This window comes from Ischnura elegans, chromosome X (genome assembly GCF_921293095.1).
Source record: "Ischnura elegans chromosome X, ioIscEleg1.1, whole genome shotgun sequence".
Classification (NCBI taxonomy): Eukaryota; Metazoa; Arthropoda; class Insecta; order Odonata; family Coenagrionidae; genus Ischnura; species Ischnura elegans.
In genome coordinates this window covers 84,189,496-84,333,674 of record NC_060259.1, presented here as the reverse complement: position 1 = coordinate 84,333,674, position 144,179 = coordinate 84,189,496, and the positions used below count along the sequence as shown (strand labels likewise).

Sequence of the window (144,179 nt, the reverse complement as noted above, 5' to 3'; positions counted from 1 at the left end):
GGTCGTTTGTTATTTTCATTATGTAACCTCATGCTATTCCTACAACTTCTTCTTTATTGTTTCTCTCTCTGAATTTGTCGCTGGAACATTTTCTATGATATGTTTTTCTTTCTTTTCTTTTTTTTAACTTTGTAAAACAGAACTCTTTTGTTATAATGTCCTGTTAGTTTGTCACTCACAACGAGCAAGTGAGTTGATTTCACGATTTTATGCTTAATTAATTATCAAAATACAGCAATTGATATCCATATGAGACTGCCACTAGTATCACAATTATTATTATTATTATTGTTATTTTTGAGTTTATGCACTTTCTCAGCTGATTAAAACCAGCTGGAAATATTCACCTATCCCAAGGTCAATTTAGGATTAGGCTCGGATGCTAAGGAAGAGAATTCACCCTATCCTACACTGTCCGATCATGCCCGACCCAGGAATCTTCTCACGATCTGGCAGGTCTGTAGTAAAACAGTTTTTTGCCCGGGGTTAATCAGTTGTTTTTTAATTCCCAGGTCTTCGACTTCTTTTTTGAATCTTTTAGACAACACTCCCTCCGCAGAGATTATCAGTGGGTTTATGCTGACGTCTTTCAACTTCCAAATATTTTATAAGAATTATTATTATTATTATACATTGCTGCAAGTAGGCTATTGCCTGGTGGCAAGATACCCTTGTACCAGTGCCAACATGAATTAGCAAACATAGCTGCTATGGTGATAAATTTAACGCTTATTTCAGTTATCCTGACGTTACGCACACGAAAATTAAGTGCTGGAATTGGAGTATACAATCCCAGCATTTATTTTGAATGGCTTTTGGAGTGTAGTTACCCGCACTATCTCAAGTATTCCAACTCCAAGGTTGGTTTGGATGGGCGAGGATAGGGCTAACCCCAAATTAAGTTTCGGCAATGTCCACCGTGACATACTTGTAAGTATGAGCTGAATGCTGGCGATTACTTACAACTTTTACCACATTATACTTATAAAACCTCAAAGTCGGATGAAGAGATAAGATTAACTGAATTTTTGTAATTTAATTTGATAAGCTATAAATTTCGACTACATGGGGCTGAAGTTTATAGTCCTCGTTAGTATTTACCGAAACGGCCATTGTTATAATGCCTTTGTCTCCTCAGGCATTTTTTTCCCGAAATCCGCTTGATTATTCTTAAAAATTTTGATCTTTAGCTCTGGCGGTAATAGTTAATACTGTTCGATTTTGAGAAAATTTCGCATCCAAGTCCTTGATCTCACTCCACAACTTTTGATAAGTTAGAGGAAGTTAATAAGATAAGTTGCTAAATTCCTTTCTGATTGTAGCATCTAGGTTTTGGAATTCATTACCCACTCAATAAAATGATTCTCCACCCCGGAATCGCTTAAGAGAAAATCGCACGAAAGACGGTAGCTCGGTTGTTTTGAGATGTAAGAATTTTTGTGTTGGTTAATTGTTTTGCTTGAATCTTTGTATTCAATTACTCTTGCTTTTATGCTATGTTTATTTCATAATTATTTTATTTTCAGTAGGATGCTATCTATGCTCAAATTTTTGGCTCTTATGGGTTCCACAGAGGGTCTCTTATGGGTTCCATCAATTTATAAATAAATCATCACGTTAATAAACTTCGTGAATGATCCCAGTCATGGGATGATATTTGACAAACTAACCAAGCACTGTTCCATGATATTAATTCCTTCCGTTTATTTGAAAACCTACGAGACGTAACATAAACGTTTCGAGCCCACAATCGTGATAATTATGAGCGTAAATTGCATACACCGATGCAGCAGCGAAAGTGTCCAGCATGAGGTCAGCAGTTTGCAACCAAATTCAATTCGAAATCATGGAGGATTTACAGCTTTGCATGGTTTACGGAATTCATGTAATATTCATCACGCATTCCTTCTTCGTTGATTATTTTTGCAGTTACCTATCGTTGTATAAGATTGTTTATCAAAACCCTCTCTTAATTTACCGGAAGGACGTATTTAAATGACATGCCTCATGTAAGTAATTTATGCCACCATTTCAATGGGCTCTCGATTAATAAATTACGCATTCGACATGCGCCAATGAATGCAAACCTCAGAGCTAAGGAAGTGCATCGTTTGGGTACTCAAAGAATCATAAAATCATGTCATTCAAGATCAAAATCAATTAGCATAGGTGCTACACATGGCTAAGCACTGAATACGGGTACCTCATCAAATAAAATGGCATACAAGTCTAGCAGTAATAAGCTTTCTAAAAAGGAATAAATGTATTGATGGCCATCAACTGAAAGGGATATTACCACAAGAAAATTATGCATCGCCGAGGCCATGATTCCACCCAAGGTTTTTTTCGAATTTCCTCACAAGAGCTTCTAGTAATTTCACTGCACGCAGGGAGTGTTCAGGGCTTGATAAAGAAATGACCCCCTTCAGAAACACTGACGGCGACGGAGCACGTCAATTGAGACCTAAAAATAAAAAAAAAACAGTCATCATCATCATCACTGGTCAGCATTATTCGGTTTGATTTCACGCAGTTCTCCACTTCATTCTCCTATCAGCTTATCTTTTCACACCTATGAATTTCTTCTCTTTCACATCCTTTTTTACTTGTTCCATGTATTTTGTTCGAGATCTTTCTTTTCCGTTCTTGCCATCCACATGTCACCCAACGACTATCTTCATCAGGCCATCATGTTTCAAGATGTGGCCTATCAGGTTGTTCTGTCTTCTAATCAAAGTTTTCATTAGTCTCTCTTCTCTCCCATAATTTTTTTGCACATATATTGGTTTACATGCCACCGCAGGAGCCGCCGGACGAGGATAAGATGAGGCACCAGGCTTGCAAAAATAAAATTTTTAATATAATGTACTTACAGGGTGGAGTAAAATTGTGTCACGAAAGTGTATTGCAGGTTAAGATGGTGAAAAGTGCCCCCTGATATTTTGAGAAATAAAAATAAACACTTAAAGTGCATCCAAAAGTATGTGTTTCCCCAAAGTTTCAGGTCTCAACAATGGAAAATAACTCCAAAAAATTTGAAACACGATATTTAGTTTTTTACCATATCTCCATTTTTTTATTTTTGTAAAATCGTTTTCTTGAATTTAAAGTGTACATACTATTACGTTCTATTATTCTGATTTTTTCAAAATTTTTGAACCAAAAACTAAACTTAAACATAAGTTTGAAATTTTCAAAATTAAATTTTAAAAAATTAGGAAACAATAGACACACCGAAAAAATATATGTTGTTACCCCTACCTTAAAGTATAATCCTAATGTTTTTCAGATTTTTAAAATCGGTGGAACAGGGTCAAAAAACACGAATAACTGATTTCCGCCATTTGCATGTATGTATTCCAGGAGGATATTTGATTTGATTGTTGAGAGCAACGATTGTTGATCAGTTTCTAATATTATTGATTAAGGATAAACATTAACATAAACAATGCCTATCACACTTAGATTAATCGTAATTATTGTTTATAACCATACTGTTAAGTTTTAACCTTCCGTCGGACGCATTGGATCTGACAGGCTGTACGCAAGTGTTTTTTTCACTTCTCCGTGCCAATAGGTGGCATAGACCCTTTATACTCATAGTAGCTGATTGTTATGGCACGCTATATGCAGCCTTTCGCCTTTCGCATTTATGCCCGCAGATCAGTGGCGGATTATTTAGCATAATTAAGCAAAATAATGTTCAAATAAAGCGAGATAAAAGCATTATTTGATAATTAATATAGCAAAATAAGAAAACCCTGATCATATACAATTCACATGTTAAAATACATTACATATTATAATACTTAATAGCCTAAAGAGCAGATTAAATCCCACCTTGTAGGATCGGTCCGGGGCAGGATGACGGTGTTTATAGGGGTTCATACATACCAAATATGAAATCATTTATGTGTTAGACTATACTAATACTGATTCTTTAAAGCTTAAACATGTACCACGGACCCGTGCTAAGACTTAATTATGTTATTTCACATCTGTTGTTAGGCACACTGCACCTGCGCTCAGCAATTCCAATATTGCACCTGACGAAAGATTAAGTTAGTCTTCGAGCTTCGAGAAATACTGCGTCTGCCGAAAATGATTTTTTTCATATATTCGTACTCTAATTAACCATGAAGTTATCCCCAGTACTTGAGCCAATTCCCTAATAATGCGAAAATATGACTTAAAACATTTTCGGGGTCCAGTTTTCGACGAAGCGATGACACTTCATCATTATTGATGCCAGCAATTGGCATTCTCTGATGCTTAATTTCTCAATCGGTGAATGTAAAACAATCAAGACGTGCAGCACCGCGAGAGAAAATTAGTCGGATCAATTGCTAAATGAGAGGCTGGTTTCAAACTTATGTTTAAGTTTAGTTTTTGGTTCAAAAATTTTGAAAAAAATCAGAATTGTAGAACGTAATAGTATATGCACTTTAAATTCAAGAAAACGATTTTACAAAAATGAAAACTGGAGATATGGTTAAAAAACTAAAAATCGTGTTTATTTTTTTTTAAGTCATTTTCCATTGTTGAGACCTGAAACTTTGGGAAACACGTACTTTTGGATGCACTTTAAGTGTACATTTTTATTTCTCAAAATATCATGGGGCACTTTTCACCATCTTAACGTGCTAGACCCTTTTAACCATAGATAACTGATGCCATTAGGAACCAAAATTATCAATGAAATTTGAGTCGAAAAACCATGGATGCCTTGTATAAAACGCGATCTTTTGCAGGAAAAGCATTCGGAGATATGAGTTGTCTAGAGATGCGGAAACAGGGCAAACTCGCGGCCAATTGGAACTCATGGCTCAAAGTATCTGTAGTTTTAAAGCGTTGGGTTTTCGACTTAAACATCTTAATTTTTAATTAAGAGTGAAAGTTTAAAGCACCTCGGCGATGCATAATTTTCTTGTGGTAATTTTCCTTTCAGTTGATGGCCATTGATACATTTATTACTTTTAGAATGCTTATTACTACTAGAATTGTATGCCATTTTATGCGATTAGGTGGAGCATTTGGTGCTTAGTCATGTGTAGCATTAATTTTGGTCCCTACTTGCAATTCGAGATACATGGGCCAACATTTGAAAAAGGGGTATGGAGAATACTGAAAAACAGAGTGCTCAGGAACGTGTACAGGAAACCAGATACTGTGGCTGTGGTAAGAAGATGGGAGTTCAGATGGCTTTGTCATTTAAGAAGAAGGGAGGAGAATGAAATGATAAGCAGTGTGTGGAGAGGTCCAGGGGCGCCGCTAAGATTTAAGGCCAGGGGGGGCTTTAGGCGCGACTAATACTTAGGGGTGTGGGGTATGTCATACCCTCCAGCAGGGACGCAGCCAGGAATTTGGTGGGGTTAAGGTGCAAGTAATACCGGGGTGTGTGGGGGTATGGAATACCCACCAGGATAAGAGGTAGGTGCGGGTTTTGTAAATTGCGGAATTTTAGGATAGATGGTTCTAAATGGTGAGTTTTACGGCTTTCTGAGGGATATTTCATTAATCCTTACACTATTCTATAAGTAATACTAATCCAATTAAATAAAATGGATTAAACTTTAAAATTTCTCTGAGCTCTGGGGGGGTGTTATCCCCCAAAACCCCCCCTCGCTGCGCCACTGGAGAGGTCAACCAGAAAGAAAGCCCCCACATAGAACACCACAAGACTAGCATCGAATGACCAAATGATGAGAGACATGAGAAGTCTGGAGGACAGAGGAGTCTGGAGATAACTTGTTTGCGAAGCCAAAAATCGACTTGGATTCGAGTGGCCACAGGAGGGAGTAGAATGGGTGTACATTAGGGTGGTACTTTTTTTAAATTTGTCGAATTTCTTTTGGGACACCCCCCAGTTTTGTTTCATTTGGTGAGAAAATAAATCATGAAAATTATTTTTGCAATCAGATACCGGGAAAACATGACGCATCGCACTCAAAGTTTTGAAATTTTGGTATTTTTGGGTGTTTTCCGGACATACGTGAAGATGATGTCACTCTCGGATTATTCTATCACTTTTTTGTCTTCCTCTAAGGCCACTCCTCCCCCACCTTCTATTAACTCTCAACTAGCCGCACCTTTTCCTGGTTCAAAGAAATGAAATCTCGTAAGTTGAAACCCAGAGCTTGTACAATAATAAAGAAATACATGCAAGGAGAAACACCTTTACATATCATTCAGGGGGTTAGCTCTCAGAAATGATACTCTGAATTTAGACAGAAGCACTTAGGTATAAGATTTAGATATGGAGAATAAACCACTGCTACTAAGTCCGTTTCGGTAATTAGCGGTGATAAATATAACATTCAACGTTATATTGACGAAGTTTAAAGTTTATCCAAAGAATTTTATGCTTTAACGACGAGTGAGAATGATCAACAAAAACTGAGAGTATGCAACTCGCGTGCCACTTAAAGTGTCCGACTGGGGTGGCACGAGCTCACTCTCGGTGCGATATCTAGGGAACCAAATGGCAGAAATGAAAGAAATTTGAGGGGGTGCTCTGAAAATGTCTAATGAGTCGTTGTGGAAGACAAAAAAGTGATAGAATAATCCGAGAGTGACATCATCTTCAGTTATGTCCGAAAAACACCCAAAAATACCAAAAATTCTGAACTCTAAGTGCGACGCGGCACGTTTTCCCGGTATCCGATTGCAAAAATAATTTTCATGATTTATTTTCTCACCAAATGAAACAAAACTGGGGGCCGTCCAAAAATAAATTCGAAATTTCAAAAATAAGGACCACACTAGTGTACATTAATGTCATTTTGTGTCAACACATAATTCAAAAAATTTGTGTCACTCCTAGTGCCCTCGTTAGCGTAATTTTTGTCTATATGAGTTGACTGTTCAGCAGATGGGTCAGAAGAGAAATAGTGCTTCCTTTATCGAAGTGCCATTCTTTCATTCTCAGTGAATGTCTTCCATTCATGTGCCTGTGATATTAGCTGTGCTCTCGTCAGTAGCATAAAGAGCGAATTTACAAAATATTCTCGCAGCACAATAGGCTAAGTTTGGGATTTTCATACCGCGCAGTAATTATTTTCTACAAAGCTTTACTATCTTTTAAAATATCAGCATAAAATTACGTCGGAAATACATGCCGCCATTTTCCACTTATGCGTGAACTGCCATTTATTTGTTTTTAGTGATTTGGCAATCATGCACTTCATTTATCAACAGCCACTTGCATTTAGAAACTATGCTGAATTCACCGAGGCCAAATGTTCAATTTATGCCTCTTCCTGTAAGGCATTCGTAATTTTAAATAGGATATAAACAACCATGAGTCACGCGCGAGAGGCAATCTCTTCCCCGTCCATCCCATCTACTCGTGATATCGTAAATGGTCTCATCTGTCCTTCGCCTTCCCAATAAAAAAACTCACAACCAAATGGATATCCGAAACTACTTTTTCAAACTCCGAATAGGGACTAAGCAGTCACGCCAGCATCGAGCTCCGTGTATGGGAAGATGGATATAGAGACGCAGAAAGGCTCAAAAAATGTCAAATGATCCGCCCGCCTCAATGGATGGTTTCATCGCTCGGAACAAGACCTTCCTCCGCCGGCGACCTTGGGCTCTTCGCCGCACCGATCAACATTCCCCGTCCGCGGTTTCCTCTTCCGCGTCCGTCGGCGACCGCGAGCGAAGATGCGCCGCCTTTGGGAGCCGTCCAACCTCGGGATGACGCAGGGAAATGACCGCGGAGCCCCGCAGCGAAACAGCTCAAATGTCCGAACGAAATAGCACTTTCATGGAAGGTACTGCCTACGTCTCGTTCAGATTACGATTGTTCCAGCAATCGTTGGAACTATCAAAATTTGAACCAAAAGATCAATTAATCGAAGTAATCAGCGGTCCTTTTTTAAAAAAGTATTTCGTACCAAAACATGATTATTATTCATTCGAAAAAATCTCACAATGCACATTTGAGCAGTAGAAATAAATCTATTCAGAATTCATGCCTGAATTATTAGCAGTAAAAATGTACAAATCCATGCATATTCAAGTTTTGGTATCTCCGCTTGGAACTATTCGGCTTCGCTAATTTTTTTTAGGAAGATCAACTGATATAGGTGTTATCTTGATAATCGAGGGCTTGACTTTCCAATTTCAGCGGCCTTAGGCAAAAGTCTTTCACACAGGACGGATGATATTATCATAGGCCGGTAGTTACTGCCTCATTCACATTACGATCGTTCCGGCGATTGTCGGAACTATCGTACATTCACACGACGATGGTTAATACCTGTGCTTCACTCTGGTGCCGACATCTAAAGTGAACGGGAAATTGACGGTTAGCAAAGCTGTTGAGTATTGCAGGGACAAGATATTACTGTGTTCAACGTGTATTTGCCGAATAATTTTTCCTTCGCCCATATCCTTCCTTCCTAGGACAAATCCATGAAAAAAATTGAGCTAAGAGAGCTTCACGAGCTTTTCGTCTTTCTCTTGTCGCTTCCGTTTCCGATCTCCCAGCGCCTAACCATCGTAAACTGGCAACGTTCGGAACTACGTGAACTATTGTCAGGACATGCATTCACACGGCTAGTTTGGCCAACTGTCGTTAGGACGATCGCTGAGATAATCGTAATGTGAACGAGGCACTACTGATGGAACACCGATTTCGGTTAAAATCGGACATCGAATTTTAATAATGAAACTAGGGATGAGCCGATTCCAAATGCCGATTCCCGATTCCATCGATTCTCTGGCACGGAATCGGAATCGCCTAAAGTCGATTCCGATTCAATCGATTCCAGAAGATGAATATTTTGAAAATAGTCTGTAAGCCTGTGGTATAAAGTCACCTGAGTCATTTTTCACTGCACATTATTAAGTTAACATTTTGCGTCTGAATCAGTTGAAGTGTCCGTTATTTTATTAAAGCTGAGGATATATTACCATTACGCTTATTCGCTATTTTAATTCACTTTTTGGTCCACTTAAATGTCTTTGTTATTTCATTCAATTTGATTCTTAAATTTTAACCACAACAGTGCTAATGACAAATTAATATCCTACCTGTCACTGTGAATAAGAATCTATGGAGTCGAGAATCGTGAATCGATTTGAAAGAATCGGAATTGGAATCGAAAAAAAGTGGAATCGACTCATCTCTAATTGAAACATCGAGGAGAGCCAGATCGAGCCATAATATTCAAGTTTTGATCCAAAATCGATTTTTCAACTTTGATCTTGACCCTGTCGTTTGATCTCAGCAGCGTTACGGCCGGCCCATCATAACGTCATCCGTACCATGCGAAAGACTTTTCTCTGAGGCCGGTAAAATTGGAAAGGCTTGACCTTGATAAAGCATCTCAATCAGTAATTTTTCTTAAAAATATTAGTGAAGCCCAATAGCTCCAAGCTGTGATCCCAAGCAAAAATCAAGGTTCAACGAGATGAACTGGTGCCTGCTCCATAGCTTAGGTACATAATTGCAAGTAGGAGTTTTATTTGTAGCATATTCCACAATTCAAATAATCAGGCCACAGCTAGTGAAAATGCGGGACATATTATATTACACTTATATTTCCTTCAATAATTTGATGTATATAGATAAGATAGCAAAAATGCGCGACTTGGAAGTTTTATTCCCTTTAAAATGTGGTAAAGATGAAATAATTTCTTCACTATGAAAGAGGAAATAGGCCTGAAACTGTGCAGGCTTTGCGCTAAAAGATTGGAATTCTAATTGTATCGACTATCTGAGGAAAATGCTAGCATAAATTAAATATTTTAAGATTCAACTTCATTTCAGTTTTTAAAATTTGAATCCTAGGCCGCGGTGATTTGAAACCACTTCAGCCAATTCACCGTCACCATTTCGATGCAATTTCTGCCACTCTTGAGAGGGACATAGTTATAAATAAATTTACCACGTTCAACTGATATAAAACTTCATCAACTGAGACAACATCCATAATCGATATCAAATCATATTTCTTTGAGCCAACTTTTACTTTTCTTTCATCAAACGTGCGCAACTTCACTTTTGCAATGTTGGATGCAGTTATTGAATGCAGTTGGTACTTCGATTGATATGAATTTCGATGAAGTATGATTTGGTATATGGTATGTGATACCTTCCCAAGAGTAAAGGATCCTTAAAAGTCATTTTTGACTTGCATACCTATTTTTAAGGGACAGCTACGGGAGATGATGCATTGATGCTCATTAATCCTATTCGCTGCCACACTACTGAGGACCAAGTTGCTTCATGGGCCATGATTCTTTGAATATGTCCTACCTTCAAAAAAGTAGCGGAGAATATAGCATCACCACTTTGGTTTTCAAATAGAGAGGGGCAACCAGATACCCGTGAGTTGGATGGATCTATTCAATGAAACCTGATCTATTCAATGGAACCTGTGAAAGCTCAACGCTGGCGAAAAATAAATTACATTGACAGAGCTTCCCTAAGAGTAGGTAAATTTCTGAATCATCTTGGCATGAAACCAGCCTTCCACAATAGAAAGAACCTAAAATATTTGCTTCCCAGTGTAAAAGACCCTGTTGATATCAGGGACCAAAGTGGAATTTATAGGCTAAAGTGTGGGGATTGTATGGCGTCATCCATTGGATAGACGGGGAGAAGTCTGAAGGTCAGAGCAGAAGAGCATAAGAGGGACTTAGAAAACAGGGAAGGAAAATCCCAGTTCGCGGCTCACCTCCTAGAAGATGGACACCGGGCTGATTTCATCCCAGAAATGCTGCAACGGGTTAGTAAAGGAAAAAAATGGACATTTGGGAACAATTGTACATCGTTTCTGCCATTAGTGGGAAAGATGTTATTACTAATGACCATGTTTTTCCCTTCCATTCTCCGATCCTTGACCTCCCTCTGCTAATGGGGAAAATAGCCCTCCGAGCACATGAAAATAGTAGCCATCCCCTACCTCACCCCAGACCAACGGTCAGTTTAAAATTTCCCAACCCTCCTTTCCACCCCACCTTCCACTCCCAAATTCTCATATGCTTGCGAGTGTGCATTTTTGTATGTATATTGTTATGGTTAATTTCTTGGTTTAGTCTTGATAATGCTGCAGTGCAGCGAAACATGTTGACTGCAGTTTAATAAATTTTTATGTGGAAAGTGCGAAGTGTTTCACTTCATATCTCAGATACCCGTGGTTCCATTCCCGAGGGTAGTTCGCATCTGTTGAAATATTCTCTGCATAATCGCCCTTATAATCCTATATATTGAAAAATTCAGCCAGCTATACGACTTCAATACTGTTGATGGTGATGTTGTCAACTTTTTCTTGAAGTTAAGCTTCGAAAATTGGAGAGAATCTCACCCTCTCTGACAGTACGACAGGAGAAAACAGAGCGGATTATGTAAATTATATTGCATAGAAAAAATCTATTCTATTCCTATATTAACATATAATATAAATATAAATCCACAGTGAAGACTTTCCAGGCACCCGACATGAATTTGTACACTCTAATCGTACCAGCAAGAGAAGGAAATGATTAAATCATGTGAAGGGCTACGTCGTATACCGTGTCCGTGGCTAGATCTCAAAACGAAATAATCATAGAGGAGTCGTAAAATATTTTCCGAACTCATAGCGTGGAAGGGAAACTCAGTTTGGATTCGGAAGTGGCAAGGAGGATGCTCAAGGTTAATGCCAAAATTATACGTCTTTTATGATTAATAAGTGATCTTAACTGGGAATAAACGTCCATGAACTGCCTCACTATATTCTCTTCAATGTTCAACCAAGTTATCCATCAACTATGCCAAATGACCTCAGTTGTCCATCGTCTCCTCATAAAAAATAGAATGGAATAACTTTCCGAAAAGATTTTCTTTGACGCTGTATCTCCAAACTCTATGCACTCACACCAATCTTTAGCGGAGCAGAATACAACTAATGAAGAATCTGAGCTTTTCCCGGTGAATAGCGTGGATGAAAGCTTCTCGGGTTTCCAACCGGGACAACTCGGGTTTCCATGCAGACCCTGACCCGGTTGGAAACCCGAGAAGCTTTCATCCACGAATACAACTAAGTTGGCAAATAACTACCGTAAATTCGCGATAGAAGAAATAAGTCAAATCATTAGCAATAAGTGGGCTTCCACTTGGGGCTTTGTATGGCGCCAATACCTACGGATAGTAAAATTGAAAATTAATTGTTTGGTGAAAGCGTCCTCATTACGGATAGCATGGTATGGGAATGGTTATTATCGGGCTGATAATTATAATTTTTAATACGGGCTTAATGGGGCGGTACTAGAATACTTGGCGTGAATAGCAACATGTTTGGCATCGAATTTTGATAGGATGTTCTGTAAAAAAAACGCATGAATCGTCAACGATGCCAACGTGTTGAATAAATGTACCGGATTCACGAATAATGAAATAGATGGATGATGAAGATAGAGAAGTGGGGAGCATTTAGTACAAGGACGTTTCCCTATTGTGTTTTTAAAACTAATATCTTTTTACAGACTGCATTTAAGGGAAAAAACTTCCGAAAAAAAAAGAAATTTCTTTATCCTAAGTCCTCCAGAATACATTACGATAAAAATTCTAGCGAAACTAAAAATTGAGACAGTCACTTTATTGTGCCATTTTTTCAGATTATCGATTGATCCGATTCGATGACATGTACACGGGGAATTTTAGGTTTTCGTGGACCATATGCCATGATTGTATATGATAAAATATTGCGATTAAAGGAAAATTTGCTAGGATTGTCGCGATAGTGCATCTATTTCTGTAGCGTTAAGTTATAAGTATGTAAGTCGTAAAATTATGCCGGGCATTGGAAAATCGTGACAATATATTTGTGCAAGAATTCTTTATGGTAGATAGCACATCATCAAATTTTGACCAATTTCTTATAAGTGATTTGCATGTTATTTTGAACATCGTAAAACTTAAATAACATCTAACTACATATATTTAAATCATGACGTATATGATACAAATAAGTCCAGTGTAGTGATGTACACCCCAATTACTATTTCTTTAGGTACTTAATGTGAGTTATCCGCAAAAAAATCTCGTGAATGCGAAGGAACATGATATACCTAGGGATAGATCAAACGATGGCAAAAATAAGTACATATCTTTAACTACATCATTTACGTTTTCCATGGGCCTTGAGACACCTCCATTTATCAATTACTCAATGCAAAACACTAGATTACTTCCTTACATTAAAAAATATTCAACCACAACGGTATATTTTACTGTAGTAAATCGCTGAAAAACTTCACTAAAGTTCCAGTATGGTGCAGCTGAATTTATCACAAGGGAGCGATTCACTCACGAGAACGTGGATTAATAGTCTTTATCCTCCCACTATGCCCATGAATCACAATAATCTCCCGCTGATGATGACATTGCACATAATGAGTCTCATTTTCCTTAATCCATTCGCCTCTACATCCAAAAATAATATGGCCTTCCCAATTCTAACGCAAATACAGACTTTTTGGCATGCGTAGATCAGACATAATAGCAGGCGTTCATTTTCATTTCTCAATTCGGCCCTTTGTTTGAGAGGTATTCGCGAGACAAATTGTCTGCAAAGGGAGATTGAAATGAAGGTCAAGGACATGAGTCCAGAACCAGCTACGAAACTTTTCCACTGATTAGGAGACAAATAGTTGCGCTATGAAGGTCAAAACAGAAGGCGTCATAAAAGCTATCGGTCAGAGTGGAAAACTTTTTTCGGCTCAAACTTGGGTTCCAAATATTGACGGATTTCCATCCCAACACAGTCATACATTGTATGTTTGTACAGACATTAGTATCTAGCGTTTAAACAGTGAGATACGAGATTACAAGATCACATAAACAATATAATGCATGTACAATAGCATATGAAAGAGAGCGCAACTGCGATTCATTGCCAATCATTTGCATTTTCTCAGTTCAAATAACTCACGTGGTTGAACAAGGTACCAATTGGCTATCGCCTTTGGAAAAAACCAACCTCAGATTCTTTAAAAAATTGGCCACAAACGTCGTTGCGTTCTTGAAGAAAAAAGTGTAAAAAATACTTTGGATTCAATTGATTATTAATTTAAAAAAAACAAAACCAGGAGAAAAAAACACCAGTTTGATATTTTAAAATAAGAAAAAATCAATTACTCAAATATTAATATTTAAACATATATTAATGAGTAATTTTTTAATGTCACTGAATTTTATTAAAATTTTTATTGTTAAGTGTCAAAACTTCGATTTAAGCTTTCTTTTTCACGCAAACAACATTTAAAACCACCGACACCAACACATGCACCAAAAATTCACAGTTTATGTAAAATGGCTGGTTGGGGTCAGCGATGGAAAAGTCGATTTCGATTAAAATCGAGAATCGAGTTTTAATAGTCTAAGATCGTGGAAATAGAAATTGAGCCATGATCCTATAGTTTCGATCCAAACTGGATATTTCAACTTCGATCATGACTATTTCGTTTGATCTAAGCACCCACACTAACGGCTTATGATAAAGTCATCCGTTCCGAGTGAAAGACTTCTTCTCCATTCCCAGAGATGAGCAAAATACATGTCAAATGTATTTTAGATACAAAATAAAAATTACTTTTAAAATCTGTATTTCAAATACAAAATACAAATTACTTCTAAAAATAGTATTTTCGATACTAAATACAAATGTAATTTCAAAACTCTCTATTAAAATACGAAATACATGCCTTCACCGAAGTTCTTATCTAATAAAAAATTAAAATCAATTCAAATATGAACTATTTTTAGAATGAGAGGCTCAAACATTCTTACAACGTGTTTATAGGAAACTGGCAATTAGACCATTATCCATGGCGAAATGTCTTGAATAAAATGGAGACAAATGTCTCCTGCACCTTTGGGAACAGCGTCAGATTCTTCGAGTCCCCTCCACAAATTACTCAATACACAACTTCGCTTCGCAAAATACTCCACACACGACTACGTTTTGCAAGTATACAAGCGCCAACGGGTGTTACAGAAGTAAATTAAGGGGAAATTTATTGTCCCATAGATGGCAGGCTAATACCGACTCATTCAGTATCCCTGCCATCTCGTTGCACGCTCCTTCTACTTATGCACAAAAACATTACATGTATTTTGATTTTGAATGTATTTTAAAAATACAAACTACTCTTTAGATGTATTTTCATTACAAAATAAAAAATACTCTCAGAAAATGTATTTCCGATACAAATTACAAACTACAAAAGAATCGAAAATACGTATTTCAAATACAAGTATTTTCGATACTGCCCATCTCTGCCAATTCCGGTAAACTTGGGAAGGCACGTCCACGATCATCAAAAAACATCTCAATCAGTTGATTTTTATTAAAAAAATTTGCGAAGCCGAATGATTCTAAGCGGCGATCCCAAATTTTATATGTATGTCCATTTTTAAATGTTTCCTTCTAATAATTCGAGCATCTATGGCATTATTCTAAGTTCCGTTTCTTCAAATAAATTTCGTATGCTTTGTCGCACTAGTTGCACAATGCTGCTATCCAGGTAAAAAATGTTATGTTATATAGGTATGTTTTTTGTACATTCCAATTTGTACGATGTCTGTAAAAACCTTAGAATATTGTTAATTGTTGGGTATTAATCTTAATTATGAGACACTAATGATGAGTGCATTAATGTAAAGGTTAAAATATTGGTGCAAGGAATGTTCACGCTAAACCTACGAATATGAATTTTGATGAAAGATAATAATAAATTCACAGTAATAAAGTGAAAATATTTAGTTATAATATCGTAACAGTCAATATAAATCCCATTCCAAAGTCCGTTGTATGTGGTAATGTTGACTCGAATATAAAAACAATCATTTAAAAGTATAAGAATCATGCATAGTTGATTTCCCCAGAAATGTTAAAATCTATCAGACCTTTGAAGACACCTTTTCGCATTCTCAATTATCACTGAAGACCAAATCATAGCTGATGTAAACAAAATCCGCCATATTAGTTTCCTAAGGGGTCGCTCCAATACCTCACTCCACTTAATCAAACCGTCATCTAAGGTCTTCACGGATCGGCTGACTTTTTAACGGGAAAATGATCTAATCCATTGGTTTAACTATAGAGTCTGATGTAACCAGTAATCTGGTACTGGACGCTACCTATTTATTGAAAATTTTATCAGGAAAGTAACACATGGGTCATATCTCCCGAGAAGTGCTTAGGATCACCCATAAGATATGCATACAATAGGTTTACATTACTAAGCTAGGATGCCTATTAATGTACTGATTCCTCCAATGCATATAATTATCTTGTAGGTGAAGGAATTAAAACGTTCAAATGTAAAAGAAAAAATAAGGGGTAAAATAAGTAAAATGAGTGATACATTGGTAAATGGACTTCAAACAGGCATCGTATCGTGTGATTCAAATTTCTCCCATACTAATTCGAAGAAATTCCGCCCAAATTGTTTGCAAAATATTTTTAATAGTACAATGTCCCTTATTTGAAAATTGAGCATTATTCTTGATAATATTAGACTGATTATTATTTGAGGAACTGACTGTTGAATTAATAACTTAGTTAAATTTTCGGATTTTCCTGAGTGTAGCACAAAAATAGGCCTCTAAACATCTTTTTGCGTTTATTCTTTGCCGAAAAAATGAGGCATTGAAAATTTCAGGATTGAGTAACACGGTCATCTTGAAAATACTCGTATTCAGCAGTTCTTCCGATTTGCGCACAACACATAGAATGCATTTTTTTCTTCGAGGAAGCAAACACTTTTGCTACCTGAGAGCTCATGGTTCAACTCCGGTCTGTGTTGGTGTTGAATGACTCTTAAAGGACCCAGGCTTTTTATGTGTATGCTTCTTGTTCACATTTGTGGAGTGTAAAAATTTTATTCGATTTTCATAGAATACAATGCTGCAAAGTATACTGAGTTTTGTGACCAGGGGCGCAGCTAGGAATATAGGCTAGGGGGCATAGGCGGATCCAGGGGGGGGGCACGGGGGCACGTGCCCCCCCCAGACCCTAAAAAATATGCAAGATTTTTAATACGGTCCCATTATGATTGCGTTCGTTTTGTATTACGAGGTATCGTTGTGCCCCACCCAGAACAAAATCCTGGATACGGCCTTGCTTGTGCCCCTCCCAGAAAAAAATCCTGGATCCGCCCCTGCTAGGGGGGGTTTCAGGCACAATTAATACTGGGGGTGCTGGGGGTGTGGTATACCCGTCAGGGTAAGCGGGAGGTGCGGGGGCCCTCCGTAAGAAAAAAATTAAGATAATTGGTTAAAAATGTTGAGTTTTATGGCATTCTGAGGGATATTTTGTTAATCCTCTCATAATTCTATAAGCATTATTAATCCAATTAAGTAAAATAGATTTAACTTAAAAATTTCTCTGAGCTCTGGGGGGGGATTTTATCTCCCAAACCCCCCCTCGCTGCGCCACTGTTTGTGAAAAGTATATTATTTTAAGAATACTATTTTAAATTCATTAAAGCTTTAAAAGAATCCAACAATTTTCCCTCGGGTATCTTGAGAATTCCTTAACAGAGGTCCGGCCTACGCTAGTATTATCGCAGTTTCCACCGAGGTGCAACTTAGGTGGAAGCATATTTTACATTGTATAACGATATGCATTGAGTTGCTACAGGGTGTGCCACTCCGTATAGAAAAGTCTTTCATAGCACGGGGAGCTTACAGAAGAAAGAGCGTTTGTGAGGCTGAAAGACCATTGTGAAAAAAGTGCAAGCTTTGCAAACTTCATTGTTTAGAAGTGAAACTCATTGGCAAGCGTGAGCAGGAATGCCGCGCCTAATGCAGAGGCGCGGAGAAGGTTAGAGAGTGCTTTGAGAAAACAATTTGGATTGTATGCTCCCGTAAAGAACGGCGTGAAAAGTTTCTTCAGCTTGGTCGTGCCCGAGAAGAATGACTGAGGGCAGGATCACCAGACGCATTTACGTGATAGACTAGTCAATGGAGAGAGGTGGCACGGGAGTAAAAAGATCCCACGATAATGCGGTCGAAATGACCTCCTCGGGGAATGAGGGGTCGCAATAATGGCAGACAATGATAAAGCAGCGAATTGTGCGCGACAAATAAAGCATGCGAGGACAGGGAAGTGTATGCGAAACAGGAGAGAGGAGCCAATGTCCTTCATGGATAATATATGATTAAATTTCCTGTTCTTTTGTCCTCACAGTGGTGAAAACTATGCATGGTAAACGGAACACGTGCTTTCGTTCAATGCTCAACATTCGCTCGCAGACGGTGACAAAGTATTATGATGTTCCTCGTCTTCATCTAGCACAGGAAATACAAATTGTAAACGCAATCGAGCCCATCCAAATAAGGCATTAATGACGCGGGATATTTACCGATGAAAAATTTATTAATTCGACTTCCTGGAAGAGAATTGGACCAGAGAATCGCCTGGTCTTGAAGTAAATGAAGAAAAAACGCACAATGTGCTTCTAAACGACATATATTCGACAACTCAGGCGAATGAGACGCCAGCTATCGGCCGAATTCGGAAGTACGAATACGGAAGTCCTTGGACGATACCAAGCAATCACCTCAGAAAATCAAGTTGAGAAATCTTTGGCATTTTGGGGTAATTTTTCATTTCTCTAGTTATTTCGCTGTTATTAACCTATCATAATGTAGCAAGTAATATATTTTATGAATTCATATTTATGTATGATGCCTTTTAGTTTCCATTAATTGATACGATTCATCAATTGCTGTGACGGTAGTTTTTTAGGCATAAGGCGTTTAAGGTACGTGTTACCCTTTTTCTTTTCTGCCCTGCTAAGAATAGTGTTTTTGCATCTGAGTCACGCATTTATGGTCATTTGGAATCCTTTGAGTAATCGCTGTGAGCTTGTAACGGATATTTCAGTTACAATTGATTACTTCCTAATTCTTTATTCATATTTGTCGTTGCCCCTAAGTATATACCTCCTCAAAACCAAGAAAAATATTCCATGAAATTTTCAACTCTATTTCTCGCTGTGACACGACGATTCCTCCTCCTACACTACTAATATCATCTTAATCATAGAGTTTTTATTATTATATCATTGAAATCCTCAAGTTTTAGAATATACCTCTATCCCCAAATTTTTCATAATTTTATTTGCTCAAATTGCAACACAATTTTTTGGATGAAGTACAAGCCAGTAACTTCAGAGCAGAGGTTTTCCAATAATCCATATTATAAGTAAAAAATAATTTTCTTGTATTCATAGTGTTGTGGAATAAAGTCCTTTACTATTATGTTTAACTATACGGAACAATAAAAAGGTAATCGTAGATGTATACTATTTTAAACTTCTAGTAAAATTAAATATAGGGTCTGATGTAACCAGTGATGTGGTACTTGACGCTACCTATTTATTGAAATTTTTATCAGGAAAGTAATACATGGGTCATATCTCCCGAGAAGTGCTTCGGATCCCCCATAATATATACATACAATAAGTTTACATTACTAATCTATGAATGACTATTAATGTACTGATTCCTCCAATGCATATAATTATCTTGCAGGCGAAGAAATCAAAACGTTCAAATGTAAATGAAAAAATAAAGGGGATAAATTAAGTAAAATTAGCGATATATTGGTAAATGGACTTCAAACAGGCATCGTATCGTATGATTCAAATTTCTCCCATACTATTTCGAAGAAATTCCGTGAAATTGTTTGCAAAATATTTTTAGCAGTACACTGTACCTTATTTGAAAATTATGCATTATTCTTTATAATATTCGAATGATTATTGTTTAAGGATCTGACTATAGAATTAATATTGTTTACATCCTTTATATCATTTACAGATACAATGGAGATGGAGTTACTATGGAGATGGAGTTCGGAGTGGACAAGGTGGTTGCGAAAATTCTTCGTGCTTGTCTTACTAATGGCAACAAGTGCGACGGTCGAGGTAAGTGCGCGAATCAACACTCCTCTACTTCACCAAAGACATATGCATGTATGCCTATTCACAATTACATAAGAGCAATGGTCTTCAATCTTTTTAATTGAAAGGGCCAAAAATCGGTTTCATATTGTGGTCTCCTCTCGCAAACCTATTAGCAAAAAATGCATTCCCCACTGTCATCAAAATCAACACAGTGTGGGCATAGTGGAAAGTTCCAGAGACACAAGCATTAACCAAAAAAGGCAAATGAGACGAGCCGGGTCCAAATGAAGAATGGCCAGCCATCAAACAAAGAGGATGCATAGATCGCGAATAGAATCGGTCAACACAATAGACACGCATCAAAAAGAGTGTGAGAATTTAATCGGATAAATAAGTCAGGATGTAACAATATCATCCGAAGGGCCACGATGCTCCACGTCACTTACCACCACACCAATAAAATTTATAAAAAAAATTATTTGAAAGGGCAATAATCTTAATTGGTGAAAATTTTCAATCAATCAATGCGATTATTGGCATTTTCATGGTGAAACAAAACCCAGTAATATTCCACAAACATATTGTTATTAGCTGTCAACTAGTTTCGACGTTTATACCGTCATTAGTAACGCCCAAATCAGTTGATTTTATTATTGACATTGTTTACTTTCGACGAGTGTGTCGATATATATCTTATATTGTGAGGCGCGATACAATATTTTTTAGCCTCTAGGGGTAGCAAGAAATTAGCCGGCGCGGCGGGCCGTACGCGGCCCCGGTTGAAGACCCTTGCATTGGAACATGAAGAACTATATAGAAAGGAGACAGCAGTGGGTAATAGTCAACCCACGATGTCGTGGAAGTTCCACAGTTAAATGAAACATTGCAATATGTCCTCAGGATTTATTCGAACACGACGTGCTCGTTGCTACGACATCGTTTCGTTGTAAAAATCAACTAGCAGTTGATATTGTTCTTGTAGCAACCAAACGCGTTGTGCTCGCCTAAATCCTTTGGAATTATAGGAATTTATCTTTGAACCCTTTTAAGAGAGAAGTTGATGACATCACGAACTCATGTAGAGGGGGTCGTTGCTTCTCCTCTGCTCCTAGGCCTTGTTCAAGGGCCGCTTGTGTTTCGTTGTTGTTCACACTCTTGTGAATGTTCCTTTCTGTCAATTAAAGGATTTCCTCTTAACGATAGATAATAAATCCAGAAGTAAAATCCTTGAACCAGGAAATTCGTCATTTCGGAGCTTTTACGTAGTTCCTGAGCTGAGCGATGGGTAAAATATTGGCTGAACTGGAAGAAAGTCGCAGGAGGTCTACGACATAGTGAGTAGGATTCAAAGATGATAGATTAAGAGGGCCTGCGAGAGTAAACAATTATGCTCGCGTGAATGCAGGTAGTGATGGAAAAATGTCGGTCATGATTGATTTTTTTGAGTAATCGATTTTTAATCTAAATGGAAAGCTCTAAATTTAAACTAAAACCAAAATTTGAACCAAAATATCGCTTAATCGAAAAATCCAAGGTTAATTTTAAAATATTGTTACAATATTATGCCTATTATTCACTCGAAAAATTGCTCAAAATACACCCACGTATTTATGAATTTTTTAGTAAAAATTTAAAAATGAACGCGCATTTAAGTTTTGGGATAACCGCTTAGAAGCATTCGGTTTAACCAAAATTTTTTAGAAAGATCAGCTGATTGGGATGATTTTTCGATGATCGAGGGCGTTCCTTTCCAATATTACCGGCCTTCGAGAAAAATTCTTTCACGAGAGACGGATGACGTTATCATACGCTGGTCGTGACGCTTCTGAGATCAAACGAAATGGTCAATATCAAAGTTGAAAAATCGAGTTTGGATCCAAACTCGAAGGCCACGGCTAATGCTCCATTTCCTTGATCATTAATTACTAAAACTAGTATTTCCATTTTAATCGGAATCGATTTTTCCATCACTAAACGCAGGCAATTCCGTTTTTAAAATCACCTGAGTAATGTCTAGCTCAAAACTTTTATTTTACTATTAATTGAAATAGGCTTTTGAGAATATAGTTCATTGTTGTTCCATCTGTAGCTTAATTATCGAGCTACTTACCGACGATAAATCGAAGGCCACACCCTTTAAACAGATAAGTTGATGACATCACGAACTCATGTAAAGATGGTCGTTGCTTCTCCTCTGCTCATAGGCCTTGTTCAAGGGCCACTTGTGTTTCGTTGTTGTTCACACTCTTGTGAGCGTTCCTTTCTGTCAATGAAAGTTTTCACTAAACGAGGAAATTAACCATATTTTTAACGACGCCACCCACTCGAGAAAAGTGGGCGGTTATTTTCCAGGTTCTTTATTTTACGCTTAAGATCGAATAAATAAATATATATTACGTGTTTTTTTCGTCGTAACTTTTCTCCCCATTCAATCAAGCGAAATATTTTAATGAATTAGGAGTTCGGACCTCAGTTGACGCTTTGTAACCCAGAGCAGCTTCTGGGAGAAATTTAATTTCAAGACTTCTCATTTATAAAAGTCCTGGGATCATTTTTACGTTATAATTTGCTGGCTTTAGTGGCGGCGGGGTAACTTTCTCGCCTGCCAAACAAGGGGTCGCGGGTTCGAGTCCCGCCTGGGTAGGTTTCCCCGGTCCAGGGAATGGTTGTTCGTGTACGTTTAATTGCTACATTTGATGAATACCCCGGTATTAAATGGCCAATAAGAGCTGCATCCGGGGGTTTGAGAATAAAATAAAAATGAAAAAATGAAAATTTTCTCGTCAATCATAATTATTGTGTCAGCTATATGAGTCGTCATTAAACTTTACTGCACAAAGGAACACGTAGTTTGAATTGTTCCTGAATAGAGCTGAAAATGTATACATTTTTGATGTTACTTAGAAGCAGCGCTGGGTTATAATGAGTTAACGACCCCATTTGTATGGGACTATTGATTTACAGCTTATCAGCATATGTTTGCTTGAAGGGACCAATGGTGGATGTTTGGACGAGAACTCCAGCTAGACTGCATCGCACAGCCGGGTCGTTAGGGAGTGACTCGGCGCACGAACCCCGTGGTCACGGATTCGTGACTAGCCCGAAGGCACAACGCTGGGCGCCGTGCGCCGCTCACTTTACGACGACTCTCTGGGAAGCTGACAAAACAGAGGCGAGGTCACGAGGGCATAAACAAACGCAAATCGAACGGTCACCGAAAGATGACGCATCCGGCTACCTGGAGGCTGAAAATCCTTGCTTTTTCGATACTGAAGGGAGATAGAGAAAATATTTTATTTCGTAATACCAACCTAGAATTTTTAAACAAAAATTTGATACATGCTCTGATGCTACTCAGCCTCATATGAGAATTTATAAAATTGCAAGGGAATAATCGTCCGTATTGTTAAAATATTCTAGTAATAAGCGGGCCATTTTAAGTAATTAAAACAAAACAAGGAAAGATAAAGTGATATAGGCAACCCAATAAGACAATTTATAAACCAATAGAGAAACAATGTTTTGCACAAATATGCCATTTGATCATTGTATTAAATTACATTTGTTATGGTAAGGCCACATCAGAGCGTGAGCTTAGTTTTAGAAACAGGTTAGAGAGTCTTTGTCTGAATATTCTACTATTTTGAGAACTAACTATTTCACTCGGCTTCCATAGTTTGCTACCATTTACTAAAAAGGACCTATTGAAGGTACAAGTCCGGTGAATGGGGATTTGTAGGTTATCGTATCGCCCTATAGTAAGTTTCTTAAATGTCCTTGAAAATGAATCGAGAGTATAAGTAAATTGAGTCCTTACTACTGAAAATATCGTATAAAAGACTGCCCAGGTATTTTCTTCGATTTTTAACTGCAAGCCACCGTAGTTTGTCTATTCAAAGTGTGATGTAAGGGAGTGAGGTGAGATTAGGGTCACCTTTGCCCTGGCTTCTTAGATTTGTCACTAAAAACTCTTCCTCATACTCTCCGTGCGTTATCTTTTAGGCGTGTGGCAGTGGATGTTGGTAAAGGTACCGAGCAGTTTATTTACATCTACATACAACCCCGCAAGCCGCCTCATTACAGTCCGGCCGCCGAGAGTTGTCCGTTGACGGCTAGAAGGGGTAGGGGGCAAGGTTTCCAGGTAAGAAAGGGAAACGCCCACATCACATGTAAACAAAAGGGTTCCGTGAAGAAAGCAGCCAGAAGGGACGACAAGCGTGAAGGATCCAACGGAAGAATCCTGTTTTGGTGATTCTAAGCATTCTAAGAAAGGTCTTGTTTTGGTGGATCAGGCTTGTTTCATTGCTTCATATGCATGTGATGTTGTATGACTAGGTAAGGGTGTGAGGTGCATTTGGGGGACAGCGACTGGTTGCAAACAATGTTGCCCAGGGTTCTCCGCCCCTCCTTTTAAAGTGTCATCGGACAACTCTCGCCGGCTGGACTGTAGGCGTTTGGCGGGGGGTGTTAGGACACCAGCTGTTTACGTATGAAAAGGAAATGCACAGACGAAATAAGACCTAGCATTAACTATAGTCCTTTATTGTGCGGGGGACAACGAATTCCCATACATATCCGTTCGGTAAAATACCCGCGCTCATACAGGACACAATCAGCGATTTGGGGAAGCTTCCTCCTCAATATCTCTGCCCAGCTTGCACCCTGATAACGCACGGCGCTTAGATGACCAGTGCTCATCGGGAATTGGGGATTGAAGGAAAGGTTAAGTATGACTGTTGGCTGTGAGTTTGGTCGGCTTGTAGACAAGAACTTATTCATATCAAGTAATTTATTTCAAATGATATCCAAGGACTTAGACATGTAGGAGAGAAGAAAGGACTTATGATATCCCTAATAAGAAGGCGGAACAACTTAATCGGTCAAATCTTGAGGCATACTTACCTGATGCAGACAATTGTCGAGGGACAAGTAGATGGCAATCACGGAATTGTAATGAGTAACTTTTGAAAAAAAGATTTATTTCAATAATTTGCTATTTATAAAATTTCATAAACTTCAATGTTGGAAAAAATACAATAATTTAGCAACCAAACGAGAAATATATAATTATTGATTTAAGTAGTGTGAATTGTGGAATGAATATTCTCAGTATCGTTATCTTCTAGTACAGTGGTAATAATCCTTCCAACGTCCTCATCACGTTTTTCCGCGATGATAAGTATGTTTTGTTTCAATCGTCACGCTTCTGTGGGACGCGTGACGATGTGACAGATCGGCAGATTTGCAACCCATGTATTTTTTTATTGTAATATAGCTACCTAACGCGGCTTAGTAAGTGGTAAGCTCTATAATCTTTTGTATTGAAATACTAATTCATTCATCTTGCGCGAACAGTTACCTAGAAAATTCAAATCGTATCCTCTACACAGAAATGGCGAAAATGAATTTTCACGTGCAGGATATTTTTTGGAATTAAATTCTCGATTAATCCTGAGGGTTACAGGAAAATCAGGGGAGACTGTGAGGGTAATGAGTGCTCTCTGTACTAAGTCTTTTTCTGCAGATTCCAAATTTGCATAAGCCCAAGTCTCAAGTCCAAAATCTGAAATCGACAAATAGACTATCGCGACAACGTAAATTGAAAATCGTTTATACCTTAGGATTGGTTCGACGTACAGATAGCCAAAACATCAAGTCAAAAATATAATATTTTGCGTTTCAAGGAATTTGTCCCAAGATTATGGGAAGTTGGTAAAAAAATTCCAAATAATGTCATAAAAAAAGTATCATCGATTTTCAAAAAATCGTATAATATAGGACAATCATTTTTTCAAAAAGTAACTACGGAAAAAATCATGAGTATTAAAATAAATAATAGATTAATGCACCTATTGCGCGGGAGATATTTTTGACTCAATAAATTTCAAACTTGAATACCAATATGAAGACATCGTGGACAACAGGGGCGCAGCTAGGAATTAAGGCTAGGAGGGGTTTATGTGCAACTAATACCGGAGTGTGTCGGGGTATGGGATACCCACCAGGATAAGCGATAGGAGCGAAATTAATAAGTTGCAGAATTTTTTAAATAAACGGCTCAAAATGGTGATTTTCACGGCTTTCTGAGGGATATTTTATTAATCCTTACAATATTCTACTATAAACATCAATTTAATTAAGTAAAATGGATTAAACTTAAAAATGTCTCTGAACTCTGGGGGAAGGGGGGGTTATCCCCCAAACTGCTGAGCCACTGGTGGACAAGAGGGCAGTTCAGTCGCGGCACCGTGACGCAGAAGGAGGAAGCCATCGCACGGAGGTCCGCGGAAGCTCCCACTCCTGCCGAGGAGTCGGCATTGAGGAGAGAGACGAGTCTATACATGGACGCCGCCGCGGAAAAAGAAACTAAAACGCACGCTCGTGACGCGGGTGGGACGCACGTCCGCGCTCCGTGACTCTGGCGAACGTGCGCAGACGCGGACTTGACCGTGGCGTGGTTGTGGCACTTGCGCCGAGAGAAGCAGCGACAACGAAGCATCACGTGCGTGTGAAGGGAAGGGGATCGAATCACACCGTACCCACGGAATGTAGTTTAAAAAAAAACAGAAATTGTGACAGTGACGGAAATGATAAGTAAATGATAACGTACACAATGCACAAAGAAAGAGGGAAAAAATAACAAACTGTAATAGCTTCAAAAAGAAATAATGTAATCCAACAATTAAGTTAAAATGAACGTACAAAGTAAAATATAAGACACGGACTCCGGCGTTACTTTGTGTAACTGCTTCATCATAAAATTAAAAAAATACTTTGTTCTATTCCACACTTTATTTTACATAGTACGACCTGGGTTTCTGCATGATATGCAGAAACCCGGGTCGTACGATCGTGACGCTCGTGACGAGGTATTTTTTTAAATTTTGTGAGTGCAAAGTAAAAGTGCAGCCAAAACGTTAGAAAAGTTAATTAAGTTCATCGGTAGCACACAAAATATACTCTTTTTCTCTTCAAACTTGAAACAATATTGTATCATTATGATTAAAAACTTTTGGGCTATGTCGCCGCGTCAATTCGTCACCATGAATTGACGCGGCGACATAGCCCAAAAGTTTTTAATCATAATGACGAGCACCCGCGAAAGTTTTAACGAAGAATATTGTATCATACTTTCGACTTCGAAAATAACGAAATCATACATTTTCAGATAGTAATTTTCAAAACATAAAAAAAAACTATGTAAAGAAATGATACGTTTCCAAAAACAAAAATATTTGTTAAACGATCAGACATCGTTTATTAATAAAAAATTATCATTACATAATTAATCAAAATTGATAGGTCTGAACTCTGAAGGAAAGCTCTGACCATAATTAGTTTAGTTACCATCAATATAAAAATCCAACTTACCTCAAAAAAAGATATGTGAAAATTCTAGTCTCTTATTTTTAATTAATTTACAACTGCATTATTTTTATTCTTACATTTTATAATTGTAAAAATCATTTTCATACCCTTTTATGCATCAAAATGATGTTCTCTTATTCATTCATAGCCCTGATGAAGGTGTATAAATATACCAAAACGTTGGCAATACTTGAAATTTTAAAATTCTTCAAGGCCTATACTCCAAGACACTGAATCGACATTATACATAAGAGGTCAAGAGAAAACAAAATAAATACTTAAAAATATACTGGCAAATATAGAATTTTTCTTTCATTTAAAAGTCGCCCTCATTATGCATCACGGGGCTAACGGAAAAGAATACGCGCAAATAAAATTCGAAAAAAAGTTGACGGGTTGGTGTTTTATAAACTCGCCGGGACAGGATTAGCAGTCACCCTGGTTAAATCTAAATTAACTCAAGGATGATGCCTGATACGTTTCATTTAATATAGTTTTTAAAGAGAAGGTTTCCACTTAAAGCATACAGCACATGACTCTTACGCAATAGAAAAACGTAGAACCACTTGATATTTGAGTGTTAGAATAACTCAGGATCTATCTCAGGGAATTAATTCTGCGAAGGAATGTGAAGCTATCTTATAAATAAATCGGGAGTTCAAAACGTATTATCGATAAATAAAGAGGTAAGTGCTGGACACGATCTGAATACCGGTCAAATATTATGCCCTCTATGGCCCAATCAGATTTCCGGCTGCCATGAGTAGGCTAAGAGCTCACACCATCTACATGTGTACGTGGATGTAAACACTTCTAATCAGAATTTGCACTTCAATACAATACTTTCTTCATCATGCGTGAAGCGGTGTGAAAATATTCTTCGCCAATCAACTTTGAGACGGATCCAAGCGTTCCACTATGTGTGCATGTACTTACATGATATGAGCTGTATTCGGCTTAACCGAAAACATTGGCGAACACAGAAGCAAATAACTAGCTTCCAACTTCGTACCTTGGATCCAAAGTTCGATGTTCATAGTTTTGCGGTAAGCGTACGATGCACGTATAAGATGCTCAGGTTACAAAGGGGGAAAATTCCTCGCTTCCAAAGAAAACGATATTTGCTATACTTCCAAAATTAATATGGTATGAGCCACCGACCCATTTCTAGGTACTTGGTGTCATTTTCAATGTACTTTGTCATAGAGCGCCATAGGCTGCTCTGTAGCAAAAAATTAACTGCCGATAAGATATTAAACAAATATTTCTTTTCATTTAACTGACTAACAAATTTAATTACATATTAATTGAAGTCTCTTGCGGTAAACGCCTACTCCTCGTAGTTTTCATTTTGCCGTTGCAGCCATCCCAGCTAAAAAAATAGCATGAGACGAAGTGACCTATTTTTTGCATCTTCCATTGAAACGGTTTCAATGAAGAAACTAGCGATAACGACGTGGCCAGTTCTTCATAAAAAATGAAACATCTTCACCGAAATAAACGATATCCTGCGATAAAGCAAATATGAATTATTCAGTGAATAAAAATTATCAGATTTCACAACTTTGTGGAGAAGGAAAGACCCTGGATATTAATTGGTTCACACTGCTTTTTAAATGAAATGCGGAGGAGACAGGAGGTATGGATGGAGCGAATACGAGCGGGGAGGGTATGTTGAAAACAGCATTAGAGGGTAGAATGTTAGATAAACGAGGGAGAGGAAGGAAGACAATAGCATTTTAAGTGAAATTAAGCCTGACTGTGAATTGAAGAGAGAAGTACATGAAGGCAGGGGTGGCTGCCTGAATGGTTCTAAAGTACTCCATTTAAACCTACTTTAATCGGTACAGTAATTAAAATTGGCCCAATCAGATTCACGGCTGCCATGAGTGGGCCAAGAGCTCACACCATCTGCATGTGCACCTGAATGCAAACACTTCTGAACAGAATTGAAGCTACAACTCAACACATTCTTCGCCATAATAATAGCATCGTTTTGTTACTGCTAATTTAACTTTCACTGAATCATTCCTTCACTGAAATATTTTCATAAAATATATAAGAAACCATAGCAACCTACGGGTTGAATGACTAAGTGAGTGAGAGGTAAAAAGAGACGGATCTTTACCACCCGTAACCCTTAACTTATTTTCTTTATGATGATGCGAGAATTCTCAAACCGAGTAAAGCTACAAAAATGGAATGCATTGAAACTAACGCGTTCGCTCACTACATAAACGGCACTGCACTCATTGAGTATGACGAAATAATTCTTTCATAAAAGCAACCAACACCAATTTCACATAACAATTAGAAATTATCTTCAATTGCGACCACGCAAGTAGATATTAGAGCTCGAGATAATGCAAATGCACCAATTCGTCAGGCATAAGGTACATCTCAATCTCTCTTATGAGGTTATTAAAAAATATCATTGAATTTAAACGCGATCTATTCTGATGCACAAAGGTTAAGAAAACACTTAGCTGTTTCACAAAATAAAATATATTGCGACCGGTTTCGATACAGCGTATCATCATCTGATGATGATACGCTGTATCGAAACCGGTCGCAATATATTTTATTTTGTGAAACAGCTAAGTGTTTTCTTAACCTTTGTGCATCATGAAGGAGTTTCACCATGTTACGCCAACCACCATCGCATTTCGCGATCTATTCTGTTAAAATTTACAAATTTACAGGTGAAACATGATATTGTCTATTGTTGACAACATAACTTGTCATTTAATGGATAAGTTCCTATCTAAATGGCTTTAAGAAATAGAGCATTCCCAAGTACGTATAAGGGTACACCGATCAGTGTCGTACTAATAATCAGATGCAATTAATTTATTCTCATCTTTTTTCCATCTTCTATATAGCTTTAAGTTGAGTTAATAGAATTTCCAGGATAATACTTTAATCTAACCCTTGCGGAAGTACGATTGCGAAGTAATTTAGCATATCAAAGATTAAAGCAATAAATGTTTTCTCAACAATAGAATCACGCTTTATCAAGCTATTAAATTGTTTTCTCAAGTCAGAGACACAGCAGTGGAAGAGTAATCGATAGCATACCAGCTGTTTTCAAGCAATAGTGAACGTTCGCCAACTTTCACCTCGTGTGCCCACATTGGGTTGTCCTTCATATGCTGTGCCACTCACTTGAGGGCTTTATCACGCCAGTAATCCCTCTTCTCTAGCATTGTCCGAGAGTCGCACCAAAGGATAGCTTTACTCTTCCTTATGGGATACGCCAACGCACCGTACAGATCATGGTAATGAATATAATACTTGCCTATGCCACGGAATTATCATTTAGTAATAGTCAGAGCATTATGCATATCTTTTACCAACGAGCATTAATATCCTCACGTTATAAATGTTCCTTAGAGGATGGTTAATTGAAATTCGTGCCACTTCCTCGGAGGAATTTGTCGTTGTCGACTATTGCTTCGTCACTGCGTTGCATTATAAACGCATAATTTAAAATATTGCAAACTTTTCAACTGTGAAGAGCTTCTACAGAGTTATGCCACTTTCAATAACGTATTTTTCTAAGAATATTACAAGAGCTAATTGAAGTTAATTATCTGCACAAAAAGGAAGAAATGCTACAAGTAGGCGTAAACTGAAATCTTGTTTACAGCTGGCGCCAGCGTAAGAGATAGTGGTTCTAGATTACTTTAATGATTCCAGGTTCGTATTCCAGGTTCCAGTTATCGTATTTCTACATGACGAGATAGGTCCAAGTCGAGTCTGTGGGATTAATGTGGCCAAGGTTTCGCAAAATCTTCATTTGATATCATAGGGCTTATTCCCCCTCACCATTTTTGTTCGAAAAACTACTTCCGCTGGATGGGGACAGTATTAAAATGTATCATCATTTAATACTCAATCCTAATTATTCCTGATTTTTTTCGATTAATTATTTTAACGTGTTTAATTGGCCGGTAAGTTCTATTTAAATAAAACAGACCGTCACAAATCCATCTGGCCTTCATCATATATTGTGAATAATTATTATTTTAATTGAATTTAAGAATAAATACGCATTTTGCCCCGACTATACCTACTTTAATGCTTAAGTTAGCCCATTTTTTTTCGATTTAAATTATCTCAAAGGTATCTCAATTATCCCGTGTGGTATACTGTCACCTTAAGTCTTTAAAAATGTGGCTATTAGATTTCACCGCTGTCATAAGCTCGATTCCGAAAATATCAGATAGCATAATAACGCTGGACCCAACCGCCGGTAAAACTGCTGCTTTTAGTAAAAGCAATTGCTTTTCACTGGATACTAACTATCGAGGCCGATTCAGGTGAGATTTAAGTAATATGAACTAGCAGTCACGTTAATTTAGATTCCAATACTCGTCACATAAATTTAAGCCTGTATAAAGGAAGAAATCACCTTATCAAGTCCGGCATACTTAGTTATAATTCATTCTATTCAAGAAGATGACTCCCTGAGTAATACATGATTATACCGCGTCAACTTATTGCTTTCGATTGTTATAGGTTCAGGTTGCATCAGGTTCAATTCAGGTTTGGGGTAACTTTTATGCCAAGCTTTCGGCCTCTGAATAATTTATGCGAGTAGCGTGCCTCCACTATTACCATAAATAATTCGTTAATTCACCAGTAATATTGCCATGACATATACATCGACATAAACACTATATTTTCGTCCTTTCCTATGACTCTCCTAGTGAGATAACTATTCCCAAAGTAAACATAAGCATTCATCAGAGATAAAACTTATATTCTACGATTTGGTTGGACTGAATAATACCATTCCCCGAATTCAATAATTGAAAAATTCCTATTCCAAATACTACAATTAAATTAGATCTCCCTTCTGATTTAGCATTCCAGAAATATGGTCATAAAACTAGGCAGATGACAATGGCCCTTGGGATTTGATAGCTAAAAAGATTCGATGCACCGATTTCGATAGATTAAATATTTTATCGACCATCATTAAGGCGATTCAGGCTACTACTAGCGAAACAGAATTTGCTCTTCCTAGGCAAATAGAATATTTTCCTTAGAAAAGAATAATGCAGAGACTTTTCTCTATACATGAAATAGCAGTCAATTTTCAATATTTTGCAATATTTTTCGACTGTCAATTGTCAACAATAATATTTCTATTTTATAAATTGGACGGTCCGTTGTCCAAAAACCGGCGAAACACAAAGCTAACAATATCGATTGTCATAATTTGTGAGTCAGGAATCAAATCGTCAAATACATTGATTGAAAAATCGTACAAGCTCACAGAAAATATTCCTTCACCTAAATTTTTGGGAAATTCAGAGGAAAGCGATGTATAGGTAAAAAATTAATACCACCATCTTTAAAATGAAAACTTCGCTATATTCACTTCGCGAATATATACGAGTATATTTCTGAACACCTACATTTATTCTGTTTAAGTCCATAAGCCTAGTGATACATAATATTTCATGAAAACATCATATTCTTTTAAGCTTTAATCTTGCACAGGTAGACCATTTACCTGGACATAAAGTTTTATGGCAGTCTTTAGAGAGCTATGCCAGAATATTGATGAATCGATTCAGAGGAAAAAAGCATTTACCATAACTCATTCGCCTTATGTGGACCTTAATGTGATTTACCATACAAGTAATTTTCATTCGGCAGTCAGCAAGGTATGTGGCTATGGATGTCTCTCGAGTTTTCCATCGGGTTGGGCACTCCATTTCTGCCTAGTGACACAAACTATTTCATGATGAAATCATATTATTCTAAGCTTTAATCTTGTATAAGTAGCCTTTTTACCCGAGAGTGAAGTTTTGTGGCAGTTTTCAGAGCTATATCAGAGGATTGATGCAGAAATGGAGTGTCTAACCCGGTCGGAAGCCCAAGAGAAATTCACAGCCACGACTCGTCGGGAAAGAATCAAATCCTTCTCATCAAGATAGGTACATATTCGCCTTAACCCTTTCTAACCCAGAGCTGATTCTGGGAGAAATTAAATTTCAATACTTCCCATTTTAAAAACTTGAAAATTTTCTACTCAATCATAATTATTGCGGCAGCTACATATTTCGCCATTAAACTTTTTACAGCATTAACCCATACAGCACAGGGAGAAATTTACTCGTGTATACTGAGTCGAAATTTGTTGTAAGGAATAAGTCGAAAATTCGCCCATTTTTACACGTGTACTTTCTGTGTAAATTTGGTTAAATTCCCTTGACCCTTAAATACAAAAAATATGAAGTTAAATGTGGTAATGCATATGCCGTGGTCAGCAGTAATCTGAACATGATGAAAGTTTTAAGATATATTTGATTTTAATTTCATGATTCAATTAAATCGTCCACCTTAATGTCAGCACAATTTTCTCAAAAAATATGGTTAAAATCATTTTACGAATCTTATTGCAGCATATATTATATAAGTGTATATTTTATTAGGACTATCTATATATATATGCTCCTGTCGAGATATGAACGAGTTAATCATCAATTGCGACTAGAATAATGCTGCCTATCAATTTCAAATTCTCAGTAATTTCGAATTATTTCCGTCATAGCCTCGCACCACGCGAATTGAACGCTGGGAAAACAATTACGTAACGATATAACTTGGGCGACTCGAACTGGAAACATCAACAATTCGGCCATTCTCTTTATCCTGGTGTGCTTGTGAAGTGAAACGACTTGCGGTTTTACCAAGGTTTTGTGGGTTATTAAACTATTTAGCAGTACTTTTAAGATCCATCCATCATCTCATATTCGCTATCCTCCTGTCTATTATGTCATTCACATTATTTTTCACATCATCACCACTTTTTTGTCACATCATCACCACTCGTGTTTTGTACTGTACGTATTTCCTGATGAATAATTTTTACTGAGGAACCTTTTCCTGAGACAATGAATGACATTTTTTTTAACGGATATGTTGCCTATGTCTTATTACCTGTAAAGTATAAGTGAAGTGCCACCTTTTTTCGTGGTCACTGCCATTTTTCGGTCATCAACTACACTATTTCAAGAAATCCTAACCCTGGTGGAGAATGGAATAACTACAACGGTCCCTTTATTGGGTTCCTTGTGTATACACGTGTATTATCCGGTTTTTAACGGACATAAGACTATTTATACATCAGATTTATTCCGTTTTTACTCGGGTAATAACGGTTTTTACGCGAAATAAAACACGTGTAATACACGGCCTATATGCCAGTTTGCGACCGTTTGTGCTGTATGGGAAAGAACAAGTATTTCAAATCTTTCCTGAATAAAGCTGAAAATTGACAAATTTCTGATGTTACTTAGAAGCAACATTGGGTTATAATGGGTTAAGGTATCTTGAATCCTAATGAAATGGGAGTTGTTTTTTCACCGGGTGACAGGATGTTGTGAATAACCATACGCCTCTGCGTGTCGTAAAAAATCTGCCCTTGCGGTCTCCGCCTCGGTTTCACGGGAAATACCTTCGAAGATCTCGGATACAACTGAGGTCATACCCCATTCCGTGGGCTTCACAACTATGCTGCAGAGGGATTTCTGTAATGTCTGTCCACAGCTTCCGGTATTTATTTTCAAGCTCTAACGGGTGAGAATATCGTGCGTCATAACTCAGCCTCGTCACAACCCACCTCATGTTTGATAAGGAATGCCTTGTTTTGTCCCCGCAAGGATTTGCATTGGTCAGTCAGTGGCATCATTTGAGAGCCGTTATTTCATGCAGTTGCATTAGGCTCAACTATGTGGAAGTTAAAACATGAAATTGAAAAGGAGACTTCGTTGATTTCCACTGATTTATTATCGTCCAAACATGTCGTACGGACGAAATAAATCAGTGGAAATCAACGAAGTCTCCTTTTCAATTTCGCCGTTATTTCACTTTCCAAGAGGGGTTCACTATCGTGGACCTACTGATAATGCCTAAAAAATAGATTTCGATAGTTTATTTATATTCATGATGAATTTTTTATCATTTGAATGATTTTGGGGTTACATTAAAACAAATAGTTTAAAAAATTTGAGCATCACGAATTCTCCGTGAATTAGTTAAAATTGAAGGTTTAAACCTGGAAATCGCGAATCGCTTTTAAAACTCAAATTCAAGCTTTCCTAATCCCATAAAATACACAAATAGCAGGTTTAAAGTTAACTTGAAGGGGTCTTATAGTTGTACAGAACGGGTGTATATCATACTGCACTTAATTTTCAGGTGCCACTGCTCTGGAATGGGCTCTAAGTGCTCATTTTTATGAATGATTGCCATTTTCTTGAGAATTGCATAAGGTATGTTTAGGGCGAAACATCTGATTTAGGTTAAAATATCATAAAAAAGTACTTTCTCATGCGAATTGCTTTTTTTCATTTCTCCGACCACATTCTCCTCGAATGCACAAGCTGAGATGCCACTAATAGTGAGTGAGTGAATAGTGAGCTACAGAAATGCTTTCTATAGCTTGGACGAATTCAGTGCTAAAGGCATATAGGCATCCTTCTTTTGTCTAGCTGCTATTGATCTTGTTTAAATCTCCATGTTTTATGAAATATTATTGTTTGCATCGCCTGATTTCCTTATGTTTGAAAAAATTATGTTTTCATTTGATGCATATATCATCTTTGTTTTTATATCCATCTGCTATTTTTTTCTGATGTAGACCATGTGTTTTATGTCTGATAAAATTATATTCATCATTCTGACGTGCCCTATATTTGCTTTTTGCGAATCATTGGGCAAATAACGATATTATTATTATATTCCGTGGCGTGAATGCCCATTCGCATTAGCAATCGTAGCTGCCGACAGGAATATATTTAAGCTGACGGGAAAAGTTTAAAAAGTCCATTGAGGCCGATTACGAAGTACCTTTGAACATACAGATTCAATGAGTTGGCCTCCGGTACTAATTATTCGAAATTTTCCATGAAAAAAGAGGTATGGTTAAAACTGAATCCGAGTAAAATTACTTCAGCATATTACCCCGTATGAGTATCATATCATCATCCTCATGAAATCAAACAGGAATGAGATTAAGATTTCCCGTTAAAATAACGGTCGCAATTAAGTTGCGGGTCAAATCAATAACACACAGCCCAAACTTTAGCCTTGAGACTGGCACTTTGATCTTGTTCTTTGATCTTCCTCTGAAGAGTGTAGGTACTTCGTAAAGAAGGGCAGTATTACCCTATGTAATTTTAAAGTCACTACCACATTTCAATTTCTTTGGATGGAATTAATCAGCGATCCCGTCATGACTGTCTTTCAACCGACTGGCTTGAGTGAAGAAGGAAGCGAAGAGACATGAAATACTAATATTACCCTAAAATTTGAACTGTGTTTATTTCCTCTATTTGCTCGCCCATAAATGTAGGATTTTGCAAACGAAAATACGTAATCCTAAGGAGAAAATGAATTTGATATAATGAGGTTCGCGTCAAAAAAGGAATCGCATAAGCAGTCTATTTGTTTTGTTTTTTTATTTTATTGCCTAGAATGCTAACTACGCCTTTCCAGACTACGTTTACTTCCGGATATTTCTTCAATTCCAGGGTTAAATTCCATCTTGGATTACTAAATGGTTGCGCATACTATTCGTATCAGCATTTTAGTATAATTACCTAAGTATAAAAGCAAGCCGTTTTCGACCACCTAATATAGAGAACAAAATAATAAGGAACATGCCATAAGCAAGTTAGTGTTTCTTATCGCAGCGAGTTGAACCATTTGGCTGATGATGTTGATCGATTTTAACTCATTCGTTGTTAAACCACTTAAATAAACAAGTATGAACTAAAGGCGTTCCTTCAATGAAATTCTATTGCCAGGAATTTTCATAATGCCAATTAAATTTTTTCCTAATTTAGGCCTTCTCGATGAAGGAAAGACTTGCTTAAGAGACCAAGAAAAAATGCCATTAAGAATATAACGAACGACTAACGAAGGGAGGAAATGATATGTAAAAAATAGAATCGAGTAAACTTCGCTTTAAAGGTCACTTTAGATGATAATATCTGCATAAATAACGGCACAAAACAAGTCAAAGCTTTTTTATAGCTGCAAAGGTCTTAAACACCCACAGACCTTATGGTAGTGAACCTATTTGTTTTTCCAATTGACCTTTGAATACGTTACTGTTCATACGTGGCAACTAAAGAGAAATCGTGATTGGTTTACAGTCCGAAGATTTGCTGCACGCGGCTCACTGCTCCTTGAGTCACATAAAAATGTCGTTTGAAAGCAATTTTCCGTGACATCGATTTTTAAACGAAATGAAAAGATCGTCTTTTCGACAAAGATCGAAATTTGAACCAAAAGATCAATTAATCGAAATAATCTACGGTCCTTTTTTAAAAAAAATATTTCGTACCAAAACATGATTATTATTCATTCGAAAAATCTCAAAATGCACATTTGAGAAGCAGAAAAAAATCTATTCAGAATTCATGCTTGAATTATAAGTAGTAAAAATTTACAAATCCATGCATATTCAAGTTTTGGCATCTCCGCTTGGAACTATTCGGCTTCGCTAATTTTTTTTTAGGAAGATCAACTGATATAGATATTTTCTTGATGATAGAGAGCTTGACTTTCCAATTTTAGCGGCCTTAGGGAAAAGTCTTTCACACAGGACGGATGACATTATCATAGGCCGGTAGTGATGTGCTGAGATCAAAAGAAATGTTCAAGATCGAAGTTGAAAAATCGGGTTTGGATCGAAACTCGAAGATCATGGATTAATCTCGTTTTCCTCGACCTTTGATAATGGAAACTCGATTTTCGATTTTTCTGTCACTATGCTCCTCTCTCATATGTGTTAACTTTTGCATAATTAATTATTTATCCCCTTTTGCGTCCTTTATAACTTTTCCTACATGACACATTTGAGTCCTTCATTTGACTTTCTTCTAGCCCACTTGTCCCTCTAAGAATGTCTCCACCAGGCTATCATGCCTCAGAATGTTGCCGATAATGTCATCTTCTCATGCATTTTCTTAAAATTTTCGGCCACTCTTGTGAGGACACCCTCATTGATTACTTAGATGATCCTTTTATCTCCATTCTTCTTCTGAAGCACCACATTTCTAATGCTTATACTCTTTATTTTCTACAGTCAGCGTCCATACCTCACTGCGTTATAGAAAAATGACCAACAAGTAGCATCAGGTGAATTGTTTCCTTACTTTTATGCTGGTATTTTCAGTAATAAGTCAGTCTTCTTTATGCATATTTCCCACTTTGTCTCAGCTACTCAAATAAAGATATCTTTCATACCTTGCTGGTTACTTGGCTACCCAGGTAGCAAAATTCTTCAACCTCTTAAAGCTTTGTTTTTCTAGATAATCGTTGGTTTGATTGCCTTTCTTCTGCTACGAAATGATAACTAAATTCACTAATTGTTATTGACGTTCAGCTGATTTTGGCCATTTTCCTTTCAATATTTATCTGAGTCTTCTGCAAATCCCTCTCTATCTGTACTAGGACCGTTTTTTCGTCAGTAAATCACAGCATAGCAATTTTTTCTCCGAGTTTATTTGCTCCTGAAGCGTTCTCTTACGATATATCGTTGGCTTTCTTGATGTAACCCTGGAAATTTTTGTGTGACTGCACACGCCCTTATATCGCTTCTTTCTTATTCCAACCTTTTCGCAGCTGGGTTCAGATTTTATCTCAGGTATTAGGTTTCTACACGGACTGTGTAACATTATTCGGTCAACGAAGAGAAATCTAAGTTCTTTCATAACTCAAATGCTGTCCAAATCCTTCTCCAAATTCACAAATGATGTGCATGTAGGATTGATCTTCTTCATTCCCTTCTATTTGAGCCAAAAATGGACGAATAATGCTTCTCTTCTGCCACTTCTTTCCCTAGATCTATTTCATTATCCAGCCAGGAAATCTTCTGCCATTCGTTCCAGTTCTCTGGAGATAATTTTTTTCACTATCTTGGACGAATAATACGCCATACTTACTTATGATATTTACAATTCTCTGCTCTATTCTTTTTGTGATTAGGTATGATGATGATTATCTCGTAGGTACTCACTACATTCTCTGTTCAGCATATAATGCAGATGGTTCGGTAGAGCTGGCTTCAGTCTCCGAATTCCACTCTTAATAAGTTGGCTCCCACATTTCCGTGCGCGAAGTTCTTTTTAACACCTTGGCGTATGTTCATCATCCACAATTCTCTTGCTTTCGTCACTTTGCGACAAAACTCGTTCCTTGTTCCCATATGGCAAGTTCACCCTTCTCCGTTTTTCACATTTTTGTACTTTCTCCTTTTTCCAATGTAATGACCACTGTGGTCTCAAACTTCACCCACCCAAAGAAGAAGCTGTCCTCTCCTCCAGGTGATGGGAGGTATACTTTTTGACGGTTACTACTTTCGAAATCATGGCATTTTCTAAGGCAAAGTACCATTGAAATTGAGAGGCCTTACCCAGATATAGGCCAATTTTTTCACCGCTAAATGCCATCGCTTTTTGTCCACGACTTTTAATTCGACGAGTAAACTCTTTTATAACGCGGCCAATCTCTTTACCTCTATACCTAGTGTTCTACCCATTATTCGCAACCCGTTGGAGGCATTCGATGGCTTTAAGCTTAACCTGCGAGCATAGAGATACATAAGGTGCAATTATTCATGGGCAGGAAGTATGACGGTTACACGCAAAGTAGGGCAGCGAATGCATTTGCATGCTGAAGTCGATAGAGGAAAATAACAGTGACTCGACGAAATGGTGGGAGACAGAAGCTTGTCTTCATTGGGAGAGGCGAGAGGAATGGAATTGGTGTAAAGACACCTCAGGGAATATTTATACGGGTTCTATTTCTGGAGCGTTAGAAGAGAGGAAGAGAAAGGAAGAAAGAAAGAAAAAGTCAGCAAGCGGGCGAGCGAGACATGGAGACTCAGGGGTTGTTCGCATCCACGCCATGGCTATCTAAGGTGCAGGCCGATTATGGAACTCACTGTCGATCCTTACTTTCAACTTATGCTTACGTTAACTGCGCTTAAACCTCCTCAGTCCCGGGACATGTGCTGTTATTTTTTGTCTGAATTTAATGTTTTCTGGTTAATTAGATGTTAACAAACAACATAAGCGATTTGTGTGCTTTCGTATCATACTGTCTGCCATCTGTCAGGAAGCACTGAGCAAGTTGCGATAGCGACATTTCCTTTAGCCAAATGGTACAAAATTCAAAAGTAGAATCATTGTATGTAACACGCCAGGACCGAGGAGATTAAGGCAGTCACTTTACAGGAATATTCCAGAATTCACTAATTTTAATGTGCGGAAAGCCGTTACCGTGACCGTTATCAGTGCTTAAAGCGAGAAATTTCATTCTGAAACTGACATTAGCAAACACTCTTACAACAGGAAACTTTAAGGGGGCTAGTTATCGTATAGTTCATATCTTCATCGCTTCAAGTACAAGATCTTAAGCCTTATCGGAGTTAATTAGTAGGTACGAAAGATCAGGTTATAGGTACGTGTAAGTTAAAAACTTAATCTAATTGTTTGTATGTTTGTTTGTTTGACTTGCATGTTATCTTTTCGCATTTTCCGTGCATTTATCTCAAAATTAAAGAAGCACAACGTTTTCACAGGTGTCTTGAGAATTATGCTAGAATTGGTGAATGATTTGAGTCAGGCCTTCTGATGAAAGGATGGAACAAGAATTTCCGTTTCATAAGATAGAATACGACGGGAAGATTGAATGTAAGATATATATGCTGCACGTATTAGGGATTTAAAATCTATCCGGCTTAGAATTCATGAAACAACAGTAAATGGACAAACACGTAGACATGGCGGTATCAGAACCAGTTTTAATCCTTAAATTATGAGGTTTTATCATAACAATTTCCTTCACGGGAATATAAACTGTGATTTTACTGGTGTGCGGGGAAAATGTTTAGTTAATGGTCGGTCACCAAAAAATTCGAGGCTAATATTCACACTAAATGAGTGTTTTTCTCGAAAAATCGTCGTTAAACCGGCTACTTTAACACATTAAAAAATATATTCATAAATGACTGTTGATATATAATACGATAATCTGTTACTATCCAAATTTTCCGCTCAACCTTCTAATAAATATTTAATAAGGTATATATATTGTAGACGCCATTATTATTATTTAAGGCTTTTAGCGGTAGCTGGTGGAAAAAAATGAAAATCACAAATACAACTTCAGGATCTCCACAAAATTTTATCTAACCGACTAAGGATTCATAAGAGTACGGCCACACATGGTTAGATAAAATTTAGTGTGGATTTTCAAAAGTAATTTTTAAGGTTAAGATCGTAGACTTCATATCAACGTTCCGTTCGAACTATTGTAGCAGTAAATTAATATTTGTAAATAAAAACGGCGATCAAAAATTTGAAAAATTTTCAATGCACTAGGGTCAACACTACAGCACCATTTCCTATCTATGCAGATAACTTCTCTATTGGCAAAAGTCGAGAAGTTTTAAGTAGCTCTAATGAGATGGAGTAAAACCCTTCTCTGGGTAACGCTCAACATTTCTCGGAATCTTTGAGCGCAATTTTGATAACCAATACAGTATGCTGCTTATTTGTGCCATTTACAGTGTATCAATTTCATTCCGATGATGTTATCTACTATTTACGCTAGCATTAATAATTATTTTCTAAGATACAAAATGATGGTAAATATTACGGGGTTTTCAAAACTGCATGAGTAACGTCACTGTCTAAAACTTGAACCAAAATTTAATGTCATCGGCCGCTTTTCCGCTCCAGATATATTACGGTATTCCTAACCTTAATTGAAGTACCTCTCTCTATTCACGCAGCACTTTGATTTTAACTTAAGACTGGCTACATAACTACTGAATTCTTTTAAAATGTTCATTCAATAATTGCTCTTAAAAATCATAATTATAGTTTGCAATAGTCATCACCTCGATTTTTTTCATAGTAACCGTTTTTGCCCAACCAAAAATGCAAAGATTCCATTTTATTGAAGTTATACAACTAAACTTAATGCACTACAAGCTGAGCGGGTGAAACAATAAAACGCTCATCCAAATAATTCCGAAAGATTAGGTTGCTGAATCGCAGGACTTTCCCATCCAGTCGGTCCGGGTTCAAATCCCAGCAATGGCAGAGATGTTTCCGAGGCTGCCCTATCCCTGCTCGAGTGCCTTGTGGACGGCACTCCAAGTGCAGTACTCCGTCCATCGGATAGGACGTTGAGCCGTGGTCCCCTTGGAACCTTTCGTTAAGAGCAAGCTAATGCCGACGCCGGTTTTCTCTCAACCCTACCCTCTTTGCGAAAATAAGCCTTAGCTGTCGGTCGTCTCTTCCAATTACTATACCCTATCTGATTCGCACAACAGCTGAAGTAGTGTGGAAAGTTGGACCACTTCCATTCCGAATCCATTGAATCTTTAATTGGCATTTAAAATTTTCGAATGCGTAAAAAAAATCGCCGGATTCTGGGTTTGCGAAGCTTACCCCAGGGGATAAATCTGTTAGTGACGGCGAAGTGGATAAAAACAACAGTTAAATATTTAAGGGAAAAAGTATCATAAAATGTATGTATAGGTGGAAAATTAATTCCAAAGAATTAAAAGGCCAAAGAGACTCATGAAGAGGGAGGCCTAAAAGTCAGCGATGATAGTAACACTAAGAAAGGACTCAAAATTAGCACTGAACGTTGTCTACGGGCTAAATGCTATCGAAGGGAACGTTAGAATAATATTTTCGAATATTATGGCTAGGGGTCTTAAGTGCATTACGTCAGCAAAATTTACGTGCACTGGCCCAAGGATCAAAGACAGGAAATTTGTTGTGTTTTATGTAAATTAATAATAATGATAATAAAATAATAATTATTACGAAAGCTTCCGAGGTGATTAAATTGATGATTATTTTTCCAGTTAATGCCGCGTCGACTCATTTTTTGCGGGCGACACACAGTGGTCTGGGGAGCGCTATTTTCCGGACAAAAGTCGACTGTCCCATTTTTAGAGGTATATGTGGGTGTTATACAACTTAAATATATCTTCTAATGTATGCATAAGGACTTTCTCAAAAAATAAACACGCATTCGCTATTTTTTCCGAATAATTATACTACAACGATGTGTGATGCAATGGTGGTCTGAAAAGCACATATGCATTTATAAGTCGCCAGATCCAGTTTTACACGAAAGAATGGATGTTTTATCACTTAGAGACATTGCATTACCATAATTCTTTAGGGGGAAGATACTTTTAATGAAAGTATTTTGTGGAATAATTAATTAATGAATTGATAATTAAGGGAGGCAAAGGAATATATGGAAGTAAAACAATTACTCCTCATCCGTAGTTTCTTCACTGTCTATGTACACGGGTGCTGAGTCTACGTTTGGGGATGGAAGCAGTCGTAGCACATCTTCGGGAATGTTTCCCGTTTTCATAGGCGATATAAAGATAAGTAGGAAAATATAAAGATCTGTTTACAATGGAATGATGTTTTAGCTTCGCATATTTAGTATTTTTGGACAGATTGAACGCTGTAACATAATGTAAACAAGCCACCATGTTGTTTGTTTATATAATTTAAAATTAACAACGGTGGTGAGGAGGCAAGAATGGTAGTTAGGGACGCGGAAAGAAAATACACAAGGGGGAGTCGTTGGGTTGAGAGAGCTACGTAAAAGACGTGTCTTATATGATCGGCAGAATAAAAAAAAGAGAGGACGCAAAGAAAAAGGAGGCGCCCACAAGAGAGAGAGAACCGATAGAAGGAAGGACGCGTGATCGAGAGAGAGGGGAGGAAGATATCAGGCAGAGAGTGGAGTTGTGGAGTACTGTACCACCCGGCAGTGTTTGAGTGGAGACGCGAGCAGTGAACCCGATAAGTAGACTTGAATGATTACTGTAATAAATACACAAGGGGGAGAGTTAAAAGCCCATTGGAATGTAAATGGAAGTTATGCAATCTGTTTGTAATAATGATCGATTGTAAATTGGGCCCAATTAGTCTTATTTCATGATATTCTGAATATAAAAGTGTAAAAGTGATATTTTGTGCATGTTACTTTATAATTAAGTGTGTTTTTATACCCTAAGATAACACGAAACCAAATAAATAGTAGGTGAGTAGTGTTACATTGATTGGTAGTGTTACAACGCAATCGAAAAATCGACTTTTGTCTGCGGAAAAGGGCATCTCAGACCATTGTGCGACAGTTTCGGGAGTGTTCCAGGTCTCGTCTTCGGCTCCAAATGAAGACGGCAGCTCGATCGCTCCCCAAGCTAACGCCCGCAAAAAATGAGTCAACGCGGAATTAACCCGCAAAATAATCATCAAAAATAATATTTATACTAGTAATATGATTTAGTGTTCTTTGACTTGTCCCTCAAGGACATAATGGGGTCATTCAATACAATACAATAGAGGTCATGATGGACAAATAGTAAAACTTTATATGGATAAATATATAGGTATGGGCGGATACATTACATTGAAAATAACATGAAAATACGAAAGAGAAGTAGTAACAACAGAAGTTATGCACTGCCAACGGTTTGAAAATAACGAAAAAAAGTTTTACTTGAAAACGGAAAAAGAGGCAGAATCCTTCACATCCTTTGAAACACTGTTCCATAATCTTTGGATATCGATTAAGAGTACGCCATTACGTATTTTCACCTACCTTTTAAGTAAAATGTTACTTACATTCATGATGTTGACCGTCGTTTAAACTACTTCTACTGACAGCTGACATGATTCCGAGATTCTAGTTTTTCTATCCAAACCATTGCTGGAAAAATGCGCTAAGCGTTATTGTTAACCTCGAAGAATTTGGTTTTATTTTTCTCGCTAACGGATCTCTCTGCTACGATGAAAAAACAATTCTGTAATCACATGATAGAAAACTCAATATCGGCCAGAAAAAATTATACATATTTTTTCAGTCCGATGACGAGAAACCCTCGTCTATTTCAAATTAATGAGGCATTGGTACGATCATTATAGCGATAATTATAATTATTGCCTTTATTTTCATATACAAATTGGTCTTCCTAAGCCACCAGGCTTGTCAGAAGGTTCCTTTTATATTACATAGTGGCATATTACAATTATAACATTAATATAACCTCTACAATTTTGATTTCATAAATAAATTCAATAACGATAATATTTTACTAAAAATGTTATGGAATATTGAAATCAAAATAGGAGAATTTGATTTTTTCATAAATTCCAGGTTATTTAAAGATGCTATATGTTCAAAATTTCGCTAATTAGCCATTGTTTCACTTTTCTTTTATTTGGGGCCAAGGATTTTAGATTATTCCGAGTCTTTGGCGTACACCCTCCGTAACAATTAATTTCAATATTCCCATTTGGTTCTTCACAATTGTGTTTAACAGAGTATTTGATGCCATTCCCCATACAAATTTGATCAAATATAATGCTAAAATGTGAGAAATTTTCCCTTATTTACCCTTATCATAGAGCAGAGGACTGTTACGACGTAACCGTGTTACGTTTTCCCCTGGAATGCGTATTTTGGTATAATGCATCGTATTTTGTGCTCTTTTCTTTAAATAGTTCTCTATAATTGTCAGGTATGTGAAAGGTCGTTACGATAGTCTTGTTAGTGTAACTGACCTCTTAGATAAACTCGGATGGGAACTCTGTCGGACCGTAGATTGAAAAATAGACTAAACCTTTTAGATAAATTCAAGAGCAGTGTCTTTTCTGACGAAGTTAACCATATCTTGCGGACGCCAACGTACTACGGAAGATCAGATCATATAAATAAAATAAGAGAGATAGATTGCAGAACAGACAGATTCCGAATGTCATTTTTTCCTCGATCAATAAGAGATTATAACCGCAGCAATAGACCTCATAAATAGATTGCATGACTTGTAGTGTAGCCTACTAACCTATGTAAAACTTAAAGCATGTTTCTGAATTTCTATTCTATTTCTAACAGCATATAGTAGTATAGTTTGTTATTATACGGGACGTTTTTTGGACGGTGTGGTGTTCATGTGGGAGTCCAAATGCATGCTGCATGCTGGTGATTGATCACCCCCTGCCAAACACCCTAGAGGTGGCTCGCAGGGTATTATGTAGATGTAGATGTAGATAATAATGAGTCATTTTAGAATTTTGTTCACAGTTGATATATTGCATTTAGTACACAATGATTATATGTCAGCATCACAATAGTTGAAAACATCCGTAACAATTAATTTCAATATTCTGTTTTTGGTTCTTCATCATTTTGTTTAACCCTAGATGTTCCCACTACTTGGGAGTATCATAATGTGCACACTGGGGTTCAGTGGACCCCATGAATGTTTTTTTTAACTCAACAATCAACCGACATTTTTTTATTAGGAAAGAAAGGGACAGGAACATAATATTGAAAAAGGACGAGGGCAACGGTGCTGTGGAAGATGGATAAAAGTCAGTCCGCATTTTTACCCACTGATTTCTGGATATATATAGTAAAAAAATACCGTTTTGTAATAAAATTTTGGAGAATATTGCCGAAATTGATGGAATAGAATATTATACACGACGTTTATTTTGTAAACTTACAGAAAAATACTTTTCACAAATAATGCTTGACAGTGTACTGTTTAAGAAAAACAATATTACAAGAACTTTTACTCGAGTATAAGCATTTGTTACAAAGCCTGAATAACTTAGTCAAATTTTAAAATGAAATTTTTTCTGCTTTCTTTGTATATTTTATAATTGCTTCTCTACCACTCACATAATTGCTTCTTAAAACATGAAAATTAATTTACATTTGGGTGAGCCAACAATAATTCACTTTTTGAAAAAGTAACAGCAAAGAATAAATTTTCTGGGGTCCACTGGACCCCAGTGTGCACTTTTAGGGTTAACAGAGTATTTGACGCCATTCCTCTGATAAATTTGATAAATTATAATGCTACAAATGCGAGGAAAATTTCCCTAATCAACTAGTATTCGGAATTATGTTCACCCACATTTCGCTCCACTCCAATCCCTGGATTCCAGGGCTGAGTTATTCCAGTGGGATCCCGAGCCATGTGTCAAGGGGCTTGGCTCCAGCCCAGGAGGAAACTTTTGAGAGGTCTCCACCGGCGTGGAAAATTACTCTCCGTCCATTTCGCTGATTCGAGAGATTCATGCGTCGAGCATCGATCTGTGTTCGACTCTTCGGATTGAGACGCATGGAGTGGTGAGAAGCGATGCGTAGACGCACTTGAATGGAATGGAGAGGGCATACGTGCGGAATGTAATCACCATTCCTGTACGAGATCCAATCAATGTATCATAAAAAGGACTTCCCTTTGCTCTGAAGCGCGGCATGTAATGAAAGCTCGATGTTACGTTGGGGCACATGTAGATTTCCTCGTAAAACTTCACAGAGATCTTTTTCTCGGGTTTTCCACCTGGTTATAAACTTTATTTCTTAAGTAAGGAAAAACTAAAAACTTTGCTTTCTACAACTTAACCTTTAATCGTCAATTTTGGATACACTGTCATTTTGAAGACCAAACTTTTTTCAACACTGGACTTGAAAATGATCTAGTCAACTAGTCTGGTCTAGCTGACTAGAGTAGTCCTCGTAGACTCTAGTTTCAACACTACCCATGGAAATGATAGTGTATCGAAACTAGTCGGGGATTAAAGGTTAAGCTGTAGAAAGCAAGGTTTTTATTTTTCTCTCATCATAACGGAATTCTATAAGGATAAGGCCTCAACAATTCAGTGCATCAACTTCGTTTCTGCCGACGCTTCGAGCTCCGACTCTGGGCTCATCCGCATCACCGAAACGTCAGCAGGAATAAAGTTTCTAACCCGGTGGGAATCCCGAAAGAAGTTTACCCACATCATTCGCCGGGAAAGGTTCAAATCTTTATTCACAGAGATCGCTACGCTTTAAAACCCGCTGTGGTCAAGGTATGGCATGGAATGGTACTTGGAGGGAGCGACCGACAGCGAAGATCTTTTGAGACATTTGGGAAGGGTAGCGAATGAAGAGTGGAGAGAAATCCGGCGTCAGCATTAGTCTACTCTTATCATAGGGCGCCAAGGGGACCACGGCTCAACGTCCTATCCGACGGATGGAGTGCTGAACTTGGAGTGCCGTCCACAAGACACTCAAGCCGGGATAGGGCAGCCTCGGAAACATCTCTGCCACTGCCGGCATTTGAACCGGGACCGACTAAATGGGAAGTCCTGCGATTCAGCAACCTAATCTTTCGGAATTATTTGGATGAGCGTTTTATTGTTTCACCCGCTCAGCTTGTAGTGCATTCAGTTTAGAAGTATTACTTCAATAAAATGGAATCTGTGCATTTTTTGGTTGGGAAAATACGATTTCTATGAAAAAAATGACGGTGATCGAGGTGATGGTTATTGCAAACTATAATTATGATGTTTGAGGGCAATTATTGAATGAAAATTTTAACCCATTATAACCCAATGTTGCTTCTAAGCAACATCAATTTTTCAGCTCTATTTCGGAAATATCTAAACTACGCATTATTTTGTGGCATAAAGCTTAATTACGACGTATAGAGCTGCCATGCTAATTATGATTGAGTACAAAATTTTCAAGCGTTCAAAATGAAAAATCTTGAAATTTGATTTCTCCCCGAAGTAGCTCTGGGTTTGAAAGGGTTAAAAGAATTCAGTGGTTATGTAGCCAGTCTTAAGTTAATATCAAATTGCTGCGTAGATGGCGAGAGGAACTTCAATTACGGTTAGAAACACTGTAATATATCTGGGATTAAAAAGCGGCCGACGACATTAAATTTTGGTTCAATTTCTAGACAGTGACATTACTCATGCAGTTTTGAAAATCCCGTAATATTTAGTCTCAGCCGCCGAACGAAGTATTCGACTTCAAGTGCCCTCCAGACATTCGGAATGTCCCTGAATCGCCAGGATTTGAACCCGGGCCCGTGAGTTAGGAATCCAACACTCTAATCCGATCCTCCTACTGCGTCCAGCACGTAAGGGCATGTACAAGACAGTTGAGCATGATGCGAGCATTTATTAACACTTTGCGTGCTATGAGCGTATTATTACGCCATTCTTATTTTGAAAAGTCGTTGTATACCACTTTTAGCATAGTGATAAACCTCTAAATCTTACTTCTAAAAAAATGAACAAATAAAAGTAAAATTCATTCTTTTAAAATATCAAACACCTAATCCTCGTATCTAAGGCTATTTGTGAAGAAATAACACAGTAGTATTGCATGGGGTATAGATCTACTATATGAAAGTCAGCACGGTAGGTGCTAAGATATCTGACGCCTCATTCTGTGCGTAAAAATTTGCTTGCGGACGAATTCGCATAAGTGTCGAAAGATAAGGGAACCGAGGAATAATTGAATGCACCTCTTAATTGCTGCGACGATTCAGGGACTTAAAAGGTAACGGCGCATAAAAGTCAGTATATTACACTAGAACGAGCGTAGCTCATGAGGCTGAGGAGAGAGGATGTAGCCTAAGTTTACTATTTTCACGACATTCGGAACAAATAATCGATGTAAACGGCGGTTCTCATGAGATTTAATGAAAGTGGCGACGACAATGATGAGCCTACATATTGAGTTTTTGTTAGTTAATTGAAACATTGAAATATTTCCACAGAAGTTTTCTAACACAGTGCGTTTAGTTTTTACAACAACATTATCTAGTAACAGCGATATGCGTCGTGTTCAAATAAACCCCGAGGAAATATTTCAATGTTACATATAAATTTCACCTCATCGTGCCACATATCATACTAAATGTTGAGGTTCTGTAGCGCAAAACTGAATTAGGATATGGATATTTTTTTAAATTTTTCGTAATGACAAGAAAATTTTGGAGGTAATGAGAGTGATCCAATGATATTAGCAAAGATTTCGGGGAGAGAAATCAGCGAAACACGAATGGATCAATGGAATCAACAAGCCAGCCGTACTCGCCATGCCGACTACCACGCTCTACGGCATCAATCAACCTGCAAGGAAAATCCCAGCAAGAAATCAGCTTTTTTCGTGATTTCATAAAAAAAAATAATCCAGTTTGCATCGTAGACCCTTTTGAGGCGTTGGCAAGTACTTTTTTCGTATTCTGTGGCGAGGATAATGATATACGACCGAGGAACTAAGGAAGAATTCGTGACAGCGAATTTCATTTGATTGAGCAGGAAGCTTTATTTTTTCGCAAAATAAGATGCCGCAAAGTCCATCATCTACAGTAATCACATTATCATAAATGACTCAAACTGATGTGAAGGTTAGAATGCCAGTCCTGATTACGAAAAGGCCGAAGGTTACAACCCGAAAATGATACAGACGCACTCACATAATTTCTTGAGATCGAGAAAATTTCAACGCAAAGTTTCAACATAAATAACTATCTCGTAATTTCCCTGGGTAAACAATAGGTTACTATGGAAATGGAGACAAGGAGTAAATGAACTCATTCCACAATTCCTTCGGAGAAAACGATTCAAACCTTATGTGTTAATTCGTTGAAGGCACTTCTTACAGTAGCGCTTCATTTTTTTCTGTGACGAAATAAAAATATATCAAATTCCCTGAAAAAAAAGAAAGCAAATGACGCCCAAGAATTCATTGAAGCACCTTAGCTAGTTTATCACGCTTTCAATAGAGAAAAACTCCAAACAGATAGATTCCGTAGAGATGACCTGTGTAAACTGGCTCATCTCATCAAAGGGCCGAATTAATGTGACAACGGTGGAACAATACCGCAACATCCAGGACCCAGCCCTCCGAGCCCGTTAATGTGGTTTAAGTTACGAGGTACTGGAAAAATGATAAAGATACAAAGTTGTATGTTCCACAGAAATTTTGAACACCGACCCAGGTTTCGACAATACAGTATGCCATTTTCCAAGGTATGACAATGCATAGTGTATAAAATTCGAAGAATCAAGCGAGATGGAGTGGAATTGATTCATAATGAAACACTGACTTGCAATTTTCCACAAAAATAAAATTTAATTCGACTCGAGTTTCGATGTTACTACATCATTTTCAAGGTACAACTACAAGTTGACATCGAAACTCGAGTCGAATTAAATTTTATTTTTGTGGAAAATTGCAAGTCAGTGTTTCATAATGCATAGTGTATTGCCGAAACCTGGGTCGGTTATTAAAACTTCTGTGGAGCATACAGCATTGTATCTTTATTATGTTTCCTGTCACCAAGTTCCACCAAATATCGCCGTCCAGCCTTACGTTGATTACGAGGTACTCTGATACGGACTTAGTCCCATGCAATTTAACCAGAGATAAAAATTACATTGATGACAATGACATAAATTTTCAGGTGAAAAAAATTGATGAACAGGAAATGAGATCACAGAATGATAGGGCTTGCCTGGACTCTACATCACCTTCCAAGGACTAGATATTGCGGCATACTTCCAGATCACTGAAATGCCGCGTTATGGAGCTTCAAAGGGCTGCGAAGATCAGGCAGCAGAACCTCTCCGCCGTAGCTGAGCACACATGGGCAAACCCCACGCGCAAAATAAAATTCAAAGAGGTCAAGCTAATATCCAAAGAACGAAGATATTTTCCGAGGATAATACGCGAGGTCATAGAGATCACTTAGAAACAAAACAACTTCGCTCTACGCACCCCTAATTTTTCAAAAACCGAAATACAAGGTCAAAGTTTGAAGTAAGAATGCAATTTAAGTTAAGAAGGGCTCGCGTGACGTTTCTTTAAAATTGTCCTAACGCTTGAATTGTAGTTATTGGTGGAAATATTTGGTGAATTGAATTGCCACTCGACTCGAGGAGTCTTGATAACGTTGTAGTTTTGATTATATGGTCTAAGTAAGGGCTTTATTGTTTTATTTGTATTTTTAGGTAGATTTTGAGCATAAAATCGTCTTCTGGCATCTATCAACATTTATGTTAAGGCCCTTTTTCATAACCATTCATTGCTTCTACTTGTAGTCAATTAGAAAAAATATTGCTAATACTTTCCGTCAATTTAACCATAACTTATGTGATAATTGAAACAGCAGTAGTATTCGTTCACACTTTTTTATTCTTTCTCGACTGGTTTGAATGCTTACGCATCATTATCCAGAGCTGTCTAACCTTAGGAGCAGCTCCTCAACAATCAGTTTGATTCATAACTCATGTCTTCATCATTTTTTTCTTCAAGTCTTCATCTCGCTTTGCCACCATCAATGATCTGGAGGCAACCGGAACAGCTTCAGCAAAAGTGAATTACGCATGGTAGAGAAATAAGCAGGAAATCAATCCAGTGAAAGCTTCTGGAATCAGACGTCTTCAATCATGATTCTCGGAATCAGATGATTTCATTCAATGGCTGTGTAGAATTAAGGGTTTGAAAATATGAAGATTAAACGGCAAACATATCTAAAGTGACGACATCGAGAGGTAATAGTTCTTGGAAGGCATAGAGATGCACCTTGCTATTCAGATGAAAGTACTGTTGCGATGAAACAGGAAGGAAGAGGATAAACGTGAGGCGTCACCCACCAAGAGGAAGGTAGCAAGGCTGAACTCGAGTGCTTACGGTTGGAAATTGCATCGATTTTACAGCATCAAACACAGGACAATAGGCAGTCAAGGAAGTGTGATGAAGTACAAGGAAAGTCTTCCATGCATACACCATCGTGTGATTACATTTAATGGCCCTTGCGATGACGAATCTGCTGCGTTATCTCGCCTACCAAGCAGCATATTTCTCCCTCCAAATTTACATCTACATACTAGCCCACAAGCGAGAGGCGTGTGGCGGGGTGTTAGGACACCGGCCCTTCACACATGAAAAGGAAATGCTCTAACAAAATACGCCTAGCTCTTATTAAAGTCTTTAATCGTGGGGGGGGAAAAGAATTCCCATAACTATCCGTTCGGAAAAATATCTTTTTCAATTAATCGTTTCTGTCGGACCTGGATATATGGTGGGGTTCTGGCATGATTTAATCCGTATCGCTCTTAAAGATATCCATTCTCCGACGGCTAAGTATGAATGCTGGGAAAAGCCCGTGTGAAAGCACGTCATTCTTGTTCCGGATGCCGCCGTGTGAGGCCACCTTGGTGCGAGGCTATGGGCGCCGCTACGATGCAGGCTGCAAGCAGGTAGCGCTTGTTTAAATAAGGATTATTTATGCCCTATCAAACGAAGGAAACTTTCCGACCATAGGCAATTTTAATCGGTGATTATTAAGGGATGTTTCCATGAGCTCTGTGCCTCATGCATGCATTGATAATCTCAGATGATGCAAAACTCCTATCTACTCGTATAGAAACTAGGTCCCTGTGACGTCACGTGGAGTGGGAGCCAATCTGGCCTTTTTCAAATGCAGTTAAAATTAGCCATTGCCATTCATCTAAACTGGGATTTCTAAAACCAAATAATTTGTATATTATGAATACACTAATGGTGGGTAACGAATCGCAATCAATGCCTTTCGTTTTCTTTGATGAAGGAAACTACCCTATTGCTCAAGCAATCTAGCGCGTAGCCTCCGAGTCTCTAGCGGCTCCCAACCCAATTCGGTTAACATCTGTGTATAACGCTTTCTGTGTGCCCGTGGCAGTTTTTGACGAATCGCGCAGCTATTTTTAGTATTTTATGAAGTTCACGGATCAAGCCTTTCTGCACCGGATCTCATATACTATGCATAATCAAGGTGTGGCCGGGCGAGTGCGAAATAGCACCTCTCTTTTACTTTCTCATCCGAGAGTCTCCACAATACGATTGACGATTCCTATCTTCCTCAGGACTCTGCTACAAATATTTCTTATGTGTGCTCCCTACGATACGTTCGAAATTCAGGGGAGAATCACAATAGATAATACATATCTTGGAGCATGGTATTGTGCATTAAAGTGATCCGCTGGCAATAAAATTGGGGGGTTTTACTCACGCGTTACTCACCTGAAGAATTACGCTATAATCATTTAATTTTCAAAGCATTTATAGTACACCGTTGTCAATATTTTCCTGTACCTCAAATGTCATAGTTTTACCTGTTAAATATTTATGAGACGTATATTTTCAATTTTTAGCCGCAGGAAAATGTTTAAAAAGGTCTAGTCTGCTAACCCTGTGTATTTCAATGTGGTAGCACATGGGCGTACCCAGCGAGGGGCAGGAGGGAGTAGCTGCCCCCCCCCAGAAGCAAAAATTGCAAATTTCGTTAAGATAAATCAGGACTGGATTGAAACGAAAGTTTTCAACAAATTTTCTGATATTAGTATAAGATATATCACTAAAATAATTTTTCAATCCAATAATTTAAAAAACTAATAAGGTGCTGTTATAGTTTTCTTAAAATTTGGGTTTCATTCACATTTTCCATGCTTAAATGTTACAACTTGAACATCCATGGCTTTCCTTCCCCCCTAATTTTTATCCTGGGCACGCCCTTGTGTTAGTACAAGTTCCACGCAAGTAATCCGTCACCAAAAAAATACCGAAAGGGTGGTATGGGTAGGTAAGGTAGTCCCACACCTGATAAATAATCGCACGAGTGATGGAAGTTATAGATTGAATGCAAGCCTCGATTCAACGAAAAACTTTCGCTTATTTCTCAACTGACGATCTTTCTCTACCAGGGATGCCGAATTACAAAAAATATTGGGGGGCCCAAACCGGGGATCTTTCCCCGGGAAATTTTATATGTAGTGAGTTTTAAGTTTTTTAAGCATTTTAGAAGAGTCATATGATCCATATTAGAACCTTGATGACTCGAATCTGGACACTCCGGGGAAAATCGGCAAGCCTGTCACATTTTTTCCTCACACCCATAACGAATTTTTGAGGGGGCTCGGGTCCCCTCAGGCCCCATGGATTCGGTCACTGTTCTCTACTCTTAATAGATTAATTTCCATTACAATCTGTATCGGTTATTACAGTGATATTTTCTATTCGCGATTCCAGCCAAGGGAGACACCACCTGGCGGAGAACGCTCGAAACAGAGGAACGATGGTCATGACGCGGTAGTGCTATGAGGAATAGTGTAAATGAGACCTTTACACTGTTTTATTGACTAGTTACGGGGTGATACCTACTTTTTGGTTTCAAAGCAATTATTACCGTTACTTGAGGTTAAATATTATTTAATTCTACGACCCTGTAATAACTGCAGCACAAGTGGAATTGTTTCAAAGCGAGGCGACGGCTGTAGTTCCCGCACGTAGGTAGGAGCAGAAAGCTTTTGCTTAGGACGATTTTAATAGAGATACGTTGGTTTTACATGTTATAGCTATTAATATAGTGTTATTTCAATTGAAAATCGTTCATGTGTCAGGCTACACAGAAAAAAGAAGAAAAATAGCGTATATCCAATGCATCAAAGTATCCGATATCAGTGATCGCTGTTTTCGAGATTTTCAATATAAAATACTAAATACTTACATCGCCATTATTATGAGCGGGATGGTATTTACCCTTGTTAGTCTGATAAATTTGTTATTTTATTCTGTGCGCGATGTGCTATTGAACAATTTACCTAAAGTTGCTGAGTATAGTAACTCAAGATTGACGTTAATTAATTGACGGTTCTTCCTCCTTGCTATTGAAACTTAAGTTTCAATAGCAAGGAGGAAGAACCTACTGTACCATTGAATGAACGATTTTAACAGCATCTCACGGTGTAAATTAGTAATATATGCACTATGGTAAACATTATTAGCTTATTTTGATTGATTCCAGGTGTCAATTCGAAGTCATACATAATCTCAGAACATATTGCTTTCAGACAAGAAATGGACGACTCACCTATTCAAGGCAATGCCAATTGGCTAAACTGAAGTTTCATTTCGACTTTGAAATGTAATAGTGGGCAAAGAAACTTCCCAAATTCATTTCCCCGTAGACAGTTACAATAACTCATTCTACGGATTATTATTTAACTGTGACACCCACTTTAAATTCAAAACCCAGCCAATTTCATGTGATGCTCTGTCGAATAACTATAAACTGGACTGCTAAGTAATATTGTTTCTACAGAATATTACAAAGATAATATTTCAACTCCTTTCTGAAGTAAACGAACGATTAAAACTAATATTATTAAGACAAGTACAACGTATCATACTATGACAATTCATGTACAAATATCAGGTCATTCAGTTTCCTTCTAACCATCAGCGGTTGGATATCCAAAATATGCATTGTTTCTCTGTATGGGGTATGATTAGTATTGAATCCACCATAGTAGTTTAAAGTTTGCTTTGTACCCTTTCAGTTGTAATCATTTACACTTAATAATAAGGATGCTATATAACTATGCTAAATTCGAGAATAGGGCATACCAGTTCTGAATGCAATACTTTGAGCAAATGAATGTGTTTTTGTTACTCAAAGCAGACGATTTATAAAACCTAATATACATACGAGCCTTTAGCAAATTACCTATTAATTACAACAACTTGTATATTTTCATCTGAGGAATTATTAAAAAAATTTAAATATAGCTAAATTAGTAGTAGTAGACATTATTTATCTGAAACCTTGGTGTTCAGTATGTACATACTTCAACATGGGGATAAAGAATGAAACACTATCGTCTCCATGATCTTACCAAGAACAGGGAATCAACAGTAAAGATACTTAAGTCGTCCTTAAATTTCTAAATCATACCAAACAATTTCATTTCCCTATGGTAAATCACATCACATAACTATTTAGTTCATTTCTTATCCGGAATATAGGTGAACACAGCAATCCACATCAGTGACGCAGACGGCTGTGGCACCCAAATACAACACGAAAACTGCCTGAAATGGTTCTATGTATTGAAGCGGCAGATTGTGTATGAAATACTATGAAGTTCTTCTGTAGTGTATTCCATAGAAATGGGTAGGAAGTAACGCGACACGAGTCGGATAGATGCAAGCCGAGAATCAAACCTGACTCGTAACGATTAGGTACATTATAAACACCTTTAGTTACATCGTCAAGCAGTTTTCTTCAGTTCTAGATCTTCTTACGGACGAAAGAAGCCGAGAAATACACCGTACGAAGGTTTTAAAAGAATATTTCTATCTTATTAGCTCTTGATATTATGGTTTATGTTCTCTCCGTACGCCAATGCTTTACGATTGTTTTGATTTTACCATCATTCTGGCGGCCATATTGGAAATTGACGTCACTGACAGCAGCGCCTCCATCGGTCATTTGAGTCTCGAATAGCATATGTGTTTTTCAAATGAGGAATTGCACTGGCTCATTTTTTCACCACTAAGAAATCCCCCGCTGTGAATAACAATGGACCACAAGGTATTCTATCAGTGGCGCCGACTCCATGGGGCCTGAGGGGGCCCGAGCCCCCTCAAAGTTTCTTTAGGGGGGGCGGAGCCCCCTCAATAATTCAAGATAATAATTAAGCTGTATTATACTTTGTGAAATCACAAAAATATATTGGTATTTTTTATTTCCCATGTTCGACGTTAGTTACCTTTTAAAATACATTCAACAATGTGTTATAACAAATAATTATAAGGTTGTAAGAAGGTTAACTGAAAACAAGTGGTGTGAATTATGATAGTGTTACGGTGCTGCGACACACTTTGAATTTAACCTCTTCCCGGGGCAAGACCCCCGATATGGGCCCCCCAATATTTTTTATAAGCCGGCGCCCCTGTATTCTATAATTTTAGTAAAAATAGAAACATATTCGCTGCGGCGTGACCCACGGTTTGGTCACATCCGACTTCCTCCCAGCGAGACGGCAAATTTACAGCTTTTCTTCATTTTGTGGTTGTCTTCCGAAGACGAAATTGGCGATTAGAGACGTATAAATTGGTATGTTTCTTATGTGGATGGTAACCTATGAGGCACGACCGTGACCCAACAGTGGGTCTCATTATCGACAGACTGGGTGAGCAAAGCCAGCAAAATGGCCGACCATCCGCAACTCGGTCCACCACTTGCAGTGAATTTTTCTTGGGTCTCACACCGGTTAAGGTCCTCCATATCTCCATGCGATGTTTCTATATGTGCAACTCGCCCATAGTCCTCAGAGATACAGGAATCCCATCTTTGGATTGCTGAATTTCTGAGGATGATGGGCGAGTTGCTCACCGAAACGTCGGATGGAGATATGGAGGACCTTACCCGGTGAGTGACCCGAGATATCTTCTTCGCCATTGTCCTCCGAGAAAAAACCAGTCATCACATGTGGCGCAGCGAGGGGGAGGTTTTAGGGGATAAAACCCCAGAGCTTAGAGAAATTTTTAAGCTTAATCCATTTTACTGAATTATATTGATATTACTAATGGAATAGTGTAAGTATTAATAAAATATACCTCAGAAAGCCGTAAAACTCACCATTTTTCTTAAAATTCCGCAATTTATTTGTCTCGCTCCTACCGCTTATCCTGGTGGGTATTCCATACCCCCACACACCCCGGTATTAGTTGCACCTAAACCCCCCCCCCAGCCTTAATTCCTTGCTGCGCCCCTTACATGGCCCACCACTTATGACCAGAGAAAATACGTCGACGACATTTTGGTATGAGACCCATAATGCCGTGTGTTACTCGATCCATTCCCTGAATTCACTTCAGAATGGAGTTTGACGACTTCAGGTGAAAAAATGAATAGGCACCTACAGGGTGGCATAAGTCTTGTCTCCGTCTGACAATGGCGAACGGTACTGTGCCATATTCCTCTACTTTCCCTTTACCTTCTCCCGTTGACGGAAAGCCCCCCAGGGTGGCACCAGTCCTGGGCAGCAGCTAGGATTTTAACCTCTGAATGATCCACCGGCGGGTGAAATAAAACTCTAGTGCGGATTTAATATCAATGTTAATTTCGCGTGACTATGATCAGGTCGGGAGTTAGAGGGGGGTTCAAAGGGGCCATGAGCCTCTAACATTTTATCAAAAAATTACAATGTTTATTAGTCTAATAGTTTCTGTATCCTTAAAAGACTACAATTGTCCAATTTCATCTGCTGTTCAGATCAAAAGTGAAATTTTAGTCTCAAAATACGTAAAAATTAGTATTTTAAAAACATTTACTCGGGAGAACGCCTCTCTCTCCCGGGGGGGATTTTCTATACTCCCCGAGCCCAGGTTATGACCACCCCCTAATTTTATTCTGAATGCGCGCACCCCTTACTATGATTTACATTGTAGTGAGTTCCTATAACTTCATCATTCCCTGGCCCTGCCTATGTCCCTGTGCTTCTGAAAACTGTATCGCTTCCTCTCTTAGTTTGGTGCCTTTTCCTCTCTTTTCTTCCTGGAGATATCTTCCCTTGCAAACTCCTTTTCTCCGTCACGCCTTCTTTCCAGAACATTACACCCCGACCAGATGGGTTCTCGCCTCAGCGAACCACTTAATTCTCAGCAAATTCTTCTCCATTAGTCCCTGTTCATAGCTACCCTTAATCTACCATCTCCGTCATCATCCCTCCATTTAATACACGAGTTCCTAATTCTTTTTTTCGTATATAAAACTCCAAATACTTTTCACCAAAAATATGTCTTAATGCCAGTGAAAGATATCTTTGCATCCTTTAAAATAATGTGCACAGATACAGGCATCCTTGATCTTGCCTGAATAATTTATTTTTCTAATATCACCTTAAAACATCTCTTATTAATTTTTTATCGCAACATATAAATATTTAAGCCACCAGTTTCACTCCCTTTCAACCAAAGTCCTCTCTTTTAAAAATTTTCATATATTATATGGCCTTCATGTTGGACAATCCATTATTTATTAATCGATAACTTAATATTAATTTATTTTATAGACGTTTTCCCGTACATTATGGTGATGAACGTTTGATTTAATTTTCCTGACTAAATTCTTAATTTTCTCAGGATTTCTCCTCAGATTCTCTCATATCCCATACCACTCCCTCCGTGATCCACGGTTTCCTTATCTTTCTATTCCCCTAGAATTTCATCGACTTTTCTGCCACTTATTTCATTCCCATTTTAACCTTTCTTACCTTTTCCTCTACAGTGTAAAAATCCCTCATCTCCCGCATGGTGATCGCCATTATTTCCAAGCATCCCCTTCTACAGTAGAATCTCGGATAACGACCACAATCCATTCCAGGAAGCTGGTAGTTATCCGAAATGTTCGCTATCCGAAACAATTTTCCCCATAAGAAAGGAAGGAAATAGGAATAATTGGTTCCTAGCTCCTATTGACTTGCTATTATTTGAAAATTACTGGCTACATAGGTATGCTTTTTTAAATGAGAATAGTTATAATGCAGTACAAATTGAGTTAAATATAAATAAAAACCTTAAAGAAAGCATTTAAACATGAGGAAACATAGGAAAACTAATCGTTTTTACTGCAATGTGATGGCGTGAGAGGATGGAGGTTTTACTTTCTATCCATTTGGGATCGCACAGTACCGAACACAAACATGGCCGCTACACATCTGTTCGCTAACTGAAATTTTCTTCGCTATTCGAGGCAAATTTTTAGCGAAATTTTTGGTCGTTATCCGAATTATTCGTTATCAGAGGCGATTGATAACCGAGGTTTCACTGTCTTACCTAGTCCCTTCAGAGATTCTACGTTCCACTTCCTCGCTTTTCTGATTTTATTAAGGTCTATTGAACCTTACATCTTATTTGGACTAGGTTGCTGTCTGAATCCGCATCCTACGTGGGAGAGATGTGCGAATTATTTACAATATTCTTTTGCCTCTACCTTACCATTATGTAATATACCCTATATCCCCGTTAAAGTTTCCAAATTGTGCTTCCTTCCGAAGAGATTTTTGAACTAAGTGCTTTGAGCAAATAACAAGTTGCTCCGGCAAAATTCTACTTCTTTTCAAAGCACTGCATGAAAGAAAGAACAGTGTATACAGTCATGCGCGCGGAGCAAAGTTATATACACCAAAAATGAAGTACGCTACGAAATGCACGGAATTCGCCATGAATCCCTGCTAAGTCAAATGATTTTTTCATCGCAAATTTTATCCTAGGTGTTTAAGTATAATTTCTACCGCTTTTTCCCCGTTCTTTCTCATTCCTAATCCTAGTTCTCCTTTTTCGTTTCTATTCCTCCCTATCCCTACTGAGGCGTTCCAGTCCCCCACCACAACTAGACTTTACCTTCCCGGGATTCCCTAATTAATTCCTCGAGCTGTTCACATACCCAGTATACTTCCTCCCCTCTATGGTTAACGGTTGGCATGTGCACCTCAACCACCATAAGGTTGATAGAACGTGTTTTAAATTCCAACACCAGAATCCTACCGCATACTTCTCACTAACCCAGTTTCCTTCTGATACCAAACCAAGCCCTCATTGACTTTCCTACTCTCCACCAGTGGCGCAGCAGCGAGGGGGGGGGGGAATAAAACCCCCCCAGAGCTCAAAATTTTTTTTAAGTTAAATCTATTTTACTTAATTGGATTAATATTGCTTATTGAATAGTGTGAAGAGTAACAACATATCCCTCAGAATGCCATAAAACTCAACCCTTTTAACCATTTATCTTAATTTTTTTGGCGGAGGGCCCCCGCACCTCCCGCTTACCCCCGGCGGGTATACCTCACCCCCAGCCCTACCCCAGTATTAGTTGCGCCTGAAACCCCCCTAGCCTATATTCCTAGTTGCGCCCCTGCTCTCCACTATACATCACACTGTACCAATCACTCCAGTAGTACCCAGTATCATTCCAACTCACCTAACACATGCCCATCAGACATGTTCTCCCTATCTCCATTCCTCTTTCGATATTTTCTAACCCACATGATTTTCTTCATATTCCATGTCCTTACATTGATGCCTTCTTCTTCTTTTTTATTTTCTCCTAATTTTCTTACTTCTAGGATGCATCTGATAAATATGTGAAATAATATAATTAGAGTCCATGGCGCCGTCACTGGCTCGAACGATCCTGTCCGGTCCTGTTGCAGTGGTGTATCCAGGAATTTCGTTTGGGGGGGGGGTCCAAAACCAAGGAGAGAAATTTTTGAAAAACCGGGTACTAAGTAATGGGTATTAAACTAATTGTAACACTTTACATAATCGAAAAAACTTCATTTGTTAAAGAAATATTTTTATTCGTGATTTTTCAATATTTTGTTTTGTTTTATGAAGGAAAATGTTTGTGTTTTTATATTTCGGGGGAGGGGGGATTCCGGACCCTCAGTCCCCCCCCTGGCTACGCCACTATCCTGTTGAATGAGTCTCCACGGCTCATTTGATTGTAACCATGACTTCATGCATGAGATAGTTGATAGGGTTTCATACATCCATTCCAGTGACGTCATTGAAAAATTAGCAGTGCCGGAACGCACTTTTTTAGAAGTGAAATATTACTACTCTGATTTTTATTACCGGTTATTATTTGAATTTTATTTCAATTTTCTTGTTTTGAATGTAGTTATACCTATATTAGAGGTTTTGAGGCAACAAAATTGATAAAAGCGTTATTTGACTATTATGTCTTTTGTTCACCGTCAGCGGAACGGCGTTCCGGCACCATGACACCACTGCTCCATTCCTTTATTCATTCAGAATTTAAAAAGGTTTATTTCTAAACTGCGGTTTTACATGTATGGGTTAGTTTTTATATTCATATACAGTAGGAAATTTGTGGGCAGGACATTTTATATTTCCCCGTTACAGGAAAATATTTTCTCTTCATCGCATGCTACAATTTGTTATTATTTATGTAATGTTTGGGAGCTTATAGAAGATATGGTAAAAATAAAAAAAAGAGTGGAACTATTTTCCCCCGTTATGGAAAGAAATTCGATGGCCTCTCCATCCCTATCACTAATAATAAGCTCTAAAAATGACTCAATTAAACTGTAGAGTCTATCACATGAATGTGTATAAAATATTGTATAATACACTACATTAGCACACACAGCAATCTATTAACTCTCAACTAACCCGACCTTTTCCTGAAGCAAAAAAAAATAAAATCTCATAAGTTGAAATCCAGATCTTGTGCAATGACAAAGAAATACACGCAAGAAGAAGCACCTTCACATACCATTCAGGGGTTAGCTCTCAGAAATGATTCACTTAATTTTGATAGAAGCACTTATTGTTAGATATAAAAGTTAGATGTGGAGAATAAACCACTGCTACTGAGTCCGTTTTGACAATAAACAGAGATAAATATATTGCATTCAAGGTTATATTGACGAAGTTTAAAGTTTATCTAAAGAATTTCATGCTTTTACAATGAGTGAGAATGATCAACAAATATTGAGAGTACGCAACCCGCGTTCCACCCAAACTGTCTGACTGGGATGGCGCGCGCTCACTCTCAGTGCGATATCTCGGGAACGAAAGGGCAGAAGTGAAAGAAGTTCGAGGTGATTCTCTGCAAATGTCTATTGAGTCGTTGTAAGAGATAAAAAAGTGATAGAATAATCCGAGAGTGACATCATCTTCAGTTATGTCCGAAAAATACCCAAATTCCATAACTGTAAGTGCGATGCGGCACGTTTTCCCGGTATCCGATTGCAAAAATAATTTTCATGATTTATTTTCTCATCAAATGGAACAAGACTGGGGGGAGTCCCCAAAGAAGTTCGAAAACTTAAAAAATAAGGACCACCCTAGCGTACTAAATACCCACCCCCCATAACTTCCGTAAAAATTAATAAGAAGGTTATTTTTAAGGTGACTCTCTAATCGAAGTTTTTATTTTACCAGCATAACAAACATTTTTTAAATAATAGCTGAGTGCCAAAAGTCTTCCTGTCCACGCACATCTGGCCTTAAACGTATTATTGCGTACCGCCAAGGCGCCACGGAATATGATAAAAAGCCCGAAAACTGCGGCCTTCAACCACCCCTAAGGAGATGAAGTAAAGTCAGCACCGAGTGGTGAACAAGAAGGTACGATGAATTTGACAAAAGATTTTCAGTGCTGGTACAAGTACTGGCCAAAAGTAACTGGGTACAGTGAGAGTTACTTCGTAAAAAGTAATCAACTTAGAGTAGATATATCTGATTTAAAAAATTAATCAGTCGGTATAATAAATACTACAATTACAATTACTTCTTGTAAGATCGTCCACTCTAGTGACCACCTGGCAACTGTCGCATGGTGCAGTAAAAAATTGGAATTGAAGCGTTTAAATGTTGAAGTTTCAATTTCAGTTGCGACACATATAATTATAGTTTATGTAACAACACAAGGGGCGTTATATTTTGTACCCATCATGAGTAGGCTACAGCATAAGGGTGGCTGAACATAAGCAAGCGAATTATGATACTCAGGAATTTGAAGTTATCTGTAGGCGTAAGTAAATCGGCGAAATCGGAAAAGTAATCGCCGATTACGAGCAAGTAACTATTGCAACGTAAGTAACGATTCCTCTTTCACCATAAAGAGTAAATTACATGTCAAAATTACATTTCGTAAAAAGTAATCGTTACAAATACAAATTACTGAATAAGTAATTAGTACAAGTAACCCGATGATTTTTACTTACCAGCACTAAATTTTTCATAAAAGTTAAGGAACGTATGAACTTGATGGAAGCGGCTGTACGAAGAACTGGACACATGGGCGTACCCAGCGAGGGGAAGTAGGGGGCAGCTGCCCCCCCCCCCCCCACTAGAAACAAAAATCGCAAATGTCTTTAATGAAAATAATATTTTTTCAAGCAAATAATTTTAAAAACTAATAAAGAGCTGTTAAAATTTCCTTAAAATGTTGGTTTCATTCACCTTTTCCATACTTAAATCTTACCTATAACTTGAACAACCATGGCTTGCCCACCCCCTAGTTTTGATCCTGGGTACCCCCTTGATTGGATACAAAGTCATATGGAGACTACATATGAAGAGGAAGTGCACCTGCTCTTCGGAAAAAAGGTAGCCGGGAATAGTCACAGGGAGAGCTATGCAAAAATTACTAGGTCAAGACTACTAAGACAATTGTAGATCGTAAGTCATCACCATTATTCAACAATCTTAAGACTGGTTTGACGCAGCTCTCCATTCCTCTCTCCTCTCCGATAGCCTTTTCATAGCTATGCATTTCTTCTCTTTTACATTCTTTACAACCTGTCCTATGTTACTCATTCAGGGCCGTCCCTTACCCTTCTTCTCTTCCACCTGTTCTTCTATGATTGTTTGCATCAGGCCATCATATCTCATAATAGGGTGGTTTCCTATTTTTTTATTGCCTAAATTGAACGATTATTACTCTTGTAGTAAGTATTTCAAGCTCTTAGATTTTTAAATGACGATATCTATTTTTTGCGATTAAATGAAAACGGAAAATTTTCAAGCGTGTGAAAATGTAACGGCTAAGTATGAATGCTGGGAAAAGCCTATGAGATGTCATTCTGGTTCCGGCTGCCGCTGCGCGAGGCTACCTTGGTGCGAGGCTATGAGCGCCGCTACGATGCAGGCTGATTCTAGGTATCTGGTGATTTTTCCGGGTATTCTTCCGCGTTTATCCATTCCGAATAATACCCGGAAAAATCACTAGATATCATCATAATCTCCGCGGAAGCCTACTTGGATGCTTCAAGGTAGCATAGTACCCTGCTAGCAGGTAGAGCTTGGCTTAAATAAGGATTATTAATACCCTATCAAACGATGGAAACTTTCCGACCATAGGCAATTTTTATAGGTCATTATTAAGAGATGTTTCCCTGAGCTCTGTGCCTCATGCATGCATTAGTAATCTCACACGATGTAAAACTCCTATCCTCTCGTGCAGAAACTAGGTCCCTGTGACGTCACATGGAGTGGCATCGCATGGGCGCCAATCTGGCCTTTTTCAAATAAGGTTTAAATTGACCATTACCTTTCGCCTAAACTGGGGTTTCTAAAAACAAATAATTTGTATTATATGAATACACTTATGGTGGGTAACGAATCGCAATCAATGCCTTTCGTTTTCTTTGATGAAGGGAACTACCCGTTTTGGCCGACTAAGTTGTCCCGTCTTCTCCTTATGGTTTCTCTTCTCCCTCTCTCTCTCTTCTCAGCTCTTACTCACTCGTTCGATTCATTTTATCTTCATTATTCTCCGAAAGCACCACAGAGCGTCAGTACACTCAAAGTAAATGGTGGGAATCCTTATAAAATCTGTATCCTGTATAACGCGAATATCCCGCCTAGCCCACCAAATCAAAACAGGTAATATGGTGGAAAAAATGCAGTAGACGCCGACTAAGAGAAATATTCACGAAAAATAAAAGCAACTCGTCGTAGGGTTCGCGATGACTCATTGGATCGTAAAAAAAATAAGAACGAACTAATCGGTGGAATGAATCTATCGAGCTTGCTCGCTAAATACATGGAGAGTGAACACGACCAGAATGTTTGGTGAAAGAGTTTGTAATCCTTAAAATAAGAAGGCCACAGAGGGTGAATACTCAAATACAGGTAGTATCTACAATACCTGTAGTATCAGTTTAACCTCGCATGCGGCCAAGGTTGCGCTGAGGATTATCAATCGACGACCGGATTTGAGCGTTAATAAATACTTGGATGACCATCAGATCGGTTTCAGGGCGGAGGGTTAACTCAAATGCCTAAACGGTTTAGAGAACGATAAAATAACTATTTATTGAGTGTGAACAAGAATATTCTAGTTCAATTGATTTTGATAATAGGGGTAGTGAATTGAGGGAAGTTAAAAACAAAACATTAATACCTTAGATAATAAGTCCATATTTGAGCACTGTTGGTCATGGTTCTGAGAAAAAGTGACTGGGCTCAATTACAGTTACTTCGTACAAAAAGTAATCAAATACAAGTACAACTTACTGACTTTAAAAAGTAATCAGTAAAATTACAGTTACAATTACTTCTTGTGAGATTGTCTACTCTAAGGAAGACCTGTCAACTGTCGAATATTGCAGTAAAAATGTGGAATAATTGAGTATTAGAAATTGCTGATTCCAATTTCCCTTGCTATACATACCTACAATTATATTGTGTGTAACAACACAAGGGGTGTCATATTTTGTACCCATCACAAGTAGACTACAATATAAGAGTGGCGTTACCTAAACAAGTAAATTAAGGTACTCTGTGACACTAAGTTATCTGTCGACCTAGGTAAATCACTGAAATCGGTAAAGTAATCGTCGATTACGAGCAAGTAACGATATCAACGAAAGTAACGGTTACTCTTCCAAATCGTAAATTACATATATAAATTACATTTCGTAAAAAGTAATAGTTACCAGTAAAAATTACTGCCAAAGTAATCGTTACAATTTATCCGATTATTTTTACTCGATTACGTTCCAACACTGGATTCGAGATATAGACTACTCATATAAATAGCATAAATAACAAGACGTACACGAGGGGGAGTCTGAGTGGGCTATTGGGAGCTGGGGAGGGACGGGACGGATGATGGGGTTGCAGGCCTCCGGGACATTACCTAACTCCTCCTGGATTTCACAGCATCATGATTAATTAGTTACGTTAAATAAATTATGGCTCCGCTTATTTCCGTTCAGATGGTTTTTGGATTTTTTAATCAATTATTTATTCCTCTTTCAACTATTTTCCTTTTGTTTTAAGCCTAATAAGGGCAATAAACGACATTACGGAACCGGAGGTTTTCTAGATAATTATTTTTTATACATTGAGCGCTTTTCGGGCGATTCCGAGCGATTTTCGGGAATGCATAAAAAGTTCCACATATCCTGCGAACAATTTTAAGATAGACACACAAAACATCAGGAGTATATACATACAAAAAATCCATATAAATGTGAAAGTAAAATAATACTCAGGCAAATATCGGAAATATTCAAGACGAGAATACAACGCGTTCCAAATCGGAGTTCATGTAACACCGTTACCGCCATACAGTACTGTCTTCGTTGAACCGTTTAATAGATCAATAACAACCCAAGATTGCACATAATCGAGATAAAAACTAAATAAAGATAACATAAGACAAGCCTTAGACAATATATCGTGTAGTAAGTAGACAAGATAAGAAATATCAAGCACCTCTTATTTTTAAATCTATCGCCTCCTTTACACATGCAGCTCTGCAGCCACATGCGTTCAAATTCCATCAGTCATCTAGAAAAATGCATTAAAAAATACCAAAGGTGCTATCGAAATCTTCGGAATTAATATCCAACTTTAAACCCTCCTCAGCGTTTGCTACTCCAGAGAAACCGGTTGCCACTCCGAAAGGGTGGTGGCACTGGCTGCGGGCCTGGAGCGGGGCTGTGGGAGGACGAGAATCTTCACTCTTGCAACGACACCCCCCAGAAGCTCGCATTTCTTGCAGGAAATACGGCGCAAGGGTGGTATGAGTGGTTTGGAAAAAGTACCATAACTGTAAAACTGAGAGAACAGGCGACGAAGTCTGCTGCATTCCCTGACAATCAGACACGTCAGCGCACGGGCGTACCCCGAATCAAAACTGGGGAGGGGGCAAAACTAGCGGTGGTTGTTCAAGTTGTAATTCTTTTGCACAGAAAAGGTTAATGAAACCACAATTTTAAGGAAATTATGACAGCAATTTATTAGTTTTTATAATTATTTGCTTGAAAAAATAGTGATTTTTATTTTAGTCCCATGTCTTATACTAATATCACATTTCTTCAAAAGGAAAATTTGTTCACAACTTTTGTTTTGAACTAAATTTATTTTCGCTCCTAGGGGGGGCAGCTACCCCCCTCCAGCCACCCGCTGGGGACGCCCATGCGTCAGTGGGAGAGAGAGTAGCACGGAAAATGAATATAAATTATTTTAAAAATCTTGAGTCCCGTGGGTTTTCTGAATTATATGACTGGGGAAGTCGGGCTCGACGTGGGTAAAGAAATAGGCCTTCAAACATGAGAGGGTGGATATATTGTACTTAATCATAACCATCACTGGGCAACAATCCCTAGATTGGTTTGATACAGCTCTCCACTCAATTCTCCTATCAGCTAACCTTTTCACATCTACGTATTTCTTCTCTTTCACATCCTTCATTACCTGTTCCATTTTTCATTCGAGGTATTATTTTCCGTTCCTTTTCCGTTCTTGCCATCTACATGTCCGTCGAATATTGTCCCCATCAGGCCATCCATCAAAGTGGCTTAGCCAGGAATTTCGCTCGGGGGGGAGGGGGGGGGGTATAAAACAAAGGGGTAAATTTTTGAAAAACAGGGTACTAAGTAATGGGTTTTAAACTAATTTTAGCACTTTTCGTAATTGAAAAAATTTCATTTGTTAATGAAATATTTTTAATTCGTGATTTTTCAATATTTTGTTGTCTTTTATGAAGGAATATGATTGTGTTCTTATATTTCGGGGGGGGGGGGAGATCTGACAAGTTCAATATCGTTAAATATCGTCCGGGGGGTCCGGACCCCCCGAACGCCCCTTGGCTACGCCACTGGGCCATCACGTCTCAAAATGTTGCTTCTTGTCAAGGTTTTCAAGAGGATTCTGTTCTTTCCTACTCATATTAGAACTTAAACATTACTTACTCGGTCGGTGTATAGGATCCTCATCGTTCTTCTACTTAGGACTTGAATAATGATAGGGTGAAGAACAGACACAGCAGTAGATATGTCAGAAAGGAAATAGGGTGAGAACAGGAGACACGTTTGTGGAAGTAGTCGGCAAAGCAATTTGTTTTAGAAGAAAAAAGCGCTCGAATGAGACATTTTTACCACAGCAATTGCGAATTTTTGACTGTTTGTCCCGTTACCATCGATCACTTTTTAGGCTTAATCGAGTGATATTTGAGGTAAATTAAAGATTATATAATTTTACTTGAATTGAGTACCAAAACCTATTGAAACCCGATAGTGGGTCGACAATGAACCCATCGTCTAAATCATTATTTCTTACCTAAGTACCTACCCATTTCATTTTCTGCCAACCCCATAATGCACATATACTTGCTAGCTTCACCATCAATTTTTTTACGTACAGTGTAAGAAATTAAATCCACATCCATCTAGGATTGATAGCTACATCGATTAATTACCCCTGGCGCTGAAATGACGAGTCTAGCCCGCCATGAACTTCCGATGCAAAATAGCGCAATTACGAGTGTAGCTCCGCATCAGATTTCCATAATTTTAGCACTATTTAGGGGAACGACATAAATATTTTGAAAGTCAAACCATGTTAAAACATCCATAATGAGCATAAAGAATTCATATTTCATGAAATATAATGCATCGGAAGGAATACAATTATTTTATACGAGTGGCGATGGCTGTGTTCTCGATGCTTGATGATCATTTTTTATGTTACTGTTCCACGTTGATTACGAACTACAAAATATCATTTCACTACCTACCATTCCGTTTCAAAATAACGACAGAAAAAGTGAATAGAGGAGAGGAGCCCGATATTCAGAAACTAAATTGGAGTGGATGGGGTAAAGAGGTGGCATGAGTAAAGGATGCCAGTCATATTAGGATGCAAATTGGGTCATGGAAGGTGGGCCGCCCAGAGGGAGGAAATCGGGGAACGCTTTGCCCGGGACTCCGTCCAAAAAAATGCTCAGTCTTCCTCATAGAGAGCTCCACCGATAAACGAAGAAGGACATGTCATTTCCATCAACATTCCAAAACGTACGCTAGCAATGAGTGTACTTCAATCACTAGCATTGAAAATAGTGGGGCACACAATTGATACCATTTTCTGGAAATGGCATTAGGAAATCGGAATCTTCATTAAAGCTCTGGTCTCGGAGCTAGTCTAAGCATAGGAAAAACGTTTATTTCAACAAGAACACAAATGCCATTGTGAAAATAATGAATATTATTCTCGAATTACTGAAAGATTCGTGACAAAAATAACGCTTGGGTTAGTCACCGCTCTACTTTATTGTTATATTGAATTATTATTAAATAAATGATATAAATGAAGTCAAAATGTTTGTTTCATGAAAATGTCCATAAGTCTGCTCATAAAGCTTGTAAAGGTATTAGTCCAAAGGGAAAAGCTTTTAATTTTCTCAATTCTATGCGCCACTATTTTGTTAATCAACACCAATGGATTTCATGCATGACAGCAAACTTTTTTAACAAAACCTGGAAAAAGTATTTTCTTGGAGTTGCCCAGAAGAGAGCAGGAAACATAGCGTTTCCCTTTGCGCACAAACCTCCAAATTAAGGCCTTCCAAGGCGTTAACATGAGCTAAATTACTTACACCGCACGAAGGTTAGGACTAAAAGTTCTTTGAGTCTACCAAAAAACGTACGAATGGTGATCCGTCTCATGCTCGGATGCACTGAGAGGGTCACGGGGGTCATGACCCGTGTCCAAAGGCAGGATAAAGTACACCCAAAAAGCCTGGAGGAAATGAATTTTTACGCGTGTAAAACAGGGACTGCGAAGCAGTTACCCGTACTAATAGGGCGAAAGCAAATTATACACGCGTTGAACTGCAGACAGGAAGCAGTAAACCTTAATGTCTTGGAGAAAGGATATTTTACGGGTGTTAATACCGGAGAGAAGGTAGTAAACGCTATGAAACTTCCCATAAAAATTTCCGTTCGCCTTTGCTCCCTCTCCAGTATTCAATTAGTATAGCGCAAAATTGCGCTTTTATTTAAAGAAAGGCTCAAATGCAAAGATGGTATCTCTATGAACAAAGCACTATTTACGAGTGCATGTGAATGAAATACAAATAGTTACGGAAAATTCTTCCGCAATAATGCGGTAAATGATATGAAAATGGTCTGCTTGTAAATGATAGGTAACAAAAATTCATTAATATTGTTTGTACATATTAATTGATTCTTTGAAAATACAAAAAACACTGGTTTTTCAAAGCTATTTGGATGCCAAATTACATCAACTTAATCAATTAACGCAAAGAAAATTCTCACATTATCAATAACATTTGGAAGTTAATCAAAATACAATGAGCTGAATAAAACGTGAATCAAATTCTCTCATTCCTCTTTTCTTTCCATCACCACTTGAGAAAAGATTTCCTACCAATGAGGCCGGCAAATTTTCGATCGATCCGATCGCAAGGAATGAGCATACTTCCATAGAGCTCGATTAAATCCGGGTCTAAAAACGATTGACAATTGTGCCCATAAATGTGAGCTAAAGAAGGCTTAGGAAGTCTTAAGAACACATGATTAAATATCACAATGAAAGACACATCGTCTCTTTAAAGGGTCCCATATGAAGCTTAGTTTCTTATCGTGCTTATTTTTTGCCGATTCCAACCGTCCTTTTTCCTTTTTGTTTCGTTCCACGGGAATGCGAATGCCATTCCATTCTTCACTGTTCTCTTTTCAATTTGCCGCAATCCGCTTACCGCCCGTTCGGCCGCCATATTCACTCAGCCTACGCCATCTACTGTCTAAATAATGAATCTCTAGGAAGAATTTCAGCCTTTCCCCTTGCGAGGTACAATAGTAGCTCACAAAAACGAAGCATTTGAGAAGCCAGAGGACAAATTAAATTGCCTCGGACAAGATTTGATCAGTGTAGACGAGTTATCTCGTCTGAGTTTGAGAAGGGATAAATACTTGATGCCAATGAGCGGGAGAAGGGGAGTATTAAATGGTGAAGTGGGTACAAATGGGTACAAATTTTTATAAACACGAGTGAAATAATGTAACGCTACATGATCAGTTTAAAGTAAGCATAAAAACTAATACAAACACAAAAAAATCCCGGGTTTGATTCACGGTATTCAGAATTATAATCAAACTAATATAGTCATATTTCAATTTTATTCTAACCCTGTACGTGTGATTAGCTTGAGTGAGCCTTTTTCAGAGAACCATAAAACTTGTTCCAACTATACCCGAACACCATAAGACTGATCCTGAATGCAAAATGGTTTTCCACAGCACTCAGTTTAATTATGTGTTCTAGTAGAAGTATTCCTTGGTCCAGAGAACACAGTAACGGCGTGCTGATCGAGCAAAGAATACTTGAATATGCCGTCAACTTAATGTCTCGAAAAATCTTCTATGAATTCATAAAATTCCATATTTTCGCTCGCTTATTTATGAATTAACAATAATAGTGTATAATTGTTAGGATGTATCATTAAACCATAAAACCCATCAACCTGTAACACCATTTACAATGAGCAAGTTTTAGTCTTGTTCATAGATGGTTAAACCAAAGATATTTTTTTTAACCTTAGCAAAGACCTGCCATCGCATTCCTAAACGTTCAAGACAAGAACATATTTTCAGCATCCGAATTATCAGATTAGATTGTATCGAGGCTCTTCAATAATTGATACACTAATTGGCTTGTGATTAGATGATTATTCCAACTCGAAGCGCGATATATACTATCGAATGCAGCACATCATTAAAAGATAAAAAAGTAGATTAAATCGGGTTGACTTGTCCATTCAGTCGAAAAATGAAAAGATATAATGGCATTAACATTATCAATCGGCATTGTGATCGTAGGTACATGAACGCATGAACGGAGTGCGTGGTTAACATCAAGTGCGCTTCCAAGGGAAGTACCGAAGTACTATTTCATAATTATAATTTATTTATTACCTATAAACTCATGTACGTTGGGTATGGCGGTGAATTTTCACTCTGCAGAGCAATGAATGCAATTATGTAGCGTAGAAGTATCATTCGACTCGTGATTGGCGCCATTTCTTTAATGTGTCTACTTTCAGCTGTCAGCGCAATTGTTGTGACTGTTGTTTTGAATACATTGGCTCCACTCACTCCATCTATTGACACAGGTATTTTATTCATGGTGCCAACTCACCCGAATCGCTGCGTGATGGGGTTGGATTGTGGAATAATGTTTATAAATGTTGTCTGCGAGCCTAAACGTATAATGGCATAGATCCTTGAAGCGTATTTCTAATTTTTAAGGAGGGAGAAGCCATTATACTGCCTGGTTGTTCAATCAAGTTACGATGGCGTTTGTGGGTGGAACGACAGGGAGCGATGTTGCTCAAAAATTGTTGGATACGCTGCAGAACGACTTGAAAAATGTATCTTTAGAAACCAAAAAAAAGTACCCTCAAATTAAGGAGGTATGTGGTTCTCAGTTTCATTCATGCTTTCCGGCTTAATTGTTATTGTCTTCCTTACTGGGTATTTAATTTTACTGCTGAGAATATGTCCTTTTCTAAAAGCAGGGTAAACGTTCAACCTTCTACAGTAGTCATGTATTAAATAGACCCTTAAATTTTACATAAACTCTTATGCAAAGTGATGGGGAAGGAAAGTAATTTATGTCAGTAGGCGAAGTCGCTCCACTTAGATCACTGACAAATGAGTATGACGTTTAGAGAGCACTGTCATTTCAGGACTGCGCCTTTGACTTTGATAATTTCTATAGTTGTAAACGTTTGTTCAAATCACTGCGAGATACGGAGCATAATTGTATAAACTACCAGAAAACCTTCCATTTCCTCTGACATTGTATTTGTTTATTGCTGAATTTTCAGTCATGTGAAGAAGGAATTATCAAAATAAGGAATGCTGCTGCCAATCCACAAACCCCTGTATTTTACATAGTCAACCAAATTTTGTACCCACTAGTGCAGGGATGTGAAACCAAGGACACCAAAATCGTGAGGGTACGTTACTCATAGGGTTGGTTTTACTTTGTGGGTAGACTTGAAGTAGTTTTAATGAAATTTCAACATTGTATCATTCTTGTCCCCTTCTTAGCTCTGCCTCGGTATCATACAGCGCTTAATGATGCAACAGACTGTTGATCAGAAAGGGGCCCGCTGCATCACTGATACTTTGTGGATTCTTATGGAGTCGGGAGTTGAAGAAGTGAAAGTTTTACAGACTGTGACGTTACTCTTAACAACTAACACAATTGTGCATGGAGACACATTAGCACGGGTAAGTATCGACGTTTATGATTTAGAATCGATAATATCTATCTAAGGATAGTATCACTCTCTATAAGATCATCTGAAAATTGGTGAAATACATCCAATTCGTCATGAATTGATGGTAGTGGAGGGAAGTGTCGCTAGTACTCCTACACCGATTGACAGTTGGGTTCAAACTGAAATTAAGGCTCCTGCAGATATGATAAAACTAGCATACCATGTAATTTTTATCATCTACAAGAGCCATCGTGTTTAATCGGACAAAAATGGCCTCTTATTGTTACAAGGAGTAATTGTTAAAAGCATTTCATCTTTGGGCGTCCTTATTGTCATCTCCTGTCATTCAACTTGTAAACCCTCAAGCACTGCCTGTGAGACAAATACTTTACTTTTCCACATAAAACTGTATGTTCTTTGGCACTACCCCTATTAAGGGCCTCCATGGTTTGAGCGAATGTGACACTACAGGTTGTGTCAATTATCCTGGAAAAAATGCAATTTTTTTGTTCCTAAACACTGGTAATTGGTGATGCATAGTGGAGCTTCCATAATCCATCCTAAGGGACGGTAAAGGTCAAGTGGAATCATTCATGATGGTTTTCTTGGCAGTTATGCCTTTGGTTTCTGTGCCATGCTCTCTCTACATATTTAGTGTTCATTTCATTGAATATGTAATAGCTTAGGCTAGGAATGGGAGAGGAGGGGAGTGTTAGCAAGGATGGGCTTGGGAAGTGATTAGAGGGTAATTGGACAAATGGTTAATATTATGGCAGATGATCAAGGTTCTCCTGTGCCCATTTTTCAGTGATTCAAATACTTAATTCTTCTATTCTATGCATTTGTACAATCAGTATGATTATCACTGTGAAGTTTTGTTTATATTCTCTTGTTCATGCTGTAGTACAACATTTACGTACATATAAATTCGTTTCAGGGGGATCGGGTTGGTGTGGTGGCTAGAGTGTTGGCTTCCCACCTCATGGGCTCAGGTTCAAATCCCGACGGTGGCAGAGAATTTTTAGAGATTGCCCGATCCCTGCTTGAGTGTTGTGGGGAGGACATTTCAAGCGCAAAACTCAGTGGTGGCAAAAATGAACTCGGCTGTTAGTCGCCTCCTCCAAATACCATACCACCATACCATAAAATGGTTTCAGGGTGGACTTGGTGGAAGATTGAAATATCCGTGGTAAAACTTGTAAATGATCATTTCCACACTTTATTTCATAACTGAACTACCGACCATGGTTTCAATATATTATGTCATTTTCAAGGTTCCTTTGGAAATGACGTAATATGTTAAAACCATGGTCAGTAGTTGACTTGTAATTTAAATTGTGGAAATTACCATTTGTTATTAATATCATGGGTAACATTTACAGATTGACGTATGATTTAATCATGCTTCTAGCCATGTAGTGATATGATTGAAGGATTGCCATTGAGGAGTCCTATCAATCCCACTTTTTTACATGAAGCCTTGAGGGGTATTGCTGGTTTATAATACTATCACTGGTGTTATTGATTGGGGAATTTTTGCGTCACTTAGCGTATTTCATACTGCAAACTCTAAATCCTTAGTATGAATACTCACCTTACTATCGACAAACCAACCCAGATTTGCCACTTCATCCCATTTTCTAGGAAAAAATAGTGAAGGTGAAATTCCCAAATAATGGGTTGGTTGGTGTGTTATAGGGTATGGAATCCAGATAAGTAGAGGCCAGCAAGTGGTCGAGAAAACACTCTGTGTCCACCTCTGTGACAGTGTGGGATTGGTGGAGAGAGAGACGCAATTACCTAAATATTCCGTACTGTATTTTACGAATGTTTTCGAAGTTCTCTGACAAGCACGACTGACTCAGAGACTGAATGTGGCCATCTGAGATGTTCAGTCTAGTGACCACCAAGCAGTTAATAGACAGAATAGCATTTGCCCAAGGGAAAACCCCGTACCAGCCCCTTGTATCCCCTGCCATCCCCACGCAACCCTTCCTTTCCAAAGGGGTTGTTTGAGGCAGTTAAGGCAGAGAGCTGAATGGTGGCTAGAAATCTTGAAATGCGTATGCTGGGCGAATGGCCATGGTCATCCACTGCTTTAACTTGGTTGCCTTAACCATGAACACGAGCTCAGATGACCGTAGGGCCAGAATATGGAGAGTTCAGGTTTTGTGTTCACTAGCAGGGCCTCTACAGCTAAGTTCATATAACAAGTGTGCAGCTAGATCTTGAGATGTAAATATTAAGAATTTTCTTCAACATTTTTCATAAGCATTGTTCAGTTGACTGATTTTCAATATGCATGTGTTATTTTTCTTTCAAGAATTTAGTCCTATGCTTTCGCCTGCACTTCACCAAGGATTCTACAACAATCAACACAGCTGGTGCTACAGTGAGGCAACTAGTGTCCCTTGTGTTTGAGCGAGTGGTTGCTGAGGATAACTACTTCCACGACAAGGAGACGGTCCAGCGTGATGTGCAGTTAGAAGAACTGAAAATACCCAGCAATGTTGCTCCTAAAGGCTTGAGGCCATGTGCTGCAGATGCCTACTTAATGTTCCAGGTGAATATTTTTCTCAGGCAATTTTATTCTTTATGTGTCTGATGTTATTTTTGCTGCTGTTATAAATTCCTAATTTGGCCACTTATTTCTTTGCTGGCATATGTAACTACGTTTTAATGGAAACTGGAATATAAATAATTAGTCCGGTTGAAATACCTTATATTTGCATGTGGAAACCATTATTGACCGTAATGGCGATTACTCTTCTTTTCAGAAGAGTTTCAAGAAAGTTTTTTGAATGGTGTGTATAAAATATATTGGTATCACCAGCTAAAGTTTGTCATTTAACCTAGAAATTCAATGGAATGCTCACCTATCCCTATTTAGTCAATAGCTATGATGTACCCCTAAGGATCAATCTCTCTTGTTCGGTGTAAGGCATCATGAGGAATGATTCGTACTGTGGAATTTTAATAGCTTTGTTATAGTACACTAATAAATATTTGCTCTGAATAAGTGATGTATTCTTGCTATAAAAAAATAATTTCTCCAGCTTAAATTTCTTATCATCATTTGGATTACTATAATGCAGCCTGACCATGATTTTTCTGCTCAGACTTTAACTTGGTATCTAAAGGTGAGGTAATGCGATTTCTTATCCGTGATATGAGACTAGTGGCTGTGTATGCTGATATTGTTCCTGTATTCTTCTCATCTGTGATTATTTTTAGAATAAATTAAGTCTCTAACAGTTTAATAAGTTTAGTCTCTTTTCTTTGTTTTTCATAGTTCTCAAGAATTGAAAATGAAAAATGTCTCACTCTGTCACCCTGTGGCATTTAATCTCAGTCATGGCTGGCCTAAGGCTAGTGTATTTTTTGGTGAATTGGTTGTCACAAATGGGTGGAATTCAACACATTTTCATGCAGAGTGGTCTTGTTTCTATAAGTCCGAATGTTCCATGGTGTCCGAGCTCTAGCCTCTAACCATGTGCTTTTAATGAGCCAGTGCAGCTCATCTTTATTACAATCAAACCTAAGCCTATGAGAGAGGCTTTATATGCATGAGAAATTCTGAGAACTTCATATTCATCCTTTCAAGAATCTGGATTGATTTCTATCCAGAATAACCATGTCTTACTCCTACTTGTAACCATGAAAACACATCCTATCACGTCAGTACTTTAACGTCCTGGGTGTCCATCCACATTTAACCTGGTACATTAGACCCTTCTCCAATGGTTGTTGTTGTATCATGTATTCATATTACGATACATATAAATCCTATGGATTTGCATAGGTGCTGATTTTGCTTTTTATTGCTTTACTCTCGGTATTCTAATATTTAAAATGCTGACTGGCATTTTAAGTCAGTTGATTCTGGTATAATTCTTGGTGTTATACTAAGTAGTGTATCATTGTATGTATCGGCAATTAAACTGATTCATCACCCAGCTCACTTGAAATGGAAATCATGTAGTGGCTGGACCTTATCATATTATACCCTTGCTCTATTTCAGTGGCTTAATTAGTTAGTGACTGCAAACTTTAGAAATATAAATTGGTATTTCAAAATATCATCTGGGTTTACTTAAGTACTATTAGACTGCTGGTATTTCCATGGTTTATTCTATCTTGGACCTGAGGAAGCCAGCAAGATAGCCACCATTTCATCTCTTAAATGAAACGCCATGGCGGTAATCCTAAAAATTACAAAGCCAACGTATATTCAAGCCCTGCAAAAAACTTCACAACTTCTAAAGGAAAGGATTGAAAGCTCAAAGATATTTGAATCTTGTGGACAGGAATGAGAGAAGCATTAATGCATTCAAGATATATTTTGAGCTTATTTTTTTAATTAGGGAAAAAGAAGTCATGAGTTCTTTATGGCAAAATGTTTTTCTGAGGGGATATCTGTGGCTCAAATAGTCCATTTTCATGTTCAAATTTTGTTTATCTATGTCTATAGTGTGCTTACTCTTTTATTCTTGTTATTTGTTTCTAGGATTTAGTCCAACTTGTCAATGCTGACCAGCCATATTGGCTCATTGGCATGACTGAAATGACACGCACCTTTGGACTTGAACTGCTGGAGTCTGTGTTAACCAATTTCTCATCTGTCTTCTTTGAGGTATGTACTGAAGTGACAACAATCTGTCGGACTCCATCAATCATTTTCTGTGGCATAGGTTTCGCTGTCTCTAGCTACAGCTGAAACTTAACCCATTCGCATCCACAAGTGCAGTGGTACGTGGCCTGAAGTTGGCCACAGACACCACAAGCGTACCACTACGCAGAATGCATAGTGGTATCTATCATTTGATCCTGCTGCTATCTTATGAGTTTTTGTGTAAGTTTTTGGCCAGGTAGTGTACCTGATAGCAGCTGCCATCTGGTGGCTATTTAGAAAAAATTTTCCATCGTAAATTGCCTTCGAAATACGTTTCTTACTTGTAGATTTTATTCACCTGAAAATTGGACTACAGTACACTCCTGATTATCCAGGCTAATGATGGGGAGAGACGGCACAAATAATCGGAAAACACGGATAACCCAAACTTTCACTTAAATGTCTTGCAATGCTCATAATTTACCTAAAACACACAATATATTATTATTTATTCAGTTATTCTGTTATTTTAGAGTGATTCCCGGACTTGAGGAGAGCTTTCTTCACCAGTTTGCGATCTTTTTAGCGGAGCGCGGTCGTGCACTGCGAGGCTTGGAATTCAGGAACACGTTGCTCCCGTGAATGTAGCTAGCGCGCAGTCGTTTCCATTTTACAAATGGGATTCTAATGGAAATAATAAGCCCGGTTTATCCTAGCATTAATGCAGCAATTCCGATGATTTTGCGTCCGATTTTACTTTTTTATGAAGACCGTGGAAAAAATTGAGGAAGAGTAAAAATCATGCACGGATAATCCGCAACCCGGTTAAACCACAGCCGGATAATCGGGAGTCTGCTTTAATCCCAATCATTTCAATCCCAAGTGATGGATGCGAATGGGTTAATAGTGGAAGCAGTTGCATGAAGACTTCACAGGATCGCCACCAAGTCAGGAACTGCATTAATGCTGACGTTTCGATGTCCGGCTCGGCCATCGTCCTCAGGTCAAGGACGATGGCTGAGTCGGACATTGAAACTTTGGCAGTAATGCAGTTCCAGACCCAGTGGCGATCCCAAGAACTCTTCACGCAACCTTTAGCCGGGAAAGCACTAAATCTTTCTCGGAAGCAGTTGCTTTGGTAAAATGAAAGTAATTGATGATGATTTTTAAATCAAACAGCTTTAAATGTTGGGCATCACCTTCAGCTCAATGTCCATATTTTGCCTGTAGGGCATTGGTAATTGTATAGGTTTTACAAAGTTTATTATGTATATCCATACCTTGTATCTTATCTGCTATTGATGTATGAGATCCTTGGTCATATAAACTGTAATATTGCTCTCTCAATCTTAAAATGTAAATGGTTTTGGGCTTAAAATTTTTGTGTTTTTTACATGTGATTTTTTTTCTCTTTTCAGCATCCTGAGTTTTGTTTTCTTCTAAAGGAGCGTGTTTGTGCTCTTGTGATCAAATTATTTTCTCCTAATATAAAATACCGGAATACTGTTCCTGCAAATCTGCAACAAGCTACACCCTTGGACAAGCCTTATTTTCCTATTAGTATGAGGCTCCTTCGAGTGGTGTCCATTTTGATTCAGAAGTATCACAGCCTTTTGGTAAGCATCAGCAAATATTGTGCACTGCTTGAAATTCTTTGAAAATGGGAGTACTAGATGTTGTATTTTTTCATATTGCTGCTTTAACTTTATGTTTTTGATATCTAATTGAGCCTTTGCCTTCTTTCAGGTGACGGAGTGTGAAATATTTTTGTCACTAATAGTGAAGTTTCTGGATCCAGACAAGCCTGTCTGGCAGCGATCGTTAGCGTTGGAGGTGCTTCATAAGATGACAGTCCAACCTGAGCTTCTTAAGTCATTCTGTGAATGCTACGACCTCAAAGCTCATGCCACCAACATTTTCCAGGACATAGTCAATTCTTTGGGTGCATATGTGCAGTCTCTTTTTGTGAATCCACAGTTGCTTGGGCAACCTGGCAGCTCAGGTAATATTTGATTACAACCATGTACAGTCCAGGTAAAAAAAATTAACCACCTTCATGCGGAAGAACTTCTCCAGTTGGGACTTGTTCGGAGCACAATGGCAAAACTGTATGCCTCATTGTATTCCTTTGTGTTCTATTGCTTTGGTTTCATATGTCTTGCAAATTATGAGTAGTTGTGGCCAAAGAATGATTTTTTTTATCACTCCAATTGTTTGGATTCCAATTCTGAATTACTAGAGTTATCATGGTATCGCTTTTATTCTTGTGTTTCACATGTGCTGATATCGTCACTGATCAATTTACAGTGATATTATATGAAAAACTTGCTCTAATCTGTGTTCATGATGACTTTTTTTATGGAGAAATTGGAACTTTTCTTCCTTGCTAACATCACAAATATATCCTATCAGCAGGAGGGCTTTTAGTAATCAAGTGATGAATTATACGTGTTATTTACTCCAGACTTTAACCCAATATACTCCACGGGTAAAAAATGCCACGAAAAAATCATGAGGCTGAGCTGGGAATCTAACCTAGATCTCCCAATTGACAGTCCAGTATACTGCCAGTTATTTTACCAAGCCCTCTTCCTGTGGTGAGTTTGCTATGAGCAGCTGTAATTGAGCTCTTCAGAGGTATGGGGTAGGGGTGCAGTGCTAAAAAATATTGGCCACTGACCTTTATAAAGTGTTGCCCATGTGACGTTTATAAGTCTAGGCACAAGTGGTTCATTTATTTAACTCGGACTGTACCATCTACATATGTAACCCAATCAGAAAGATGATTTCTGGCATTTAAAAATGTCAAAATGGCGTGAATCATCCTTGCCATTGCCTTGCTTTATTTTGATCAAATGCATTTCAATGATATATTATGATCTCATCTCAAGAAGTTTTTCTTTAGATGTCTTTCAGGGAATCTTACTAATGACTCTATATTATATCCAAAAATCTGGGTTCAAAAGAAAAAATTTAATTGGAAAGTTCTAGTTTCAGTTGAAGGAGCTGAGTGTATTTATTGTTTTATTTAACCCTTAACCTGCTCCCATCGCCGTAGTAGACTGATCCCATCGTCCATTGACAATTTGAACTATGCATCTACTCTCCGTGTCCGTAGGTGCTCAGAAGTTCTTCCTTTGACAAGTAGATGTCATGCGAACATCTTTTACTCATCTTTTTATTTTTATTGCCCTTCAGCAGCCGCTAGGAACCCTCTGTAGCCTATTTCAGCTTATTTGCACATTTAAAGGGTGAAAAAATGTGGCTTATTTTGTGGTATCATGATATAGGGAAAAAAAAGGAAATTTACTTTGTGGTGGCACCATGGTCATTGATGATGTGTCAGTGTGGTGGAATGTGCTAATTGAATTGTGTTTTCCTGGAGTTGAGTGCTGTAAAATGGTGCGTTTTGCATTGCAGGCTCTTCGAGTGTGGCCCAAGGACAGCCTCCAGCGCTCTTGGCAGGCATGCCAGTGGGCCCTGGTGTCTCTCCACAACCTGGCTTCTTTTCTCGTGGTGTCTGGCTGCCGCTGGTGGCCACTCTTCCCTGTGGCCAAGCAAAAGCAACATAGTAAGTACAGGAAACTCAAAAGAATAGGGTGGTTTCCTATTATTTTTCATTGCCTAAGTTGAAAGATTATTACTCCTGGAGTACGTATTTCACGCTGTTAGATTTTTAAATGACGATATCTATTTTTCACGATAAAATGAAAAGTGAAAATTTTCAAGCACACAAAAATGCGACAGCTAAGTATGAATGCTGGTGAAAGCCCGTGTGACGTATTTTTGGTTCCCGCTGCCACCGTGTGAGGTGGCCTTGGAGCGAGGCTTAGAGCGCCACTACGATGCAGGCTGCTAGCAAGTAGCAAAGTACCCAGATAGCAGGTAGCGCTTGGCTTAAATAAGGATTATTATTACCATATCAAACGAAGGATACTTTACGACCAAGGGCAATTTTAATAGGTGATATTAAGAAATGTTTCCCTGAGCTCTGTGCCTCATGCATGCATTGGTAATCTTACACGATGTAAAACTCCTATCTACTCACATAGAAATTAGGTCCCTGTGACGTCACGTGGAGTGGCATCGCATGGGCGCCAATCTGGCCTTTTTCAAATGAGGTTAAAATTGACCATTAACATTCGTCTAAACTGGGACTTCTAAAACCAGATGATTTGTATATTATGAATGCACTGATGGTGGGTAACGAATCACAATCAATGCCTTTTGTTTTCTCTGATGAAGGAAACATCCCTATTGCCTAGATTGAGAATTCTGAAGATGTGTATTTTTTCCCCAGACAAACTTATTAAGGGAAGTTAGATTTGTAGCAAACATAGGTGAAGTCCTTGACTTATAAATAGATATTTAGTGTATTCCAAGTAGGTATGTATTATGAGGTATTTTGAACTCAAGTTTTCATTGACGAGTTCACGTCAATTGACATGCTCTGTATCTGGGCTTGGACAGGACTACTACAATTTACATTCTCCACACTGAATGTGTATCGAGATTCTACTTTATTATGAAATCTAGAATTTATGTTCTGAAAATTATTTTATGGCCATAACTTTTTACAATAGCTCATGTTTACAACAGATATTAATTTTTGCCTGCAAAAGCCATTTTAATGAAGAAACATATTTTACTGCACAACCCTAAACAATGAACATAAAGGCCTTTGTACCCATACGAGTTTAGTTGTTAAAATTAAATGCCATCCCTAGATCAGAAAGGCTTCCAAAGTGTCAACATGTAGCTTCCATAAGTAAGCTTGAGCGTCATCATGGTGTCAAGCAAATGTGTTGTTCTTGGAAGCCAAATCTTTTGAAGTCTTCTCAAATTTTTGGCCAAATTACCTGAAGTCTTTCATCAATTGGTGGTATTTTGTCTTTATTTTCAGTCTTGAGATGCTGGATAAGATTGAGCCTCCCTGTATTCCAGATGGATATGGAATTTCCATTGCCTATGCATGTTTACTGGACATCATTAGATCCATATCGATTACTATCGAATGTGTTGTCCCAAACAGTGAGGGGCAGCCAACGCAAATAGAATACATTGCTACAGAAGAGGAAAACAAATTGCACTGCCAACTGATAAATTCCAGTTGGTGTGGTTTATTGGCTGCGTTGAGCCCTCTTATTGATGCAAGGTAAGCTTGTCACTGGCTAGCAGTTTCACATTTTATTGCTTAGGTAAATTTGTATGTTTTTTTCATTACTTTGGGCTGTTTTTGCGTAGAAATGTCTATCTCAATTTGTTGAGTAATTTTTACTTTGGAAAACAGTACTGATCTGTATTTGCTAGTATTACCTAACACGTAAGTAATTATCCAACAGAGTTTTGCAGTTGCTGCTAACAAATACCCTAAGAATGCAGTTGTCTTGCCGTTACGTTTATGTCAACACTTACCTGTAAGATTGATTTCAGGAATGTACTGTTTGAATATCTTTAAAAGTTATGTTCCATACTTCCATTTTTGACGTAAATAGTGCTAAAAAGTATTTTAATTATTTTTATGGCTAGTTTGTGTGTGTGTGAGTTACTATTAGCTCCTCACTGACTAGAGAAACAGGGGATATGCCTCATGTTTTGGTAAGCATCTTTGTAGCTATGGTCACAAAAAATTTTGTCACACAACTGTTTTGCCTTCTCATATGATGCTGGCCACCTCTCTTTAATATCCATTCTGTTGTGATGTAGTCATCAAATGTTCTATTGCTTTACAAGGCCACTCTTGTTTCTGGAGGAAATGCTCCAAATGCAGTCAAATTGGAGACATGGACATGCTGAGTTCAAGAAAACCTACACATACTAACCTATACTTAAATGTAACTATGCATTACCATCCTAGTCAGAAGATCTCCCTTTTTGTGACACTAGTCAAGTGTTAATGCTACATATCAGACTGAGACTCATTCCAAAAATAAATCAAATGTTTGTTGGTAACACTGCTGTGGCATTGAATTTGAAGAGGGAAATCCTAGATGGAACTGAGATAAAAGATAAGTGACGTGCCAGAAAATATGAGGATGATTCCAAGACTAGGCAAACATGATCCTCATTGCAGGGACATTGAAAATACATAATAGCGAGGGCCTTGCAGAAGTGTAAAATGGCATTTTTTTTACATCACCACTACATCTACAGCATCAGACGTTTTGCAGGACGTTCATTAAGAAGAGTCTTGTGGATAATTTGCGTTATATTGGACTCTGAGGGTTGTTGTGCTCCCTCCTTTCCGGGTTTATAACCCTACCAATGGCATTGGTTCACAGTCAACTTATGATATGTTTATTTGTGTTAGGTACATGAATAATTTTTGCATGCATATAAATTTCAGACTCTAAATTGAAATACTCATTTTTTTCTGAGCATTGTCAAATTCATTGAACGAAGCTCTACCGTCAATATTAACGGATTTAATGCATCAACCATTTCCATCCTGAAAATGTGCTCCTAAAAATCCAAGGCAAGGCAATCCAATCCAATTGATTCCAAGCCCTTTGACAAACCTCATTAGCTATTTCTTCAAAATGCATTAGTCAAGGTAATAATTTCCGTGCTAGAAAGACTGTCTATCACAGTTATGGCAACTGTGTTATTGCTTGGAAAGTACGCGTCCCACCAGCTTATAGAACTCCTGTAGAGCTTCTCTGGAATGGCTCATAGAGAGAAATTTATCATTGGAAGTTATTTCCGGGACTTTGAAAGAAACAGCACCTGCAAGAAGGTGTGTTTTTTTGCAACAGGAATGGCAAAAGTAGCAAAACAAGATGTACATATGCGTGAAAAATGTGACGTGGGAATTTGTGTTGTTCCTTGCTTTTAGATATTTTGTGCGAGCTGAAGCTATTAGAGGGTGATGGAATGGTGGATTTACAATAAAAATATCATCTCCACAGCAAAATGTAAAAAAAATGAAAGAAAAGAAAATAAAAAATATTGTTAATTTTGCCAACGCCGGTCCAAAGCTCAGATGTGAAAGTAGGAAGGGAAATATTATTTTATGGTGATAGCATAGGAAAATAAACTTTATAGGAAGTCAATCAAAAGAATCATCATCATCATTAGTCAACAATCCTAAGATTGTTTTGACGCAGCTCTCCATTTCTCTCTCCTATCCGCTAATCTCTTCATAGCTACATATTTATTCTCTTTTACATCCTTTATAACCTGTCCTATATAACTCATTCGGGGCCGTCCCTTGCCCTTTTTCCCTTCCACTTGTCCTTCAACGATTGTCTTCATCAGACCATCGTGCCTCAAAATGTGGCCAACTAAGTTGTCCCTTCTTCTGCTTAATGTTTTTAGGAGGCTTCTCTTTTCTCCCACTCTCCTTAGCACTTCCTGGTTACTCACACGGTCAATCCATTTTATCTTCATCATTCTTCGGTAGCACCACATTTCGAATGCTTCCACTCTTGACTTCTCTGCTGCTGTCAACGTCCAAGCCTCGCTTCCATAGAGAAACATACTCCATATGTAGCATCTGATGAATTGTTTCCTTACTTCTACGCTGGTATTTTCAGCTGTAAGAAGATTCTTCTTTTTGTAGAAATATTTAAATTGAAATCAGGATATCAGTTAATATTTATGTTATAATTTCATTTAAAAATTGCAAATGCAGCTCGATAGACAAAGAATTCAATTCTTTGTTTATATTTTTGTGAAAGGAATAGATATTTATTTTGTAAAATGACTGAAAAAGCCATTGTATGACTGGTCCCTTACTGCAAAGAGGGGTAATATAAGATGAGGGATCCTGGTGCCTGCTACCTGATTTCGAGGGGTAAGGCCTGAGCCCCGTTGGGTTGGGTCCCGAAACTAAGACTTCGCACACCCATGACTGTCATAGAAAGGGGAGAGCATGCAGCCAAATATTTAAGGCATTTGTTCGTTAGCATATGAAAATCTCCGGATATTTCGGACAATCATCTTCCTAGTCAAGAAATGCACTGCTAGATATCTCCAGCGTTAGTAGTAAAAGGCTCTATGAACGAGATCTTACAAGTTCCCCTGAAAAACTTAATTCACTAATTAACTTGTTTCAGTGTTTTATTTTCACATCATTTTCAAGTTGTGAAAACCTCAAAATGCATTACGTGGTGAATGAAGTTTTTCAGTGGAACATGCAAGATTTCTTTCATTCATGATGGATAGGTTCCATCTCATCTCGCCTGAAACTTTCAGTTTCATTCGTAAGCTATAAGTTTGGCCTCTTATTACAAGTTGTAACAAGTATGCTGTTTGAGTGTTCCACCCCTCAGCTGAATTCCCCACTGTAGGTTTACAAGTGACCTTCCTGGCCTTCTTTATAAGTAGGTTATTAAGTATTTGCACCTTTCTTTACAGCACATGGAAGTCGAATTATGTGTTACAAAAATGACTTTGCCTATTGTAATAAATAGAAATATAAAGGCCATTTTACACAAGGCACTTCATTGCACAATCTGATGTACATACGAAGGCTCAATCAAAATTGCATTATGTAAAGCGGTGAATTGCTTGAACACATGCGAGAATGCATGGATGTGAGACGGCCAAGTAGCCCCTACTCTAATTCCGAGCTTGCATTCTTACAATTTCAACAATTTTTTCTGATAATTGTCGCAGTGGTAACCATGAATATTATTCAGAATATTCTTGTGAATTGAGCGAAAATGGGAGCATGGCAGATGTCTCTTTCTCTATCTGGTGTAGCTTATGTGAAAATCCTACTCCAAAGCATGAGCTGCTGCAAAACCTGTCACTAGTCAGCGTAAAAAATTTTAGCCTGGGAAAGAGAGAGTGATTGCCCAATATGTCCTTTGATTGGCAATGTTTTGATAACTGTGGGTCAAGTCTTTTAAATCATCTGTAGCCCCCAGTTGAATGGACTGCAAATTCAGCCGATAGTGTTAATATCATGTCCATTTGGTATTAAACAGTATGGAAAAGGATCAGGTATCGTTTAGTGGCCAGAGATTTAGCCTCTAATGGTGATGTAATGATGAAACATGCGAGTAAATGTACTGAAGAAACTAATAATGAAATTTTTTTCTTCATTAGAATATATTTTTTTACTTTCATTATAGTCTTCTTTTCATTCCAGGTACTTAAGTACATATGTATTACATATGTTCTTATTTGAGGATGTTATTGATTGCAAGTTACTCCTGTCTTTTCTCGCAGTTTACAGTTACCTACTTTTTTACGCTCTTTTAAAATTGCTTACTAAAGCGCAAACTGTATTTTGCTGTATTCTGAAATGCCATTAAATTTTTATAATATAAGATGCTAATGTTTTAGCCAATTAAAATCCATCTCACCAATAAGTAAGGCATGCTTATCCATAACATTCCATTGCGTTATATTAACCCTGGGTTCCATTATGTATTTATGTATGTACTTGTTGAATTTAAAATTGATCAGTAGTTGACTGCATTTGAAAGTGAATTGTCCAGTATTATTGGGAAACAGCTTTTATTTCATCATGTTCATATTTATGTTGGTAAAATTCTTTTGTAGGATCTTTATTCTATCAGGTTGTAATAATCCCTGTAGAGAAGTATTTTACTGGTTGCTAATTTTAAACTTTGAGTAGGCCCAGTTACACAAGTTTGTTATGCTTTTATTGCTTTTTATGACATATTAACTGCTGCCAACATTTATAGTAGAAATAGTAAAAGTTAGGAGAAAATGTTTTGGAACATTCTTAAAAAAAGTGATGATTGAATTTTCATGGAAGGAATTTGCAAATACATACTTGTATCATTACATCAGTGCATAAGGTTGAACACACCCTTATTTGAATACTGAAAGATAAATGCAGGCATTTAGATCGAAAAGAGGTCATGTTATATATCTTTTCATATCTATTTGTTGAGGTTTCTTCAATTCTTATCTCACTGAGGTTTTTTCCCAGCGAATTGAGTTTAATAATGTCTCTGCTCTCCATGGAGCTTGATTGTATTTCTTTCCAAAATTAATTTGTCTCCCATAATTTTGATGGTATAATAATAAACATAGGCCGTGATGATCGTTATTCAGGAAGTAGATCACAATTCAGTAGTGCTGGATTAGTTACTAGGAAGTCCTTGTCTTTAATAGAACGTTTTGGCAATGAAATTTAACTAAATAATCTCTCTCAGTGCGTGGTCTTGCCATGATACTATTGCATTTCTGTGTAGGTTCAGTCATTTAAAGTTTGAATTATTAGCTTCAGGAGGTAAAAATCAGTTTTCCACCTATCCTATCTTATTTATATGTGACTTGTGTTGTTTCAGCACGGATGAATCAGCTTCAGAAAATGTGTTAAAAGCCATCCAAACATTTGCTAGTCTTTGTGGTCGTCTAGAGTTACAAATCCCGCGGGATGCATTTATAACGGCCATTTGTAAAGCCTCCCTCCCGCCGCATTACGCTTTGACTGTGTTGAATGCAGTGCCTCAGGGGGCAGGTTCAGCGAGAGGCAAGTATTCCAATGTATGCCATTGTCTTTGAAGTTGGGCTTCCCGTTTGGCAAACATCTTATTTTTGTACATTTCTAACATTGCAGGGCATTCACGTACCAATAGCCAGGACATGACATCTCAGTACAATCTTAGTGCCTATGGAGATAATGACTATCGACAGCAGGTTGTAGCTGTTGGGACTCCATTACCCACTGCCTCCTTACCTATTGGTGTGTATTCTCTTTTAATTTAGTGTAAAAATCCTAGCTCCTATTGCCTGCATGGATCCTTAGATCCCCTATAGGAAACCAGTAGCATAGTAGCATTATTGTAAGGACATTCCTTTGCTCCAATGTGTTAAAACCTGGTGTGCATTTTACTCTATATGTGTAAGGTCATTGTTGCTTGGTTTTCGTTCAACAGGCTACATATCCAAGTGTGTATTTGTGTATCATGCATGTTTGTTTAGCTCAGAATTGATTGGGCCAAGCTAAGTTAGTTTCATGAAAGCTATAGCTCTGTTGGGTTTAAAAAAAATGCTAATTTTACTATGTTTTACCCTTTTGTTCCTAGTAGCCTGACAACTAAGACATTTCTGAAAAACCAATGATGCTTTGGTTGCAATTAAGTTAAGGTTGGAAGTTAATTCTGGTACACACGATTGTACGTATGTCTAATGTAGTCGATGTTATTGTGTATTCCACATTTTGTCGACCCTACAGTATCTTTTGGAGATTCGTTTCCCCAGTTAATTGTGATAAGGTGCCTGATTCATTGCTGAAAAATCAAAATATGCAGGCAAAAAAGAATGTGTTGCAGTTAGCAATGCATTGCAAATTCTTGCAATGGTGAAATAGCAATTAAATTTCTGGAGAAAATGTCCTTCACATAAAATTTATATTGAAAGTTTGAAATAATATTCCCGTTACTTTTCACTACTTTTGTGACTCTCTTGCTTTATCTTCAACTCTCGATTTCTGTGAACTGATTCTTTGCTCAGGCCTTATTTCTCACTGTGAATATCTTGATCATTTTTCTCCATAAAAACTGTTTCACTTTTTGATTCACAAATAGATGACTTGTTAATATAAATAAATTGGACGACATAAAAATCTGGGATTTCCTTAGGTAAAAACTAGTCGCCTGCCAACTTTGAATCTCATGGTTTGGTAATGCTTGAAGAAAACTCTGAATTTATGATATTTTCAGATTTTATATCTCTGTCCCTATTATAAAGGAAGTTCAAATGTTTAAAGTTAAGAAATATCACTGTGGCGTGTACTGCCGCAGCTCTGTGCTTGACATCACATGTTAGCTTACCTTTTACCCCAGCAAACAGGATGTGGAAAAATCAGCATGGTCTTTTTAATGCTAGTAATATTATGTACATCTTACTGAAAAGGATTATCTTACCACAAAAATAATGTTGAGGCAGTTAATAGATATTGTAAGCAAAAGTTGCTGTGGTCACAAGTGGGATAGAGAAAAATGTTAGACCAATTTAAACATGCCTAGTAGTGGCAAAGAAATGAAAAGCACTTATCGTACTTTGTCAATGCATCATTGACGTGAAAGAAGGTGCATGCAAAAAATTTGTACACTCATACAATCTTGTGGAAGTCAGGGCGGAGATTTGACAGAACTGTTCTCCTCTACTTTCAACTTTAATATGGAGTACAATACAGAATGATATCACAAGGCACAATCCGGGACACATAGAACTATAAACGCACTGAGTATGGAGCGAGGGCCTTCTTCCCTGCTGGTTATAAATAGTTTTGAAGTCCACAGAGGACATCATTTTACTCTTGATTTTCGTGATGGGGTGCGGGTGTAAACTCTCCGCTCCCGTGCTAAAGTTATTCATGAAACAAGATTTCATATCTTGTATTAAGTTTTAAATGTCATTATAAAAGTTCTACTTCAATGGAACTTACCTGTACTCCTGATTTTCTTCTTTCAGGGGCCCAGCAGGGACCTGTTATGCTGACTGCAAAAAACCTCCAGTGTATGCGTGCCTTGCTAAGCCTTGCCCATTGTCATGGAAGCATCTTGGGATCAGCTTGGCATTTAGTTCTTACTACTCTCCAGGTGTGCCTTGGTATTAGCCTGAATGTAGCCTTTAATTGATTTTGCTTAGGAGCTTCAGTTTTATTGGTGATTAGATATACAAAGAGCGTAAAAACTCATTATTGAAGAACTCAGCTTAGTAAAACCACTTGTCTGTTTCCACACGCTTTTATTTAAACCGAACATGGTTTCGGCAACTGGTGCCATTATCAATTTATGGCACCAGTTGCCAAAACCATGGTTGTTTAAATAAAAGTGTGTGGAAACAGACAAGTGGTTTTACTATGCTGAATATCAAAGATTTCCACCGTATCACGCCGGACTCTGTATCTTTCATTATTGAAGAAATTGGCCATATTTTTCTGAGATTTTTAAGCTGTTTTAGCCTTTACCAAATAGCTTCAAATGGTGCCTGTTTTTATGTCCCTAGAATTTATTTTGCAGTTCCTACATATTTTTATTGAAAAACTGATCCTGATTGGAGCACATGCTTCCATATCCTATATTTTTACAAAGTGAAGTTTTTACAATTAGTTTCCCGCTATCATTACCTACTGTTTGAATCCCTCTCATAACTTCATATGTTATGTCCCACCAGTTTGATCAAAGCAATACACAATTATATGCAAGCTCACTTGTAAACAAAGTATTCCGTCATCTGCAATTTCCAAAACATCTGTCGGTAGTAAGAAATATTACTAAAGTCATTATTTCCTTTCGGTTGTCACACTACTGTGCATCTCTCTGCACCAAAAATTCACCAAATTCATTCACCCTGTTAAGCAGACGTTTCAAGCGATCATGCACATGAAGATCGTTGGCGTGATCATTCATTGTGTGAAATCGCCTTTTCAGGAAAGTACTACATTGATCCATGGTGTAAAGATCTTGGCCGTAGCATTTTCAATGAAATTTTTTATGGGTATTCAACCAATCCTGTGTCATTACCGTGTAATCATTTAAGACAGCAAAGGGAGAATAGATAGAATACATTTTACCTTAAAATTTAATTTTTGGGAATCCACTGGCAGTTACACCTCATATGTTCCACTAAATTGCATTTTTTCCATTGCCTCAATGTGTCAATCTGCTCTCTTTTAGCACCTTGTGTGGATATTGGGCCTCAAACCATCGACAGGTGGGAGTCTGAAAGCTGGGAGGACGACTGCCGATGCGAATGCTGTGATTACCACTGCAGTGATGGCCGATCTCCCTGTCCTCTCTGCCATGCTGAGCCGCCTCTTTGAGTCTAGTCAATATTTGGATGATGTCGCCCTGCATCACTTGATAGATGCCCTTTGTAAACTATCACATGAAGCCATGGAGCTTGCATATTCTAATAGGGTATGTTGCTGTACGATCAACATTTTTGTCTTTCTTTTCTTGATTGAAAGAAAAACAGTAGCACAAAGCATGCTTGTGATCGGGTTTGATTCAAATGGAGTCAAATTTCAGCTTCGTGCATACCTTATGACTCATGTGGAATGCAGAAATTATACAATTGCTGACTGATGAGAATTTTGTAGCCTAAGTTTGAGTCATGTGTCTATGTATAAACCTACATCTACAAATCATTTTGATCTATAAACCTACGCTGAGGTCTTAAAAGAGTAGTAAACTGAACAAAAATGAAATTATTTTAGACTGTTGGCTTAAATAATAGCAAAAATAATTGAATGATAAGTTATCATGTTAGTTGGGAAAAGATTAAAGGAAAAAATATTCATGTACACGGAATTTCGCTTGAATTTTACTTTTTGACTTTAGTAGACCTGCTGCATTGCAGTTGCAGTTCCAAAACCCGTTCACTGTCACCTCTGTATTCTCAATGAGAAACCCTTTGCTTCAGGAACCATCACTCTTTGCTGTTGCCAAGTTACTGGAGACGGGATTGGTTAATTTGCCTCGGGTCGAAGTGCTATGGCGCCCTCTAACCAATCACCTTCTTGAGGTGTGCCAGCACCCACACATTCGGATGAGGGAATGGGGTGTGGAGGCCGTCACCTACTTGGTGAAGGCAGCACTCCAGCACAAATACCAGCCACCATTGAGAGAAAACCAGGTGAGGGGGCATCTTAAACCTGTCTGGGTTTCTCGGTCGAAGCTTTCGTGGCGCATGATGACAATTAGGTGTACAGATGTATGGCACATGATGCATGAGGAACTATTACCCTACATTTTGGTGAAATGGAATTTGACAAGTAGTGTTTCAAGTTTACTTGGGCGTCTGCTGTAGCATTACAGATGAGGATCACCAACGGGAAAAAACTTTTGATTAATTTTAGAGGATTTTTCAATGGCGAACCAATCATAAATCAAGAGATATGTTGTCTGTGATCTTCAATTGTATATTTCATATCTCAAATGTGCAATTATTGCTGTGTCCTCGCATGCTGTTGAATACGGCCCAAGGTAAACAGAGATTTTGTTGCACTCAGGCATGTTTACGCCGTGACTAGTCAAGGCCAAACTGGAGAGGAAGGGAATAGTAGAAGTGAAGGCAGTGGGGGAAGTGAAAGTAGAGATAGTTTAAGTCATAGCCAGCCAACCACCTGCGTAGGCGATGTGCCATAAGTCCTTGTTCCTATAACCGTTATGGTGCAATGGCGTGATCGCACACCCATTATCTTCATGGGAGTTCCATGCTCCTTTTTTTCCAAACATCGCAGTGCACGATGATGGTCAGTGATCACAGATTTGCATCCTGCAGCAGCTGCATCCCATGCAACTCATGCAAGACGTGACTACGCGGCATGTGCCTGACAGAGTAGTAGTCAACGTCATATAGTGGTTTTGAAGCATTCGTGCAAACCACTTTTCTGAATCGATAATATTGCAGCCATGGGTCGTGGTTTTCGGAAACCAGTAATTACAAGTAGCAGTAGGGATACGAGTACAATCATGTCATTGCCACTAAAATGATCGTGATTGGAAAAAGAAAACTCTTAATGATTTTGGAAAGCAATCCAAAATATCAGGCAATGTGCGTAAATAATAATAGATCGTTTGAAGTATGTATGTAATGAAAATTTCATGTTTTCCGATTATTCGTGCCGCCTCTCCCCCAGGGATGGCAATTGAAACTAAACGAAAGTCAAACCCAGTAAAATTTCAACAGTTCCGTTGTAATTGTGCAAAATGTATAAACGGAACGAAAAAGAATTAAACCCAGGAAGCTAAACTCAGGGTCGAAACAAAATCGGAGTCAAAATTACTTTGGGTTGAAACTAAACTAAAACTCTGGAACCAAATGAAACAGATAATTTTTTGCTCCAAAGGGACCACATGCTTCACCTTCAAGCAGTTAAGTTTCGATCCACACACCGAGTACGGATGTACGAAGTATGGGCGAATGAATTAGAAGTTCGGCCTACTGCCATTAGATGCATGGGGCACTTATAGTTTTACCATTAGGAGGAGAACAGTGAATGCAAACTGGCCATTTGATTTTTAATCTCAATGTTTTAACCTCTCTACACGAATGTCAAATGTAATAGGTTGAAACTATTCCCTCTTATCCCCCTTCACTCAACTTCTAGGATGGAAACATACCGTATTTCTCCGAATATAGTCCCCCTCTGAATATAGTCCTCCCCTATAGTTTTGAGGCTTCAGTTTCGGGAAAAGTTAAAAAAATGCATTTGAATATTGTCCCCCCCTTTACTTTTACCACAGGCATTTTTGGAAAAAAGGGGGGACTATATTCAGACATATACAGTAACTATGGGCAGTGGAGTTTCAATTAATTTAGTTCTGTTCCTGGGAGTAAAGTGAGGTCCTGTGTCGAAAGTAATCTCTGTGATTCTAATTTTGTGCGGGAACAAAACCAAACCTAGGCCTCGTATTTTTGTTTCTCTCCAGGTCGAATCAAAACATTTTCGTTTAGTTTCACTTGCCATCCTTACTCTCCCCATCATTAGTCCTGATAATTGGGAGTTTGCTGTATTTGTATTGTTGCTTATGGCAACGTGTGATTGAGCATTTGTTGTATAATGGATTTAAGTATTAATATTCATTGAAAATTGTACTCGAATGACTGAATTTTATTTAAAAACCTTCCTTTTACCCTCCTCGCAGAAACTTCAGACGCTGTTACTTGGCCCCTTGTCAGAACTTTCAACAGTGCCCCATGGTGATGTGAGGCAGCGTCAGCTGGAATGTGTTCTACAAGTGCTTCATGGGGCAGGTGAAACCTTGTCTCATGGGTGGCCAATAGTTCTGGGGATAATTGGAGCTGTTTCGGATCATCATGGGTGAGAAACTAATTTAGCCTGAAACACATCCAGTATGTTGTCCTTCAGGCTCACTCTTACATCCTCAACTTCTTTCTTTATCACTGAGTTGTTCTGCAAATTTTCTCCCCTTGATTTAGTTAATCATAAAACATCACAGATTGATTATAAAGAATAGAATAGATATATTGAATAGATTCATGTTTTAATGTGCTTACTGTTAATTTAAAAAGATTCTTGCGTAGCCAGAAAATGTAAGAAATCATGTGTAATGTTATAAAATCTGTGACATTTTAAATCCTTAAATTCCAGCGCATCGCTTACATTTATGCTTGGTATACCAGTTTGTTGTCAACTTTAAAAATGGAATTCAAGTAAATAATGGTCCTAAGGAATGGATTGATGTGAATTTGGAGTCTATTGTGTGAAAACTAGCATTGGCTAAGTCATAAGTATTATAATTACAGTGGAACTTGGTTAGTACGTTTCTGAAGGGACCACGAAAAATGAACGTACTAACCAGGAAAACGTACTAACGAGGAAAGTAAATAATAGCAGTCGGGGTTATTGCAATCAGTGAAAAAGTCGTCATAATTACAATTACTATCAGTAGTTCTCATAGGATCGCCTTCCTGAACTCTTTTCACATTTAAAATCAAGAAAATGAGCGCTACCATGAAAAACAATACCATGTGAATAAAAATCGCAATTTTTCATGGACATCCCGGAGAGGATTTCATGATTACGGCGTCTATCTCCCGTGATTTATCCTATATATATTTACAGAACGAGGACGAGTGAAGCTCAGACAAGTCATTTTTCTTTCTCACAGCGTACTCGGAGAATATAACAACAACCCGGAGTAAGTCAACTGGTTTTTTAAACATCATAAAAATTGGGCAAAATTATATTGACTTTCAAATTACGGCAACAGCCGTAGACATTCGCTTCTGGAACGATACCATTTCGATTGTAAAATCGATCGATATATCAACTGATGGCACGCAAGATTATTAGATTACAACGTAATTACAAGAAAATTTTATATTAAACAGTTGAAATTTACTTTCAAAATTTGTCTAATGTCGTCTGCTTTCGTTCCCGAGATCAAGTATTTTTAAGCTAAGCTTCGCGTGGAGATCCAGAGGATCGTCTGCTCCCGCAACAGTAGTCAAGTAAATACGCACGACGTCGAGTTTATGGAGCAGTACTGTTTTAGATAATGTGGGAATTGTCTAATACCGTTAAGACTCATTTCTTCATCATGATAACTCGTGCAATAGCAACAATTGCCCACTCACGAACTTTGTGCGCAGCAGTGGGCACTCCCAGGCTCCAAAGGCAACAGAAGGTGAGGAGCTCGGGGTGGGGAAAATTGGGGCTTCTTATTGGCTGTAGTTTTTCATAGTCAGACATTCCCAAAAAATGGCCGCATTTTATTTTTCATCACGTCACAAGAATTTAGAAATGCATTTGGATAAATTACGGTAGAAGAAAGAGATGTGGAATGAATGGAAGAATGTTAATGGCTAATAATAATAAATTAAATCATGAATTCAGACGTTTGCGACCCTTAAGAAGACACTAGAGAACGAATTGCGGGTTGCGTCACGGCAAGCAATTGAGCGTACTAACCAGGAAAGCGCAATTTTTTCAAACGTACTAACCAAATTCTTTTACCTGTATTTTGTTCGGTTGGTACCGGGACCGAGGAAAATCGCCGTACTAAGGAGGAAAACGTACTAAGGAGGAACGTACTAACCAAGTTCCACTGTATATCAATCTTAAAGGTTCATGGTCCAGTACATAAAATTCCTGTTGAAATATTGGTTATAATGTCTTCAACTTTCTCTCTCAGAATGAAGTATTTTATTCATGTAAGCGATCTTCAACTTTGATTTTGGACAATGTCATGAATTTAATTTTAGTACCTTTGTCCTTGTCAGAGGTATTGATACCTGAGTTTGAAATAGTGTATTGAAGTAACGGGTCATTCCATTGCAATGTACAGTGAGTCCTCGTTTAACGTCATCTACCGTTCCTGAAAAATGTGACGATAAACGAAATGACGTTAATCGAAGCATAATATCCCATAAAAACAATGTAAAAATTGAATATCGGTTCCTAGACCTTAGAATTCCTATGCGAAAAATTTTTAGCGTATCATATCTGGGGCATTCTTTACGATGGGAATACCAAACTATGGCATAAATACGAGTTCCTGTCTTCATCGACGACAATAGCAGCAGTGACATAAATCCTTCTCCATTTTTGTATCTTCCCGCATTTGCTTTTCGGCTTCGCTATAGTGCGGTCCAATGAATGCTACCATACGCTACAGACCGGGGATCCGGTGCTCCGGTTCATAGGCCCTACCCTCGCTACGAGAATTTCTTTTCGGACCGGTCAGGAGCGAAATCAAAATGGTGCAAATGAGCGAGGGCGGGCAAACTGGGATTATGAAATCGAAGAGATGGTTTTAATTGCGAATTGAGGCGGGCGGGCGTCGCCTGGGCATCATCATCGCTGAAACATCGTCGCAGTAACAGGAACCAAAATTATTGTGAACATTGTTTTCTTGGACATTGTCGTGGAAATGTCTCTGATGCTAAAATTTGCCAAAACCGTAATCGCAATTAACAATATACGCACCGTTTTACACTTTGAATAGACTGACCGTATTACCGCCCACGAAACAAACAACCTGTAACGCCTGCCACTTCGCCTTTTTTCTCGCGCGAAATTTAAAATACGTGACGTTATCGCGAAGCGAAGGGGCGATAAACGAAGCACGGTCGTAAAATTTTCGTGGCGTTATCGCGAAATGACGTTAAACGGGGTGACGTAGAACGAGGACTCACTGTAGTCTGCATTGCAAATGTGTTTCATTTTATTCTACATTGAGTATATTTTATTAAAATCTTTTATTGCCTCCTTAAAGCTATATTTATAAATTGTGAAAAGTCTTATTTTTCGTCACTTTCCATGCAGCCATGAAGTTTGCTTCCCTCTATGACCGAAATTGATAATTCTATCAACTTAATATCACTGTCAATGTTAGATGAGACTTTCATAAATTCTATGCCAAAGTTTTATTTTTAACCTTTATTTTTACTAATGTTATTGTTGATTTTGTTGAGAAAATCTATCTCGTCTATCTTGGCATTGAAAAGTCTCTGAAACTTGTGAATTACTCCGTTGCCTTTGTCTCGACATTTACCGTGTGGTCTCATTGTGCTTTTGAAAATGGAAACTTTTGTTAATATTTTTTTGGGTCAGGATTGTTTTTAATTTTTCATTCAGGCACTACTGGCCAGTTATCTGGCAGCCGCCCAATGTGTATATATGCATAAGAACTTTTAAATAGATTGAAGGCTCGTACTTGCTCATGGTCTCTCTTTAGAACAACTACCTTTTTTCTTTCAGGGAGAATCTTATTCGGATAGCTTTTCAATGCCTTCAACTGGTGGTCACTGATTTTTTACCCGTAATGCCTTGGCGCTGTCTACCACATTGTGTGGATACTGCTGCCAAATTTGGATCTCAGACTCAGGAATTGAACATTTCTCTCACTGCTGTGGGATTGATGGTAAGCTTTAGTTTGTTAGATCGTCAAAGTTACGTGGAGCTATTGGCTTGAGAATTAACATGAGATTATTTAATCAATTTTATTTCAGTGTCTGTGTCAATAATTGTTGGGCTTTTTCTCAGTAATTTCTTTATTGTGTAAATGACTTAGAATTAATTTTTTTTTTGTATTTTCAGTGGAATATTTCAGATTATTTTTACCAGAATCAAGAAAAATTGTGCCAATCTCTGTCTGGTGATTCCAATGTGTTTCCTGACTTTCCTGGGACCCCAAATATGCCTCCTTTTGATAAGCTATGGATGTGCTTATATGCTAGACTCGGTAAGAATTTTAAATTATAACTCACTCTTACCTCTTGTCTTGGTTTGCTTAACCTTGGTATTGTCATTCTTAAAATCTTGAATTATGAGGGAGCCTGAGCAAAGTTGAGTTTTACTAAATACAGTAAAATCCTCTCATTACTGAAATTCAAGGCATCAACATCTTTCAGTTCATTAATGGGAAGTTCATTCCACGGAGGTGATGCAGACACTGTGCTACTCAATATGCTAAGTATATTAGCGGCTGTGGTGCCTTGAAGTCAAGGGTAAGTGGGGTGCTTCCACGTGATTATGCAATGGAATTCATTCAAGAATACATTGGTTAATATTTATCTACTTCAAAACCATGGAACATCTAAGCTAGGTCTAGCTAACTAACGTCATTGTCCGTGGTCAACGATGATAAGATTGGTTTGACTTATGGCTCTTCACTTGATTTTTCAATCACCTAATCTTTGAACACCTTGATGTGTTTTCCCTTTCACATTCTTCATTACCATTTCTGTATTTTTTTATCTGAAGTCATCCTTTTTCATTCTTTCCATCCACTTATCCCTCAAGAATTATCTTCCGCAGCCCATCTTGTCTCAATATTTGGCTGAATAAGTTGTTCTGACCTCTTTTTAAGGTTTTCATTAGACTTCTCTCGTACTTTTCTTAGATCACTGATCTTCATCATTATTTTGTAGCACCACATTCTGAATACCACTTAATGTTTCTATGTAGCTGTTATCATCCATACCTCATGTAACCTAGTGTTATATCAAGGAGACAATTAATTGGGACGTATGTATGGAGTATGCTTCTCCATGGCAGTGTACAGTGAAACCTCGATATAACGACACCCCACGGTGCACTAATAAACACTCGCTATAGCGAATTGTCGCTTTACTGGAGGTGGAGCAAATAATAGCCAATATACCTGTTGCGAACAGATACACAGGAACAGGAGTGGTGCGGCGACAGATAAACATCTATCCGATAAACGTAAGCATAAATCCAGATGAAAGGCGATGTTTTTTTGCATCACTAAATTTCCTTACTCAAATAACGACCAACTATTCAAACAATTTATAAGCGCCGCACTGAATAAAAATCATGCAAAGCATTGTTTTGTCATCATTATATTTATCGAACGACAGTTTACCACATAAATTTGAGACTGAGCACTCCATTAACTTCATTTCTAACAGATCGCTAGCAATTACAGAGGTTAAGGAGTCTTCATGAAAGTCTTCCGGCGGTGAAACCCTCGCTATGGCGAGAGCCAACACCGAAAGGGTCTCGTAAAAACGAATTTTTTAACACGCTTATTAAAGGGTCAATCGACGGTGCATCGGCTATCTCTCGTAATAGCGGGGGTGTCGCTATAGCCCGTACTCGCTTTAACGAGGTTCCACTGTATTTGAGGATGACGTGAAAGTCAAAATGTGTTGTCCACCCCTTAAACTTTGATGAAAAGTGCCGTCTATTTGATTGACATTATGATGTCTCTCCGCTAAATCTAGCTTGTGAGAGTCACTACATTTGTTGACTGTGCATTTCGAAAAGATTTCATTGTAGTAGTGAAATGCATTGCAATGTAGTTAAACCTTGAGCACTTGTGTGAAGGATTGAAATCAGGAATTTGAAATTTATACTGAGCATCATGTCTTCATATTTTTGGCAATTTATACTGTTCTCTAAGTAAATAATGTTTCTAATGCTCTTGCAGGTGACCTGTGTGTGGACTCTCGTCCAGCAGTAAGGAAATCAGCTGGTCAAACTCTTTTCTCTACCATATCGGCACATGGAGCCCTGTTGCATCAGCCAACATGGCAGGCTGTGTTGTGGCAGGTGATTAGTTGGCATTTTTTTCTGATCTTTCCCATGTTTTCATCCTATCACAAATTTCTGGCATGATGTCTTGTTCAGTTGCTCCTTTTTATACTTTTCATGAATCATTTTCATGTAAATTTTGACATTATGGCACTCATCTTAAACCACAGAAAAGTTTACCTGCTTGCACAGGTATATTTAGGTTTTTTTTTCACCTGGGTTACTAAAGTACTTATGACTCAGCCTTGTCACACTATCTGTTGCCCTGAATTTATGTGAAATAATGAGCATTCCTTGCTTTGTAACTTTTCAAGGCTTTCAACTGAAATGAATTTGGTGTCTTTTAAATTTCTAATGGCAGTTTTGATCTCTTGGAATTAGAGATACACGAATAGTATCCGCAAGTACTCAAATACTTCAAATACTTGAAAGTATTTGATATTTGAGATCTTGAATAATTTTGCTCAAAGTATATGATCTCGAATACCTCTAATACTGTGAATTTCGCGCCATACACTGTCGTACGTACGTCATTGGTAGCTGACTCGGAGAAACGTAGAGGACTGAAGTGGTTTAGTGCATGCAGTGCCGTTTTAGGCAAGTTGATGAACTACATCAAATTCGTGGATTAGAGTGGTAAAAAGATATTGTTTGGTGTCGGGAACTAAAAATGATTGGGGGGAATAAATCCGGAAATCCCCGATTTCCCCCACGAAACCCCTCAAAAGAATTAAAAATGGCAGGAAAAAATATCGACTTTTGGGGTACACTCCGTTACGTATTGAACTACTGCTCCAAAACCATTCCACTTATGTTAAGAATCATCACAAATTCGAGGACTGCAAGGATGCAGGTTTCCCCTGATGTCAGTTGTGTTTTTTTTATGCTGAACGACGGCTCCGCAATGATGCATAAAAGTTGATAAGGATCGAAATTTTCATTATAATAACAGTAAAAAATGGCATTCGCATAGGCCCCTGGCTGAATGCATCAATACACCAGCATTCAAAAAATTATTTTCCCCCACTTCTCATTCTATGCTCATTCAGGATGAACCCACAAGATGGAACTCCATTTTTCAAATGATGAGGCATCTTCCGGAACAGAAGCAAACTATTATATTAGCTGCCTCTAACCTCAGTTTAATGTAAACATAACTCCCCCACAGTGCGATGCTATCAAGCAATTTATTAATGTTCTGGATGTTTTTGAAGGAGCAACATTTCTTGCAAGTGGAAGTGCAGTAATAGTTTCTTAAGTTATCCCCCTTGTGACTGGCATTATTAATTTCCTAGAAACTAAGAAGTTTTCGCATAGTCATCTACAAGGTTTCGTCAATGATTTGCTGTTTTCCAGTGAAAGTTGGTATGAATTTCTGGAAAAGGAGCAATTATTCACTTTTGCCATAATTCTTGATGTACGATTCAAAATCAGTGAGTGATTTCCAAGATTCAAATGAAGTTGAGAGGATAAAAATTCAGTTGGCTTTGGAGATGACAAGTCTATGTAAACAAAGTCATCCAAAAAAAAACAGATACCTTAGGAAAAGTGCAACCGAAAATAGCTGTTGTAAAGCAACAACAATCAATGTGGGGAATTTATTCAAAAAAAATCGGATGCAAAAACAGCACAACATTTGCATTTTAATGGGTGGCTACACCTGGCCCATTATTTCCATTGGAACTCCTGTCAAAAAATGGAATTATTTTATTCACTTGCTGACAAGGAATGTTTCAAGTTCACTCGGACGTCTGATCTAGCATTGCAGACGACGATCAGCGGAGGGAAAAAAACTCTAGAGTAATTTTCAAAGTTTCTTGAGTTGTAAATGTATCTCAATTGGCAAAAAATGTTATCTACAATCGTTTTATGTATACCGTGTTTGTCCGAATATAGTACCCCATTTTTTTTAATGCCCATGGTAAAAGTAAAGGGGGGACTATATTCAAACCCTTTTTTTGAATTTTTTCCCGAAACTCAAGCCTCAAAATTAGGGGGGTGGGACTATATTCAGAGGGGGCTATATTCGGAGAAATACGGTATTTCATATCGCAAATGCGCAATTATTGCCCTGGACTAGCATACAGTTGAATACGGCCCAAGGGAACCGGAGATTTTGTCACATTCAAGCATATGTACGTTGTGACTAGTCTAGGTCAATCTGGAGAGGAAGGGAATAGTAGAACTGATGGGAGCAAGGGAAATGAAAGTAGAGATAGCATGAGTCATAGCCAGGCACTTGCTTGAGTAGACAGTTTGCCTTAAGCCCTGATTTCCTATAACCACTGCTAGGCGATGGGGTGATCGCGCGCCAGTTGCCATCATGAGAGTACCATGTTCCTGTTTTGCAAATATGGTCGTGCATGATCGCTCTCAGTGATCACATATCTGCATCCAGGGCAACTTGTGCAACACACGGCGTGGTGCCTGACGGTGTAGTTTCCGACATCGCGCAGTGCTTTTGAAGCATTCATGCAAACCATGTTTCTGAAGCCGTGTTCTCGCTAGCTACAGTTTTCGGAAACTAGCTATTATATGGAGAAGTAAGAATATGATTGCAAACACATTATCTCTGCTTTGAAGATCGCAGTCAGGAAAATAAAGCTGCCAATGATTCCGGTAAGCAATCTAAAATAACATAAAATGTGCCTGGATAATAATAGATTGATTGATTTACGCATATGATGAAAATTACAAGAAATTAAAGTGAAAGCTTGGATTATTCATGTAATTGGATTATCCGTGCCTTCTCTGCCCATCATTAGCCTGGATAATCAGGAGTATGCTGTACAGTGCACTCCTGATTATCTGGGCTAATGACGGGGAGAGACGGCACGAATAATCAGAAAACACGTGTAACCCAAACTTTCACTTAAGTGTCTTGCAATGCTAATAATCGTGAACTGAATAAAACACAAAGGAAGGCTGCGCGTTTCGTCAAAAACTGCTAGGGGCGTACAGACAGCGTTACCCAGATGTTAAGCGAATTAGGCTGGGAGCCATTGGAGACTCGGAGGCTGCGCGCTAGGCTTAGATTGCTTGAACAATTGAGAATGGATATCTTTAAGAGCGACACAGAGAACATAATATTAGAGCCACACTATATTTCCAGGTCTGATAGAAGCGATAAATTAAGAGAGATGTTTTGCCGAACGGATAGATAAGGGAATTCGTTTTTCCCCCTAACCATAAAGGACTTTAATAAATGCTAGTACCAACCTCGTTAGAGTACTTTTTTTAAGCTGTAAACGGCTGGTGTCCTAACACCCCCTGCCACACGCGTTTTAGGCGGCTTGCGGGGTATTATATAGATGTAGATGTAATTTTCCTAAAACAAACAATTCATTATTATTTATGCAGGTATTCTGTTATTTAAGAGTGCTTCCCAGACTCTATGAGAGCTTTCTTTGCCAGTTCGCGATCATTTTAGTGGCGATAACATGGTTGTACTCGTATTATTGATGCTCCATGTAAGGCGTCTCGAACAAGTTGCCCGGGTTGCAACTGCTGTGGGACGTGTATCTGTGATCATGGAGCACGGTCGCGCACAGTGAGGCTTGGAAAACAGGAACACAGTGCTCCTGTGAATGCAGCTAGTGTGCGATTGCTTCAGTTTTACGAAGGAGATTCTAGCGAAAATAATAAGCCCGGTGTATCTTAGCATTAACGCAGTAATGCCGATGATTTTGCGTCCAATTTAACTTTCTTATTAAGATCGCGGGAAAAATTGAGCGAGAGTGAAAATCATGCACGGATAATCCGCAACCCGGATAAATCGCAGCTGAATAATCCGGAGTATGCTGTATTTTGAATGGTTCTGTATTCCAAGGACCTTTTGTACTGAATGAGACTTTAACTTTCATATGATTATTACGTGAAATATTTTTTAATTCATCAGGCAGATAAGCAATGTAACAAAGTACATAATTACGTTTTTCTGTCCGTTCTATTTAGGTTCTCTTTCCATTACTGGATAAAGTTCGCAGTTTATCCAGTTCAGCAAGCAGTGAAAAAGTCGACACAGGTGGAAATATATTAATACATCACTCAAGAAACACTGCTCAGAAGCAATGGGCTGAAACTCAGGTACGATCTCTGATAATCCTACATCCATCGGTTGGGTCTTATCGTCATTATGATTGATTCTTATAATCAATGGCTTTCGTTCCAGGTTTTGACCCTCTCTGGTGTGGCCAGGGTGTTCAACACCAAAAGACAACTGCTGCAAAATTTAGGCGATTTCCCTCGTGCTTGGTCTCTTCTGCTGGAATTCATCGAAAACTCTGCTCTCAGTAAAAATAATGAGGTATGAACTTAATTTTTATTTTTATCAAGCTAACGAGGATGCAAAAACCTATTACAGAAAAAAAAGTGTTTGGCAGTTCCACTGCAATAATGCAATTGACATATCGGACGTGTTTAAGTTTTATATTATTGATGATGAAACATTAAAACTCTGCTCCCAGTAAAAATAATGAGGTATGAACTTAATTTTTATTTTTATCAAGCTAACGAGGACGCAAAAACCTATTACAGAAAAAAAAGTGTTTGGCAGTTCCACTGAAATAATTGGATTGATGTAATAGACATGTTTAAGTTTTATATTATTGATGATGAAAAATTAAAACTCTGCTCCAGTAAAAATAATGAGGTATGAACTTAATTTTTATATTTATCAAGCTAACGAGGACCCAAAAACCTATTACAGAAAAAAAAATGTTTGGTGGTTCCACTGCAGTAATGCGATTGACATAATAGACGTGTTTAAGTTTTATATTATTGATGATGAAACATTAAAACTCTTAAACCTTTGAGCATTATGAGCTTTTTTTGTTATTTTTGCTCAAAATCAGTTTTACGTCCATCTTTGGATTTCATGGTTTGGGTCCCTTGATTTTAGTGAATGCAAATTTATGTAATCCTATATTTTTAGCAGTTTTTGTGTAAATTTTGGTGCTGTAGGCATCATTTTTTATTTTTCTCCAAATTACGTTTACCCGTAGAAGTTGCACTCCTTTTTTCCGGAAATGCCGGTGAAAAAAATGGATGTGCACGGCTTGCATGAATCCTCCAAATTGTAATGTAAGCCGTGCCCCATTTTCCCTCAAATTCTTTTCGTTTATTTCTCCAGAGTTTTGCATTGAAACTAGGAAACCGTTGCAGGAATTATATTCTAACATTATTTAACATATTAATCATGGAAACATAAATTTATCGATTTAGCAACGAATCACGAATTCTTATGTAAGACCGTACCCAAAAGACATTAGGAAGTTCTTTTTCCTTGCGTGCCAGCCTAAAAATGGGGGTGTGCGCCTTACACGAGTAAATACGCTAATGTAGGTTTTCAGGCCTTACTGCCTCATGTTAAAACTGCAAGCAGTTATGACATTGTAAAAACTTGCATTCTCAAAAATTAAGGAGCCCTATTCATGGGCAGGGCTGGGCAGTCTTTCAAATACAAGTATTTTAAAATATGTATTTGAAATATGTTTGTAATTTGAATTTAGTATTTCAAATACACAACCTGAATGTATCTTTTTTGCATTTCAAATACATTTTGAGCAGTATTTTGTGTCTCAAGTACTCCTCCACCCAGGGGTGGAATCAGATTTCTTTCTGGGGGGGCATAAGCAAGGCCGCATCCAGGATTTTGTTCTGGGGGGGCACAAGGATACTTCGTAATACAAAACAAACACAGTGATAATGGGACCGTATTAAAAATCTTGTATATTTTTTAAGGGTCTGGGGGGGGGCACGCACGCCCCCTCCCCCCTCATAGATCCGCTTAGGCCTCCACCTGTAGTTTTCCCAGCCCTGTTCATGGCTAAACTTAGAAGTCAGGCTTGAGTGGGCAACCCCATTTTTCCCAGAATATGATGTTGGCAGAGTAATCATCTGAGCTCCCTTTCTTAACTCCCTAGGTGTCACTAGCAGCATTAAAATCATTCCAAGAGATCCTCTACCTCAATAAAGGAGCAGATGGAAATGGAGGTACTGTCAATGCTGCCGCCATGGAGGAAAGTGACATTTGGGGTGTCGCTTGGCGGGTGTGGCTGAGTATTGGCGCTGACAGCACATCGCCACCCAGTGACAATGATATGCGAGAAGAGTTGTATATTCCTTCTCAAGCATTCCTTACTGCCCTCATTCAAATGTTCCCAGCTGTGTTCCAGCACATTAAAAATAGGTTTGTATGCAATATCTCCTGTTCTCATGCTTGTGAGTGATATGCTGCAATGCAGTAAGTTCACCAATTCTATTTTATACGTGATTCCGATAGATTCTGAAAAATTCCATTACAGCTTTAAGGGACCTAGGTTTCCTTACTCTTTATGTTTATTTTATATCACGTCGCAAATTGATTCAAGCACAAATCACGAACCAGATGGAAATAGCTCTGTATAAACTGCTGATTTCGAGGCTTAGTGTTCAGCTTTGTCTAAGGCCACTAGTGAGAAAATAAATTTTGAATTTGTTTCGAATCCCTGTCTAAGAGAGTACATTTTACATAGTATTTTACCCATACACTTCTACATACTACATCTTCAGTTTTCATGCTGCCCTAAGCTTGTCCTGATGCAGCTCTGAACTGAAATACAATTGTGTCAATTTCTTTCATCATATTGTCTTAATGATTTTGCTGTCTGCATCCACGGAAAATGTGGTGGTAATTAAGAGTCTTTCTTTGATGCTAATTTATCTACTTTTAAAAATTCCTCAGATATTTGGTTTGGTATCATTTTTGATTAAATTCTTCAATTTCGGTATCTACCACATCAATTGCTGTGGCGAAGACAGTAATTTCGCTGGTACGATGGCTAGCTTCTTCAAGTCTTCAAGACCTGATGACCTGAAGATGCTGGCAGTATTGCAACAGCAACCGACTCGGTATAACCAAAATTGAAGAATTTCGTCCCTTACCATGGAATTCTCTGTTCTCACAACATTTTTGATGTTTTAATTTCTGTTTTAGGTTTTTGGCAGCTGATTTACAAAAACTTTGTCTAGTTCTTCAAAACTCAGTGACAGTTCCTATCCATGGTGAATCTTCTCCATTCATTTTGCCTTCTGTCAATGACATTTCTCTAACACCTCTTCAAGAGGGTGTGTTGACCAGCATGGAGCTCCTTCAAAAGGTAATTTTACATATATATACTTGTTTAAGTCATCTCTATTACCTACCGAATGTACTGCTCAAGTCAGTTATGATTCATAATTTAGCCCTTTCATGACTCAATTCTCAATGGTTAATGAAGTTTATATTTCCAGATCATTTAGATCCTTCATCTTCTTCTATGGGTTGATTAAAAAACATTAAATGAGGTAGTCGTCATCCCTACATGACTCTATGGCCCCTTTTCATTATGACTACTTTAGCTGAACCTTTAATCCAATAAGCATATGCATAATAATATGCAAGGTGTTATGGAAAAACCTATAATTTCAGTGAGTGAACAGGGCTCAAATTGATTGAAAAAATTGTTGGTTTTATATAAATATATTATTTTTGTTTGTGAGCCTTCATGCAACAAGCATATAAAGGCTGATATCCTTTTCGAACTTCTTGTCCCATATTTGGTACAGTTTTATACTGCCCCTTGCCCTATTTAATATGTGGCTGCCGTATTATACTCCAGTACAAAAAATTACTTATTGTGGTGCATGAATCATTGGCATTAGATATACATATATTACTTTTTTATTTAGACAATAAGTACACTTGGAAATTGAATTCATGCTTGTTCTTTTTTTGCTATGCCTTTTTGAATTTGCTAATTAAATCGTGTAATATTAATTTCAGGAAGCATTTTCTAGCCCAGATAGTATGAAGAATATGATAACAGCAATATTCAGGCAGCTTCTTTTATTCAGTAAATTCTCTTGCCAAGCCCCGCCCTATGGGAAGGTGGAAACCAAAAATATCATGCAAATTAAAGGTGCCTCTGTAAGTATTCAGGTCTGAAAATTCGACCTTAGTCATTTTCAAAAACCAACATAATATTACCCTATAAATAATAGTTGATAAATACTCTAGTTGTATCATTTCAACTTATTCTGAAGAAGTGAAATCATGTGGTGTCTCTCGTAGTGTTTTATTTTTTGTGAATTAAAGTTCTTATTTTATTACTCATGAATCTTGACCATCTCAATTGATTCGGAGAGCAGGTATAAATAGTCATAAAACAAATGTATTGCATAATTTTCTTACCACAGCTCTATTGTATTAAGTAAACTGTAAGTAAACTGTATTGTAGTAAGTAAACGTACCTATCCAAGACTGATGATGTGAATTTGAGTGGCAAGGAGAGGTCTTGCCATGCTTGAATGAAAAACATCAGGATTTCCTTTTTCTATTCTTAATGATTTAGAAGGTCAAAATACTCGTTGAAGATTTTAAAATATGGTGCGAATAATTCCCACTTGAATAATTTGAAGCTCATTATTATTTTATTATACTCTATTCTCCCTCTTGCGATTTACATACAATTCATTGCAATTACAATTACATCTATTAAAAATATATTCATGGATGGTTCTGTTTGACATTTTGTTGGTTCCTAAAGGGCATCAATTCTTAGTCCTGGCTCGTAGTTCCAGTTCTTCATGAAGTGGTACATTTTTATTACCTGATTTTCAAAATCAATGAATGATTTTCATTAGGGACCATGAAAACTCCATAAATTATCACTTCAACTTTTCTCCCGAGCAAATGCCTCCATGACAGGACTCTTTATTAAGTGTATTTTGAAAATTATGCTCTAGAAAACTTGAAAATGGATTTTCTGCAAATTAATTCAGTACCAGTTCTATTTGACTTTGATTCTGGTTCTAAGTCAAGTAGGTCTGCAAAGGTTTTGAAGATTAAGCTTAATTTTATTTGATGGGACTAAAATTATTCCATATTAATTATTGTTTGATGATATTTGTAAAGATGTTTAAAGAACCGATCATGGGGAAGCAATGTGTCATACATATTAGTGATGCTAGTCTTGAACAGCATGTGCCTTTTATGCTTAATCTTTTCCTTTGTTTTTTAGGCGGAGTGGATCACAATGAATTATGTGCCATTTGGAGAGAAGTCGTTAAGCATGACTGTCAGTTTATACCAAAAAACAGCTCAAGAAACACCAGTTATTGAGGGAGGCATTCTAAAAGAAATAATTGAGGTAATTGTTGAAGAGGATGTCTTATATGCTTCAGAAAATTCTTTTTTGTGCTTTCTTACTCCTGCTGAGTTATTGGCAATTTTGTATTTCAACTTTTTCTTAGCAATGATAAATTATTTGCTTGTGTTGTAGTTTTAGTGGTGGAACTCATGATTGAAATTGGTTTGAAAAGTAATGTTGATTTATTAATGTGAATCCTGGATGAATTAATTTCAAAATTCAAGTAGCCCTAATGCTCTCAAAAATACATCTCAGGCAGGAATCCTTGCATCAACATAAGTTTTAAGTGCACACTTCATATTTGTGGTAGCATCTCATTGAGATCAGTAGAAAGTGAGCAAAGCATGAAATGAAATACAGTAAAACCCCTTATTTACACTTTTCTAGGGACCCAAGAAAAAAGTGTAAATTGCGGGAAATAGAGAATTTTCACTTTTATTCATATACTGGCTTTGGAAATGTTAATTTTTTAATTGTTCACTAAGCATTATTCCATAACATTGTTTCCCTCAGAAGCACAGTGTTTTTGCTGGCAGCAAAAATTGAAAAATAATCCTGTTTTGTCTGCATTGAAAACATCTTTTGGGCTGTAACCCTTCCAGAACTCTAATATATTCAGATCTTTCCACTGAGTTGCTGTCTCTTTGTTAACATCTTTGCTTTCACCACTCACCATCTTATATACAAGACTGTACCTATTTTTGAATCTATCCAACCAACCATTATTATAGATGCCATGGAATCTTCGATTCCCAATCTTGTGGGAAATACCTACTTTTTCTCAAGGGCCTTTGAGCCTGTTTACACGATACATTAGCACGTACGATTGTAGGCAGGGGCAGATCCAGGATTTTTTTCTGGGAAGGGCACAGAGGGCCTGACAGGCAAAAGATCTTGTTTAATTGAGATTAAAAGCAAGATATAACGATGACTTTAAACAATTCTCTTTATTTTTATATCAAAGTTATTCTTATTGAATTAAATGATTAAGCCTCCTTTAGTAATACACAAAGCAAAGCAAACGTAATGATGACCATCAGGCGGATCCAGGATTTCTTTCTGGGGGGCACAAGCAGTGCCATATCCAGAATTTTGTTCTAGAGGGGGGGGGGCACAATGATACCACGTCATACAAAAGGAACGCAATGATAACCGGACAGTATTAAAAATCTTGCATATTTTTTAAGTGTCTGGAGGGACACGTGACCCCCCCCCCCCCCCCCCCCCCCCCATAGAGCCTCCTATGATAACCGTATGCAAATTTTGTCTATTTTTTTTAAGCATCTGGGGGGGGGGCACGTCCCCTGCCCCTAAATCCGACTACGAATGCATGAACCAAATTTGAACAGGTTCTATTTTCTGTTCATGCATACGCACAAGTTGGGTGAATACACGGTGCATTTTCGTGTTCATAATTTAGACATTAACTTGTACGGGTTAATGTACTATGTAAACAGGCCTTTAGATGACACCATTTGCAGGGACATTTGATGATCTTGCACCTAAAAACTATTCTTTTCGAATTCGTTCTATTTCTTCTTACCTGGAATTCTTCACATATATCCTCTTTTTTGATAAATGGCCGCACTCGTTTGCATATTTTACAATGGCATCGCGATTTTTCACCACGGTATTGAATGTTGAGACTGGGAATCCGATCGGATTGCCAGTCCCAACATTCGAGTTGCTTTGCCAGCGTTTGAATCGATGCGGGTTCCGGTGTGGGAATCGACTAGCTCTAAAATTTTCATTTTCTCGTCAATTAAAAATGTCCGTTTTTCACCTCGAATTTCCATTTTCAAGCCGGATAAATTCTATTTCCTGTACGAATTGAGGGTAACTTGGCAGCACACGAGTGTCTGAACTACTCCTCGGCGATCAAGTGCGTAGTACAAACTGTCATGGGACTTCATAATTTTTGAAAGTTACAATAGTTTGCGATACACTGCTATTTGAATGGGATAATTCAAGTTTAAATAAGTTTTTTAAGTATTTAATTAACCCATAATTGCTACGCAACTGTTGAATAAAGTCAGCGCAAATGATCCCAGTTGTCGGTCAAGTTTTATAGTTACGGCATTTATCACGTTTCATCACGTCTGGTTTCCTTTCAAACTCTCGTATCAAATTATCGACTACATGATTACTGTCAACATTCCTTCAGGAGTTCTTGCATTATAATTATTACATAGCTCGATTGCTCAAAACACCTACTTTCGTATCATGAATCTTTTCGCCGCTGACAGAAAACGAGATGACGTAGTTCAACTTTTCGACGTTAGTGGCGTTCTGTCCCGCCACATTCAAATTCTTCCCGAAAATAATTCTCATTACGTCTCTCTCTCTTGGATTTTTAAATAAAAATGCGCGAAAGGAAGCCAAAAGACAGTTTTTATGGGCTGATATGCTCGATTAATTGTTTTAGTATGCAAATAATTTTTTTTTAGTCGGCACGTCGTGGTGCACATGGCGGGAAAACGAAAAAAACACGGCGTAAATACAGGGTTCTATTTTCATTGGAGAGATAGGAAATATGACGGGACCCAGAAAAAAACTTGCAATTTGCGGGAAAACGTAAATTCCGATAACGCAAATACGGGGTTCTACTGTAATTGGTATTTTCAATCAAAATAAATTTTTTTTAAGAAGGCCATGAATGGTGACAAATGCATGTTACATTCATTCAGATATCATATTCTCTAATTATATATGTGGAATTCTTTTATGAACCGCCAACAACTTGACCTGAGTTTTGAAAAAGTGTTTGAGTCAAGATTTTTCTTCAACTTGGCTCAGTCCTACTTTCAAATATCTTGCGTACCCCTGCTCATGGGTCTTGTAGCATTTGGGCCCTAGGCAGGCTAGCCGTTAGCTATTAATATCTGCACCGTTATCAAGTGACATGAGCTACCATAGTGAAACTGTACTTTGCTGTTCCTACAGTGTTCCACTTATAATGTGATCACTTAATATTTTACTGCGTACAATGCGTTTTGGTTCACAGAGCCAACATCTGGTAAATCTGGTCTTGTACCAGATGATGGCTCTGTGAACCGAAACGCATTGTACGCAGTAAAAATTTTGTGGAAAAGTGCTACAATCTTTTATTTATTTAAATGTATAATTTCCACCAATTGAAGCCTTAATCTGTTGAACTTAATATTTGTTTTGGTTTCAGGCTCTTCACATCCCATTGGGCATGAAGTATAGCTGCCCCTCGCCTTCCACATGGAAGTTAGCTGTTAACAGTCTTCTCACAGTATTATTGACTGGTTTGCCATTAGCAAGGAAGCAACCTGAACATTTCCTTGGAATGTGGCCTGAGTTGGCATCTACCTTAGATCATTTCCTTTTTCCCAAAAGGTAAAATATTAAATATTTGAAAGATTCCCATTAATGATGAGCATGACATTAGATTTACATGATGCAGTGGAGAAAATGGTGTGATTGGACTGGTATCATACTGGTTTTGCTTGTGATAGTCAACAATCTTGAGGCACGTGGCTGTTAATTTTCTCATCATCATTCTTCCAAATCAAAGCAAAGTGTTACTTCCCTCTATAATCCACATTAAGTGAATGCTGCATGGCAGCTCGCTAAAAATTTTGGTAAATATCTTATTTCTTTCTGCCACTTTTCTGTGAATATTAAACTTGATTCATAAATTGTCTTGTTATATTTTCTAGTGTAATATGTACAAGAAAATCATTTCAAAAGGCGTTTTAATTCATAGGTGTCTACAATGCACATTTGAACATTTCTTTTACCTGGTTTTAGTTTAGCTTGAAAACTATTTTTGTAATCCTCTTAGCTTTCTGGTTTTCTACTGTTGTTACTCCTCATTCATTATCTTAAATAAGAGTGGACCCCCATTGTCGCTGGAATTTGTTTGATTTGAAAAATCCATTTGGAATTTTTCCCTTATGTGGGAAAATGATCGTCATAAGATTACTCGTCCCTTGTAATCATCCATCATTGTTCTCCATTGCCATGGAAAATAGACTCTTTCAGGTGTTAGCATGTATGCAATTTGATGTTGAGGTTTTTTTGCTTGGGGATGGAAATAATTATATTACCTGTAATGTTGTTTTGTATTACAATATTGTACATTAGGAAATTTAGTGTCTCTTGACTGTTTAGTGATTTAATGCTATCCTTCCTCGCACTCCCAATTGTCTTCATTGGTAAATTATAAATAATTGAAAGTGTGGTGGAAGGTGATTTGCGATTTTCTCTGGGTCATGTTCTCCACCATGGCCAACATTTTGATGAATCATTCCATTTGGCATTGTGCTCCTATGTGGGAAAATGATGGTGATAAGATTATTTGTCTGATTCAATCATCCATCATTATTCTCCATTGCCAAGGAAATAGTCATTCGTTAAAATGTCGGCTGTGGTGGAGAACCTGACCCATTGGAAATCCCGGATTAATCTTCCACAATACAATACACCTGGAAATCCTGTGATCATTCTTCAATTGAAAGCGTGTTTGGTTACACTGTATTGGTTTTGGGTAAATCGTTGTTGGCTTTGTGAGTATGGGCTAAGCAAATAATGTTCTGTACAGAGGAAATGAAAAGGGAACACATTTTACCCAAGGTTAGGATAATTGAAGAATGTGGCGGAATGTCATATTTATTTGGCCAGATTTTACATTTTCCCTTTTTTTGAACACCATCAAATATTATAGTAAGAGCCATTTTGCTTTTTTCATCTTTGCATCTCATATACTTTTTCTTGTCTCTTGAAAAAGTGGTTTAGTTGCATTTCAAATAATTTTTACACTTATTTTATCTCCTCCTCAAAATTTTCATTGCATTGATTTTTTTGTGGCTATAAATAATTCTTGTAGCAAATGTTGTTTGGATATCTATATTTAAAAATATGTTATCATTTATTATTAAAAAAACTTACCGTATTTTCCGGCGTATAAGACGACTTTCTAGCACCTAAAATCTTTTTTAAAAAGTCGGGGTCGTCTTATACGCCGGGAATGTGGCAGCAAGGAGGGGTGGCCGCACTGAACAAACACTTCACACATTTGCAGAACCCTAACCCTAACCCAGTGCTGAGATCTAATATACCAGGCTTTGTGAACTTCCATGTTAAAAGGAGCACTTCAGTGGGCAAAATCTAATCCAGATCACAGCAACAGATTTAAGGCCACTGTATCCTGGTGTACTAGATTCTTAGAAAGGCACAATTTGGTACTGAGGCAAAAGACAAAAATTGCACAGAAATTACCTGCAGATCTTGATGCCAAATTAAATAACTTCCATCGATACGTAATAAAACAGCGCAATAAACATGGCTATGCGTTAAATAGTATCGGAAATATGGATGAAACCTCAATGAATTTTGATATGGTTGGAAATAAGACTGTCCATGTAAAAGGTGAAAAAACTATTTTAATTAAAACAACAGGACATGAGAAGTCCAGTTTTACAGTGGTACTAGCTTGCACAGCTGATGGCGCCAAACTGAGACCAATGGTTATTTTTAAAAGAAAAACAATGCCGAAACTCAAGTTCCCTGTTGGTTGTTTTGTACATGTGAATGAAAAAGGCTGGATGGATGAAGAAGGGGTAAAGCTATGGCTTGATAACGTATGGAGCAGGCGACCAGGTGGACTTATTAAAAAACGTAGCCTACTGGTGTGGGATATGTTCTGTGGGCTCATTTAACTCCCAGCACCAAGGAAAGGCGAGACTAAATACAGATTCAGCAGTTATTCCTGCAGGATTGACATCATTGGTACAGCCACTGGATGTGTGCCTAAACAAGCCGTTTAAAGATCGCATTCGAGAACAGTGGAATGAGTGGATGGTTAGCGGTGAGAAGTCATTCACAAAAGGAGGAAACATGCGTGCTCCACAGTTGGATGTTTTGTGCAACTTTGTTATAAAAGCCTGGAATGACATTGATGCAAAAACAGTAATCAAGTCTTTCAAAAAGTGTGGCATATCAAATTCGTTAGATGGTATGGAGGACGACTACTTGTGGCAAAATGAAGAGGAAGTCGAAGCTGAGACCACACCATCTGATACGGAATTTGATCCATATGATGATTGCCTTACAAATGTAGAACAAGACGTTATTGATGTACTGATGATATCAAATGACGAACAGGAGGATTTTAAAGGTTTTTAAATGGAAACTGCGTTGCTGACTCGCAGTGACTTGCGAGCTCTCTCTATCGTTTGTTAACTTCCTTGTATCAGACTGCTTTAGGAAAAGTTTAATCCACTTGCACTGTTTTAGTTTTATATGTTTTATGAGGAACTGACTTATGTTTATTAGTGACCGTTTTCATGCTATCATGTCATGCCATGATGTCATAAGCATATTAATTAAAAATTTCTATATTGAAATCAAATCTGATGTTTTTTATTTACCGGTAGTGTGCGTTGGAAAAGGGGTAGTCTTATACGGAGAGTATAGCACGAATTATATATTTTAACAAAAAAGTTGGGGGTCGTCTTATACGCCCAGTCGTCTTATACGCCGGAAAATACGGTAATTGGTTTGTAATTTGCAAATTTTGCTTTGTCTTGAAGCATTTCATGATCGCCAGAAAGTTTTTCATCCAAATGCAATATTAATTGGAAGGGCATGTCTTGAAGTTCTATGACTCCATTTTTAATATTAGGTATTAATCACCATTTAAGCTATTGAATTTTAGTGTGCTATAAATTCGGTTGCAGTAATGTATCATTGAAATATCACTAACAAGTGAAGTTAATGGCATTATTTGTCATTTTGCTGCTTTCCATTCATGAGCACCAGTTGATTCGAGGTGACTTGTGTCACAGTTTTTATTTCTATTCAGTTTTTCTCTCAGTGGGACCATATGTGAGTGTACACCCCGGGATATTCTTGAATTGTCACAAGTTGCGAGAATGGAAAGCTTTCATTGTGCATATAATATGGTCTGACAGATTTTTCACATGATATTTAAGAAGTCCAGCTGCAAAACTCCTTTCATCCACAGTAACAGGAAACCAGGAAAACCTGTCATTTGCTTAGGCCTAATGTTAGAAATGTGAATCATTTTTCCAATTAGTTGTGGACTACTGTTTTTATCTGTAATTTAATGGCAAGAAATCTTTGACTCTAGCAGTTAAAGGCTTTAAGATAAATAGTTTACGCATGATGTTATTTTAAAATAAAATAAAAATACTTTGTTCTATTCCGCACTTTGTTTTAAATAGTACGACCCGGGTTTCTGCATATCATGCTATCATCAGGTTATATCACCGGGTCTGCATATCATGCTATCATTTTGGTTAACTATAATAGACCAAATAAGTTTAGAAATTGGGTGCCTCATTTTAGTTTCTGTTTAATGGGATCTGATGATAATGCTTGCATTGCATGTTGGATCCAGCTCTCCCCCACCTGACCGCGTCCCTGAGGAAATCCGTGCAGATGAAGAAATTGACTGTGAAGTGATTGAACTGCTAAGGGATGAAGTGATGCCTCACTCCAATGCAATTCCAAAGGACTTTGTGCTGCAAGTGATAGTGTTACTCAACAAAGGCTCAATTCACTCTGCGTCTGGGTCTTCTGGTTTGGGTGAGGGATTATGATGGAAGGCTGTTTTTTTATAATTGCTTGTATTAACATTATAATGACTGGTGTCATGTTCAATTTTAGTTCGTGGTTTAGAGTCCTTGTGGGTTACTTTTCTGTTGATTTATTAACCATATTTTGCATGGCCTTACTTGCTTCGCTCCGTTGTGCTTGTTCTCCTACTCTGTTAACACCCTGTGAATGTTATGCGTGAAATAAATATGTTGTGTTTAGTCCTCACCATTAATTTCCTTAGCTGAACTAATAAAAATGGATGTAGATTTGCTTAGATTTTTTTACGTAGTAAATGATAGTTTTGGAAATAATTTTTCTATGCTGTAGCCATCACTTTGCTATCCATTCTCTGCATGAAGATTTTATTTATGATTTGCATCCAGCAGTTTACTCATGTCTGGTGGTATTGTTATGGTAAGACTGATTCTTATACAGAATTATTCTTTTTTTCACTTTAGAATATGAGTCAACCTATCAATGATGCTTTGGAATGGATAAGCGTTGCAAAGTGGGGTTTACTGCCCTTTATACATTGGAGTTAGTGGCTCACTGAGTAACATGTTGATGCTTATTGTCTAGCTATCATAAGATGGTAATGGAAGTCATTAGCATGCATCAATATGGATGGCAATGTATCGGATGACCTCAAGAAATGATGAAAAAGTAATCTTGTACTTCCATTAGTCTTTGTTCCCAAATGCTTGGAATCCTTCTGTTAGAATTACACCCATGTCTCGCTTAGCACAAGGGATGCGTTCCTTGGGGTCTTTGCGCTATACGAATTTGTGTTATATGAGAGAGTTTTAACATTGGGAAGATAGGGATGCGTTCCCGGTAGCATAAGTGTTGGGTATTGAATTTCCTATAAACCATATATATTCCCATTTATAGGCTTAGAAGACCTTATTTTTATGAGCATTTATTGTTTAAAATATCTTTAAAGGTTGTAGGCATGCATTAAAAGATTTTTCTCGCATTAAAATAAGTTTGTACTGGTTTTTGAAATTCCAACATTCCGAGTGGGTGGCCTAACATCCAGGAAAAATGCATGCTGTTCAGGGGTTCGTATTGCGTTGTTAGCCGTTGACGAAATTCCAAACCAGTCTAAAAACAATTCTTGTGTCACCCAGGCCCTTTTGTTGCTCATCCAAATAACAGGCAAGTGCTACTTTGAATACCATTTCATTGCTCGAGGAGTTCAGTGAATGATAAATCAAAACCGCTTTTAATGTGAAGTCCCCTGAGGCATTAGCATTAAGCAGCAACGTGAAACGGTCTTTTAATGCCTTGAAACCTGACTCAGGTTTTTCTTCCCTGAAAATGAATGAACAAAATTACATTCTCTTCTAAAACAATTCCATCTCTTCGACATTATAAACTAGTTGAGGGGGAAAGGATCTGCTCTCAATCACAGATTGGAGTTCATCAGAAAAAATTGCAGTGTCGACAATGCTATCAGCACTTGCAGATTCACCTGGTATATTAGCAGTAACACCAAACACACACCACTAAAACACCAGCTCGAAGTTCAAACTTCTGGAACCAACTGGAGCTTCCACTAAATATCTTGGAGTAATCACCACCCTCATCTTCTTTTATAGATTCAAATAAAGCCACAGTTTTGCACAAATAACTGCCTGTGATAGAGGAACATCATTCAACCATTTACTGTAAATCCAGGTAATTAGAAGTCTTTCCATTTTTTCCAGCAATGCAGAACTTTGCATACGTGCTAACCGCTTGGCTGAAGTTGGTGCAGCTGATGTCACTGATGTTTTAACTTCGTCTTCATTGAGAATAATAGTGCGGACTGTTGATATCTTGAGCTTAAACTTAGGTGCAACATCACTTTGATGCTCTCTATTTTCAAAGCAAGTGAACACTTTCAATATCTCTTCTTGGTTCATGCTTTTCCTTTATAACTCCTTAACTTTTCTATCCGGGTTCCTATTTTTTGCCATTGTTCACTGGATTTTTACTCTGTATGGCTCTATCAAAATCACCTTCTATTGCTCAAAAACTGCTGCACTGTATCCTTGAGACTCAGAGGGCCTACTGCTGCTGGGAAAGAATGAAGCCATGTGTTTGACACTCTCTCTCGGACCCTCTTACACGTTGATGCTATTCATACACAACTGAGCCTCATCTCCCCGATGACCTTGAAGGCTGCACGTAGGGTGGACCCTTTACATGGTGTGATGTCTCAAACTGTATTGCTTAAAACAACTCATTTCTACTAACTCCAAACTTAATTTAATGATATAAATTAACTGATGTTATTCAGTTAAGTGGACGAGAAAAATTACTTCGGTGGGTCGGCTGACGAAACGCATGACGAGTAATGTTTTTGACCTTTGCGCAGCAATGGATTTCAATGAATATACAAACAAAGAATAAAATATGAGGCAAGTAATACTATTAATATGCGTAGAGTGTAATTTCGTGTGTACTTAGCGCAAGTTCAAATTTTTTGAAGAGAGTGTTGAAGGTTATTTGAATAGGCTAAACAGCGTTGGAATGTTTCCCTGAGGAACAAATTTGCTCTATATCGAAATTGTGCTAATCGAAATTGCGCTAAGTGAGGGGTGGGTGTATATTGATTTATTTAAGTATGCCATGCTATTTATAATGAGTGTTAGTTTGGCTTGCAATTTCAAGATACTGTTGCTGCAGATGTTCTTACTTATTTCAAATGCTCTCATCCTCATCTGGAATCTCAGCTTTAAATCTTTGGGAGGTAAGGTATGTTTCTCAGAAGTTCACTAATGCAATCGATGCAGGAGTTCCAGCGCAGATGCAGCTTTTTTGTACTGTGTAGATGTGTGGATTTCATCAGTAAATAACATTATTAGGAATATTTGTTCTTACTCATAGTGAAAACTTGGTACCATTCCACAGTTTTTTCATTGATTTACACAACTAGTTCCATCTTTGTACAGCCTCTTCAGTTATCATTTGATTGGTTTAAAATAATTTGACTCTTATTTTTTTATTACATATTTTAATTTTATTATTCATCAATTTTGGTGATTTTTATATTCTTTTATACTCTGTAGCATTTATTTTATAATCGCCTTAAGTATGGTGGTGGAAAAAATTAATGCCAAGCTCATTAGCATCTGAAATCAATGACCACAGGAACTAGTGGTAGAAGTTTTCCAAAATTGTGGCCACTAAGGTTCTCATACTATCATGAATTATAAACTTAATTTCCTCTAAACCAGTGACTTAGTATTTCTTAGTAACCAGTGTTCAATTAATGCATCATGTTATGACAACCTGTAAAAGACCCAGAAACAAATTCTTCTTCCAATTTCCTGGAATAATGATTTTTCCTATAGTTAACCTGAAATGGGGTTAACTTGCTTTTGGGTATCTGTAAAGGGTCTTGGTGCAGCTATTTCAGTTCAATTGTCTTGGCACTTAGCACAAAGAAAATCATCACCTGTTGAAATCTGAGTGTAATAATGCGATTAGAATGCCAAGCATTTCACTACCTTTTACCTTTTTAAACATTGAACTAGAAGTCTTAACTTCAAGCTTTCAAAAGGCAGCCATGTATGTAAATTTCTCAAAATACAATTTCTTGATAACTTGAAATTGCCAACTTATTGGCATGTTTCACTGTCACAGTTCTTATAACCTCAACAATAAACTGTTCAACATGCTAGTACAGCGAAACCATGGAAAAACTGGGTGGCCTTGAGTTAGCGCAAAATTGTAATGCAGTGTTGCATTCTGCATAGGTTTATCAACTTACGGACAGGCTCTTGGAACGCATCTTGCTCGTATGTCGAAGAATTACTGAATAATTACATGATTTAATCATGAGACCACTTTCAGACGAAACAATTCTCTGCTAGCCAGCATTCACAGCACAGATCAGGGCATAGCATAGAGTCGTCTACAGTCGTCTCGTCTGAGAGCCACCTGAATTTCACATGAATGGCTACTAATGAAAAGGGGCTTTGTATGAAAGCAGACTCAATCTAGCATTGTCTGTATTTCACACCCTAGACAGCACATTGCTGGGCCAAATCGGTCCCATGCCGTCAATGGCGTGATTCGACTCGTTTGAAGACGTCTCTAAAGACCAATGGTAAGCTGTAAGAACAGCCCCGTGCCGTGGATGGTGGCAGGCAAAAAGTCAGCTCATTTGAAAGAGGCCTAAGCAGTCGTGGCTACGGAAATGTTACAATGTTGGCAGGAGCGACCAACCCTTAAATGATCGAGTTGGCGAGCAACTCCCAAAAGAAAATAAAACTTGGAAGCCATGCCATCGGAAAGTAATAAATGTGTTTTTTAATCACTTTTCACTTTTTGGCCTTAAATACGCTGCAGACCATTTAGGCTTTGGGTGCCAAATTCAAATCCTCGCCACCGTTCCGAGCAGGTTCCAAAGCACCGACTTTATGTGACCAGTTCTCATTACCGGTTCCACAGCCAAGAACCGGCAGTAACAAGAAGTGGGTACCAGAACTGATACATCTCTAGTTCTTTGGCATTAATATAAAGTCAGGTATATTAAAAAATTTAGACTAAATAAGGGAAAAGTAAGGGAATTTGAAAATGGAAAGTTTGTATGACCTGGAAGGTTACAAAGAGGATGGAGTGCTTAACACAAGCAATTGCATAGTTAGAGGTCATCAGGCACCCAAAAAGTTGGAAAGATACTCAAATGCTGATGAGGGAGGGAATAAAAGATTTGATGATTTATCATTATTCTGTTGTGAATATGAACACTCCGTCCATCTGATGGGATGCCAAGCTGTGGTCCCCTTAGGACCTTTCGTTAAGAGCATGCTAATGCTGATTCTGGGTTTCTCTCCACCCTTTCTTCCATACCCTTCCCTCGTGGCACAAATGACCTAAGCTGTTGGTCAGCTCCCCCAAATGCTATACCAAAAACATGTACCATGCTGAATCGGGTACCATTGGTGAAAGGGCATTTAACATTTGGCCACACTTCTAGCAGATTCAGGATGGTAACATTACCGAGGTCTGAGAGCGATTGAATTTCCATAGCTCTAAGTCCTGCCGACTGTCTTCTGATTGACAAAGGGAAAGTCCCATGCCAGCAATTTCTCTTCTCTCATTTCGACTTGTTATAACCACACCCATTCACCAGAAAAGATTAATTTAACTGGATATAGTCAGTGTCTCTTTTTTTGTTGGAACAGGAAGTTGATTTGGTGGGTTTGGTATATTTTGTACTATTTTTTCATTGAGAAATGCATTTTAATTTTAAATCCCAGCAGCGAGAGAGATTTGTCTGTTATTATTTTGGGACCTTGCTGGATATGTAAGAAGGAGTTCATAGGAAGTAATCTATTCATTGTACAGGGTGGAGAAATATTGTGTCACGAAATTTGAGCCCTGGATAGCTGATGCCAGGTGGAACGAGGACCCAAGACGGGCCCGCAGGGTTACTCTCCCAAGGGCCGGGTCGATTAGCCTTTGATTTTCACCTGCACACCTCAAACGGAGGAGGAAAAGGAAATAAAAAAGGATAGGAAGCACCGCTGCGATGAGAGCCCGACGACACCTCCAGGAAGAGGATAGTGATGGAAGGGATAGATAGGTAAAAACCTGCACCATCATTGGGACAGCGGGGCCCACTACTAGGGAAACCATGTATTGCTATTTCTACAGAAAGGAAAGATTTCCCAAAGAGGAAGAGAAACCCAAAGATTTTCCATAGATATAGCTGCTGCCAGTGGGAACCAGAATTACCAGCCATGTGTAGGTCAAAGGCTCACCATTTTTAAACCACAGAAACTTTGAACTAAGTGGGGATGGACTGGAAACGCCAACTGCATATCAGTTGCAGTAGCTCGCCCGGCTTCGCATTGAAGGTAACAAGGTCACAAAATAGCAAGATCTGGCATGTTCATTCTTGACTCCTTCATTCGTAGTCTCGTTGCCTGAAGGAAGGATGGAGAGATCACACTCCTTCCCCTCCACCTCTCCTCTACGCACTTCTGCTACCCACCCCTTCCTCTTGAGATCGCTGAGAAGTCATCTCGTTCAGTTCCCGTACCTCATTGCACGTGAAGTCAATGTTGTTCTAAAGATTGTCAATTACATCGGAGATTGCACAATTGGAATTAAATTTTATGACATATTAATAAAAATGTATTTCATTGTGTGGAAACATTTTTATTGAAATAAGGAGAGCTCAACTTGCCATGTGCATGAACTGTGGCGTGAAACTGTCGAGAGGAAGTGCAAAATCCACCTCACCTGTACTGCAACATTTGTAGGTGAAATGCAAGTCAGCATGTGATGAGAAAGTGTCAAAATTCGGGGGTAATGTGCAAGAGGATAATTTGAATACATACTATCAAATAACTTGAAAGCTTATAAAAATGAATTTTAATCAGTTAAAATATTAAAATGTGCATGAAAATCAAAATAGTATTCCTTTAATGGCATGTAACCAGAAGAAATATGAATAATTACTTTGTTTTATAGCAGGCAATTAAAAGTGCATTTGGATCAGAAAATATCCAAAGATCGGACACCTGAAATCAAGTATCCGATTTGGATCCGAAAAAAATCGTGGATCCGTCCATTCCTAATTATTATCAAGCAATATATTCAGCCTAACCTTGGTGCTTTTAATGATTTCCTTCCAGCAAAAATTGAACCAGGAAGATGTCTTTAGGATGGTAATTCATTTTTCCCACAAACAATAAAGCACTATAATAAATTCCTGGTGGATTTCAGGCTGTCAAATCTCTCATGACAGGTGCCTAAATATTTTTAGTCTTGTACAGGTATGCTGTCATCCTAAAACCTCTACACATACCCTTGGAGGTGGCTTGCAGGGTAGTCTGTAGATGTAGTTTTCATTGAAAATATTTTTGCGGGAGTGAACATTTAAAGTCAACTTGAATTGATTTTTTTATTAATGGTGTTAATTCAGATGTGAGATAATTACGAACCCTTTTTGTCAAAGGGTAACCTTGGTGTGGGGATAACTTGGTGTGGTGGTTTAAGATAATATTGGTGAGTGCTTACCGTCTCTTGTTATGTTTATTCGATTAGATGATTGGGTTGCAGATGGTTTTGGGCTTGGTTGAGCGGTGTTGGTATAAATGATGCCTATATGATCTACTTATTTATTGCTGAGCGTGTGATGTATTTTCCTTGCTTTAGCAATATAGTCCATGTAGAACAAGCACATTGTAGAACTATTAGCCTGTCCTCAAATTGGGTCATAGCCTTGTTGCCATGCAGAATTAATTTGTATTCAATCAAAGAAAATACTGGCACAAATACCCATTTGGCACCTTTGATTGGACTGTGGGCTTTGATGCTGTGGAGCAAAAAATGAAATCAGAGGTCTCCTAGTCATGAAAAATTCTGCCTATGAATGCTTCAGTGTTTTTTAATCATTCAATGCCCTCATTTTGCACATCTATGCTTGGTTCGTTTGTTTACTAATATCCAATGACAAGCTTCACTTGGTTGTATCTCTCTCTCTCTCTGACACATTGACATTCCTCTGCTAAAAGAAAGCATTTTGTTTTGCATACACAAGGACTAGCAAAGCACCCCGTGGGTGAAGTCGAAGATCAAGAGACTAAAGGTGTCACTGGGACGGACAATGAGCCAGATCAGCTTGAGCGTGAATTGGCTACAGGTGATGGCAGACTCCTCTTGCTCTCTCATTTATTAAAATAAACATTGAAGTGCCCTCAATCCTACTCATCCGAGAATATATTCCTCCTTTTGAACTCACTGAATTACTTAACCCAGTTATAAATTTAAATCCCTTCCACTATTAATTCCTGCTTTGTAATTATGAACTAATGGCTTCTAAGAAATAGTAGTGTTTGAAATAAAAATGGCAGTGATCAAGTAATAACCCTAAGTAATGAACCTGAGTATCCCTGAGATGCAATCTTGTAAATAACTTTTAAATATGCTTCATTGCACTGCACTAATTATGTGAAAAAATAAGTTTGGATGTGAGTTTTATTTTTATCTAATAGACATCATCATTCTCTCAGTTGAATTCAGATCAGAATATTGCTAAGAAATTAATCACAGTGTTAATGGAATATGACAGCAAATTATGGAAGTACATAGCTGCACATACATTATTACCTTAATAATACCTTTAGGTGGTGGTATTCAATGCTACTGTTATAAATACAGTAAAACCTCTTTACATCGTAATGGAGGGGACCAAAATTTGGGCAATTTGATGCATGGAGGTTCACTATAGAGAGATTTCAGTGATGGGCACCATTTTTTCATATCCTTTGGAAATGAAAGGCACTTCTGTCTTTTAAACCATTATATTTATGTGTTTAAACAAACATGCATACATTAGTGAACATATATTTATTATTTGATAATTACAGAAAGCGAGCGCTATCACATGATTTTTACCATGATTTGAGAGAAAACCAAGTGATATCTCTTAATTCAACAGTCACTTAAAATGGTTAGGATAGTTGGATACCTTTTTTCTTATTCACTGTTAGGTATGCTCTCATATGGAACAAAATGGCTGTAACTAATGGTTAACGTGGAAATTGCAGCATATTAAAGGTATATAAGAAAAAAAATAAGGGTGAAACACTTATCGCTGAAAATGTCATTCCATGTACGTAATCGCGGCTGCATTAATGGTCTCTAGTTGTCTCGGTACAATTTGCGGAGGCAGTAAGGCTGTCTCGGGGGTATCTCCTTGGTATGATAAGTGGAGCTTTCACTACAAAGACGTTTGCTTATAAATTTAATGTAAATCTGACGGGACTGCAGGGGTGGTATGAAGTATGGAGGTTTATGATGTAAAGAGGTTCACTACATAGAGGTTTTACTATATATATATATACATATTTCTTTGCACATAGATATACTCAATCAACTTCACCAATAAAAAATGCAGCCTATAATTATGTAATATTTGAATAGGCATATGGCATGTTTCCAAGGCGCACTTACCTCTCTTTTTTGAAGATACAAACACCTTCAAAAATTTAATGTATGAGCACAAAAAATTGCACCATTTCAAGAATGTGTCTATCACTTGCCCTCATTCAATTTACAAATGTGAATGTTTTATGAAAGAATTTGTTAGCTAACCTCCACAAGTGAAATCTTTCGGCATAGCTTGTTGGTAGGGATTTATAATGAGAAATGATATCACTTTGTAAATCTCCATAAAATATTAATTAATATTTTGTATATATACTGCATATCCTTGTGTTGGCAGGGCATGTTAGGCTGCGAACACAAGTTTTCAAGAGTGCAAGAGTCCCAAATTTTTACATCGTTAGTACTGAAAGGTACAGGCTATGTATTTTAATTAATGAGAATAAATTCATGGGAGAAATCAATACAAAACTTTAGTAGTCTCCAAAGTCTGATCTATCAGCTTCAACATGCTTCTGAAGGCCAGTTTTCCATGTATGTGGTATGCTCCTTGGCAGTGGACAACCAAAATGTTCTGCAGATTATGCATGCAAACCACTTTGACAGCATCCAGGGTCATGTGTAGGTATCCTTTTAGGGCAGTTTTCACTTGGGGGAAGAGATAAAGTCTCTCCCATCACAGGATTAGGGCTGTAGGGAAGCTGGGGAATCATTACGATGTCATTTATTTCCAGGTCTTCAGTAGCCATGAACCCTATATGCTGTCAAAGTGCCTTGCACGCATGCTGTTTCGGTTGCTCACTTCCAGGGTGACTACGAAGTGTGGAAAACTTTTGTGAAAAAAGAACTGTGTTGATTTCGAAGAAGCATACTTCGGAGACTTCTAGAATTTTGGAAGGGAATCTTGTAAATTTATTTTAAATAATTATTCTCTTTTCTAAAAGTTCACGCGCTGTGTTGAGAGCATTGGACAAGGTTGGGTGATTCTGTTAAAAATGTGTGTGAGGTAGGGCAATGAAAGGAGCATGGATTTATGTCCATTTCTCTCATCTCCCATCCATCTCCAGCAAAAAAGAAAATGTGAGGACAAGGCTATGTAAAGGAGGAATGTACTTTCCTTATAGATGGCAATTGGCAAAGATTTGTTGCTTAAGCATATGGTGTATGTAATAATGGTGAAAATGGTGATTTTTTTTCGGATTCATTTCGTATTGACTCATATTTTGCGGACGACAGTTTCGGACATGTTCCAGCTCCCGTCTTCAGGTCATTTGGACCCGAAGACAGGAGCTGGAATGTGCCCGAAACTGTTGTCCGCAAAATATGAGTCAACGCGGAATGAACCGGAAAACAATCACCAATCAACTCACTGCGGAAGCCTCCGTAATAATGGTGAAAATGTATGTAGCTGGTCAGTAGAAGGTAGAAGAAGGGTTCAACTGTAATTGAGAGGGGGAATGATTCACCATATTTTTTTCACGATTTTGTCTGATGACCTGGATTACATGCTATAAGTACAAAAAATACTTTGTGGCATGTCGATTGAAATACAAAATCAAAATAAACTACATTTTTTGAGGTGCAAGAGCTATGTGAGATGCAGGAAACAGTGAAACATTGGTCTGTGTCACCCAAGGGAGCAATGTTATGCTCCCAGCCTACTTTGATGGCTGCTGGTATGGTTTTTTTGCCATTTTCTAAATCCTTTACTTGTGAAATGAGTCTTATTTTTAAGCATCTGTGCATTGTGAGATAGTTTGAGTGCATTGAAGTTTTGAAGTTATTGCAATTTAATGGAGTTGTGAAAATCTCAAGCTCAATGATGACAGTGTAACAGTGTAGTAAGAGGAAGAAAGTTGCCTATGAAATACATACACCATGGCATGGTGTAAGTTTTGAACTTGGCGTTCCATCAAAGTCATCTGTGCTGTCACATCTAAGTGTTCCCCAAGCGCCATCTTGTTCCATCAGCTGTAATGGGCTTTTTTATCACTTTTTTTGATTGTGATAGAGTTTTAACGATAAAGACAGACTGATGGGGTATGGAAAAAAGTAGAAAAATACTAGCACCAAAAAAGCTTTCATTGAAAGGCCCAAGGGAACAATGCTGGGATGTCCGATCAGAAGGGGTGAGTATTGCAGCTGAAAGAAATCCATCGAGAACCCTTTTGTGTGTAAGGATATCCTGAGAATGATCTTCCAGAATTTGCATTTGATCGTAATGGTGCCCACTCAAGCTTGCAGGGATTGGATTGGTGTTGTGGCTGGAGTGTTGGCTTCCCACCCTCAGGGCTAGGGTTCAAATCCCGACAGTGGCTAAGAATTTTTAGAGACTGTCCTAGCCCTGCTTAAAGGTTATGTGGAGAAAATTTCAAGTGCAACACTCCATCTCATCGGATGGGATATTAAGTCATGGTCCCCTTGGCACATTTTGTTAAGAGGAGGCTAATGCGGATGCTGGGTTTCTCTCCACCCTTCACCCTCCACCCAGGGTCATGGTGTTAATGACTGGCTGTCGGTCGCCTCCTCCACATACCTTACAACCTCTAGCTTGCTGTTTGGGTGGTTCAAGGCGGGAGGAATATCAAGGGGGAGTGTTTGTTGGGTGCCAGTGGTCACGGATACACTTCCTGGAGCAGTTGCAACCCGGGCAACTTGTGCGAGACGCGACTACGTAGCGTGGTGCCTGACAATGTAGTTTCTGACGTCGAGCAGAGGTTTGAAGCATTCGTGCAAACTACTTTTCTGTATCTGTGATCACGGAGCCACCGATGTGTTGACATGTGATTATAAGTAGATTATTTTGAAGTTAGTTATTGGCATGATAGAAATTATTGATCTTGTGAAATTATTGACCGTGGACCGTGTCGAAAACAGGCCTTTTATGAAGCATTAATAATACGAGTAGAGCCATGTTATCGTTGCTGAAGAGATCGCAAACTTTCGAAGAAAGCTCTCATTGAGTGCGGGAAGGACTCTAAAATTACAAAATAACTGCATAAATAATAATATATTGTTTATTTTCGGTAAATTATGAACATTGCAAGACATTAAAGTGAAAGTTTGGGTTGTCCGTGTTTTACGATTATTCGTGCTGTCTCTCCCCATCATTGGCCCAGATAATTGGGAGTGTACTGCATGTAATTACTGCAAAGTTCGGTGTTACAAGGAAGTGCGTCTTAGTGTCACTATGGTGATTCAACAAGGAAAAAACCCAGAAGTCCACCTGCTTTATTGGAGATATTCTTGTGAGCAAGTAGCTTTTGCTATACCTGATGTAAATTCTCGTGAAGACATATTTACATGGTGCATTCATGAAACCTATCAGGGTAGTTTATCACCTCATTAAAAAAAAGACACCAAGGGAATGACTGAGGTATGAATTGGAAGTATCAATGCTAGTGGTTGTTTTTATTTGGTGATTTATTGTGTAGATTCACATATTTGAATGCATTGCCAAAGATTTTGTAATTGTTGGAATAACTCAAACTATATCTTGCTTATTGTCCACTGGGAAATAATTTCATTTCTATATGACTGTCAAAACTTATTACATTTTAATGTAATTCGGAATGACAAAACTTGAGGTAAGAAATTATTAGAAGCTATGCCCATACCACCCTTACAAAACCATTTTTAAACTAAATTCTTCATTTTCATTGTAGGATGAAAATTGTGTATCACGTCAGTACCTATAGAAATGTATACTTGCCTTTATATTGAAAATATTTCAAGGATTTTAATTCAAAGCCTCTTCAAAATTTACTGTTGGACCATAATTCTAAATGTTTCATTTTAGCATGTTCAAATGTTTCCTTGGTAAGTTCTAGCCACACAGTGTCGACCCCTGCCTGCCGGTAAAGACTCACATGTGAAAGTGTTGCACTTAGCTGTGGAAGTGTTACATTTATTGATTACCTGGTTGAATAAAGAGCATAGAAAAAAATTGTGAAAGTAGTTCTGAAGTCTTTAGTTCTATGGGCTTCTTTAGAAGTAGATTATTTTGAAGTTAGTTATTGGCATGATAGAAATTACTGATCTTCTGAAACTCATCAGTGGATGTTCATTTTGCAATGATTCATTTGGTTGTGAACATAGCTATAAATGTTTTACTCGTCTAAACGTGTAATTCTTGATTTTAAATGCATGCCATTTGCACCTTAAACACTTGCATGTCTGCCACATAGTTTGCAACATGTTTTAATGTGAATTTACTGTTGCCTTCTATAGTTAGAACTATTCTACCTGTAATTTATTGTTGCTTTAATGTAGTGAAAAACACAGATGCTAAAAATCTTTCTTTATTTGGAAATAAATATTCTAACCATAGGAAGTGCATCTTCATTGTTAGTAAGTGATTTTAACGTATCTGTATTACATACTAACAGTTTCGCTATGATTTTCATGCATCACTGATTTTCTATAGGGCAATGAAATACTGCTAGTAATTATGACTTTTTATCATAGTCAGAATTGAATGGGAATTTTGAATTATGGGGAAAATATATAATCTTCCCTCTTTCAACCTTGTTTGTACTTGAACTATTTAACATAACCAAATCATCTTTTCAACTAATCCTGTATCGTGGTATTATAATTAACAATCAAGAGTACGTGATCAAAAATGTAATTGGAAAGATTGCAACTCATTGCCCTCCTCCCAGTAAAAATTTGTAATATGTATTTGTTTTCTTTTGTTCCAACCTTAGTGTAGACTCAGGTGTGAAAAATACTGTGTTAATTTTCCTTGTGCAAACTGAATATTCATTCATGGATCTTTTCTCAACTTTAATGTTAAAATCATTTTTTCTCAACTGTAGATTACAGCTCAGAGCAGAAGTTACGTGAGGAATTTGCCAAGACTTGCTTTGAGACCCTGCTGCAGTTTTCCTTGCTGGATGGTGTCGAGCCGGGTGACTTGGGTGCAATTGAAGGAGGCTTGGCAGGTCGACTGGCGGTCACTGCACTGCTTCACCGATTCCAAGAAGTATTGAGGCAATATGTTGCTGACGAACGTCTCAGTGGCAGATGTCCCTTGCCAAGGTAGCGTGATGTTGTCAATCTCATTTTTTTCAACATTCATAGAAACAGAACTTCTTTCCTTCATTAACACAACAATCAGCCCTAACTTTTGTTAATGATTAATTTCTTCGTGACCACTTAAGAAAAAACTAAATTTCAGCACCTGTTTACCAATTTAAAAATGATGAATGAAATGCCTAAAGAGCAATTAATCCTTTATAAACGAGCATAAAGTAACCTACCAACTTTTTTTAGAGGGTAGGCCTGGCAAGACATTACGTAAGTTGCTTGAAGTATAATTTGGTATTTGAAGCAGGTGTGCTCCTGTAAGTATGGCAAAATTTAAACCATGGATAGAATTGCTCTTTGCAAATTATGCTAGTGTTTTGTATGTATCATATATCCAATATTAGTCAGCTAACTTGCCGAATCATTTTGTCATCGTCATGTTATACCATTTCAGCTGCTGTAAAGCTGTCAGTCACATTACTCTTTTACAATTTTTTGCATCAGAACTTCAAGTCCTTTGCATTCTGTTTAGAAACATTAACATGTTTTCTGGTTGAAGTGAGTGTTAAACATTCACCTGATGGAGAATGAGATATTAATGGTAGCTATAGGCTTTTTATGTTAATTGATTTGACAAATTTCTCTGATTGGTTTCTTATTGGAGGAGTTTCTGATTAATCCAATGGTTGTAGAAAATTTCTTGCATTGTGTAGTGTAGATGAGCCACTGTTAACTTATTCATAGTCATTTGTGTGTCTATCATTATAGGTACAGGCTGTCGGAAATATCATTTGTGCTGAAAGCAGTTGCTACACTTGTTGTCTCCTTGAAAAAGGCCCCTTCGAACAAAGGTGAGTCTCCCTCATCCGAAGGCAACATTTCACTAACCATCAATTTCTCCTTTTCTCGCTTTGTAGTTAAACAATCATAGATAACCTGAACAAGGACTCCAACCCGTTTTATTTAAAATTCAACCCATTTTTTTCATGTATGTATGATTCTAAAATATAAATGCGTTTGAAAAATGTGATTAACAGAATTTTTTTAGCTTTTATACTCAGATATATATAATAAATGTTTAACTTTTACAATTTTATTTTTTGAGCTGGTTATGTAAAAATATTTTGCTGCAGTGTTTCCTGAATATGCTGTGTTTATACTTAATTCTTACGCTTTGAAATGGGAAAAAATATGATGGAAGACAAAGAGAATTGTGGTTTGTGAATCTTTGTGCACTGTATAAGAAAGTTATTTTTTACTCTTAGTGTGTGAGTTAGTGGTGTCGGTGCAGTGGTGGAAAAAAATCAGTGCAAAAGGCATGTGACTGAAAGCTATTTGAAATACAGCAGCACTGTAACTTAAGTGAATAGGGCATGTATCTATGGTTGGTTGGTCTACTACATGTACTGGAAGCTTGGGGACATAATCATTCGTAATCATCATTTCATAATCGACTAAGATTAGCAGTGGAACCTCAGTTGTAAGATGATCCAGATCTGAAGGAAAAACTTTGTACAAGTGAGTGCAATGCACCAGGGAGAAGCCTTGCTATAAGAAGCCTTTTTACCATAATTTCAAGAAAAACTCAAAGTGTATACAATGTTATTCCATTTTTAGATGTCTGGGGATTATGAATAAATGTACGTAATAAAGCCAAAAATTTATTTTGTACACACGGGAAATACACGCAGTCGTACAACTGGGACAGTTGCACAACTGAAAGTCGTTCTACTGAGGTTCCAATGTAATATTTAAAGAATCACAAATGAACTTGCATGTCCCACTTTTTTGCATCTGCATGTGATGATGTAAATGGTTCATTTTCATCAGTTACGAGCAAAGGTGTAGAGTTTGAAAATTCTTGTCTATAGATCTTTGGATTTTTCTCAAACTCAAGGAGCACCATCCATTTCAAATAGCTAACATCATACAGACACCAATTGGTTTTGCATTCATTTTGAGTTGGAAGGAAAATTATCTTGTTATTGATTTAAAGTTGCCGTAAGCAATCATCAATATTAGACTCTCGTTAATAAGAACAACGTTATTACGAAGTTCTCGGTTTTACAAAGTTAATCGTTGGTCCCAATCAAAAGGCTTATCCAATCTATAGTAAAAGAAACGTTATTACAAAATTTTTGCTATTACAAAATTACTCGGTACCGGGGGTTATAAAATTAACTTTATTACGAAGTTCCACTGGTAAAATACAGCATTTAGGTGGATATACACTATGGTGCATCATAAGCATTGCTCTAAGTTCAAGTTATCCTCATGCACTGTGCCCAAGAGCATCAATTATGGTTCTTTCTTTACTGGGATATACTTCAGTATGCACACAGCATCATATAATATGTTTGAATTCTATGGAATCATAGTGACTCATTCATTACCGCTTGTAAATAGGCCTTACAGCAATGGGGTAGTTTCCTTCATCATAGGAAACAAAAGGCATTGATTGCAATTCAATACCCACCATTAGTGTATTCATAATATACAAATTATTTGGCTTTAGAAATCCCAGTTTAGACGAATGCTAATGGTCAATTTTAACCGCATTTGAAAAAGGCCAGATTGGCGCCCATATGAGGCCACTAAACATGACGTCACAGGGACTTAGATGCTATACGGGTAGTCAGGAGTTTTACATCGTCTGAGATTACCAATGCATGCATGTGGCACAGATCTCAGGGAAACATCTCTTAATAATCACTCATTAAAATTGCCTATGGTCGGAAAGTTTCCTTCATTTGATAGGGTATTAATAATCCCTATTTAAGCCAAGTGCTACCTGCTAGCGGCCTGCATCGTAGCATCGCGCATAGCCTTGCACCTCAGTGGCCTCACAGGGTGGCAGCCGGAACCAGAATGACGTCACACGGGGTTTTCCCAGCATTCATACTTAGCCGTCGCGTTTTCACGTGCTTGAAAATTTTCGCTTTTCATTTAATCGCAAAAAATAGATATCATCATTTAAAAATCAAAAGGGTGAAATACAAATTCCACAAGTAATAATCTTTCGATTTAGGCAATTTAAAAAAACTAGGAAACCACCCTTTTCTCTTTGAAAAAATTTGATTTACGTACTTTCAGGGATACGAATTTTCGAAGGATTAAGGGGTGCTCGAAATTTCAAATTTGGTGCCTTTGGAGTTGGTCAATGTGACACCGTATGGCATAAAGGAACTACTCATACTTTGAGTGCAGTCTGAACGAAGTATCAATTAATCCGTTGCGAAGTCAGGGGCTGTTCAGCGTTCTGCCCGTTCTTCCTTCCCATGGACAGCAAATTTATTTTGGCTCCAGCTTTGTCAGCCACGCAGGTGGATCAGTTCGTCACATTCGTGAGTCAACCCTTGTAATGCAGTGTCTCATTCTGCTCGATACCACCCTTTTTGATGCCTTGCATAGGTTTATCAACTTAGGAACAAGGTCTCGTAAAGCATCTTGTTCGTATATGGAGGATTTACTGCATTTGTTCATAATTTAATCGTGTACATCATATGCATGACGCTGAGGCTATTCCGCAGCGTGACTATAAGTACGGGAGATTAAAGAGACGAGGTATGTTTTTTTGCAATGATGGTCGCTCATTGCGTGGAAAACAGGAACATGGTGCTCCCGTGAATGCAGCTAGCGTGCAATCACTTCAGTTTTATGAAGGGGATTCTAACGGAAATAATGAGCCCGGTTTATCCTAGCATTAATGCAGTGATTCCAATGATTTTGCATTCGAATTTATTTTTCTATAAAAATGACGGAAAATATTGAGCGAGAGTGAAAATCATGCACGGATAATCCACAACCCGGATGAACCGCAGTTGGATAATCATTAGTGTGCTGTATTTGAATTTCCTCCCACTCTGGAATTTGATTAAACTTTCCAACATTTTGAGTGAGTAATCCGCTCCAAAACCAGCTCATCTTCCCATTTTTATAGCATTTGATGAGCTCTGAAAGTGACCATCCAGTAAGTGAGGCGCCCATCATGGCTTTCATATGAGTGATATCTTAGGGTTCATACCTGTCAGGGAAATATCAATCAGGACTTTAAGTCATGAAAATTAAATTTTGGCCTGGTAAAAACTCCAAGGCTTAGCAAAAAGGTGAAAATCGTGGTTGAATGTGCGGAGCATTGCTGTGTTCAAGCAGTGAGGTGGGCATTTTGCTGTCATCCTGGCTGGGTAGCAACGGGAAGCGCCTGTTTGCTGCTACTTGCTTTATTTCTGCTTCATCTTCTACTGTTTAACTTAATTTCACTGTATAATTGGCTGTATTTTTCCACACAATACCTTCACACAACTACTACTTTGACCTTGATATGAGTCGAGGAAATTTGAAAAAATGGGACTGGAATTAATAGAAAAGTCGGGAAAATCGACCATGGAAAGTTGTTAAGAACTCTTTAGCTCCTCTTCACTAACATCATCTCCACAATCCTGCACCTTTGTGCTCGCTCATGCTCCCATATTGCTAAAATTGCTCCCATGCTCCCATGCTCCCATTCTATCATCTAAAATCACCTGAGTTCCACACCCTTGTGTCACTTCCTCATAAATCTCCCAAGCCCTACAACCTATCTGGACCTGAATTCACCATCCAAGCTCTGCATTCCCCATACTGTTCTCACAACCTGTATTCTTAAGAGATTTATTTCAAGGTCTTTCTTTTTCAGTTTCGTTACGTGTGGTTCAATAGATTTGGATTTCACCTTTAAATGGTTTTCGGCTTCAGATCACATGGCTCATAAAAATTGCCTCTTTCTGTGTCAAATCATGCCTTTTGGTAGTGTATGTATTTGCAAACCTTGAATGCATTTCATGTGCTATTGCCAGTGCCCTCACCCACAAGGGTTACACCCATATTTTGCATTTGAAGGGAAACGATATTTATTTCCTCACAGGTCTAATATACATATTACTTCAGTTATTTCCAAAAGTGAGGTCTTCATGAATATATGCCATAAAGTCAAACTGTTTCACCCCAAGCTCTGGATATTTGCCTATATAAATAAGGCTGTCGCATTCTATGGCTCTGCCTGACTGCATAAAGGTAGTGTCTGCGGGATTATCTTTTGTGCAGTCATACGCATGTACGGAATTTTTCTTATGGGTTCCAAGAGCACCCCCCTCAAATTTAGTCTCTTACACGAGTGATTCTAAAGAAAGGGTCCTTACAAACATAAAATAAACATTTTTTTATAATGAATCCTTACTGTATGTCCTGATTGTCCTTTAATCTTCATCCACAGTGGATAGATCAGCTTGGGAGCAACTTATTGGCTTGTACCCTTATTTGGTTGATTGTACAGCCACTGCTTCATCACAAGTGTCACATTCCTTGCGGGAAGCCCTGCTGCAGTATTCAGACCTCTTACAACCACCTGGCTTGTCAAATGGAGTGTGAAGTAACTCTATTTCATGGATCCTGAATTTAGTTTTTCATTGATTTTTTAAAAAGGTCTTTGAATTATAAGGATATTTAGTGTTGCGTAGTTGTATGCAACAAGCAACTTAAAAAGGCTGTGCATCTAAATAATATAGTGAAGGATTGTGGCCATTGGTAACTATCTCTGTAGCATAAACTTCAAAGAAAAACAGTTAGCTTCTTGACTGTCAGCCCAAATATTTATGAAACAAATCACCTAGTGATTTTGATGCCTTAAAATTTTTAAGGCTTCCAGAGTTATTCCAATTTGAATAGGCCCGTAAAATGTAATAGGAGACTTTTGCAAATTTAGTTTGTGCTGTTTTGTGTACAAAAGCTGAGAAAGAACCCAGAGCTACCTATTTCTCTTTTGTATGTTGATAGGAAAAGGTGATGCAATAATTATGCATAAATTGATGACACTGTGAAACGTTTTATACTCAGAACACAAAGAGAGGACTGTGCTGTTTTAAACAATTAGGTGTTGTAGCATTAAGCACATTTTTGGAATCCGTTAGATCTTTTAACACATTCATTTACTGTTTAAAAGTGAGGTGGCTAAGTTTTTTTTAAGATTTTTACTGTTGGAATAAGTCTTAGGTGTATAAACAACACTGATGAATGGAATAACTGAGTCATGATGTAATGTTTGCTGTGCACTCTTGTTTAAATTGTGGCAAACTCTAACGTCTATTACACTTTCAGCATGCTCATTACTCATGGCACTCTCCATGTTAACTCCTTACTTTCCTCTTTGAGCAGTCTTCTCAGCTCAACAATTCCTTCACTCAATTAAAAAAGGCTGTGGTGCATTCAAGAATGCTTTGTGTCATTTTTACCTGTGCACGAGAAAGACAGTGTGCTAATTGAATGTACAGTTTATATTGTACAGTATTCATGAAATGGTGTCTTTTTATTTTCTGACTTTGTGAAGTGGCTGTATCAACGCCCACTTAAAGTAACAGGAATGTAATCTTTGTGATACTTAGCCATCTCATGATGTTAGTGAAGTTAAATGGGTTCCACAAATGTTGGATTGTATTAATTGTTACCAATTTTGACCTGGCTCTTAAGCTGTTGTTGAATTCTGAATGACGTTTGTAGTTACTAGAAAAAATTATAAAAAATCTAGCCATGAATTTGTTTATTATTTTTGCCTGATCATTGGTGGCTCAATGTCTTGTGCAATCTTCTGTACAAATTAAAACTTACGATTATGTATAACTTGGTGTAAATTCTTTGTATTGATTTTAATGCTGAAAAATTACATTCACAAATTATGGACTAAGTTTGATGTATATTTTAAATCGACTAAGTTTGTTATTTTCTTGTAAGTAACTTATTTAAATTAGCTTACTATATTTTGTGATTTAGTCCCTTGATGAGCAATTTTGTGATGTAAATGTACACCATCTATATTAAAATAAATTACTCGTAAATTGCTGAAATTTTACCTGTTCACTCTACTGCCTGCTGTCAACTGAGTGGCTTTTCATTCCTCCAAAGAGAAGCAGAGTCTATAGTGACATAAGTCGTGAATTCACCAGCAAACAAAGATTTCATGTGATAGCTGAAAAGGATTAGGCTTAGCCTAAAGTGCTCCTTCCCCAATTTTATGCAACTGTTGATTCTGACAGAGTTTGAAAAATTGAGACACCCTTATTTTTTTATCAATTGGCCACTCCTCAAGCTATTCGTGGCAAAAAATTGATGTCCTTTTCCCTTTTGCAGACAAATTGATGAAGTCGCAATTTAAGCCTCATTCTGGCATTAACTGATTGATTTAATAAATTCAGCTATTACATTATTATTTGAGTAATGCTCACAAATTTAGACTGAAAGTAAAAAAAATTATTCATCTTTTACCTATCCTTTTTCTGGTCATAAAAATGTTATTTTAAAGTTATTTCATTGAAACTGTAACATTTTACCATGATTAATGGCCTACACTGTTTATATTACAGGTGATATAGCATAAACTAGAATACCCAAAATATTCAGTATGAGAGAAATAATTCAGAGATAATGTCTCCAGGCAGTGGGTTCAATTGTAAGGTCTATACTATGCATGAGGGGAAAATTTGCTACTCTTGTGAGAAGGTCCTTTTTACACTTCCCAATGCCATCAAATACAATAAACTCTTGACAGTGATTTCCTCAGTTTTCAAACCGTCATGACTAGCTTCTAAGCAGTCAAACTGAGGCAACTGCTTGGAGATATCTATCTGCTTATGGCTTAATTTTGGATTCATCATTGTTCATTAAAGTTTTTAGCAAGGATTGGCCAAGATTTTAATCATAATTTTTACTTTTTTCTGAGCTCAAAAAGTGTATAGTTTATGATCAGTTAGAAAATGTATTAGTAATAGGTATTAGTTAATATATACTATAATTTTCATATTAAAATGAATAAATAGGACTATATCTACATTACTTACTAGGTATTCAATTGAAGTATGCGAGTGAGTCTGTTAATCTTCATCGTAGCATCCTTCATCACTCCTTGAAAATGTCGCCCTGCAACTCAACCGTGGTGGTAATAAGAGAACTACTTTCATAGAAAGCAATATTGAAATTATCTAAATAGTTATTAGTACCTCATTCTGTCAATGACAGATTGATTTACTAAATTCAGTCGTTACATTATGATTTAAGTAATGTACACAAATGTGGACTGAAAGAAAATAATTTTGGTCTCCTACCTATCCTTTTTCTGGCCATTTAAATATTATTAAAAATTATTTCATTAAAAACTGTAACATTTTACAATGATTAACTACTCATACTTTGTTTACAATACAGCTAAAATGGCATAAACCGTATGAATATCTGGTACACATGTGAAGCCAAGCATAAGATAAAATTTGTTTGAATCTCTAACTTTTTATCAGTTTCAAAAAAATATTGTAATGAATGAATCACAGAATCATTCAGAAAAGGTTTTGAATGACCTTTCTGATTTTTAAAATGCTCTATTAAAACTATTTACAACGTAATTGAAGTAGCAAACACTATTTTAGCAAAATAATAAAAGATTCATAGTTTCTTTGCCTGAAATTAAAAGGCATATAACAGATTAAGTCATTCAGCAAATGATAAGTTTAATTCTGCAAATATTTTTGTAAAAATAGACACTTACAAAATAATTGGATGAGGTACAGAAGAAAAATAAGTTCATAAAACCCAGAAGAGCTTGAGCATTGAAATGTCAATGGTGGATTCATGCCATTGCTGTGGTGTATTTTCAGCTACTAACAACAGGAACATCTAAAATATGATGGTTCAAAGTGCAATAACATATTCTATTTTAAATCAATAAAATGTTATATTTCCCTTAACAACTCATTGAATTTTAAAATAACTGAAAGAGAAATGTTGTCATTCCACATAAAATTTATTTGTTACCAGTTTCAACGTATATTCATTAGGTAATCCTTAAACCAGGGCCGGCCTTAGGGCAGGGCGACCACCCTGGGCCTCGCGCTTTGGGGGGCCCAGGGTGGTCGCGCGTTCATGAAAAAAAATTAAAATATACGATAGTTTTGAAAATGCAATTTCAACTATTACTGTATTGTTAAGTCCGTGCCATCCATGTGAAATTAAAACTATCTTTTTTCATTTTACAGTAATTGCTTTAGGCTTACAACTAATTAACTTTTATAATCTAACTTATAAAAATACGTACCTATTGAAAAAGCGCGCTTTTTATGTTTATTTTACGTTATAATTTTATGAATAAATATAATTATAAATTTTATTTTTATTATACTATTTTGAACTCAACTGCGTGAAGGTATCATAACGGCATAATTACGAAGTCTGAATTTGGGAGGGGAACACATACTTAGCCAGAGAGTGGCAGGGATTCAAAATGCTCGAGTTTGTAAATGGGGTATAGAGTTTAATATTTTAAGCGAAGGGCCCCGCACTGAAGGTTCGCCCCTAGCTCCGAACCTGCTAGGGCTGGCCCTGCCTTAAACCTTGTAAGTCGAGGGGGTCAGGTAGCTGGGGTGGCCTGTGTGTTGTCTTCATACCCTGTGGGTCAAGGTATAAATCCCGGAGGTGGCAGAGAGTTTTCCGAGACCCCCCAATCCGTGCCTAAGTGTTGTGTGGATGAAACTTCAAGGGCAACACTCAATCTGTCGGATGGGCCGTTAAGCTGTGGTCACCATGGTCTCTTCTGATAAGAGCGAGCTAATGCCAGTGCCGGGTTTCTTTCCACTCTTTTTCCCTATCCTTCCCACATGATAGAAATGACCTTAGCTATCACTCGCCTCCTCCAAGTACCATATCATATACAACAACTCAAAACCGGTCGAAAATGAATTTTAATGTTGAACAGCAAAAATTTTAATATCATTCTTTTAAATTTTAAGCATATTCCACTTAGTGTCATCCTACTCAATAACCAAATTGAATAACAAACAGAAATTGCAATAAGAGTTCACTTAACTGTTCAATGCAGAGCCAGATCTCCTAATTGTCAGAAATGTAGCTAGAGTGCTGATGGGAAAGCAAGAAAACTGATACCATGCTAATGTCAGTCTGCTTAGACGAGGGTGCTGTGCAACATTTACCTGGCCTTACATGAAAATAGTGCCTTGGTATATTTACTGACCTCATCATTGTTCCCCATGCTTTCCAAATCGTTTAAATTTGGCTCCTGATTTCATTAAACATCATGGGGGTCGGGAAAATTTTGCACTGTACTCATATGGTCCTCTTCTACTAGTGGTTTTTATCGTATCCTTTTATCTATTCGGGATTTTAAGCCAATCTGAAAACCAGCAATAGACTTCATAAATTTCGTGAATGAACTCAAATAGAGTTTCAAAAAAGTTGCAAAATCCTCATTGAATGAAATTTTAGGGACGGTTTGTCAACAAATTTTCTTAACTTACCGCTCCCATATGCTGCTGTCATGTTGGCACCGATTTTAGAACAAAACTATGTCGTGAAGCGATATTTAACGAGATGATATGGAAGCACTATTCACACTGCCAGAGAGCCAATAGTTCGCCACCGAGTCATACTGTTGTGAAGGAGGAGTTCTGTTCTGTGGGAGTCTGATCGGAGGAGATTGAGTCATTCTATGTAAGCATTGGTGATGTGCAGTGTCAGCGGGAATGAAAGACGTCAAGATCCGAGACTCAAGCTAAGTCAACGAATTCAGTCTTAAGGCCGTTTAACGCGGGGCACGTAACGGCAACCCTGACGTGCGTACGAAGGCGCAGTCAAAATTGGGTCATATAAAGCGTTGAATTGCTAGAACGCTTGCCAGAATGCATAGACTTACTAGGAAAATAGCCCCTGTTCTTATTTCATTCGTGGAATCGCGCAATTGCACGCCATAATGAGAAATCAATGCATCTCTAAACTGCGCAATTACGTGCCCCGTGAAAGCGGTATTTAGAGGGGTGGCCGTCATCCCCTATGCCGATGGTGCATTCCACCTCGGAAGCAACAACTTACCCCCCTCCCGGGATATAGTTATAATGTTGTCGTTCAACCACCCAATATCATACTTCATTAAAAGAGTTCGGTAGGTGAAAAGGAAAGATAAGTAACCGCGAAAGAAAAATCATCCTCATTCACCCATTTCCTCGTAATTTTAAATAAAAAAGTGGTAACTTCACGATTTGATGACGTCATTGGAGAAATTATCGCAAGCTTTCCCTGCGTATTGTGTCGTGGAAGGCTATTCGGGATTTCCACCGGGTCCGGTTCTTCATCACGGCTGACGCGGCCGTGATGGAGAACCTAACCCGGTGGAAATCCCGAATAATCCTCCACGACGTCATTAGAGTTTCGGCTCATTAATTTTTTAGAAATGAACCGCTCATTGAAGGAGTAAATCACTCACAGGAGTGTGGACAACAGCGAATCTCGCGAGGTCTTGACATAGCTGAGATGGGATGACCCTCTCGGTAG

The 144,179-nt window shown here is 37.8% G+C and overlaps 1 protein-coding gene and 1 long non-coding RNA gene across 4 annotated transcripts; one reads left to right on the top strand and one right to left on the bottom strand.

The window, feature by feature from the left end:
* The first annotated feature begins 73,709 nt into the window (after positions 1-73,709).
* Positions 73,710-139,351, top strand: LOC124171827 (protein MON2 homolog). 3 transcript variants are annotated; one of them, XM_046551175.1, is made up of 31 exons: positions 73,711-73,942; positions 74,079-74,242; positions 74,660-74,791; positions 74,886-75,068; positions 77,382-77,621; positions 79,566-79,691; positions 81,089-81,286; positions 81,417-81,672; positions 83,091-83,241; positions 84,574-84,825; positions 89,942-90,126; positions 90,214-90,339; positions 92,073-92,200; positions 93,281-93,523; positions 94,029-94,241; positions 96,257-96,432; positions 99,838-100,000; positions 100,177-100,321; positions 102,035-102,156; positions 106,093-106,224; positions 106,310-106,444; positions 108,063-108,328; positions 109,115-109,277; positions 109,943-110,086; positions 111,180-111,308; positions 114,487-114,671; positions 118,699-118,886; positions 126,445-126,546; positions 132,611-132,833; positions 133,590-133,672; positions 138,073-139,351. In XM_046551175.1, the coding sequence occupies exons 1-31, from the start codon at positions 73,858-73,860 to the stop codon at positions 138,225-138,227; spliced, it is 5,193 nt and encodes a 1,730-aa protein (XP_046407131.1). In that variant the 5' UTR covers positions 73,711-73,857; the 3' UTR covers positions 138,228-139,351. The 3 variants fall into 3 exon arrangements, with proteins under 3 accessions (XP_046407132.1, XP_046407131.1, XP_046407133.1); XM_046551176.1 differs by lacking the exon at positions 126,445-126,546 and having other exon boundaries at positions 73,710-73,942; XM_046551177.1 differs by lacking the exon at positions 73,711-73,942 and having other exon boundaries at positions 73,951-74,242.
* Positions 139,352-140,676: 1,325 nt separating this feature from the next.
* Positions 140,677-143,280, bottom strand: LOC124171828. The gene is made up of 3 exons (XR_006867978.1): positions 143,150-143,280; positions 142,867-143,025; positions 140,677-140,765 (listed from the first exon to the last, which is right to left on the bottom strand). It is a non-coding gene; the product is annotated as an uncharacterized LOC124171828 (long non-coding RNA).
* Positions 143,281-144,179: the final 899 nt, after the last annotated feature.

Coding starts and splice junctions, on each gene's coding strand:
- LOC124171827 (XM_046551175.1), top strand. CDS start 73,858: ATGTGTCTACTTTCAGCTGTCAGCGCAATTGTTGTGACTGTTGTTTTG. Junction 108,329..109,114: donor TTCCAGCACATTAAAAATAG/GTTTGTATGCAA, acceptor TTTCTGTTTTAG/GTTTTTGGCAGCTGATTTAC. Junction 126,547..132,610: donor TGAGCGTGAATTGGCTACAG/GTGATGGCAGAC, acceptor TCTCAACTGTAG/ATTACAGCTCAGAGCAGAAG.